Genomic DNA, 113,154 nt, shown 5'->3' with positions numbered 1-113,154 from the left:
GCCGTCACAGAACAGGTGGGTTACATTCACACCCATCTCGGATGGCTGATTCACTTTCCCAATTCCCACCACCATTCCGAACACTTTCACTCTCTTCAAAACCCTTTCTCCGTTGGCACCCTTCCCTCTCCCAGGTAGATGGGCTGTGCCTTTTACTTAAAAGGAAAACAGAAGCTGTCAGACGGAGCCTTCACTTCCCACTCCTCCGAAAGCGCTGCTCCCCGGGCACGGCTCTCCGCTTCCTTTCACGGGGAGGATTACTCCCTCTGGGCCTCACCTGAATCCCTCCTGCCTTCTCGGGACCCCCACCGTATCTCTCCTGCGGGTGTCTGACCTTGCCCGCTCAAGGGTGGCGGCCCTAGCAAACCCCACCCACACCGGAGTTTGCCCGTGGTGCTCAGCAAGCGCTGGGGCGGTAGGTGGGGTGGCTGGAGAGAGGCGTGGGGCGCTGGGCGGGGTGAGAAACCAGCCCCCTTTTCCCATCGTGGATGATGGCGATGGGTAAGGCAGAGTCGTACCACTTAACGTACGGGGCCCATGTCTCTTTTCACGAAGACTTACCTCGGGTTCTTCACGGGGAGCCTCGAGAGAGCCGGCAGCCCTTTTGACGCAGGTTCTGATTTAGTCATCTCACTAATGGGTGGCAGTTCAGGCGCCCTTGTCTGACCTGGTGACAGGCCCTGCGCAGACACATTTGTAGGGCTGAGTATCAGGGGCTCCTGCTCTATAGGTCATTTGTCAGAATGCTCTGCCCCAGACCGGCGGCCCAGGCAAGCGGGCCAGACAGCCCGGCTCACCGACCACGACACTTCCTTACACTGCCGGTGGGAAACCCCTGGGATGGAGGGCACCGGAGGGGGCGAAGCCAACAGGCACCTCTGTCTGGCCGGGCACCACACTGGGGGTTCTTCAAGGGCCACCTGCAAGGACCGCTGTCCAGGTGAGTGTGGCCAGGGTGTGGAATTCGCCCTTGGTGGTGGTGGCCAGGAGGGAGCCTGGACTCCACGGGAGCCTCATAATCCCTGCACTGAGTTCCTGGAATCAGCACTCAGGGGTAATTTGGGTTAAGGCAGCAGCAGGCATCCAGTGTCCATGTGCTACCTCTCCCAGCTCCTGGGTCTGAGCTGCACCTCTGTCTGCCCAGCAGTGAAGACAGGAGTGGAGCGGCCTTTCTAGGGAGCCGTAGTCACTCCCTGCAGCTGGGTGGGGTGTGACTAAACGAGTGAGACACCATGGAAACCAGGAGGAGACTACCGCCAGGAACCTAAGAATCTCCTGGGAGCAGGAAATGGAATCAGGGCACTTGGCGACTTGCTGTGGAAAGACGCGTTCTTATCGTCTCTCTCCTGATATCCATACTGCTCCACGTCAGGGGTTCCACTGCAGGGCAAGAACAGGTGGTCTCAGCCCCTCCCAGCCTGCCACCCCATGCTCTGCAGCCCAGGGCCGGTGTGGTCCATGCAGCTAGGGCCAAGCTGGTGGGTGAGGCCTTACACGTGGCATGCAGGCAATCCAGGGGCCAAGTGCAACTCCAGCTGGACTTACAGAGGTTCATTGACAAGAAGCTCCTTCTCTTGGAGATGTAAAGACTGTGGCAATGGAAAGGCCAGCAATGGGACCCAGCTGTCTCGGCCCAGCTGTGCCACCCTTTCCTGTGTGAAGCTCAGAGGGTGAGGTGCTGGCTTCAGACCCCTTGTGACCTCGTCTTTCCCCAACAGTTTGTCCTGCTTGAAAGTGACTTTGTGAGGCAAAGAGGGACAGGAGCTAGAGACGGCTCTGGAAATCAATGTGCAGTGTGACTCCCAGGTGTTCATGGGCCTCTCCAAAATCCTTACCCTGCCCCCTTCCAGGAGACCTCCACCAGGTAGAGCTGGTTAGAGAGCTGGGTCCCTGCACCCACCACCCCCCCACCTCAAACCCCCTTGCTCTGGCCTCTCCAGCACCCTCTCCCCTCCGTAGCAGTGGCCTGGGCAGTTGGGTCTTGCTGCCTCTCTGGACTGCAGCTCCTGACCACCCCTGCTTGTCCTGCACCACACCTGTTTCACTTCTCAGCATTTTCAAGGAGCCCTCACACCCTCTTCATCCCTGGCCATAGATCGTGCAGCCTCCTAGTCCTCTGAGAGGTCTGCCCAGCAGCCAGCTGCACCATGGGATTGGTGGGGGGGCGTGTGCGGCTCATCTCATTGGGCTCACAAGGGGACCAGGTGTTATTCCCTCTACCCTTGCCCTCTGCCTCCCCTCCACCACCCAGCCCCTCTGAAGGTTCAGGGGCAGACATACCTTTCTCCAGATGCCTAGCACAATGCTGTTCCTTCTGAGCAAAGCAACCCAGAAGTGTCCCTTCCTCTAGGCTTATGCCATAGCATAACTTGGTGAGTGAAGCTAGGGCTGATTTCCGGCCTGCCTCCCAGCACCCCCTTAGCTGGGCACCCTGCGCAGGCAGGGCCCGTAGGGCCGCTCCTCTATAGTGAACCTCGGGCGCCTAGACCAGGGAATTCAAATGCGTTATTTTATCCTCCCCATTTGGCCCTAAATGCCATATCTATGCTCCAGTGGCTTCCTCTTTCAAGCAGGAGGTGTTGTTTATATTTTCTTGCTAAGTCAGTTAAGTTCATGGGAGGTAATAGTAATAATTGTTTCCATTTATTGAGCTCCTTCAGGTGTTTACTGTATCATCTTGTGGCCCTCCAGAACCCCTCTGGTGGGAGGCAGTAAGAACCCCTTCAAAGGCAAGTACCATTCAGTGGCTGACTGAGGCCACACGGTCTGTCTGTCGCTCTGGAGTCCCCCTTTCCCTTTCCTGCACTCTCCCAGGGTCCCTGCCTCTGGGCTCCCTCAGGGACGCTGCTGAAACTTGTCCTGCGTGCCCTGGGCCCTCTCCTGCCTCTTGGCTGCATGCTCTTCCTAGAAAAATCTCTCGCTCTCTGCCTCTCCTCGGAAACCACTTCTGCCACTCTCTCCAATACATAAAGGGAAGGAGAGGGGAGAGTAATCTATTCCATTTGTGTCTTGTTTTTATTTTTGCAAATAAAAATGGAAGTCGGTTTCATGGGAGAAGGCAGCTGCCTTAGGAAAAATTTGTATCTGACTTAGAATCTTATACAACAGTATGTAGGTTTCACCAGGGATTTTCAGATATGCCTCAGAAAGCATCGGCTTCCTTTCTTTTAAGCCAGGGTTTAAAAACTAATAATTTATAGTGAGTGATTCTGGCAGGAAATACCACCAGCCTCCCTACTGGGCCCACTGAGTTTTCTTTTTGGTTATCGTTCATGATCAGCTCCTGTTCAGGGGGTCGTAAAAGGACTCCCAAGAACTCTGAGGTTCCGAGGGAATGAATGACCAGTTGGTGGGGAGGGGGCCGTGATACCACCAGTGCCCTGAGGACGGCTGCTTCAGGGTCAGGTTTACCTAGAAAAGGTTTTTTTTTTTAAGGGGCACATGAACTTCTTGACCTTTTCCATCAACTCTTGACGGTTTTGTGAGATGGTATACAAGCAAGCACCATCCTCACCAGGCTTGGTTCAAACAATCCTTGGTTTGAACCAAGAGTTTGCAGACTTTCCAGAACATCTATTTCAATCGGTCCTTCATGGGGGCAGGGCTCTCTGAGCGAGCACTCTCGCATTCCTCATTGGGTTCCTTTGGCAGTAAGAGGGACTTCTATCATTTTTATCACCTATCATTGTCTTCTTGTATAGCTTTTTACCTCAATTCTGCCTTGCAGTTGCACTACTGGAAGCCTCCTTTATGGGCTGGTTTAACAATATGTGACTCCAGATTCATTGTCGGATGTTTCCTCCCTTCTCGGGCCCGCAGCGCTTTCCTAATAGGCCCTACTGTGACCTGGGCAGCGCTGTCCTTAACCAAGCGGCCCTACTACCCTTGGAATGTGAACTCTGGCCACCTCTGGGAGAGGTGAGCCCCTGGGATGCTCCCGCTACAAACCCTTCTCTGAAGGACTTCTTCCATAGCTGGACATAACACAAATAACAGGTAACAAAACTTCCTCGCTCAAATGTGCGCTGCTCTCCAGCCTCCCCCTCCTCTGCATTTGCAGACTGCAGGGTGGGGGCTGGGAGGCCCGAGGCTCCAGGTTCGGAGGAGTTATGGAGACAGCCAGGGCTAGCAGGGAGAGGGCTGGCCTGGAGCACAGAACAGGAAATGCCTGAGGGAGAGATAAAGAATTCAGCAGCAGGGACAGTAAACAGTTTTACTTGCTGTTGGAGAAAGGAGGGGGCCAGACGCAGTGACAGGAGAGGTAAGGACCCCAAAGTCCCCTGTTCTCACATCAGCAAGGTGGGGTCTGTGGTATGAAGTGATTGGTGTAGGGTAAAGGATCACCCCAAAATGGGCCTGCGGGGTGAGGATGACAAACTATGGTTGGGTGATTCTTGATCAAAAACAAAAACACCCCCCTTTCCTCCAGTAAGAAAGAGGAACACCTTTGGTGCGGGTCTCCTGCTGTAACATAGGTGTGACTACGGGAATAGAAGGGGAGGTAGTGGCTTAGACTAAGAGTCAGTGGGCTGGCCCAAGCTCCGGCCCCAAGGGCAGGTTCCTTTGGGGAGGGGACCGGACCCTTCCTAACCAGGGCACATTGCGAGCTCACTGCTTGGGGACAGAGCAGTGGCCGCCCCGTTTCCTCCCAAGGGGGGTGCCACCAGCCTGTGCTTGGTTTGGTCCCATGTCTTACCTGACTTAACAGCCAAGGTTGATTAGAGAGAAGAGCCCCGGGACCCCCAGAACTGTCTGGGGAAACTAGCCAGGCAGTCTGCCCCCAGGGGCATGTGCTGGGCAGGGCCTCCCCACAGACATCTGTGCCTGGGGGAGCTGGAGCGACTTCAGAGCAGGCCTGACAGGGAGCAAAGCTTGACAGGAACTGAACCTGCTCTTAGAGTGAGGGGTGCTGGAGGGGGTTGCAAGGGCAGAGGCTCAGGGTCTTCTACAAGAGGGCTGAGGGGCCCCCTTCTCTCCACACGGGCTCAGGCCTCTGTGACTCCCGGCCAAAGCCCAAGGCTGGGGAGCATCTGAGGTGCACGCACTGCTGGGGGCTCTGGCAGCGAGCCCCCACCCCCCAGTCGCAGCCTCTCTCCCTTCAGAAAGCTCATGCTGTGGACAGAAGGAAACCTCTTGACAAGAATCTTTCATCCTCAGCAACTCCCCCAACTTAAATTAAAACCAATAAAACTCCTCACTCAACAAATCCCCAGGCTAAAATGGAGTGTAAAATTTAAGATAAATCCTTTTAAAACAATGGACTAACAACCTAACAAGTACAAGACAAAACCAAACAAACTGCCCCACGTTCAAGAATGTTAGCTTGATATTAAGACACAGGAAGGACACAGGCTGTCTTCATGTCTGCACTAGGGGCCTGTCATCCATCGGATGTCCCCGAGCCTGGCAGGAGACGAACGCAGGGAGTCCTGTGGACAATTTCTAGATGCCAGTGGCCCTGCTTCTCGGAAGCCTTCCACCCACGCGGCACTCACCAGGGAGCTGAGTGGGCTCTGAGAGCTGCAAGTGATGAGAGGCTTCAGGTGATGGAGAGGCTTTGAATGCTTTGGGCTTCCTTCCCAAATGTGCCTCACACACAGTAGGTGCCCCTTAAATGTGAGTTGATTAGGCCAAAGAAATCACATTCATTAAAATCACTGTCTTAAACTGAATCCAGCTAAGGAAATTCATTAGGAGAATATTTAGGACTGAACTCAGCTAAATCTATGGCTCTGGAGGCGGTGAGTGGAGTGTTTGCGGTCCCCACAGCAGCTCCTTGAATCTATCCTGTGTGACTCAGATTCTCTCCAGCTCCACTCACTAAAGCTGTACACGCTCAGCTCCTCATCGCCTTTTCTCTGGGCAGACGTCAGAAGCCTCAAGTCTGTGTGTGAAATCTGAAGTGGGTGTGGTGGCGGAGAACCCGTAATGCAGGGCTAGGGATGATGACAAGTGAGACGTGTCTAAACATACACATACATGTATATAGAAACAAAAAGATACTTTAATTCTGTTTTTACATGGCCACAGGCTTCCTTCAGTCAGGTGAACCCCGGTGGGCACTTCTCTCTTACGGCTACAAAGTGATGGCGTGGTGACATACAAGTGGTCCCAGCAAGTCAGCACAAGTCACAATTGAAATTCTGCAGTAATAAGCCTGCCTATGTAGTGATGAGTCACTGCCTCTCAATGGATACAACCTCAGCTCAAGATGCAGTTGGTCCTAGCTGTCAAAAGCCTCAAAATACTAACCAAGTGTCTTACCCTTATTCTCAATTTTTATAAAACACTTTTTAATATATACGTAGCACGAGAAATGTGCTCAGTGTGCACTCTAACATAGAGCACAGGAATACACACACCACGGAGTGCAACCCCAGCGGTCTCCACGGCGGGAAGGTGCGAAGGTTCAGTATATGCACAAGGTATGATGGGAGGGAGGCACAGAGCGCCACGCTCCACGCCCTCCTGCGAGACCCATCTGACACCGAGAACTCGTTTTTGTCCCGTGGGTAGCAGAAGTAACAGATACACTGTCATAGGCTGAGGGCAGAGGATGTCAGATAATCTGGTACAGAGAGAGTGATCATTATCCAGAGATTATCTAGAAGTGATTGCCGAAGGTCAGCCTGGCTCCGGACCCCAGGGGGAGGTCGGTCAGGTCTGAGGGGGTGCGCTGGCTCTGGGTCGCGGGCTGACGTGGCATCTCAGCCGCACACACTGCCACACTCACTCAGGCACATGCTCCTGGGGGAAGTGCACTTCAACAGCTGATACAAAAATGGATTGGCACGCTCTTTTGACACAGTGAGGGTATCTTTCAAAAGCTTCCCCCCAACTTTGCAAATTGTCTTCCTCTTTCCGCTCTGGAATGTCACACTCTGAGTCGGAGTTGGTCTGCGGAGAAGGTGGCGGACCCCACCTGCAAGGTTTGTGTGCCCGGGAGGAAGGCTGGGGCGGAGATGCTAGGAACCCTTGCCAGTGGAGAGCCGGAGGGCCTCTGTGTGCAGCATGGCTTTCCCCTCCCCTCGCTAAGCAGTAAACAGCTCACAGCTCACCTCTGCTAGCCAGACCGAAGACTCCCTGAAAAGTTTCTGGGGCTGCTTCTACACAAAAACATAGTGTGAGGAAAAGAGTTTGGTATGTTGAGTCTTATTTTTGCATTTCTCGTAGTGAGTACAGCTCCATCGAACTCAGAAGAAGCGGTCCCCGGCCCTCCTCGGGGGCCTGTGCTAGGAACTCTGGACCAGGCGTCTGTAGTGGGGCATGACTTCGTGCTCTGGCAAATGAAGGGCAAATTCCAAGGCCACTAACACTGGGAATTCAAAGGCAATCAGTTCTCGTCTATTCAGCCGGAACTTCTCTTCCAGTTTCTGTAATAGAATAAAAGAAAACCAATAGTATTGTAGCTTTAAAATAAAAATCATAGGCTTTCTCCATATGCAATGTCTCTACCCATCAGCCAGTGAGTGTTTACAGAGAAACCAATTGTGGGCAATACTGTGGAGGAAGAAAGGGAGGCACCAGCCATGCTTCCTGCCCTCAGCCCCACCGTCTGTGGAGTCTCACACACATCCCATGACTTCGCTGAATTTTCCCACGACCTTACAAGGTTGACGTTACACTTATCTCCATGTACAGATGAGAAAACAGGCTCATGAGGCTAAGTGATCTGTCCATGATGACACGGGCAGTAAAGGACAACGCCGAGATTCACACTTAACTGGGGCTCCAACTCTACTGTTACAACCAGGCTATTCAAGCTTTCGACCGAAACCACAGCAAATCTCCTCCGACAGCAGCAATCTCGGGGAAAGTCTGGAACTGGGTGAGCATATTATGTACACACAGCGTGGTCTTTTGTTTGGTACACAAGGACCCTGCCTGAGCGTACCCGTGTGGGCTGAGCACCCAGTGTTCGGCTCTTTGCCTGGGGGCTCCCCTCCTGCTCTGCCTCCCAGGCCCCCCAGCTGTAGGGGTGGCTGGAGTAGGAAGGGAGGAGAATGATTGGAGTGAGAGTGGGCAGGGAAGGCCTTACTTTTGCTATGCTACGTTCTGCTTTGGCTTAAACTCAGCAGTTGGCTTAATAATAAGAGAACCACCTCACTAACAGAGTACTGGTGACTACATTCAGATTATAACTGGGATGGGATCTTGTGTTAATTGCTACAGCAAGTAGGTTGTCAAACCATTATCATTATATGAGGTCTGTCCAGAAAGTAACCAGCCACGTAACATGAAAAATAGAGACGCTTATCGAAGACGACACAAGAAACATTGTACACAGGGCAATGACGCCTCAAAGCAGGCACCTAGAGACCTCACACAGTTCTCCCAATTGCCATCAGCTGCCCCGTCATATTTTCCTGAATCTCATCAACGGCTGAAATCTCTTCCCTTTCAAAGGTGATTTTAGTTTTGGGAAAAGCCAGAAGTCACAGGGCGCCAAATGGGCTATAAGGGGCTGAGTCCCCTGGGTAATTTGATGTTTCACAAAAAAAACTCTGCATGACATGATGCATGAGCAGGTGTGTTACTGTGGTGAAGCTGCCAATCACCAGTGGCCCATAGCTGCAGCCTTCTGAATCATTGATGCAGATTCGTTGCTCTACTCGTCAGTCATTTTGCATGTGGTGGACACACAGTGCACACGCTCACTGAACAGTGTCTACCGCCCCCACTGACTAGTACAGTGAAGTCATCATTGTTCATACATGCGCATTCCAGTCCACTCGCCTGGCTGCCAGGTTACATCGATGTTGTGCAAGCAATTCTTGTTATATTAACAGTGGTTGGACTTTTTCTGGACAGACCTCATACTCGGCATTAATACTATCAGCCTTTGCTGGGTTGTATACTTGACCGTGATTAAATGTGCATAATAAAACTTGTAATTTTTGTGAATATTTGTCACTTCTAAAGATTCATAAGTTTAGCAAATATCTATGTAAAACTATTGATTCTCAGCGTAGATTTGGTCTTGAAAGGTCATCTCCATGTTCTGAAAACTATTTCCTATAAAGCTAGATAACCTGCACCAATTCTTAACATCGGTAAAGTCCTGACCCAAAGAATCTCTTTCTCCCGTTGATGGGTGAATGGATAAACAAAATGTGGTATATACATTCAGCAAAATATTACTCAGCCTCACAGAGGAAGGGAATTCTGATAATACCACAATGCGAGTGGACATTCGGGACGGTATGCCAAGTGAAAGAAACCAGACACAAAGAGGCCAATACTGTAGGATTCCACGTATGTGAGGCACATAGAAGTCAAAATCACAGAGGCAGGAAGTGGAATGGTGGTGGTCAGGGGAGCCGGTGCTTCAGGGACACGGAGGTTCAGTTTTGCAAGACCAGAGGGTTCTGGAGGTGGACGGCTGCGATGGCTGCAAAACATTATGGATGGACTTAATACCACTGAACCATCCACTTAAGAAGAATTAAAACGGTAAATTAAATTCTTATGCAGGGAGTACGTACATTAGCTCCCTTTTCGCTTTTTCTCCTTTGCTACTGAAGACAGCCGCACAGCCAGACACACAGGGCATTGTAGTAGCTGCGTGTTTTATTTTCTGTATTTTGACACTTGAATATTTGGGGAGTGACCCCCATGGTTAGCCAGTTTCTGGAGGAAGTGAACAACTCCCCTGCAAGTACACTTTTCAAGTGTAAACAAACCAACCTAGCATCTACACCCCAGCCACCTACTTACTCTACAGGCCCTCCCTCTCTGGGCCATTGTCCACACGTCCTGATCGCCCAGGGCCAGGGACCAGACAACTAAACGGTCCCTGCACCCCAGGGCGCCCTGAAATTATTGGGCTAGCCAGTCCTAAGCCTGCTTATCCTGCCTTGCCGAAGGCTTCCTGCAGAAACCACGATAAAGCTCCTGCCCATGCGTCTCCCTCTCCCTCTGACCCCTGCCCAACGCCAGTGCTTCCCTGTGTGACCCCATGGCCTGGTGTGGCCCCTTCCTGTGGACTGAATGCTTGTGCCCTCCCCGCCCCCTGCCCCAAATGCACATGCTGACATTGTAACTTCCAGTGTGATGATATTAGGAAGTGGGACCTTCGGGAGGTGATTTCACGTAGAGGGCCTTATGAGCATGAAGTCCTCATGATGTGACTACTGCCCTTATAAGAAGAAACCAAAGTGTGCTCCTCCCTTTCTGCCACATGAGGACACAGGGAGGAGGACGCCACCTGCAAGCCAGGAAGAGGGTCCTCACGAGACACTAAAGTATCAATAGCTGGCACCTTGATCTTGGACTTCCAGCCTCCAGAACTATGAGAAATGAATGTCTGTTGTTTAGGCCGCCCAGTCGATGGTATTTTGCTAAGTGTGGGCTAAGACACTGATCATCTTGGGACCTGGAACCAACTATCTCGGCAGTGGCAACTGTGTCCTAATCTGCTGGCTTCCCAGTAGCTCAAATTTTCTATGAATGCACAGTATTTTGAAACAGGCATTCATAGATTCATCTATGGAGATCAGTATTTCCTTACTGTGACGGGGCTGTCCTTGAAAAGAAAGGGGAAACCCACAGCCTCGCACCAAGAGAAGGCAACCACGGTCACAGGAAGCCAAGGTCTGCTGAGCCAAAGTGTCTGCTGGACGCTCTGTGGGTCACACCACCCACGCGACCCCTTGCCATCAGTGGTTTCTGTGGCTGCGAGAACAACATGGGACTGGAGCGTGGGCAACCCCAGCCATCAGGACACGGGCCACTTACATCAATTAGATGTTTGACTTCATGCTTCTTGAGGTCACTTCCGATTTTGGCTGCTAACAGCACACATGCTCCAGCACAAAGTTTCCGGTTCTGTTTGTTTAGCTTTCCCTTGAGGGCGAGCTTCTCGAAGTAGACAAAGGCCATGGCCACCGTGGGCTCCTCGAGGCCACAGTCCTCCTGAGCAAGCTTCCGCATCTCTCGCTTCAGACTAGAGAAAGACAGGAAGGAGGGAAATCTTATTAGAACTTGGAGTTTCAGGGGACCCGAAGAAAAAGCCTACTTCATCTGGCAAGCATTTCCGTTCTCATTCCCAGAAGGGTGATGCGGAATGGGACTGAATCCCTGTGAGTGAGACAGTTATGTAATGTGTGAGGGACAGACTCAGGTTGCTGGGGCGTCAGACTCTTCCCACTGGTGACGTTGTATAGACCCTGCCGACGTGGGACACGGAGGACCACCCTGAACCCTAGTGGGTGTCTGAGGGTCTCCCTGGAAACCTGGAGAGCTGTCCAAAATGAAAGAGGGCAGCTGTAAAAGGAACTACGGTCATTCCAGGAGACAAACACAGACATAAGTTAGGCACGGGTGTCAGCCTGCCGAACATCGGTTATGTTCGTTCCTTGCATCAGGAGCAGTTAGGAGAAGGGTCCGGCTAAGAGCACAACCAGGGTGCTTAGGAAAGCTGCCGAGTGAGTGGACGAAGTGTGAATACTTCATTTTCCTTATGGCTTTGACTTCTGAAACCAAACACGCCAGAATCAAATCAGTATTAAGACACATGTGCTCATACATGTTGGCACATATTCCAACCTCATGTTGCGGTATACAGTCTAGCCCCTATTCAAACACACACACACACACACACACACACACACACACTGCTGGCCTGGTGTGCAGACACCACAAGCCAGGCTATCTCTGGTCTAGCCCCTATTCTTTCTCTCTCTCTTTCTCTCTCTCTCTCTCTCTCTCTCTCTCTCACACACACACACACACACACACTCTCTCTCTCTCTCTCTCTCTCTCTCTCTCTCTCTCTCTCTCTCTCTCTCTCTCTCTCTCTCTCTCTGCTGGCCTGGTGTGCAGACACCACAAGCCAGGCTGTCTCCGGCCCGGCCAGGCCCGTCCTCAGGACCACGCAGACGTGAGTGACCACACTGTGGACCCAGTCAGCCGTAGGGGAGACGTGGTGACTGTGCTTTGGCTGGTTTGCCGATGCTGGAAGATAGGGCTTGGCTATCACTTCTGGGCAGATGATTGTGGGTAGAGTTATCTCAAACCCTCCGATACCAACTCTTTTCTCTTGTTTTGTCTACATGTGAGAAGGCAGGGAACCCACTGTTCGCTATTCTCTCCAAGTTTCCGATTACATAAATCTTACTGAACTGGCGAGCTGCAGATAGTGTGGAATGATTCTTGCACTGAAGGCACCTCCCGCAGATCCCTGTCAGCTCGGGTCCAGAGATCGGCTTCTGCCCTGCTGCCCTGGGCTCCCACATAGAGGCACCAAACAGCCAGCATCTCGTGGGCCTCGTTTTGCTGAACGTGCCCATATTTCACTTGAGCCATCATACAAAGCATGAGTTTAAAGTGTACTGGGAGAGGGGAGTGAAGGGCAAGTTCAAGTGGATGCCCACCCCCACATACCTCCTTATTTTGCTGAGTGTTAACTTAATGTGAGGAAACTTCTCCTTGAAGGTCTCGTTCATGTCTTTCTTGAGGTCTGAGGGCTTCACGTAGTCGATTACTGTGGTCTGTAACAGATCAGGCAACAAGGTCACTCCTTACAATAAGGATGCTGGGCAATAATTATGGGCAATTTATGGCCAACGGGTGCCTTCCAATACCACCATGCAAAGGGGAGCCCAGGAGAGCTCCACAACAAGGGTTCTGCTGAGTCCTGGAGCCTGAACAAGGCCATGGACTCTGGGGGCTGAGGGAAACCAAATCCCTGCTCTTAGCAGGACCTGGTGACATTTAGAGACACTGGCCTCTCGACCTTCATGGGTCAGTGCCTGGCAGGGAGGGGGCCCCCCGTTCAGCTCCCATGGTCCAGCCCGTCCTTCACACTGCAATCTGACTCACGCAGATTTGGGTGCAACCTGCACCTGACCGCCACCAGTCGTCCGGCTGCGGGAGGCTTATTTAATGACCCCAAAACTCAGTTCCACATCCGCAAAAGGAAAACAGGAACAGCGCCTCCTTCGTGTGGCTCTTTCAAGGGCCACATGAGAAGTGCTCTGTGTAGTGTCTGGCACACAGCAAGTACTCAACAAATGTTAGCTTTTTTTTTTTTTTTTTAATTGTGGGAAAACACACATAACATAAAGCTTACCATTTTAACCACTTTTAAGTGTGCCAATGTCATTAGGCACATTCACATTGAGCTCCCATCACCACTGTCCGTCCCCGGAGCTGTCGTCGTCCTCGCACAACTGAAACTCTGTACCCACTAAACAACTCCCGTTCCCTCCCTCAGTCCCTCCTGCACCCACCAATCTACCTTCTGCCTCCATCATTTTGACTCTTCTGGGTACCGCAAACAAATGGAATCATACAGTGTCTGTCCCTTAGTGGACTGGCTTACTTCACTCAGCATAACGTCCTCAAGGATCATCCATGTTACAACGTCTGTCAGAATTCCCTTCGAGACTGAACAGTATTTCATGGTATGTATATAATGTTAGCTGCTATTAATAGTCACTTAATTCTGAGTTTCCTCTTCGTCCCGTCCCTTTCTAATTCTATCCATCCTCCATGACCAGCTTCTTGGAGCCCTTTCTGAGAACTCTGGTCTTCCCTGCTCCTCTCTGCCTCACCCGGTTAACTCAGAATTAGACACAGTTCCTGGTGGGGAGCACACCTTTCAAGGGCTGAGGCTAAAGCGATGCCCCATCTGGCTGGCTGTAGGCAATGACAAAGCAAGGAGAAATGGCAGATTCTGAGAAGGGCCGTTCCCATGGCAGCCACCACCACCGGCCTCCTCTTGGGCAAAGCCTGGCCTGCTGTAGAAGGCGCATCAAAGATTTCCTCAAGAAGTCAGGGGCTTTCCGTGCACACCCACTTTCAGCAGACCTTTGGTTGGACACGATTTAGAAGAGGCACATGGAATGCCTCTGGCGTTCGTTAATGACCAAGACCAGGGAAACAGTCTGCATGTCCAAACTCCCGCTGATCTCAATGGCACCTTCCTGGCTTTTCTGGTGAATGAAGGCAAACAGCAGTACTAACTCAAGTGATTCCACCAAAGTTGTTCAGAGCTTCCCCAAATTCTGGGTAGAGGCGGACGTGGTGAGTGCAACGCCTCACTTCTTCCTTGGAGCTGGGCTCTTTTAGGCCCGCTCAGGAAGGAGCTCTCTGAGCTGGGCGGGGCTGTGTGGTGCTGGCACCTGACTGACCAGGAGCAGAGAGGGGGCAATGCCCCATGCAGCACCGGCGTGCGGACACATACATGTGCACACATGTGTGAGTGCTGCTCTGCCGGGAGTGGGGGGAGGGGGCGCATGGGATTTCACAGAGCCACTCACCACCAAGGTCCAGCAGAGTGGATGCCTCCACTGTCTTCCAAGGTGGACCTGTTGCTCTTCCCACTTTTCAAAACAGCTCTAGTTCATCTCAAGCAAATATCCCCCCTGGGTGAATAGGATGTAAGATTCTTCACGCAGGAAACAGGCGGCAGGATGGGGGAACCACATCTTACACACTTACTTCAAGTTGGCCCATCTCTCAGTCAGTCAATTCCTAAATAGCCAGCACCTCTTCCCCTCTCTCCCACCCCTGCCCACTTCCAGACGCCCTGGACTCCCAGAGACGGCCTCCTCCTGCTCCCCCTGTGCTGATGGAGGTCACGAGGTGTGCAATGATGGGAGAAGGCTCAGGCAAAGGGTTGAGGGCCTCCATTGAGGTCTGAGGCCCTGGGAGCCCCAAGCAAGGATGTCTGGGGCAAAGGGGGCTGCGTGCTTGCTCCCTGAGGCAACCACAGTTGCTCTGCTTTTTTCTGTCTTATATTTAGATACATGCAACTCTTCTCTTCAAAGAAGGCTCCTGCAGCCAAAAATTTTTTTGCAAATGCCACCCCACCTTACAGACAAGGAAAGAGAGGGCCAGAGAGCCGAAGAGGCTGGCCGGGGAACTCAGCAGGCGGGGGCAGGGCCAATGCTGAGCCTCAGGTCTCCCAGGTCACACGCCCACTGCCTTCTGCCTTCCTCTTCTTCATCAGATTGAAATGAGCAGCGGAGAGCAGGGTCAGGGTGATGATCAGAGGCTCCCACTCCAGCACATCGGTCACCTCTGAGAAACTAGCTTAACTTCCCTGAGGCTCACCTTTTTCTCCTCTGCACAGTGTAAGAACACCTGACAGGGCTGTTTTATATGTTTATCTTGAGGATCAAACAGTACAGAATGTACCTAAAGGACACTGGAGAATGTTATCGAGAGCATCACAGGGGAAGACGGCAGCAAGCTGGGCTCGGCTCCAGTCCCACTGAGCCGGTGTCTGATGTGGGGCCCTGCTACCCGCGCCATGAAGTTGCCCAGGTGATTTTTTATGTGAATCAGATCTTCCTTGTCTGGCTAACAGCCACCCACTTCTGCAGGATCATCTTCCCTACACCCTGGGGGTCAGGATGCCCTCCAGTGACTCCCCTATATACGGTTTGGGTATCTGACCCCCATCCAGGATGCTCTCTGTACCTCCTGACTCCTTTGCAGCTAGGGTTCCAAATACAACCTCAATTCTTCCCGCCCAGTGTACCAGCGTGAGAAGGCAGAACTGAAGCAGAGGTGGCGCTTCTGCTGTTTGGTGGCTACGAGGAGAAGTAGCAGGAGTCCTGGCGCCCTGGGCGTCCACCTTGCAGGTGTGAACCACGGCGGGGGCAGCTTCCTGACCGGGAGAGGCACCGTTGCCTCCTCTGGAGCTGGGGTCTGGTGCAGCCCCCCTGGTGGCCTGGCTCTGCAGCATGGCGTAGGGATCATTCCTGGCTGTTTCTTCAGCCTTTCCAGTGACTCCATGAGCTATTCAGTACTCATATGTAATAACCCCCTTTCTTCTTAAGTTAACCCCGGGGGATGCCGTGTGACTGATGCACACGGAACTTTCCTTGATGGCACTTCCACTATCATGACTGTGCCCCACTGGGAAGACATGGGGTATAGACAGAGCTTCTGATTCTCCTAAAGGCACCGATGTCATCAGTTCACCGGGGTATGACGTCTTGGCCCAGGGCCCTCACATGCTACCTCCTGACCAGTTCTTACTTTTGACTGGCCTCGTGAGCACCGACAATGCAGCTTGGGCTGCAGCCCTGGAGATGGGGCAAGGAGGGCTCAGGCCCAGCCCGGGCCTTGCAGGAGACTTATTCCTGTGAGTAGCCTCATCCTGGCCCTTTAGGGTATGAACCTGGGGCCACTTTTTCTGACAGAGGGATGAATGGACACATATGTCTATTTCCAGAGTGGACCTAGAGAGGGTGGTAGAGAGACAGTTAGTGAGATGATGCTCCATGGCAGCTTTAAGGATGGCCAAGCCCTCAAGTTCATCTTCTAAATGACAGAATTCTTCTGGATCCCAGCTCGCTGTCCAGAGGTATGAAAGTGGCATTCTGCGACCCTGTCTATGTGGACTTGCCAGCCACAGGGCCACGTCCTTGCGACCGCTCCCAGCACCGAGTACAAGGCCTGCTGGCAGGCTGATCATCCTCTTTCTTATCCATTTGGCTGTCACCTGGCCACTCTTTTGAGTCTTTCCTAAACTAGCTACAGTACAGTTTGCGGTGGGAGTTTCTGCAAACCTTTATCTTGCTGTCAGGGCTTCCCATTTCCTGACCTCCAAGTGGCCAGCGGCCCTGGACTCCTTAGCCTTCACGGGGATGAGGCAGAGAAGGGGCCCCATCAGGGAAGCTGCTTCCAGCTGGGCCCAGCCTTCCCAGGGTGGCTGCTTTGGGAAATCCAAGGGCATCTGGAAAAAGAGGCTGTCCATGCTGACTGCTTGCTGGAGGCTTGCTGCTGCTCATACCTGAGGCCAGTGTGCCATAATACCTTGTATTGTTTGCTTACACCTATTTTGGGAGTAAGGTAGATTGGCTACTGGGGCAATAAAAGGTTGGAGGTACATCGTGGATGGCAGTCTGAGCGCCTTAGGCTGGTGAGAAAGTGGAAGTGGTTGTATCAGTTTCCTGCAGCTGCTGTAACAAAGTACCATGGACTGCATGGTTTCCACAACAGAAACTGATTCTCTCACAGTGCCGGAGGCTAGAGGTCTGAGATCAAGGTGTCAGTGGAGCCACACTCTCTCTGAAGTCTGAAGATTACAGAAGGCTTCCTTGCTCGTGCCCAGCCTCTAGTGGTCCCGGGCAGTCCTTGGCTTGGAGATGTAGCACTGCAGTCTCTGCCTCTGCCTCTGCCTCGCCTGGGCTTTCCCTGTGTGTCTGTGTTCATAGCCTCTTCTCCCCGTGTCTTCCTGTCAGGACCCCAGCCCTATTCCCTACTTTAGTATGACCTCATCTTAACTAATTTGTACCTGCAGACACCCTATTTTCAAATAAGGTCACATTCTGAGGTATTGGGGGTTAGGACCTCAACCATCTTTTTGGGGGGACACAATTCAACCCCCAGCAGTGGTGCCAGCTTATAGTGGTGCTGCTATGTGGCCATCTTGCACTCGGACCAGCCCGGCCTGGCCCCAGGGAGCAGGTTTTGGCCTTGGTCTTGGCCTTGGTCTGAGGGCACACTTTTCACATTTCTTCTTTCCTGACCCCTTTGCTTGCTGAGACAGATCTTCCTTCAGTCTGTTTTTTGTCTCTACTTCTCTGGGCGGAACATCCCAGACTCTGGAGCCTGACCCCTGGCTTAAACCCTGGCTCTGCCATACAGTAGCTGGACAGCCTGGTATAAACTGCTTAGGTTCTCTGTGCCTCAGTTTCTTCACCTGGCTTCTCCATCATCCACTTTATGTCGACGACCAGAGGGCACAGGATCTGCAGGGCTGCTCCAGGCCCTACTCACACTCAGCGGCACGGGTACACAGTCAGGGCAGCTGAGGGCGCAGCCCCCAAAGCGACAGCCTGCCCCAGGCCCTGGCTCAGGCACAGTCTCACACACACCCTGAGCCTGGAGCCCACTGCCGCATACCAGCCCCATCCGGGCCAGACTCTGGGCGTTGGAAGAATCACCCTGAGCCCCGGGCCACACCTGATTCAGGCGGGTTCCAGAGGGAACGACAGCCCTTGCTGTGCTCAGCTGCAGTTCTCTCTAAGAAACGCTTTCTGGAACAGAGCAGCCACGACTCTTCGGCATGGTCCTCTCTGCCTTGAGGGCCCTAGGACATTCCCTACCAGCTTCCGGAGAGAGCGTTGTGGGATTACTCCGGGCTCCTGGCCACTCCTTCATTCTGGCTTGAGACAGAATGAATTAAAAGCGAGGCCACTGCTTTTTCCTAGATCCCCCTCAGTCTAATTGTACAGTTTATAAAGACTGGCCATGCCAAGAACTCGCCAGTGGACTCATGTCACTATGAATCAAAGCGCTAGTAAACAGGCTCTAGTTCCTTCCTGGCTTGGGACAGACTGAGTGACCATTGTTTTTGACGCCACCTAATTCCAGGCTGTGAGATTTGCCAGGTACAAGGCTACTTGCAGCCCGGCAGTGGCCGGCACCTGGGCCAGGCTGTGTGATGGACGGGCAGCTCCATCCCCGCTTGTGTTTTCACAAAGGGAGCCATTCTGTGCTTGTGGTGAGAGGTCACTTAAATGAGTTTCTTCGAGGCTGCCGGCTGCAGGAAAGCTGTGTGTGCACAGCTGTGTAAAGGGGAAGAGGGAAAGACTGGCTGAGAGGAGACTACCAAAATGCAGAGTGTCCAGAGAGACGCAACAGAGAAAGGAGCCCCACCGGCCAGCCTCGCTGCAGGCAGAGTTAGGAAAAGAAGGGCCAACCTGGGCGCGGATCCCTCTGAGATAACAGGAAAAGATGGTAAGACCACGACTGTCTACCACATCTATTGCGGAGACACTGAGACATCCTTTGCCCTAAAAACAAATAGAGGTTTGACTTATCCGGAGACTAGGAAGGGGGCCTCCACAGAACTGAACTCAGGCCCCACCCTGGTCCATGGCAACAGTACCCATGCTGAAAAGTGAAGGCATTTTGGGCTGCGGCAGGGTTTCAGTGGGAGGGGTTGGGGTCAGTGAGGAGAGAACTGAGGCCACAGGTGCGGGAAGGGGGGCAGTGGTCGGGAGGTACACAGACCCTAATAACAGTGGAGAACAATGAGGGGCTCAGAGCTGACAGGTTGCTAATCTGATTTGAACAGAAACAACATAAAAGGTACTTCTACCTTGGGGCCTGCTTAGTCTCTCCTCCTTCCTTCCCCACGTCTTCCTGGGAATTCTTATGAGCAGCTCTGAACAGGTACAAACTTGCTGTAGACTCTGCTACTGTCCCCCTCTGGGTCAGAGGGGTCCCTGGCAGGAGGAACATTCCAAAGGAATGCTCCAGTGCCTGGAGCCAGCAGGGAGCCCAGGGGCAGGCAGGCAACCTCCCTAAACCTTTGTTTCCTCACCAGTGGAAGGAAGGAGGGAGCTAAGACAGGGATCTTTGCGGCTCCTTCCAGCACCAACAGCCACCGAGCAGCCAGAGCTAATCTGCTCCTGACGCACCTGTCTGGCATCCACCGGGCTCCGAGCTCAGAGCTCAGCGAGGCACTGGGAAAACAGATGTTACACGCTCCACAAGGTAATTAAGCAGAGCAGAGACCCTCGACCAAATCTACCTAACCACGAACAGCTGGGCATTTTGGCTGTTCTGGGCATTTAATCCTTTTCCCTCAGAGGACAGTAAATCACAAGGAAACGATGGGAATGGGCAGACCGCCTGTGCAGGCGGGGTCGCACTTCGTATTATTTCTACCCACCGGGTTCCAAATACAGAATCCTAGATTCGCTCTCCCTCCCTTCTCCTCAGGGGAACAGTTTTTCAGTTTCCTTCACTGAAATAAAACTGAGAAGAGAAACACAAGAAAAACTGCCTCTGCTTCAGGCTTTTACATGACCATGTGGATTTAACAGGTGATGCAAAGGGCGTTCACAGTTTCAGATATTTGTCACATGTTTACCCGGCGCTACGAACACTGCTGGAGTCATCTCTCCACACACCTGAGAAGCTGCTGGGTGAATGTGGCCCGAGCTCACACACACCTAGACAGCACTTAGATGCACATTTTAAAAGAAGTCATCACTTGGCGAGGATGTGCCTATCGACTTCTGAAAGGAGGGGGAGAAACATTCATGTGAGAGCGAAACAACTACTGGCCGCCTCCTGCATGCACCCTAGTCGGGGATCAAACCCACAACCCAGGCACACTGCCTGGCAGAAATCGAACCTGCAACTCCTTGGTGTAGAGGACGACACTCCAACCAAGTGGGCCACCCTGCCAGGGCTGGGTGCACTTTTAAAGGTGTGCTTCTTAAATGGTGGGCTCGGAGCATGAGCCCATGAACTGTGTATGAAGGGTCATGTTAAAAATTACAAAAATGATTATAAAAAATCTGAGACAGATTCAAAGAAAAGGAGCAGATACTGCAACATCTTGGGTAAAATTTAAAGCTAACATTTCATTTTGTATTATTTTTACAAGGAAAAGGTGATTTAAAAACCCACCACAATACTGAAGCACGCTACAACACAGATCAACAGTACAGTATGAAGCCAGACAAAAGACCACATAGTGTGTGATTCCATGTTTATGAATGTCCAGGGCAGACGCATCTATAGCAACAGAAAGTAGGTTAGTGGTTACCTAGGGCTTACAGGGGGAGGACTAAGGGTATACGGGGCTTCTTGTGGGGATGATGAAAACGTCCCTTGTAATCAATGGTGGTGATGGTTGCATACCTTTTTGAATATACCAAAACCTGCTGAATTGTACACTTTAAAAAAGTGAATTGTATGATATGTGAATTGTATCCAATGAAGCTGTCAACCCCTCCAAAAAAAAAAAAAAAGCCAACAGAAAAAAACCCACCCTAATGCAGTAAGGTATTTCAGGCACTTTATTTTTAACACACCAAAAGCCGGCAGGCCTCGAAGACCCTGCCACTCAGCTCCTGTGCAGGTGCTCAGGGGACTGTCCCTGGTGCTGGGGCAGTGCCAGAGCCCTTTCAAGTCTCAGCAGGGGCCTGGTCTACCCATGGAGCTTTTGTCACGTGGTGTGACTCTTCTTCACAAGGGTCTCCTGAATGGAATAAACATCATGCACCTCAAAATCTGAGAGCCCTGGAGGGAACCTTGCAAGGGAGGGCCCTGCAGGGGCTCAAGCTGCTTTCGCTTCTCAATAAACCTGCCCTGCAGACAGGTAAATAAGTGCTTCCATCCGTAAGACAGCTTCCAATGAAAATGAAGCATGCAGGAGCGGGGAAGGGCAGAGTCCAATCACCCACCATATGGTAAGTTGAATTGTCTTCTTTTTATTGTCTTCTATTTCCCTCTGCTCAGCATCTCACACTGTGCTGAAAAATTAAGTTCTAAGATCTGTTCCCACAACACTGGGGAGGTATGGGGTAGAAAGAAGGGCTTTTCTATGAGTACTTAGATTGTAATATTAAGTGAATTGAAGAACAGGCACTTTATTATGGAGAGCAGTCCAAGAGATGTCCTCTCGAGATTTATGCACCTATAGATGTCAGAAAGGCTGGTAGTCAAGTTCCCTTCTGTCAAAACAGTTCGAGAGGGATTTCTTCTTGGGAAAGGAAGTTTTGTTGACATTCTTTCAGTCAGTGCTTTCACTCATTTTTCTCTTCTTAATTGCTTTCTGCACCCATAAAGCGGGGGAAGAAACCACAACCGACTTTGGCTGCCAGGCTCTAATGATAAATAACCAGTCTGTAGTGAAACTTTAATTACAAGCCGGGCGGCACACGAAGCAGGCAGCGTCCGGGTCCGAGCCTCCCCTCCCTCACTGCCCGAAGAACGCGGTCATTAGCGAAGGCCCTGCAAGAACCTGCATGCAGCCACATCTGCTCATGCTCTGTGCTCACCTTCTAGAAACTCTGAGGCCAAAACCACAGGGGCTGTGACAATTTGGTCTCCATACCTGCCCTAGGATATTTTTTTGTTGTTCAAAAGGACACCTTTGCCTTTCCACAGGGGCTAACAGTGGGAGTCACCTGCATGGCTCAAAGTCAAAAAGTGTGATGCGAACTATACTGCCAGGCCAACTTTAAAGGGCTGACACAAACTGTGTGAACGACAGGCTCCATTCTGAGTCTCAGGGAAATGTTCACCTCTGGAGCCCTCCCACTTTAAGGCATGCCCCAACCTTTCATCATATACTGAGAACAAACATGAATGAAAATACACGTCCAGCGACATCCTGGCTGGTTAACATCACCCACACTATGACTCAGAAAGCCTGCTCCTAGGTATTTATTTGCCTAAGAGAAATAACAATACGTGTCCACAAAAAGACTTATACAAGAATGTTTGTAGAAGCAATATTCATTGTATCCCTAAACTGGAAACAACCTAAATGTCCACTAACAGGACAATGGATACGTAAACTATGGTACAGCCATAGAAAGAAATCCTACTTAGCAATTAAAAAAACCTCACTGATACAAGCCACATAGTGAATCTCAGATAGTAAGTCATGTGGAAGAAGATGGACCAAAACAATGAAAGAGTACACAGTATATGATTCCATTTATATGAAGTTCTAGAATAAGCGAAACTAATCTATGGTGGCAGAAGCCAGAACAGCTGTTGCCTTTGTGGGGAGGGGGTGAAAGCCAAAGGCGATGGGCAGAAGGGAACTTTCTAAGGGGATAGAAATGTTTTCTATCTTGCTCAGAAAGGAGGTTACAAAATTCGTGGAACTGTACGCTTACAATGAGTGCATCTGGCTGTATGTAAATTACACCTCAATATGAAAAGAAAAATAAATGGCTGCAGCAGGATTTGATGGGGTGAAAGGGCTAGCTCATCATTTTCAGGGTCGGTTGACTCTGCAGAGGCCGCAGGGACAACTCAGACCCTAAAATTCCACAGCTACGGGACAACCCAACACACCAGACAACAGCCCTGGTTTTCAGGCTTGAGGCCTCCACTGGGCTGGCCAACTTGGGCTGCCCTGGGGGCCTAGGAAGACAGACAGAAGCAGCAGGACCTCAGCAGACTCCTCGTGCTGCGTAGACAGTCCCTCTGAAACCAGCAGGCCACACTCTCCCCAGTCTCCAAGCAAAGGTCTCAGCGGGGAACCCCAAGAGGGGCCTGCACAGGCTCCACATGGGCCAGATGCCCACCTGCAGGGGGCGCCCTGCCAACAATGAAGGTTTGCACCCCAGTGGAGTCTCTGAGCTAGGTCTGCCTGGGCAGATGTAGGGCCAAGATGTACCACTAACCCTCAAAGAGGGCCTTCAACAGCCTGGGCTGAATAATCTGCCATTCTTTCTGTCCACCTTGGCTGTCAGTGCCTACTATAAGTGCAGCTCCCTGAACCTGGGGTTGGGATAGTGGGGACAGTTTGTCCGGATCATCATTCTACAGGTCTGACTTTCCGAGTGTGTGTGTGTGTGTGTGTGTGTGTGTATACACACAGAGGGAACGGCAGGGACTTTTACTGTTAAAGGTATCGGTTTTACACAGTCAACCTCTTTCACACTTTGAGGTCTCACACACGGGCTCTCCGGGGAGGCCCAGCAGGGCCACTCCTCAGCAGTCAAGTTCAGGGCCCTTTCCTCAGAGGAGCCTTCCTGAGGCCCATCGTCAGCCTCCAACCCACCCCTGTCAGCTCCTGCATGGCTACATCTTCTCGTGACAACAGTGGTTTCTCTACTTGTTTACGGCCAGGCTTCTCCACTCACTACGAGGTTGAGGAGAACGGGGACTATCGCTGGTATTATCTGCACTGCATAAGGAAGCACCTGGCCAGGCACACAGTAGGGCCTCAGTTAGTACCCACTGAAAGGACAAATTCTGTACCTGCTACCCAATACAAAATAAAGCAAGCAAACAAACAAAACCCCCAAACTCTTCCCCCTACAAGTTCAATGTAAAATGCATGTGAAACAGCCCCGTGCTCCATGCCTGCTTATAGAGAGGAGGTCTCCTGGGAGCAGGTCTGAGGTTCTTTGTAACATGTGGCACGCACGTCAGTGACTCCGACAAGAATGCTCAGAAGTGGGCCTCTTACATTTCTCAATGTGCCAATATCTATGGCCAAAAGAGAAGGAGATGCAGGTCTTATGGAGCTGACCAGGCGAATGCAGTTGGTGAGTAATTTCATTCTCTAAAAAATGGACTATTATAGGATGCACAGGCTGTAGATTCAATGAGGAGAAATGAAAATTGACCTGCGTGGGGACATAAAACAAGGAGGACAGGACGTATATGCTGACTTGGCCAGTCATCCAACACGCCGTCCCCGGAGGAGAAACTACCGTGTGCACAGGTGCACACGTGTGCACTGTGGCCCGGACCCTTGAAGCTCACAGTGAAATATTTTAAAGAAAAAAAAAACAAAAACAAAACCAAGACGTGGCACCAGCCTGACACCAGGCCTGTAAAAGGAGGGGTCGGAGTTACCACCGCACATAGCCCATCTATGGTGGGGGGACAAGCTCCCCACCAAACCTCAATGTCAATAAAAAATACTGTGCTTTCTTATTCTCCTGGGTACCTGGAAATCTGTTAAACTGCTGACCCCAAGAATCATTTTCAAGTCCTTCTGAGGTCGGCAGTTCTGCCGCTGAATGCTGCGGGATGTGGGATCCAGACGCCAAGGGGGAAACGCTCTGAGCCAGGAGTTCTGGCCTCCACACCCCACTTCCTGTCTGTCAACGGTGACAGCCTCACTCGGGCTCCCTGAGCCACAGCTTCCTGCCCGAGTTACTTAATAAATAAAGTGAACTTTGATAAATAAAGCCGTGAGCATAAAGAATCCTTCTTCTTACACGAGTCATGACCTTTCAGTTGCTCCTTCCTTAACATTAGGGTGATGATTCTGGTATTTATTAACGCTTATTATGTGCTAGCTTACGTAAACAAGCTCTGTTTAAAAAAAATAATAATAAAATAAAGTAGCCCTGGCTGGTGTGGTTCAGTGGATTGAGTGCTGGCCTGCGAACCAAAGGGTCACTGGTTTGATTCCCTGCCGGGGCACATGCCTGGATTGTGGGCCAGGTCCCTGGTGGGAGGCGTGCAAGAGGCAACTGATTGATGTTTCTCTTGTACATCGATGTTTCTCTCCCTTTCCTTCTCCCTCCCTTCCTCTCTCTCTAAAAAGTAAATAAATAAAATCTCTTAAAATTTTTTTTTAAAAAAAGAAGTAAATAATCTCACAGGTCACAAGTGGAAAAAAAAAAAACTATCCATGGCTCTGGTTTTGCTTTCTGAGTTAGCATCTGGGGAATGAGGATGGGACAGTGAGGAAAAGGAGGCAACTTAAAACTATATGCCTTTGGTAATTCATTCTGACCCAATGTGGCACATCAGAGAGACCCCTGAGCTATTTGCCACGTTTCAAGAGGATATATGCTGAAAGTAACTAGCCAGGGCTCGAGTTCGGCCTGGTGTTTCTCTGATGTCAGCTGCTTGCCAAATGTCCCAGGAGGACAGAGGCTGGAGGGCGGACCCCCACTGGTGAGAAGTCTCAGCTCTGACTGAGTGTTCAGGTGCCTTTTGAGCCCATAGGGTTGGGTCCCATTCTGGCTTCTGCAGACAGAAGAGCTAATCACAGCAAAAGGACCCTGTGCACACTGCTGGGGCTGGGGCTGCTGAGAACAGCATAGGCTGGGGAGGGTCGAGGGAGCCAGATGAGATGTTTTCAGCCGTGCCCACCTGGCAGGGAGGCGGTGGGGCATTCTGGGTCCATGCTGTCCCACCTGATGTCAGGTGTGGCAGGCCCGGGGCAGCAGGTATCCCCACAAGCCCCATTCTCCTCTTCTCCCACAGCATCCCGGGCTTGGCCTGCCACAGAGCCAGGGCAAGTCTGCCCTAAGAAAGTACACAGGGCTCTGCCAGGCTCCATCGATGTCTGGAGAGACAGCAGCCCAGACTGGTGGGAAACAGTGGTCGGCCAAAAGCAGAAAGCAAAATGACACGGAGGGAAAAACAGGAAAAGACCAAGAAATAAAAACAGCAAGGAAAGGTTTTGCATATAACACCCACAATGTCCTACTTTCACTTTCCCAGGAGACAATTCTGTCATCCTGAGCCCAGTGCCAAACGTTTGTTCAGAGTGCATGTAAAGGCCTACACTTACCGAGGAACGCCACAGAGCTGAACCTGGACTCGGCGCTGCTGGTGATGTCTCAGGTCTCTCCTATCGGGGGGTCTATGGGTGTACCTGCCTGGCAAGCCCCCTCAAAGGCAAGGGTCCCTGACCCTGGGCTGGTAGCTAATGTGACGATGCAGACCAGGCTACCAGCGGAATCCCGGATGAGCAGCATGCTAGTGAGGACTGAACAGTCCTCAAGAAGGTCTCCAGGCTGAGCAGTGATTAAACAAGCCCCTCAGTCCCAGGCAGAGCAGCTGTCTGTTAAGACACGCATGCCACCTCCAAGCTACTCCCCGCAGGATGAGGGGCGAGCAAACCAATCAGCTGTCCATCGTTACTCACCATGTACGAAGGGAAGATCAGGACCCGTTTGTGCTTGCCGCAAGGCCACTGGGGGTCATCCAGGAGATTTGGGTCGTAGTCCATAAAGTCTCCCAGGTCACTGCCTAAAGATCACATGCAAAGTGATAATTAGGAGCCCCAGGCTCTCCGAAGCAGAAGCAGCTGGGGGAATGCCAAGGACAGAGTTAGAATGAAGAAAGGCTGCCTTCGGGGCATTTAGCTCAGAGTCACAGTCAAGGTAGCTTGCTCTGACTTTTAGTAGATGCCTCTGCATGCCAATGAAGAGACATCCTCCCCCAAAAGGGTTCACCACATCCTTAACATTAAGACTTTTTTTTTTCCATTTTAGAAAATTATGTGTTAATCTCCCTGACCTGGGAGAGCACAAAACCTCACAGAGCATGAAAAATGCAAGGAATGCTCACAGATTACAAAATGTGGCCCCGAAAAGGCTCATTGTCTAAACCTGCATGCAGGTCCATTAGTAGCTGAGCCATGTGAGAAGCACATTTTTGGTGTGGATGCTCCTGGACAGACTACTGTGTCCACATAAACACAAACCAAAGCAGGCGCCAACGTGAACAGCTGTGAATGACCTGAGGCAGCTGGAGCTGAGGACAGTGCTCCCGAACTCGGCGCCAGGACAGGCCTAAGGGACTTCACGTTCACCTGGAATTTCTCTGAGAGCAACAATACTGCTTTATAAAGAGCTTTTTCCCTCATGCCAATTCTTCCAAAGCTTTGTAGAGGCAAAGCTAGAAGCATTCAAAGTCTTCCTCCACCAGCCAGGTTAGCTCACCCACTGAGAATCAGAAGGGAAGTTCTCACACAGGGTCCTGGGTTTTCTGGCCCAATTATCTGAAGACAAGCCAAACCTGAGCACTATGAAAATGTGCGCAAGAAGCAGGCGGCTAGTGAGATGAGTGGCCCAAGCATTGCTCCTTGTGGGAGCTCAGGGGATTGGCGACTGAGGCATGGCATTAGAGAGATTGCCCTGGGGCCCGGCTGTGAGCCTGCACGGCCTGAAGTCGGGCTCACCCCAAAGTCACGTCACCTGCGGGATGAGCTCATGCTCCAGGGGCCCCTGTCCTCCAGTCTGTAATGCAGGGAGACCCAAGCCACACTGTACACCGAGACACCACCTGCCACCAGCTTCCAGACCCAGCCAGGTCCCAGGTTACCTGTGTCGAGGCTCCCCTGGGTGCTGCTTGCCCGTCCTATGGAGAGGCTGCGGTGGCTCAGGTTACGGAACTGGGAGAAGGAGGAGGTGGAGTCGATGGTATTTCTCCGGGTTCCAAAGGCATTTGTGGGTAACAGAAATTGGGTGTAAGAAACAGTCTAAAAGGTGAAGACAAAAATGGCAAGTGATTTTTTCCCAGGCAATGTTAGGCTTGCCTTCTGACCAAGCTACATTGCTACCCACATTCAGGCCCACAGTCTCCTATCTGAAATTCTAAAAACAATGAGATCTGGAAAATGAAATTGTGTGCAAAACTTGTGCCAGAAGAGGCTGTCTGTGGTTTTAACTTATCCCACTTGGTGAGAATACTCAAGTTACGTGACAGAAATGTAAGTGTGTTTGATAAGAATGTGTAATCTTAGAAGCAGTTGAGATGTTGTGTAATACGTGAGGCACAAACTGTTATTACTTTTCATAAACCAGCAAGCGCAGAATTCCAGGGCACATGAGGCCCCAGGAGTCTCTGATAAGGGACCGCAACCTTTGGCAGATGCCATCCTTGATGCTCATCACTGTGCTACCCTCCCTCATTCTTGTGTAAACACCCAACCTTTAAGAATGAAAACAGAACAAGTATCTCCCTTTTCATCTGCCTGGGGAATCACGGTTCATGCACTGTGAGCTCAGGGCTGATGTCATTTGGGCACAGTGGTGACAAGCTGTCCTGGGGGGAGGGTGGCAGGGAGGTCATTCGCCACCCAGCAGCTTCACTTGTGTGCAAACTATGCTGGGACGGCTTCCCCAAAGAAACACGTGCGTGGTCTCCACTGACAGACTTTGGGAGGGTTTATGAAGACTGCCTGGATCCAGCACAAGAGGTCAAGTTCAGATTTCAACCTTCACTCCTCAGACTTCAACCCAGCAGTTGAGTAAATCATGGGTGAAAGAGGAATGTGGTAGCCCTGCGGCTCAGGGTCGCTGTCTAAGGCTGAGGGACTCTTAGCTTCTCAGGACCACAGGAAGCCAAAGTACTTTCTAGTAGTGGGAATGCTGCTTGCCGACACCATCAGTTAAAGCATATGCAAACTACCTATCATCACTCCACCCCAGAACATGCACGTGGACGTATGTGTGTGCCTGAGACACTGGTCAGCATCTGCTTCCCATTGTATAAAGCGCAGGGACAGCTGCTCTTCAATCACTGCCTCGGTGGACTTCCATCTGCAGGCGGGGGGTGGGGCAGGAAGGCTGGCGTCATGGGCCCAGGCACGTGCCCCACACTCGGCTCTGCCACCACCAGGAAGGTTCGTGGTCTGTCACACTGCTTCTGCTTCCTGGCCCTTGTGGTACTGGCATAAACTCGTTGACTGGAGGTCAGGCAGCCTTACCTTCCCGTCAGCTCCCAGCTCCACACCTTCAAGGCCAATGACCTCTTTCAAGCTCACGGCACCTGTTGATTGTCTCCCTCCATCCAACTTCAAATCCCTGGGGAGGAAAAGCCAAAGAAAAAAATGCTGTTGCTTGCACCCAAAGGAGACATGATGAAGCTTACCACATAAGACACCACAGTCACGCTGACGAAAATGACCAAAAGGCCCTGGCTGACTGGGTCTCCCTTTGTCCCTCCTTTGCGACTTGTCAGTGGCAATCTGTGCGCAGTTCCACATACTCTGATCTAAATGACATCCAAATGAACAGAGAGCCTGAAGATGAAAGTCAGGCTCAGAAGCCAGCGGATCACCGACATACCTTCCTGCTCAGCAAGGTCCCTCCTTTCTTAGCTGGTCATTGAACCACCTTAGAGGGAGCATGCCCTGGGCAGAGTGGGAAGATGGCTCTCCTGGGCTCCAGCTGCTGGCTTCTGTTTAAATCTGGGGGAGACCATCCCTCCTTGACTCCCCCTTTATTAGACAGGAGAAATCAATTCTTGTCCTAAACAGTTCTGAGATTTATTGCCAGTAATGAAAGAATTAGTTCCACAATAGTTACCCCAGCTACCTTCCCAGGCTACCTAGAGAAAGAAAATGAGTATCTTTCTATTAAAAAAAACAAAACAAAACAACTACAGTGTTAACAATAAGCACTTACAGAACACATCATAATTTACAGACTTTCACACATCATCTCTTTCATTCTTTAAGACGCCCTTATCAGGCAGGTATTTCTATTATTATTATCCTATTTTACAGATGAGAAAAACGAGGCCTAGCATAGGTCAATGGCTTGCCAAGGCCACTGGGATAGTGGTTTGTAGAGACTGGTTTTGCATCCAATGATGTCTCTAGTACATCCGGTTGCCTTGGAGATGCAAGATGGGCTGGTTGAGGCTTTGCTCAGACACGACTGCTCACATTTTCAGGGACAACTCCTCTCTCCTTACAGTGGTCCTCAAGCTTGGCTGCGTGTTGGAATCACCTGGGGACTTTTGACAGACTCTTGCTGTCCGGCTCCCAGCCCACCCATCCTGATTCGCTTGGTACTGGGAGCAGCCCGGGAGGCAGGGGTTTTAAATGTTCCTCAGGTGATTCTAAACTGCAGCCCCATCTGGGAAGGACTGTCTTCCAGCTCCTGTCTCTGCGACACAGTGCTTGTTAGTCAAAGCCACCTCAGGTCGGCAGTTTTCTTGTAGTGAGGCCTGGAGGGGCACCACACTTCGGGGTTGTCCTCTCTAAGAACTCAGGGGCTGTCTCTGATGCAGAACAAGGAAAATATAAAAAGGTAAAGGAATCAATGAAAGAGAGGGTGAAAATGGAGCCAGGTAAATGGGGAAAAGAGAGACAAGGGCTCCCCCTTCCCCCACACACCCTCTATGGAGGAACACAGGATTCTCTGATTCTGTTGAGCCATCGACCTCATCTATGGGCACGCCATGAAACTGGCTCCCTAACCCTATAATGCAGAGTGTGATTAATAACAGTTTTCGAAAGAAATGCCTAAGACCTGCACTCAGTAGGAACTGAGTTTTTAAAAAGAATTTATTTATTTATATTTTTAGAAAGAAGAGAAGGGATGAAAAAGAGAGGGAGAATAACATTGATGTGAGAGAGAAGCACTGATTGGTTGCCTCTTGTACACGCCCTGACCGGGGACTGAACCCACAACTTAGGCATGCGCCCTGACTGGGAATCAAACCAGCCACTTTTTGCTGTGTGGGATGACGCCCAACCCACTGAGCCACACCAGCTAGTGCAGGACTGCATTTTGAAGGCAGTCACCTTGGCAGGCCTCGGTTCCGCCATGCTCAGAATGTCTACGGAGCGCCTTTGGAATTGACACTAAAGTCATGCAGAAACAAACAAACAAAAAAACAATTAGCCAACCCATCCCAGTCTTCAAACTTTATAAAAACAGTTGAATCAGTGTCCCCTCCTCTCCCACTGACCAGATTGGACTATAAATGACTTCAGGCAATTCTAAACACAAACTCACCCCTTAAAGACAGTACAGAATAGGAGAGTGATGCACAGAACTGTAAACCCTTCATTAGAAGGTGCGGGTCATCCCACCAGGAGCTCCAACATGTTCTGAGCCACAGACGTGCTCTCGGGATGTGTCTGAGTTCTCCCGAGGGCGCCTCCTCTGCTGGGGACCACACCCACTGGGCACTCTGAGGACAGTTTCAGTCACATCACTTTATAAACACGCCGTGCAAACAGAAAGCCCTGCATTCCATTATTGACCTCCATCTGCAGCTGGAAGGACCAAAGGGGCTGGGGCAGAGGAGGGCTCAGCAAGGCCTCCAGAACCAGGACCACATACACCAGAGACCACCAGCCCTGATGCCCTGCCACCTGGCTCTCAAAAGACTTCCTCCAGCAATAAAGGACAGAGATGATGAATGCATCAGGGCACTAACAAGGAGAAAAGCCTACTGAGCAAGATCCAGGCAATGAGGCTAACACAGCCATGGTGGGTCAGGAGCAAGGAGCCCCACGGGGAAAAGACCAGGAGGTGAGCTGACACAAAGACAGTAGCACCCTGCATTTCATTAAAAAACCTACGGCTCGCTTCCACGGACTTCCTGCTTGCCCAAAGCCAAACCCAGCAAGCACGTGCCTCACATTCCCAGCTCCAGAACAACTGTCTCCTTGTTTCCACTTCACCAGACAGAGAATGCTATTTGGGGCTGAAGTTAATATAAAAGCAAGGAATGTATTTATGCGGTGAGAAGACCAAAAGAAATAAGGGCTATTAAAAATATAAGGAGTATTATAAGGAATATTCAAAATAGGGGTCTCCTTACACCTGAAAGTAATATAATAAAGTATGTCAATTATACTTTAGTAAATAAAAAAAAATTTTTTAAACAGTGCCTCTGGATGGAGAGCTGGCTGCAGGCCGGAGGAGTCTCAGCCCACGTTTGTATCCTGCCTACACGGTGTGTGATACGCAGAGATGCTTACACAAGGGTTCACGGAGCTGAGAGAGTCTGGCACGTTGCCTTCTCGTGGGTGTCGCTTCATAAAGACACCAGGGGACGTGGGTGTTTTCCATCGTGCCCCTTTTCACCCGTTCACTTTGCTCACAGGCTCATTGTTTCTGTGGGCGGCCCTGCTTTTGCCAACCGGCCCCTGGCTGCTGAATGTACACATCCCAGTTCACAGAAGTGAACTTACCCCACACTCCCCTTCTTGACGCTTCCTCTGAGGCAAATGGGGCCATAATGAAGAGTACATATACTTTTGGTGCTCACATCAAACCCAAGACCCCTCTCCATGAGATAAACCCCAAACCCTACCGAAAAGAAACAGGGATTGTTAGAGCTGGTGATTGTCCAAGTGCGTTAGGGACGCTTTGAACCACACTTCACAATGGGTGAAGCTTCATCACACCTAACCATGGAACTGATCTCCCGAGACTTCATGTACTGGTCTGCTCACCGCAGCTGGCTCTTCCCTTATATCACCGTACTTTCTAAATAACCAAACCGAGTAACAAAGTAAGCTAGGAGAGTAGTGGGTCCACCCTTAACTGCTACTAGAAAAACACATGTTGTTCAGGGCTCCTCACAGAACCTCCTGTGGGGAACTTCTCTGAGCTGTCCAATGTGGTAGCCGCTAGCCACAGGGGCAATTGAGTGCTTAAAGTGTGACGAGTTGACTGAGGGACTGAATTTATTTTAGTTAATTTAAATTTAAACAGCCACATATGTAGACTGGCTGCTGTATTGGACTAAGCCTTAGTGCTTACTCACCAGGACTTTAGCTACCATTAATTTATAAGATAGTCACAGACGATATATTTAGTGACTTGGACTTCATCTCCCAGGTTTCTTCCCAGAAGTGGCCAGGCCGTTTGTTCTCTGCCCGCTGTCTGAGAGCATGTTTACATCCCAGGCCCCAGCTCACCCAAGAGACTATGTTGGGAGCCCCAGGAAGTAGGAGAGAGGCAGACCCTGTGGATGGAACCAGCACAGTGGGGAGGGAAATGATGACTGTGGGGTCCACCTGCAAGTGGACCCACGACCCGCACCCCATCAGCACCCTGCGAACAAGGCTCCCAGCCATGATAAAAATTCACATCCTACAGGAGACACAGAGTAGATGGTGTTCGGAAAGGCCGTGAAGGCAGAGTGGTGCCAGAACACGCCAATGAACAATGACCAGTGTGTGCCCCCCAAATCCAAGGCATTTCAGAAGACTCTGGAAGGGTGGTGGGAGGGATGCCCAGTGATAAATAAGCCTGAATTTCCCTCTGGGAATTTGGGGCTGGGGGGCTAGTAGTTCATATGAAGTAGATTTAAAAAAAAGTAGAAATGAGACATTTCTTGCACACCAACGCTGACACACTCGTATCTGTTCCATTTGCACTTCACTGACCTGGTCATAAATGTCACAGCTGCTCTAGAAAACTGGCTCTTTCATAAGGGCGCACTTCTGCATTTTGTTCTGTCTCAGATCAGGCAGAAGTTGCCACTCATTTGGTGGATGCCCCTTTGGTGGGTTTGAAGTGAGAGGACACGCATCCATGGCCACAGTCACGTGTCCGTGGACAATGAAACTCATCTCATCTATTCCAAAACTGCCATTCTTCTAACAGTTTTTGAATCTGTGTATCTTAAGGTCCTTGGGATCTGCAAAATGTATTTTTCACAAAAAGGCTCACAAATTCCTCTAGGGTCACCCTTAGCTAAGCACTGAGGGGTTGCTGAAAACTTGGATTACCTGTCCACTTTGCTCATCATAAACCACGATTTCGCATCGTGCCACCTAGTTTACAGATGACGTAACTGCTCAGGCCTTGCATGTGAGTGCAAAGCAAGCACGAGACCTGTGGCTCCTGATGGCCCACTTTTGGGGGAGCTGAGAGGGCGGGAAGTCACCTGCAAAAAGGAACTCTGAATGGTGATGCTGATTCCCTCAGAGAGAGTGTTTAAAAAACCCAGTGGAAAAGAATGAAGCAGAAGTTCCACTGAGTAGTGATAAAACCTTGCCGTTCTTTCTAAGATCATTAAATCCTCATTAAAATGGTGAAGGAAAATAGAAGTATCTCTTTGGCTCAGATGCCGACGTTAACCCTCTAGTGCCAGGAGATCCTGGGCCTGCAGCTGAAAGTAATTAAAAGCAAACTGAAGATGGGCTTTTCAATTTCTTTGAAAAGCCTAGAAGATCCTTTTTTCCCAGATACATGTTGAGTTCAAATACTAATTTATTTATGTTCCACCTCCTTCTAAAAATGGATTGGAGGCAAGTTCAAATACCATATGTGGATATTGTCCCAAATTGTGTGCATAAAGGTTTACATGCTGTGGCTTGAGCTCAGAGATGAACACTGTTAGTTGGTTTGTAGAAAATGATCTCATTCGGGAAGATACACAGACAGGACCAGGGATCTGATTCCTTCTCTTCCACAGCCCAGACGACCCTACGGCTCACGCTTATTTTGTTACATGAGCTCATTCTCATCCTATTTAAGTTCCTTAACTTTTGCAGAGGCCATAAGCAACAAACACACTTTGAAAACCTGACACAGAGAAATTATTTTTTTTATACAAAAGTTGGGTGACGGGAGTGGGAGGGATGCGAGATAATTTAAGGAGGGCCAGGAGAGGGTGTCACAGAAGATTGGGGGGAGAGGGGATTAAAGCAGGAGATGAAAACACATTTGGGAGATAGCCAAGCAGCAGTTACACCTTTAAGCAAGAAGCAGAAATACGGTTGGCTCTTTTGGGGCGGGGTGTGAACCCATCCTTCATAGGACGGCACTGCAGTTCACTTCTGGTTGGTCTCCTTGAAAGCATGTAAATTCATGGTTGGAAACCCCCTGGACTTCTGTCTTGGTTTTGGCTCCCACAGCATAAAGCGAACGTACGTGATTTCACAGCCGTGGAGTCATCTGTCCAGAGCAGCCAGCCAGTCTAGATACCCTAGTGCCCAAAGGGGGTTACCCAAGTCGCTAGTAACCACACAATATCCAGCTCCTGATTTCATCTTGTGTAACAGACAAAATGATCTTTCATTTCCTTTTCTGAAAGCTCACTGAGCTGTAACGCATGGGACTGTTCAAACAAGATTCCCTATTAGATAACAAGAAGTTCAAGCTAAGGCCCTTTTCTAAGGGAGCTTATGGTTAATGAACCAGTATTCCTCTTAATAAAAAAAGGATATGGGATTGAAATAATCAGCTCTTAGAAAGTAGGTGAAAAAAGTGTGTGTATGACCAATTAACTAGTTTCCAGGGCTTTCTGCTTCCAAGATGGGGGTGGCCTGACTTCCTTCCATTTGCGATCATTTCTCTAATGGTGCTCTTCACTCAAGACCTTGGAACGCCAGCTGGAGGCTCCAACGGGCACTTGCTCTTTAAAGAACAACAATAGGTTGAACATTCTGATGTGCAAATAATTTAAAAGCTAATTAAATATTAACAGGATGTCCAGATCCTTAAAAAAAGAGATTTGCTACACAGAACGCAAAGTTTGAAAGCTGGATCAGGAAAGGAAATGCCACCTGTGAGCTCATTTTAATGAAGAGATTATACGTCCACTGGAACTCAACAACACAAGCATTTAAAGTCCGTTCAGAAGTCCTGCTGCTCCTGCCTCAGGTCCAGCTGCCATCATGGACTGGGTCTGCCTGCTTATGTTGGTGCCCCCCACAGTTCAGAATCAACGGGGCAAGGCCCAGGGCTGGCAGGAAAAAGTGAAAGCAGAGCAGCTTTCAGTCTTAGTCCTTCCCATCTCACACTTAGCACTTCATCATCGATGAGCCGTCCCCCAAGGGCAACTGGCAGACAATGCAGGGGCCTTAATAACGTGGCTTACACCAAAGCCTTTGTCTAAAGGCAGCTCCTATAAACAGCCTGTAACGGCATGATTCATCTGTGAGATCATTCCAGAATCTGTCTCTGTGTGGGAATATGCTTGGTGTGAGGAAAGAAACACATTTTGTCAATGTACAATTTTCCACAACAAAAAGAGGTGTTTTGGGGAAAAGCGGGTGGGAGGAAGGGAGGATGGACCTGGGCCACGGAGGGGGTGCTTCAGGCTTGGAGGCCCTAAGAATAGAAGAAGCTGTTCTCTGTGTCACAAAATGATCCACACTCAGGAAATGGGCCCAAGAGGATGACCTCATCTGCAACGCCCCAACGCCAAAAGCGGAGGACATAAACACCACATGGAAGCTGCTACTTTAGAACATGCCCCCAGAGACACCTCGGGCTCCACGGGGAAGCCATTTTCTCCATCACATGGTCTCTGATACCGTTGTCGTAAAGTAACCGAGTGACAGTCAGTCAATGAGGAACACTTATCTCAGTGGGTCGGTACCTCCCACACACACGTCATAGAAGCTATTTTTCTGGATTCACTAGCTTGGTTATTTTATATAATCCCCAACCACAAGTTAACCACTGGACTCACTCCTACTGCCTTGCAATTGGATCTATATGTCAAAAGTAGGTTTACAGCTGTGAGTACACAAAATACAGTTTATTCTTGTATTATTATTAATTATATTATTTTCCATATGAACTGTAAACCTACTTTGCCCCACCTTGTATAGACAGAAATACCTACCGATGCCCAAGTGTTTCAGGAATAAAGGACATCTGGGCACTCATGTCAGTCCCCGTACACACAGGGACAATCCTGGGACCGGCCCCCAATGTAATGCCAGCAGTCTCTCACTCACCAGTGGGCTGCATTCCAAACACTTTTGAGTTGGCCGGCTGGAACTGGGAATGCATGTTCCCACTGACACAACGTTGTAAGTGGAGGTCAGCCCCACCCAATGCCCTTTTAGCCTATAATGCAATTGAACTAGCCCAAGAGTCCAAGCAAGAAGTCTGGTCACAGGAGCAACAGGTCAGAGGGTAGTAGAGGGTGAAGAAATAGGAGAACGGTGAATCTTGGTCTGGGGCTGACCTTCAGCAGCATTTTAAAGGAGGTCAAGCTTGCACTGTTTCTTCCTCCTGCTCCAAACCTTTTCTTTTCAGGACTCCAGGATCCATCCTCCTTAGCTGCTGCAGTTTTTCACGATTTCTTTCCTCTACTTCTGAACCCACAGATTCCTTTTCAGCTCATAGGTTTTCCACTCCGGGTCCATGGCAGCCCAAAGGATGGGTGGGGGTTGGGAGGAAGGGGGGCGGTGGTCTTAGCTAGAGGTGTGGACTAGGTGTGGGGTCTGCCTACTTAGGAAAAGTCGAGAAACTTGCTTGCAACTCACTTTGTAAGCGGAGGGTCGCCAAGCCAAACCACAAAGCCACACTAGAAAAGAGAAGGCAGTGACTAATGTGGATAGAAGGCAAAAGGACTTAGATAGGCCTTGGCAACTGTCAGTTAAGAGAAGAGGAGCTGGTTTAAGGCTGGGACTCTTCCCAGAAAATGGTATAATTTACAAGCTTAATCTGAGAAGAGTGTTTACAGCTATGGGAAGGTTTGATGTTACAGTTATAGTGAAAAAGACAAGCAACATCTGTTCCTCTTCTAACTCGCTTCCATTAGCTTGTTTTAAAAGGTGGGATTTGGCCACACTTCTTCCCACCAGCAAGAAAGATCAAAACAAAACAATCACCTCTTCATAGTCCACACAAGTACGTGCACTAGGGGAAAAAAAAGACCGGAAGGAAACAGACCTACATGTTAATGATGGCTTTGTTTAGGTGAGGCTCAGTAATTTCTATCTCCCTTTTATTGTATATACTTTCCAGGTTTTCTTTAATTGGCGTGTACCTCTGAGGAAAACAATTTAAATACCAAATACATGCAGATCTGAAGAAGAATCCCCGTATTTGTAGAAATGCACAGCTGGCTAAGTCAAGAAATGCACAGCTGGCTAAGTCACTGTGAACCTGAGATTAGCTGTGTTGGAACAGATCTAGAAAGAGCAATGAAACTGCTCTTGTGACTGATCATAAATGGAACCAAAGCTGACATTTCATGGGGCGGGGTGCTGGGAGCTTTCACATGTAATGTTTCACTTAATGTTCTCAAACCCCTCTGAGGATGACATTAGAGTCAGTTGTACAGACGAGTAAGTCTGGGACCAACAAGGCTGGTTAATGTGCCAGGACCAAGGACTCTGCCTGCCTCTCAGCTCTCTCTTACGCACCCTCCTGCTCCCTGGCCTCGGATGCCCATCAGCACCGGCGGCAGGCCGGGTAAGGACTGCGGTTTCCTCGTGGGGTCACGAGGGATGGAGCACAGAGTGGGCTTCTTGTCCCCACTCCCACTTTTCTGGAATAGCTCTGTGGTTAGCTGCTTTATTTACTACTGTTCTGTGTACACTTGTGTCGGAAGAATGGTTATTTCAGCTAAAAAAAAGTCCGAAAACCACAGGACTAGACAGACTCCAAGTTCCTTCTAGAAGTCTATCCTCAGAGCTGAAGAGTGTCCCTCTCAATGCACTCGTGTGAACTGGCACTACCTGGCAAATTGTCCACATCAGGTCTCTTTCCATCACTCAGCTCCAGGACACCCCAAGGAGAAATGGCAGTGCCCTTATGTCCGGGAAGGCTTCCACATCCTCGGAAGTGGTTTTTACTCATCGAGCTCAGCCTGTAGGCCTGCAGTTATGAAGTACAGTCCGTTCCTGGTAATGATTAGTGGAACTCCAGGCTGTGTTACTGGAAAGGAGTGAGCACAGCCTGTGGCCAGTCTTCAACCCAAGCGTGCCAGTCAATCCCGCCATCGCCCCACATGTGCACTGGATTAGAATGGCCATGCTGGGACACAGAAAGGGTGGGCAGCGAGGACCAGGTTGTGTGTGTGTGCCTGTGTGTGTTAAGGAGGACCAAGGCAGGGGCTTCAATTACCCCCAGACACTGAGAAGGGCTCCAGTGACAGGATAAGGCTCCCCACTAGCGCCCACTCAGTACTGACTGGGGGAAACCACCCTCTTCTAACTCTATACTAGATTCAACCCAAAGATACCCATTGCTTTAAGCAAAAACAGTGTATGTGCAAAGAAAATCGTGTGCTGAGCTGTCCAAAACGGGGCTTTGTGTTAGGTGCATTCTGACCACATGATGCTCGGTTTTGGACGTGTTCTGACGACCTGAGTTGACTGAGTAGGTGAGCAAGCTGCTGACAGCCAGGGAACTCTGAAGGGGCTTGGACAGAGACTGCAGAAGCTGGGTGTGGCCTCAGCAGAAGTGCTGTTGTCCGAGGGTGCCCCACCCCGCCCACCAAGAGACAGGCAAGACTGAATTCCTAAAGTGAAAGAACAGGAAGAAAGGATGGCTGTTAGAAGCACCTCATTTCATCTAATGGATGATTCCATGAGAAAAGCAAACTGCAAATCAAGCAATATTTTAAGAAAATATTTTAAAATAAGAAAGCTTATTGAGAAAGAAAGTTCTTTATTTTAAACAGCTCTGTCACGAATCCTGCTGTGAAGTGGAGGGACGATTGGCACTGTGAATAATCATTCTTTAAGGCACTGTATTTTTCAGACTATAAGACGCACCCCCCCTAAATTTGGGACGAAATGGGGGTGCGTCTTATAGTCCGAATGTAGCTTACTTGGCTCGCTACAGGATTTCTGCTTTAGAGGACATTATTAAATATTTTACTACATTTTTTGCTTCAAAAATTTTTTCCCATTTTTGTCCTCTAAAACCTAGGTGCATCTTATGGTCCAAAAAATACGGTAACTGCTTTGCACACTTTCTCAAAGACAGGCATTTTTCATGCATGGTGTAAAGCCAGGAGGAAGACCCTCCCATGCCCCTAAACTGCTTCGCTGTGGTGCTGGGGGGCAGTGTGGGAGCGGCTGGGTGGGAAGGTGCAGGGGTGACACGAGCAAACAGTATTTCAAGGTCAGGAACCAGTGGAGCCCATGCACAGCCAGGTTGTCCCCACTGTGTCGACACCTAGAGAATGTGACCACCATCCTATTTTATGATTCTGTAACTCATGCCTTCCTACTTATAACTAACAAATACCCAGATGCAGAAATCACACAGGTTATTTTTCACCCAAGACTCTACCCAAAGATGCCTGGGGTTTGCTCTTGGAGGTGCTCATGCTTCAGTATAAACCAGCAACCTCCAAAGCCATCGGAAGGCCACTATCCAGCACTGTGGCCACTGAGTCCCCAGGAGGTGACCCTCCTGTGGCATGGGCACGAAGCTCTGTCATCACCCAGATGCACACCTGTCAGCTGGTGCCACTTGCTTGTCATTGGTCTCGAGCCAGCAAGCCCAGCCCCAAAAGGGTGGTGGTGAAGGGAAATACGCTACAACCAGGTGAGCATCAGTGTTTCAGGGACTGTCCCGTGGGGCAGCGGGTGCAAAGTAGAGAGCACCGCACCTCGAAGAGCCTGCAGCCAGCCCGTCTCCTGCCTCTGCCACTGCTGCAGCCTCCCATCTGTAATAAAACAATCTCCGGGAGACCTACTTTACAAGGTGGTTGTGAAGATTAAATGAGTAAATGTATACAAAACACTTAGAACAGTGCCTGGCATTCTGTAAGCATCATTTGTGTTTCAGCTTATCCTACCACCTATAGGTGTCACATTCACACAGAGCTTGACTACACGATCAGTTAACTTAAGGAAATATGCTCTATTCTCAAATATCTGTCTCTGTAAGTCAAGACAGGGAGGAACAGTTTGGAGGCCAGGCCAGTTAAGCAATCAGGAGTGGGTTTCAAGCAGAAGTTCTAAAAATAACTTTGTGAATAACCCTATGGTCAGCTTAGTATAAATCTGGGGGCCCATACAAAATGACCCCAAACTTTTCATTGTTCTTAACCCTGGGTTGATTAAGTCCCAAAGCCAATTTCTACCTAGGAGGCAGGCAGGGATGGTAATGTGCTTCGAGGGCTAGGGAGGATAGTAAGACTTTACATAGCAAACACTTGGCTTTTACTGAGGAGTGCAGATTATTGTAAATGCGGACATTGATAAAGATTTGGGGGTAGTTAAAGCGTTCTGCAGTGCTTCTTGGCCCCTCCTCCCCTGAGGTTGTCTTGGCCTGGTAGTTTGCATGTCTGGCTTCCTTGCTGGATGATATGTTTGTGGAAAGCAGTTCTCACTCATCTCTGCACCTCCCAGGCTCCACCAGGGCCTTGCTCATCGGGGGCAGAAGATCCAGCTGAATGACCAAATGCGCAAAGGAATGAATGAATGAACGGGGAAACCTCTCCTAAGAGTGGCCTGTTCTGCTTTGCTTTAAGCAAAAACAGTATATGTGCAAAGAAAGTTGTGTGTTTTGCTGCTCAAAATGGGGCTGTGTGTTAGGTACAGATGTCAGGAGCCTAAATGAGCTCAGTTTAAAACCAAGAACAAAGCTTTGGGGTGAGGGAGGGAGTGCGGGCAAGGCAGGATTGAAAGCGGGACTTAGGAAGCTCCAGGGCAGCACGAGAAGCCAGAAAGCCAAACCGGAAAGAGATAAGGTCATCCTGATAGATGCTTTCCATGTAAAGCAGGTTCAAGTACACAGTGGATGAACTTTTGAGTTTCCTGTTTTTAAAACTTTCTTGGGATGAAGTTGGAACTGTACATTGACCCACCAGCAGGGAGGTTTGTGTGTGTCTGGAATAATCAGGCACATGCGGCCTAGTCCACGTGCAAAAGTACACAGAAATCCGGGAGCTGGAAACCCCAAAGTCAGCAGTTTGGGGCGGCCAGAGTCCTCGGTTCTGGTGTGCAGGCTCTGCGGGGGAGTGGGTGAGCTTCACCCCCTGGGCCTAAGGGCCCGAGCTGCGCAGCAAGAAGCCACACAACGTCATCTCTAAAATCCTCCCCCACCTCCCGATATTCTATGACTCTGTCCTGGTCATAGAGACAGCTTTAGCATAAAAGTAGAGGCATTTTCCACAGCGAAAATGTATCAGTTGACATGTACGTGAACTAAAGTAGTTTAAAATATATATGTATACGTTTACTAGCAAAAATTTTTATCATTTGGGCATAGCTGTTTCCCAATAATTAGTTTAAAAAATCATTAATTATGATAATGGCAGTTATTCATAAGTATGAAAACTGCCCATTACAAATTTTAAAAAGTAGAACATTCCTTAACCCCGCTGCTGAGTTACAACATTTTGAGTTGTGCTCACAGTTTATTACATGAAGAATTAAGTAGCAAACACTGCCAAAACGAGCATGTTCTGATCCCTGTTAGGTATTATAAATAGACTCTGACTATGTGTTTTACTACAGAAAATTAACTTTTCTGCATCTTGGTTCCCTCATCTATAAAAGCTGAAAGAGTGGTGACTTGGAGTGTGTTCATGTCCAAGATGTAAAAGGTTACAATCCCTCACACTCATTTTGCTTTTTCACCTGGGACAAATGGGAGAACAGATAAATCTACTAACAGTGCTCCAGGTGACCCATCCTGGAATACAGTGGGCCTCCCTTATCCATGCTTTTGCTTTCTGCACTTCTAGGTAGCTGTGATCCAAAAATATTAAATGGGAAATTTCAGAACTAAGCAATTCCTAAGTTTTAAACTGTGTGCTATGCTCAGCAGCATGATGAAATCTCACGTTGTCCGCTCCACCCCGCCCCGGACGTGAGTCATCCCTCTGTGCGCAGCGTCTCCAGTCGCCAGGCTGTCCTCTCCCCGCCCGCCAGTCACTAGGTAGCCATCTTGGTTGTCTGGTCCACTGTCCCACTATCACAGTGCCTGTGTCAAGGGGCCTTTATTTTACTTAATAATGCCACATCTGCATAACTTTTATAAAGGGTAGTATATTGTTGTAACTGTTCTATTTTATTATTAGTTATTGTTGTTAATCTCTTACTGTGCCTAATTCATAAATCAAACTTTATCACAGGTGTGTATGTGTAAGAAAAAACACAGTATATACAGAGTTCTTTACTATCCCCAGTTTCAGGTATCCACTAGGGGTCTTAAAACGTATCACTCACCTGGATGTGGGGGACTAACGTAAATGGTGAATCAGCGCCAGGGGCCGTACTGCCCGCTTGTGGGGCAGTGGTCATGTGTGGACAGGGTGCGGCTGTCACAACAACCACAGGCCAGAGCCAACATCCTTCAACATGCCCAGCATTCTGCCCCAAAGGTCAGCAGCCCCTGACAACCAGCCCCAGGGTGAGGGGCAGGGAGCAAGACTCAGAGAAGGAAATGAAGGCAGAGCTCGGAGATGGGGGATGGGGAGGGGGAGGCTTTGCAGTCATAGCCTCACTTACCTACTTTTTTCCAAAGCAAAAGGAGGGCGCTTGTTGATCCAGAGAAGTGATTGTTCCTCTGGCCTGTTGCAAATCACCTAAATCTGCTCCTGGTACCACTCTGCGTTGATATTTGCTCTGGCTTGCTGGTCAGTTTCCAGCCCCAAGGCCAAGATACAAAGAGGCAAGATTGCCCAATGGTTTGTAGAGCTCCTTTCCTGACCTACCTTTGTCCAAACGCTGCCATGGCCCCGTGGAATGGGGTGGGCCCTCTACTGCTCTTGCTTTACAGTGTGGACGACATGACAAAATGCACATTGAGCAAGAGCTGGCAAATATGGTGAAGATACACGTTCGTGCGCACGCATGAAATAACAAGGGCGCTTTCTGGCTGAAAACAAGGTAGGAACTTTTTTTTCTTTCAAGTGTGTAAATACCGAATTTCCAGCATCAGAGCAAGGCAAGTGTTTTTGGGATGGGAAGGGCAGCACATCATTACACACAGGGGGTCACAGCCTTCCACCCAGAGAGCTACACAGCAAGCATGCATATACATACCCGGCGTGGGCGCTGTCGCGGTATGGCAGCACTGAAAATATACTACAGAAGGATCTTCTGCCACTGATAAGGACTATTCTAAAAAATAACAAAAGAACAAACAAACTAAATGCAAAAACTTTTAAATTAAAAAAAAAATCTCTAGCAATTAAGCATTCATGGAATTCACAGCAGTATTTGCACACTCCCACCACCTCCTCTGACAGATGGTACTCCGAGCTCCTTGCCAAATGCAACCTCAGCACAGCAGCACACGCTGCCTCTCCTTATCCAAATGGTAACATGCGAGACACTGGCGAGGGTCTCTGTCGAGTATACACGAATCCTCTCTCCCGTGAGATCTGCTGGCCGTGGGCTACACGTGCAAGATGGAGAGACACAGCTCCGGGTCCCGTGCACCCAGGGTCGAGCCAACCTCGGGCCACATTTAAACCACTGATTTCTACTCTACAGTACACAGTGCGAGAGCAATGGTGCCAGAAAGCATTAAGTAGGAAAGACACTCAGATGCCGTTATGATCATTAGGGTTTTTTTTAAATATGCTGGCAGCGTGTTAGGTTCTGAGAATAAATCGAGGGAACAATTACATAATCAGTCCTAGCCTCCATTCCTGCTATAAAGATACCACTGGAAATGGTTCTACATGATGCTCTTATGCAATCAAAGGCCATTTAAAAAAACATTAAAAAAAACCTCTCAAAAGTACTTATCCTGGCATCTGAGAATAACATTTGCGAAAGAGAATTACTGATGGAAAAAAAATGGAAAAACAGCATTCTTCAGTGCGATGGCAACGGGACAGCATGGACTTTTGTGATCTTTTCTTTCAATAATCGTGATAATACAACCGGGGAGAAACAGCACTACTAATTCCATTGAGGTTTGGGGATTCTGTCCTTTGTTTTAAAACTGTGATATTAAGTTGTTCACCGGCTCAGGATAAAGTCAGATTCCCTGTCCTGGCAAATGGGCCCTCTGTTTTCCAGCTTTCTCCTCTCTGGTCTTAACACACGGTGTTTCTTCCTGTGCCCTACGAACCATCACACTAAAGCACTTGCACTTCCCACCTTAAAATCCCCTGCTGTTTCGCACCTCTGTCCTTTGCATGCAATTTCTTTTGCCTATTGCGCCTACGTGGTGCGCTTGGTGAATTCCTATTTATGCTTCAAAGGCTAGTTCAGAAAGTCACCTCCCCAGGATGCATTCCCCCTTCATTGAGTTACTCATTCCCTTTTTTTGGGAGCTGCTTCCGGTCCTTATTTCCATTTCAGGAGAGGACTGATCACAAGGCTGCTCATTTTGCTGCTCTCCTCTTCTAGATGACAGTCCAAGGCTTAGCATGTGGCAGCCCCTCCATAAACACAGTCTGGGCAGCACTGTGCTTCGGAGCAGCACCCAAGTACCCGTCACGGGGGGGACAGGACTGCAGCTGCCTGTTTATTCCACAGGGATTCGTGTCCACAGTGGCTGACAGGACCAAAGCCACACTCCCAGCTTCAAGTACCACTGTGGATACCTTCGTATGACTCAGGCAGCTTACTAGCTCTTCTGAGCCTCAGTTTCCTCATATAAAAAATAGGATAAAATTAGTAACTGTGTTACTGGAATGTTGCAAAGAGTAAATGAGAGTACAGGACTGCCTTCGGAACTCTGCAAGTACATGCATTCAGTGGATAGGAACTACTGAATGCTTTCAGTGGGGACTGCCTTCTTGGGTTGAGGTAAGTTTTACCAGCATAGTACTTAGATGGAGAACCTCTTCGACCTCTGTGCTGAAACACACAGGCCTGCTCAGACATGCTAGGCCGTGCTCTAAGGGTGGCTGAAGGACGACATGCATAGCCTGTCCACAAACATAGAGCATGCACACAGAGGTGCCTCTCCCCTCTCAAGGGAGGTATTTCTCATCAGACTCTGCAGCCGAAGCCCTGGTCACTTTTGCAGGGTCATGGCGTCCTGGCCAGAGTGGACTGCCAAAGCCTGAAGGCCAAGGGTTAAGTAAATCGTGAGCACACCAGCCTGCCAAACACCAGCCTGGCTCCCTGGTCTCACTCATGGAAACCAGCAACAGAGCTGACGCTGCCATGCCCGTGTCAAGTCACTTCAGCAGACGTAATAATAGCTAATACTTAGTAAGCAAGTGGGTGCCAGATTCTAAACACTTTACCTAAGGAAACACAAGCAAGTAATGTGATGAAAGTGACGCACTAGCAGGCGCAGCTGGCCATGGACTTTACCCCCCCTATGTGTGCTGATGCTTTGCTCTTCTCTAATTCTGCAAAGTCTGCTCCTGTGGGTTGCACTGGGCACACTGGACCCCAGGAAGTCTTCCTTCACCCAGCTTTCTGAGGGTGAGTTCCCAGCCTTGTCTGCAGGTCACCAGCCCAAGCATGGAGTCGGGACAGAGGGTGACCGATCACAACAACAGCCATGACATCAGAGCTGCTGCAGCCCTGGGTGCCTCTGTATTCCCACTCTGCTCGGCCTGGGCCCCTTTCCAGATGGAAGGATGGAGGTTCTCCACACCTACTCCCACCCCCAAACCCTGCAGTCCACCCAGGAGAAAAACCTGGAATGCCTCCTTCTTCCCCATGTCACTCGACATCCACGTCTTCTGCAACACAGAGGAAGGAATGTGTTGAACAAACTCATCTGGCTTAGCGTACTGACTTTTTGCTATTTAGTGCTAATGTGTCCTTCCTTCCCACACACTGAACTTGTTTGGACATTTTAATAGAACAAGAAAATGAGACTATAAATGCCTGTGAAATGTAAGCATGCTTTCCAAAGTTTTAACCACAGTGTGTCCATTAGTAAATGAGCTGCATTGTTCTGCTAAATGACTGCTTGCACTGTGTGGTCCTCGCCAGTTAGGTCTAGGAGAGGTTGACAACATGAGTCTCCTGCAGAAAAACATGTTATTCTAATGTACAGGTCAAGTTTAGCATCTATGAATATCGAATGCTTCCCAGCAATTCTAGTGGGGTTGGTACTTCTCCGGTTGGCCATTCTCAAGCAGCTGGGTGTGGGATGAGTCAGCAGGGAGCACCACATCTCTGGGCACTTTGCCTCCACTCTCAGTCTCTGCCATCCCATAGCCTATCACTTTCTGCAAGGATGAGAGGGGCAATTCAGAGCAGAGATGCGCCTACCAGCCTCACAATGGGTCTGCAGCAGTTCAAGACACAAGGAGCTGGAAATAGCTAACAGAGCTGCCGAGAACACATCCTACATTTTTCCTGAAGTAGCTGTGGAATCTGGGAGGGATGTCAGGCCTTAGCCAGAGAAGGCAAATATCAACATGTGGCAAGCTTGAGTCTTCTGCTTCCTACACCGGCAATTCTGAGCAGTGTGAATCTAAAGACCAACCACGGTGTCCAGAACCTGGAGGGTTCGTGTGAATTTGCAGCTTTGCTCTTTATGAGCATCAGGGACAGGCACAAGAAAATCAGATTCGTTGGCCTCCTCTGAGCGCTTGTGCATTTGCGAAAGAAGTAGATCAGAGGCTAGTGAAGATGATGTAAGACAGCCAAACGCCACTTCCAATGGGCTCTGAGACCTACCACCTCCATGTCTTCACCCCCAGCCACTGCAGCCACCGCCTTCACGCCTCCATGGCATGCCACAGCCCACACAATTCTCCCCATGTGACACTCGGGGATTCCTTGGAGTCAAGGTGACCAGAAAGCATGACACAAAAGATTATGACTTCAAAAGAAGAATTAACTCCAGAGAGACAGGTCTTTAGGGAAATAAAGATCACATTTCCATACACAAGAATCTGTCAGAGGAGGGGAAAAAAGGTGAAAGAGAAGGCTCCGCAGTACAGTCGCCCACATGGACAGGGCTCCCCCTGGATCCGCAGCGTTTTCCAAACCCTTTCAGGCAGCACTGAGCATGTTCTGCAGCTGGAATACCGGCTAACTTTCTTCTTCATAAGCCTGGCCTCACTTCCGTGCTTAGGAAAGTGCTTCTGGTATGAGGGAACTTGCAGCTTCAGGCCACAAAGCTGGGGCTCTGCCGACAAGACGCCGGGGTGCTCAGAACAGCCAGGAAGGGCAAGAGGGTCCCCACAGTTGACAGAACGCCGCAGACCACTTTCACTAAATCTGTTTTCAACCCCTCAGCCTGGTGCTGACAATGTCTGAGCAGGCAGCGTCCAGAGCCATCCAGGACTCTTAAGTGCTCGCTCTTCCGCCAAAAACTGGCGTCTTGTCCTATTTCCAAAACCCTGAGGAGTCTCTCTTGGCTGTGAGAAGGTCTGAGCTCTTCCAGGTGGAATATTCCATTAGACCAGAAATATTCTCTTAAGGACATGAAAATAAGCAACCAACTTCAAAGTTAGAGCAAAGAAAACCACATTCACAGCAATGGCAGCTGAGTATAACGATGTGTGAACATGGCCCAGGGGTGTCCAGGGGCTGGGGGATCCACATTAAGTACTGGGCATACAGGTAGAAATGCACTAATTCTGTAATTCATTCCCTACGTGCCCAGGAAGTAGAAAAGAACACACTTAAAAATACTGGTGTCATGGGCTGAACTATGTCCCCTAAAAAGACATGTTGAAGTCCTAACCTCCCAAACCTGTGAATGGGGCTTTTTTTGGAAATAGGGTGTTTGCAGATGTAATCATGTTAGGATGAGGTCATACTGGGCTAGGGCAGGCCTCAGATCCAATGACTGGATATATGGAGGACAGCGACGTGGAGAAGCCCAGGCACACACAGAGGGGAGGAAGGCCACGTGATGAGAGAGGTAGGGGCTGGAGTGATGTGGACAACAGGCAAGGACGTCATCGATTGTCGGCAGCCATCAGACACTGGAAGAGGCCAGAAATGATGCTCCTTTAGAGTTTTCAGAGGCTGTGTGACCCTGAAGACACTTTGGCTTCTGACTTCTGGACTCCGGAGCTACAAGAGGGCACATTTTGTTGTTTTAAGCGACCCCGTTTGCGGTACTTTGTCGGGCAGCCGTAGGAAGCAAGCACAGCTGGCACGTGGTCACTCCTTCCCAGGGTCGCTCAGTTTCACACATCACCCGCTCAGCAGGTGCTCCGTGCGCTCGCGCTGCACTGCTGGTGCACGGAGACGGTAGTATTCCCGTGTACGGAGCTGGGAGGAGGGAAGGAGCCTGTGGAGTGGAGGGACCCAGAGGCCTGAGCAGGTGGGCCTGGAGCCTGGGGCGGGCGCTTGGGATCTGGGCCAGGTCCTGGAGGAGGAGTAGGATCCCAACAGGGAACGGAGGGCCCAGGATGAAGGGAAACGTGACCAACACAGTGCTGAGTGAGGCCGCACAGGGCGTCAGAGTGAGGGGGCTGAGAGCATACAGCTGGCACAAATCAGGCAGGAAAATGCTCCTGCAGATCTATGCTAATAGCCACAGGTCCAAGTTGTGGCACTGCCGTCAGGGGGAGGTGTATCAGGACTGCTCGTTGCACCGCCGTCCCCACGGCCACTTCCAGGACGGCTAAGATTACTACTAGGACAGTACAGGCCTTCCCTGCCTGCTGAAGGGGACCTTATCCTACAATGCAGGGGGTGGAGGGAGACTTCTGAGAAACAAGTTATATTCCTCTCCTCTTCCCTCCCTTCCACAGATATTTTCTGAGCACGCACTCTGTGCCTGACAGGGTGCTGGAGCTGGGAATTGGATACTGACCTGCACAGACAAGGGCTCCATCCTTACAAAGCTCGTGGCTGGGTGGGAGACATTCACACAGGGGTGTGATTGGTCGGGAGCAGCAGAGGGCACTGTAGACAGAGCACATCAAGGGGCAGCTAACCTGGCCTGAGGGAGGCAAGGTGGGCTCCCTGGAGGAAGTGACAGCCTAGCTGAGGCAGGAGGGATACATGGCAATGAGGCTACAAGCAGAAGATGCAGTGGCAGAGGAATGGGTATGAGTCAAGGCTGGGAGGAGAAGGAGCAGAAGGCCTATTCAAGAACTTGAGCACGCAATAAAACTCTCTTCCTGAGTCTCTGTAATCAGTTTGACCAACACCCACGGCACACTCCGGCCCAGGCTGGAGGCTGTTCTCTAGAATACTCGCAGTGAGTCCAGCACTTCTGCGTGACAGATATACGTGACCCCAAAATGTTTCCACCAGTTGTCCTCGTTACTCACACTCGATCTCTTTCAGGAAAGACTGCACAAACTACTGAGATGTGGGGGGAAGGGAGAAATGCTGTTTCTACAAAGAACAGTGCCGAATGCTTTAGAAAATAGTCAAACAAGGCAAGTCACTCCCCCCAAATTTGCATTTGAGGTATGGGAAGAAAAACTTGTAAAAACCCAGAAGAATTTTGCAGTTAGACTCCTTGGTCACTTGTCGAAGTCCAATCTGGACATGGCAGCAGTGGGCAGGTGAGATGACACGTGAGGCTGATGCCACGGGACGGACCCTGTGGGTGAGCCTATATGCAAAGTAAAGGCCTGGCATCAAAAACCTCCTCAAAACAAAAAAACAACTGTTGCCCTGGCTGGTGCGGCTCAGTGGATTGAGTGCCAGCTTGCGAACCAAAGGTCACCAGTTCAATTCCCAGTCAGGGCACATGCCTGGGTTGTGGGGTGGAGGGGCGTGTGAGAGGCAACCACACATTGATGTTTCTCTCTCTCTCTCTCTCTTTCTGCCTCCCTTCTCCTCTCTCTAAAAATAAATAAAATCTAAAAGAAAAAACAACTACAATAAAACCCCCTGTTTAATGAATGATCAACAATATGCCTTAAGTTAAAGCACACAATTTAAACTACGTATGTAATTTTTGTGGGTATTTTTTTCCAGTGCTTACTAACCTCTCCCCCTAACCAAGCAATTACTGTAAATAATTCAGCATAGCTGGAGGTGGCTCGGGGGTGGAGGAGTGTAGACACCGGCGAGGCTGGCAGGCCAGCTCCTGAAAGGCCACCTGAGCCTGGGAGGGAGTTGGTCCAGGGGCTCAGGAGGCCTGGGACTGGTTAAGGTGGTGACAGTGACTGAAGCCATGGTGTGGATGAGCTTCCCCAGCGACAGGGAGTGGAGGGAGAAGAGGCAAGGGACTAAGGTAGCAGAGTTCACAGTTGTAGTGAGAGAGGATAAGGGAGTGTGTGAGTTTGCTGGGGCTGCCACAGCGAAGTGCCACATGCTGAATGGCTTACACATAGAAATGGACTGTCTCACAGTTCTGGAGGCCAGAAGTCCCAGTGCAAGATGTTGACAGGGACCTCTGACGGACGCTATAGGGCTATAGGGCAGGATCTGTTCCAGCTTCTGGTAGTACCTAGGCTTGTGACAACACAGTGCCAAGCTTCACACGGCCACATGGCATTCTGTGTGTATGGGGGAGGTATCTACATGTCTCCCTTTTATAAGGACACCGTCATATAGGGGCCAAGCTTGCTCCAGGATGATGTCATCTTAACTAATTACATCATGACTTTATATCCAAATAAGGTCATATTCTGAGGTAGTAGGGGTTGAGACTCAGTGTAAGATTGCGGGGGACACAATCCAGGAGGCAGCAAGCTGAGCGTGCTGTCACAGAAGTGAGGAGGTCCCCTCTTGAGTCCTCTCCTGCTTGCTCTTCCGGAAAAGCACTGGTGGCTGGTTCCTGCGGTGAGGCCCTGGCCCCGAGTGGACTGCCACTTTGTGTCTGGCTTTTTTCAGTCCCCACAATGTTTCCAAGGTTCATAAAGTTTTCATGGTTTTCTCAGATTGCTGCACACCACCGGTGGGGACCGAGGTCTGGTCTCCCCCAGGCTACCAGGCCTGAGAACTGAAATAGAACCGCCAAGGGAGGACTCTGTCCAAACCCTAGACCTTCCCTCGTGATTTGTTTTATTTCCTACATGTTGCACAGGTTGAAAAGAAGCAACAAGCACATGTAGTCTGCAAGCTTCTCAACAGCGTCCATCTGCACGGGCGAAGCAGACCACAGTCCTCTGCTCGGCGCCCTCATAGCTTGCACCTCACTCACAGTAAAAGCACACACCTTCACAATCCACCCTCCCACGGCTCTTCAGGACTCACCTCCTTCGCCTCCTCCTCCATCCACACTGGCCTTTCTATTGTTCCTTAGGCACACCCCATACTTTCTGGCCTCAGAGGCTGTGTGACTGCTGTTCCCTCAAACTTGAACGTAATTCCCTGCACAGGGTTAGTTCCTCGCCTCCCTCAGACCTCTGCTCAAAGGAAGCCTTGGCCCGCCACAGCTCTGCCTCCAACCCCACGGCCGCTTCAGTTTTCCTCCATGGCAGACCTGCCCCATCTCTGACAGGGTATGTTTACTTGTTTGACGTCTGCCTTCCCAAGCCGCCCCTGACTCCTCGCAGCAGGGCCTTTGTTTGCTTTATTCACAGACACACCCATCCCCTCACTTAGGACCCGCAGAGCTGAATGGATGAAACGCAGGTGTCACTGCACTCTCCATAGTTCAGGAACTGCTTTATCAGGACTTTCTCTCTGCACACAGGTCTCCTTCCAGAAAAATGGTCGTTTATACACAGGTGGTTCAGTGAACTGAGACAGAAGGTCTTCCCTCCTGCCTTCCCCAGGGGAGGGGCTCAGAAAATCTGAGTCCGCTGCAACAGGGCCATCCCAACACAAATCCAGTGTCTTAAAACACAACCCTCACGCTGATCAAAACACGAGGGACGGAACTGACCCCTGCTGGGTGCAAAGTGGCAACGTGTCTGTGACAGGACAGGCTGACCAGCTCAGCCTGTAGTTACACCTACAGAGGAGTAGTTTCACCTCTGGAACACACGGCTGATCTAAATTCCAAGATGTTTTTTCACATGAGCTCCTGAAAAGTCTCTATCCTGTGCTGTAAATCATTTATCCCTGCTGAATTTAGTCTCGGTGCTCTGGGCCTCGGTTTCCAGCTGTTGGAGTGACTGAGGGCTGGCTCCCCTTGTAACACACCATCCTCCCCCTCAGCGTTGGCTCTTCCACGAGGCCCGCCGCGAGGCTTACGGCCTTCACTCCAAAGACGAGATAATGCTCGAGGCAAAACCATGGGCTATTTTTCTTAAACTCCCCTTCGGGCTTGAGACAATTGGCTAACACATTTCAGCGGCCTGCAGGTTCTGCAGCCTCACCACCGCCCAGCCCCCTGTTCATCTTTCCACCCACGGGGATTCGCTGTGATGAGGAGCAGTCTGACGTGCTGCTCAAATCCACGGCATGTCCACCGCAGCCCCCTATTTACTAACCTAGTTATCCCATCGACAAGCAGATGGAGTGAACGTATCTGCTCCTCAGGGAAGTCATATTGATTGTTAGCAACCTCCACTCTTTCCTAAAAGCACCCAAAACACCTGTTCAACCATCTAGTCTGGAAGTCTGCCCGCGATCAGCTCTGGGCTTGCTAGTCTGCAATTGTTAGAACTTACTCTCTGCTATTATGTTCTCTTTTTGACTTTTTTAAAGGCCATATTTGTCGAGCATTCAACTTAGAACTTTGATTCTCCGTGGAGTTTTAATGACTGCTTGTATGTCTAAATTCTTTCTACTCCCTGGGATCAAGTCCTGAAGACTGAACCTCACTTAAAAGGCTTCTTCACTCATGTACCCCACAAACGCTCATGGAGCACCCACTGTGTGCCCCGCCCATCAAGTATCCCACAAACACTCATGGAGCGCCCACTGTGTGCCCTGCCCACCGTTTTGTTTAAAGTCTACAGTTCTACTCGTTAGATAATCTAAAACTAGGCCAAAACCTGACATTTAGTCTCTCCTTACACTGTCAACCCCTAGAAACTCATCATCCCCTCCATCCGTCTCCTGACTGTGGACTTAAAAGCCCCATGGCTATTAGTGGAATTTTATTTATTCATTGGAATGAAGTATATATAACAGAAAATATGCCATTTAGCCACACTTAAGTGTACAATTCAGTCTTATTAAGCACATGCACAATGCTGAACAACCATCACGACTATTTCCAAAACTTTGCCTTTGCCCCACGCAGAAACTCTACAACCAGTAAGCAACAACTCCCTTTATACCCCGGCTCTGGTAACCTCTCATCTGCTCTGTGGATTTACCTACTCTGGGTATTTTGTGTAAATGGAATCCTGAAATATGTGACCTTTTGTGTCTGGCTTATTTCAGTCAACAGAATGCTTTCAAGGTTAATACACAGTGTAGTATGTATCAGCACCTCTTCGCTTTTTGTGGCTGCATGATATTCCCTTGCGTGTATGCCACATGTTGTCTATCCATTCATTTGCCGATGGACAGTTGGGTTGCTTCCACCTTTTGCTATTGTGAATGATGGTACTATGAACATTGGCTACAAGGATCTGCTTGAGCTCCTCTTCAATTACGTTAGGTATGCGCCTAGCATGGGAATTGCTGGGTCAGATGGTAATTTTATGTTTAACTGTCTGAGGAACTGCGGAACTATTTTCCACAATGGCTGCACCACTTTACATTCTCATCAGCAAAGTACAAAGGTTCCAATTTTCTTTCCTTTCTATCAGCCTTTGGTTCATTCTGGACTTGAGTCTTCCTCACAGTATTCCCACATGTTTGCCATTCTTTTATCAGTCCTTGGCCTTACGCTAATGATTATTAAAAATCAGAATTCAGTGCAGAGTGTTCTCAAAATCCACTACAACATGCTGTCTTACAGTGTATGACTTTTAATTCCCCACCCCTCCCTTCAAGTATGAGGAGGAGCTTTGGAATCTGATGCCCGGATCTACAGTCCACCCCCCACTTTCTGGCTCCGTGTTCCAGTTTCCACCTATGAAAATCGAGGTGAGGAGTGCATTAGTTTCCTATGGCTGCAAATTACCACAAAGTTAGGGACTTCAAGTAACACAAATTTATTTTCTTCTAGTTCTGGAGGTGAGGACTCCGAAAGGGGTCTCACGGGGCTAAAGTCAAGGGGTAGTGGGGCTGGTGCCCACTGCAGGTTCTCGAAGAGCATCTTGCCGTTTCCAGCTTCTAGGGGTTGCTACATTCCGTGGCCCATGGCCCCTTTCTCCATCCTCAAAGCCAGCAATGCGTCACCCTAACTCTGACTTTCTGTCTCTCTCTTCTACTTTTAAGGCCCCTCGTGATTCCAGCAAGCCCACCCAGATACTCCAGGATGATCCCTCCACTTTAAGGGCAGCTGATCAGCAATCCCAACTCCACGTGTCACGTTAACCCCCCACTGCCACGCAACCTGACATGTCCACAGGTCCTGGGGATGTGACATGACATCTTTGGCAGCGTGGGGTGCGTGGGGACCTTATTTTGCCTAACGCAGCAATAATAACAGCCTCCTCATAAGACTGTTTCAAGGATATGTGTATTTCTAAATTCTTTCCATTTTTGAAGATATAGTTCTAAATACTGAAACTCATTTAAAAGGTCTTTCCACTCATTTCCTCAAACACTGACTTGAGTTAATGAAACAAAGCCTATCGAGTACTGAGAGCTGGCGCCCTGCGAGCCCTCAATACATACACCCACTATTACCTTATGATATTCCTAACTTTATAACTCCTTTTGACAATACGGTCGCTGCCACAAGAATCCACTTCTTAGTCTGAACTTCCTGAGATCTGGCATCCAAAAACCCAGCTATGCATTGCTTTCTTTTCCAACTACCACGTCCGACATGACTTCCCCCACTGCCAACCTGTCTTCGTGTTCAGGTAGAAAAAGAACTGGAGTCACAGGAGTTCTAACTCCCATCGCTGCCTCCCCTGCCGGCTAGGAGAGGCAGTGCCCAGCGGGGCCAGCACAGAACTCATCACCCGTCTGGCTGTAACAGTGAAGCCGAAGCTTTCGCCGCTGGGCCTGCCACTGGCATACTTGTTCCCCCCTCAGCTCCAACTGGCCCAGGGCATAGCTCCAGCCCACCTCAGGTTGGTTCTCTGCATGACAGCCACACACAAAGCCTTCTAGCAGGTCCCCAATCCAGCCTCTTGGAATTCACTGGTTCTAAACAGATGAAGACTATTTTTGCTTGAAGTAGACTCCATCCTCCATCAGCACCACGCCTTCCACTGAAGAGGCTCACTTCCGCTTCACACGCCGGCTGGGATTAGTCTCATGCTGCAGACAGAACGAGGTGAACACGGGGATGGCCAAGGCCCCAAGGGTTATTTCTGAGCAGCTACCCTGACCTACGATCATGAGGCTGACTTAGGTTTTTTGTTTTGTTTTTCCAGTAACATAAGGATTGTCTTTTATCATGTTTGGCTTGCAGTTTTTATCATCTTTGTCTCTTTCAATCTTACATTGCACTTAACGGTCAGGTCAGGTCAAGCACTGAGTGTCGAGACAGATGCTTCCCTCTCGGCACGTCAGCTGCCCCTGGTCCTCGCTGAGATGGGAGCCCAAATCCTCCTCGATGTTTGTGCCTTTGTTACATGGTCAGCCGGTTGGGGAACAGAGGAGCTTCATCACCAGGGTCTTCAGAGCCAGAACAGCAAGCGGGCCCAGGTGTGGCCTGCAGCCTGAGAGGTTGGTCTGTGCTGGCCAGGAGTCACAAGGAGAGTCCAGAGCCAGGTGCAGTGTGTGAGGGGGCAGAAGTCGTGGCTGGAGCAGGTTCCATTTCAGTCTCTCTCCCCCGGGTGCAAGAAGAGGCAAACACCAGTACTTGGACCATTCTGTTTTCAGTCCAGACCTTCAAGATCTTTGACCAACACCTCCAGCCTTCTCCGGAAAGCCTCATTCCTCCCCAACATGGGCAGGTGCACCCTAGTCGAGGGACCCCAACACTCGCTGCAGGAGTGTCTCTCTTGTGTGGTGCTGTGTATATGCCTCTGGACACCGGAGGGGGAACCGGAGACCCCTCCCCAGCCACTGCACCTTAAGACTTATTTTCTTGAAGTTTATACCTACTTTTTAAACCTTAGGTGAATAGAGCACATAATTGTATGGCTCTTCAGTGATTTTAGAATAGCAAAGTTGAGCTCTCTTGGCAAATAATTTTTGTAGGGACTTCTGAAAGCTACACCGGGACCCCTCCTACCCACCACTGCTGGAGCGGGGCTCATCCACATGTCCCCAGCCACCCTCCATGGGGCGATCTCCCACCTGCTGCCATGGGGGCTATCAATTCTCCTTTCCTTTCTCAAAAGGCTGGGTCACATCCTCCCATTCATCAGCTGGACCACAATTTCCTTCTGTCACCTCAGAAATGGTATTTTCTTCCTGGCTCTTTCTTTCATCTAAGAACAATCCATCCTTGCTCATAAACCAGAGGCAGTAGGAGAGTACCTCCCATCCTTTCATCCTCCCTTGGCATGAGAAAAGCAGTTCTCACCTGGGCAGTTGCAACTGCCCATCCCCACAGCCTCCAGCCCGTGGTTCCCACAGCAGGCCGGAGAGCTTGCTTTCCTGTCCTAAATTCCAGTTCGCAGATCTTCAGATAAGCTAATGGTCTCTTCTGGCTCCCTCCAAAAATTCCTCAGCAAAACTGCCAGCAAATGCATGCTTTGCGGACTGTTTATATTGTTCCTGGGTCAAGGGTTTGCCGAGGAAGGTAGCTTTGTCATGTACACTGGCAATCGCATTAGTCCAAATCTTTTATTAGCTACATCCTCTCACTGCCAAAACATGCCAAGTGATTATCCGACTTTGGATCCTCGACAGCATTCAGAGGTGGGGAGTTCTATTCATGTAGCCCACTCCTCTGGCTTTGTCACTGATGCTACTTAGCAATGAAAGGCTTTCTATGCTTATTTTATGGTTAAAGAGATTATGGGTAAAAACACAAATGGAAATTAATGATGAGTAATTATACTAAACCTGACATAACTAAGGTTTGGATTCCGTAATTAAGAGCCACAAAAGACAAGAAAAGCGCAGTGGTTAAATGAACGAGGCACAAGAACTCTCACAGTGAGAGGAAGGGGGCGACAGGGAGACTCCGAATATTCTGTTTGACAAATGACAGTTGGGTACATTTGAACTAGAAGCTCTGTACTTAAAATGAGAATATATACTGACTATGTAAAAATTATTTGATGAGAAAGCTCAATTTTGCTATTCTAAAATCACTGAATAGCCATAAAATTATGTTCTCTATTCAACTAAGGTTTAAAACGTAGGTATAAACGTAAAGAAAAGAAACCTTAAAGACTGTAATCATTATCGTTCAGGTCGCACAATGCGCTTTACACCGAGTGACAGTAAGGCTGGGCCCTAGTCATTCTCTAACGACCTTTCAGCAACTTCCATGTGGTGGCGATTAGAGTCTCAGGGGTCTGTGTGAATCAGGAGACCAAACAGAGTGGTCTTCTCTCTAATTCTCCCGTTCAGGGAAGGCCACTACCCAGGCCACAGGTTAATGGGGAGAAGCTGCCTCAGGGGCACGAGGGGCCCTGAGCAGCAGGGGACCCGCGAGGTCTCGGAGCTCCGTTCCAGTGCTGCTCTCAGGCTGCCACGGACGTCCATCGCCAACTCTCCAGCAACAATGATTCACATGCATTTGCCACCAGGAGAGTTTTAACGTCAAGGGTGACAGAACTTTCACCCATAATAATTTTCATTTGCCAGCACTTTCCTGGAGAAACACACACTCCAGATGTGAGCAGCCCTGGAATGTAAATCAGTGCCCGGGAAGAATCTGCTGGCAAAGCCGTGACTCCACTCTCCTAAAAGCCTTCAAACTTAGCACACAACCCAAGTTCAAGCCCAAACCTGGTGGGACAGTCCCTGGTGGGAAAGCTCTGGTGAAAAAAAGAAAACAAAACCCAACAAAGCAGAATAAGAGGGAAAAAACAAAACATAAAAATCCTCAATTGTTTTTCCGTTCCAAGTTTTCTATAAAAATACATTTGAATACTATTAAAAATTCAGTTTGTGGTTAATCTAAAAATCTCACCACGCCTCTGGTCAGTGTCAGGAAGCACTATTTCCTATAGACTTCTTTGGATGATTCTGGCAGGAACGGGGTGGAAATAGTCTATTTGGGACGGTTACAGGAGATCCTGTTCAGCTCAGCAGCGTGGGCTGCACTTGGCAGAGGTCTGGTCATTCAGACGGTCCCCGCCTCCCTTCCCCACGGGGCCCCCCCCACCCACACTGAGATGGGCGGCTCCGGCCAGTGCAGTACCTGCCATTCCTTGTATCGTGTTGCCTCATGTTCTTGATAAAATGAATCTTCTTAAAGTTCTTTGGTCTGGGCGAACCTGAGAGAGTTCGACATCTGAAAAACAAAGTCATTTCAAAAATACAGTCAGTTGCTGGCTGGACAGCTGAGACATCTCCACACAAAGACAGGAAGGAAAGACCAGACACATGGTTTGAGTCACCCCAAGGATAATGAGGACAATACGGCTGGAAGCAAGGAAGCTTTAAAAAAAACCCAATGACAGACAACTTCCTTGATAATCCTGATAATAATTTATATGGGTATCTGAAAAGCCAGCTAATGAAAACTATTGTCCTCAGTTATAATAACACAACCTACCCGGATACCAAAGACATTATTCTTTCTTGTCATCTCAAAAAGAACCCTCCTGTATCAACACAGGTAATGGAAACAGAAAACTATAAATGTAAAGAACTTAGAGGGGAAACGACACTGGAAAATTCAGTTTAAAAACGGCCCTGAAGCATTTTTCGTTGGTAGCAAAACTCTGGCCTGAGCTACCTTCGATTCTCCACTGGCCTGGACGTCACAGCTTTACTCTGAATAAGAATCAGAGACCCAGCTTGTGGCTTTTGCTCTTCTTTTTTGTTTTTAAGATAAATTTAAAATAAATATTGGTTGAACAAAATGACTTGGATTCAATTCTCCCCCCTGGAACCTAGGACACGTGCTTGCACGGCGGCACTGCCAGAGCTGACCACAGGCTGAAAGGGGCTTGCTTGTGTGTATTTTCTCAAAGTTACCTGGCAAACTGTAAGTCACACAGCTGCAACAACAATAAGAAAAGAAGCAAAAACTTAAAAAAAAATTAAAAATCCAACAAACAAGAGTCTGAAGTTTAGTCTTTTCTTGAAAAGGGAGCTGTGACTTTTCTATTTGTGACTTTTCTATTTTGGTTTTGGCTACTGCATTTTATTACTTATAAACCTTTCCAACCACAGGCCCCTAGGGTTGATTGTGCCGTCACAAGTGGGGACCTGAGAACTTACATTTCAGAGGGGAAGTTACAGAGAGCTGTGCCCAGCTGCCCAAAGCCACAGTGAGGTCTGGGCGGGGGCCGTTCTCCAAGTTCAGTCAGTGTTGAACTTGAAGCTTCAGGTACAAGAGTGACAAGGTGACCCAACAAGGAGGTGTAGTTGAGGGCAAGTGGGGAGTGGGGCAGGTCAGGCATAAGACTAGGGAACGGACAGGGCCACAGGCCTGCAGAGCAACTCCAATCTCTAAAATCTCTCAAGGCCCCAGTTTAAGAGAAGTAAGGCAATGCCCCTGGTCTGCACCTCAGTGTGTACATCCCCCCCAAATCTCCTCACCCACCCTCTAGGAAGGCTCAATCTTTCTAGAAGCCCTTTTTCAGAGGGCACTGAAAATTATTTTTTTCATAAGAAACAGCACCTTCAAATGTAATTTAACTTGAAAACAATCACACTGAGGTGAATTAGCACCAGCCAAAGCAAAGACTAACATCAGATATTCAGTGACTTTCATCAGGAAAGGGGGGCTCCCCTGCCCTTGGGTCTTGAGGAGGGAAAGCGCCCTTTCTGGTCATGTCCACTACAGCAGGGCGGGGTCCACAGCCAGTGTGTCCCTGCAAGATGCTTCGGCAGACACCATGGCCCTCCCGGCCCCACCCCCAACTCACTACGGACCCCGACTTATCACTAGTAATACTGCTTCCCTGGCGCTGTTGTGGAGATTCAATGTGATGATGTACACAAGAGCCTCATAAACTGTCACGTGACATGGTCAAATACAAATATGCACATCCATACATATGTGCATACTGTAAACATTCATATATATGTGTCGGGTGTGGTGATGGTTAACAGAACATTAGCTACAAAGGGTGAAAATTTTATTACTGCCTGCCCCCTCTACTGTTGAAGCTGCAGTCCTTCTTAAGGGTCCTGAGTCCTTAATTTGAAATAGATGCATTTAAACACTTGCAGAGCCCTGCCTGAGGGCACTTAGTAGATGTTTCCTGTGGACCTCAGGCAGGGTTTGAATAGCAGACAGCACCCACCAATCCCACTCCCCCTTCTAGGTTTCTAGACCCAGACTTAGTCTTGCTGGGCTCAAAGGGCCAGGGATGTCTGACCTGAGGCCTGCGGGCCGCATGCAGCCCAGGACGGCTATGAATGTGGCCCAACATAAAATCGTAAATTTACTTAAAACATTAGGAGATTATTTTGTGATTATGTACCACAGTGTATTTAATGTGTGGCCCAAGAAAACTCTTCTTCTTCCAGTGTGACCCAGAGACACCAAAAGGTTGGACACCCCTGGTAGAGCTTCATTCTACCTTCTTGGGGCAGCTCTCTGGAGCAGACCCAGAACCCCAAACTGCCTCAGTTCTACGTCCAGAAATTAATGCTTGGGTTTGCAAGCCTCTCAAGGTCCCCAACTGCTCCTCTAACACACAGAAGATTCTAGAAACATGTAGTCACTGGAGAGGGGAGAACCTCTGAGTATGTAAAGGTATGCTTCCGTTAGTTTCTGGATAGGGCCAAGTGTTCAGGAGTGGCTTCACATCCTTACCCCACTTCCCCCCAAAAGGAGAGGTTCCTGGACCAGCCAGTCTGGGACAGCGGGCCCAGAGTGAGACAGTGAGCCAGACTGTGAGGGTATCTTCCCAGTCCTAGCCCAGTGGGGGGAAGCTGGTAGCAACCCCAGACCAGACGAGGGATGATCCCGAGCTGCTCCCTGCCTCCTGTGCCTGCAGAAAGAGGTGCTGCTGCTGTTCAGGTTTGACAACAAAATCCCCCAGGCTTCTGCAAGAACTGGAAGTCAGCAAAGGAGCCGTAGGTAGGTGTCAGCCAAAGCAGGAGAAGGAGAGGGTGCAGTAATCACTTAACTGAGCACCAGCCGGGACCCACCAACCCAGACAGGCTGGAAAACCAGGGCAGGTGGTGATGGTGGTCACATTTGCCGCAGATGAACAGAGGGTCTTCTGGACACCTAGTGGGGAGTCCTAGGTGCTTATTTCTGGGGGACTAGGTAACCACCAGGCAGGTGGAAACGGCTTGGTCTACAAACCCTCTCCTTGAAAAAACTCCTTGGAGTTTTAAGTGGACACAGGAAACTTACTAACAAATTGTGATGCACAAAGGAAAAGCAAAACTTTTAAAAGGAGAACTTGACAAAGGCGCTGTATATTGACACCAGCACATCCAATTCTAGCTGCGTGGGCTCCTCCTTCTAGGAGCTGTTTTACTTGCGTTTTTTTTTTTTTTTAAACATTCAACTAAACCACCAGGGAACCTCAGAAATGCTTGAAGAGCGCTGTGGCGTTAGCAACAATTGCCAAGGAAACTGGAAGGCTGAGCCCTCAAGTTGTGGCAGCTTAAGCAAAGAACGAATTAATTTTGAAAGCGCCTGAATTAATGTGTAAATATCCATTTAAAAACATACATTTTAAGTGTTGCAAAATTAAATTAGGATACAATTAAATTACAAACAAGTTTAATGAAGGATCTGCTCTTTCTTATTAGCACTGATTACAGATACACTTACTTATGCAAAAGGTTTTTTAACAGATGCCTTGGAGCCATTTGTTCAAAGTGCTGAGTTTAAAAGCAAGTTTGGTTAATAGCCTTCCGACCCCAGTTCCCCAAATACTTCAGTGTCAGTAATGGTATATTAATTTCACAGACTGGGGGAGCTGGAAAGGACTTCAGCAATCAGCCAATTTGCCGCTCCCATTTTACAGATGGGAAAATTGAGGCCCCAGAGAAGCCATGTAAATTTCCAAGGCCACGTAACCAGTTAGTAGAAGAATCAGGCCAAGAAGTGAAGTACCCTGACTCCTAAACTGTTTTTAATGTTTTAAAAAAAGAGCTCATTAGGGAAAATAAAGACTTCTTAAACTGTCTAAATTCCCTTGATTTCTGACTTATTTTTAAATGCCATACTTATACAATGTTTGTTGGAAATTACACATAGTATTCTGTAAGAGCTGGATGAAGTTACAGTTGAGGGGGAGAAGCCGTTTTTACTCCGCTTGTTTGTGCTGTCAAGAGGCCTGAGGGGTAGGAGCAGAGGGCCAGCCTGGGTGGGTCCTGAGTGGTACAGGGTGACGGGGCAGGAGACCAGGAGCCTGGTGCCCAGTGTCTCCTCAGTGCTTCCCTAACCACCTAGAGTCCGTAAAGAGGGAGTAACATTCTTTTTTACCTGGTTCCGTTGGCTCACAGCTACCACCCTGCCCTCACAACTGTGGCTTCTTGAAGCCTTTAGGAACACCGGGGGCTTTTCAGCTCTATTCATTGATTTTTCCGTTTGCGGTACCTGCTCAAATGCCAAAGCCACTTGGTGCCACCTGAGAACGTTTCTCCTCCACTCTTGCTGATTACTGTGGACCAGAGCCAGCTCCCTCATTTGACTTTTAATGCAGCGTTTTGTAGGCCTCCTTCAGGGAAACGGCCGGCTCCCAGCGTTTGAAACAGTGGCATATGGAAGAGCACCTGCACCCACGCCATGTTTGTCACGCAGCTGCACGACATTCATCCCAGGAAGGGCCCAGACGTTACAAATGTGTTCAGAAAGACTTCAAGGGTGGAAATCAAACTGTATGGTCCTGGCCTTCTCTTTGGAATAATGTCAGTGATAAGATTCAGGGTCACCTGACACCTGTGACCAGACCCAGGCCTGTCTACGCTCCATCCTTCACCCAGGTGGTCTGTGCATGAGACCTAGAACCTGGGAGTGAGGGTCCTGGCAGAGAAGGAGCCGGCTCCAGGGCAAGCGTCCTCCTTCCACGTCAGCACCCTCCCAGGCTCCAAGCAAGGAGCCTGGGACTCCCAAATCCTGGCCAGCAGCCAGAGCACAAGGGGTGCAGATGTGGGTTCCCCGATGAGCTGGTACGAGTTGAGGGGAGCACATCCTCTTACAGGCCTCCCCCTCTGCTACCTGCATGCATGCCCTATAAAGCCAGCATACCATCTTGCCTCAGCATTTTCTGTGGGGAGGACTCTCCCAACCACGTGCAGGCCACTCAGGCTGCAGTGTGTGGGTATTGTCTCCTGCTCCAAGGCTGGCCTGGCTGGACCCTGGTCCACATGGGGCCAGTGGAGAGATGTAGGATTGGAGGAGGGAGGGCTGCCAGTCAGAGGCACAGCACAGCTCAGCAATTGCTATCACCCCAAAAAAGATGTCTCGCAAGCACTTTTGTAATCCCAAGGGAAGAATGGAATGCTTTCAGCCCTCAGGGAGCACTCACACCTCTCCTAACAGTTTCCCCAGAAACTGGCCATCCACAGTGCCACCGTGGGCACTTCCTAACGAAGCCCTGGACTGTGACTGCTGTGTCACTGCACTGGGGAAAGCTGGGCCACGGTGGGCTCTTCATCAAGCAGCAGCTTTCAAAAATGAAAGGAAAACAGCACCCAAAGTCACATGCAAACTGGCTATCCAATGTGTAAACAGAATTTAATAGTTTTTTTAGTTCTAAGGAGTCCTCAGGGTGAGGGTTTCCAAACTATGAGTCTGGGGATCAGAAGGTCATTTAAAAAATTTAATTCTGTAGATCAAAAACTTAAAAAAAAAAAAAAAAAGCAAACTTTGGCGGCGATCTTGCACGGCAAGCCATTTAAACACACATAAAAGCAGTACCGGGAACTTACCTCCGTAGCGGGGCGTTCTCTTCAATGTCTTCCAGGGTCTCCAAGGACGATCTCTGGGAGATGAGGCGACGTCTGCAGAGAGAGGGGGCGAAATCTAGGAGTTAAAACTGCATTGTGAAGTGGATCGGGAATTTCTGTAAATCTAAATTGTCCTTAAGAAATAAAGTCCATTAAAAATAAGAGACAAGAGCTGTCTTTAAGAGGCTGCCATCTTCCCAGCCTGCGCCCCGAATGCCTGGCCCATCTTGCTTCCCTACGTATAGGGCTGCTTTGTGGTGATGAGGAAAGTGACTGATCCTTTTTATGCTGCAATTTCCGCCAAAAGACAAAAAAAAAAAAAAAGGTGCCTCATTATATACAACTGAGGTACTCTGTGCAGTTTTCCTCAAGCGTTAGATAATACTGTTAGGTATTCAACTATTGTGGCCTGCACCAGATTAGCTGATAAGTATTACACTTTAAAGCTATATTAAGTAAAATCTTAATTACTATGCAATAAAATCATTAGTAAGCAATGAAAAGTTATGGTCTCTGGATGGCCATGATTTCAAAAGAATTGGAAACAAGGAAGACATTACTCTTTGGGAGAGTTTCTCGGCCACCACTAAGAATAAATATCGGGGCCTGTTTAGACAATACATTTACTCTTTCCGGCTGCAAAAGAATTGCAAACACCTGCTAAAGCCTCCTCGGTGTAGCTTCTTTCACCTGACTGAGGTAAGAACAGGTCCCAGTTAACTGAGACCATCTGGCATGGGGACAGGGGGGCAGGGGCGAGGCAGTCACTTTCCAGTGAATTCATATGAACAAGGACCATCATTTCACAGAATGTGATTTGGCTGAAAGACAGTAAAAATCTGACTGGGTCTTTCCTTACCTTGAAAAAAAATGGGACTAAAATTAGAGGGATAAGTCTATTTTGTATTGCTGTTGACAAAATTTAGATTAAGAACCTGCAATTGTAACTATGTTCTAATGTGTTTGTTCTCAAGGGCAACAAAAAAATAAAACAAATGGGTTTTTTTGTTTTGTTTTGTGTATACCTTTTCTGACCATCTCCCCTGACACCTTTTGCTTCATGTTTTACTTTTTAATAAGACAATCAGAAAGATCATTTCTGAAAACTATTCAAGGGCTTCATCAATTTTCTTTTCTTTTTTTTAAAGATTTTTATTTATTTATTTTTAGAGAAAGGGAGGGAAAGAGAGAGGGAGAGAAACATCAATATGTAGTTGCCCCTTGCGCATCCCCAAGTAGGGATCTGGCCCGTAAGCCAGGCATGTGCCCTGACTGGGAATTGAACTGGGGACCTTTTGGTTCACAGGCCAGCACTCAATTGTCAAGGGAAGAATTCATCAAATGGCACCATGGAAACAGAGATGTGGCACCTGACCTTCCTCCGTAAAATAAGGACTTGTTTGCTGCCACAAGGACCTGCTCTGTGGTGGTAACACGGCGGTGCTCATCTTTGCCCCTGCCACCTTGCTAGCGCCTTCCGAGGTATGTAACAACCTCTCCCTTTGCCTTCCGTCTGCAGAAAGTGTACAGTGGAAGGGAAAGCTAAGGGCAGGAGGCCAGCCTTCACCAGGCACTTTTTACCCCACAATCTGCCTCATAAACTAAGCCTATTACCATGCAAACTCCTCATCATCAGGCACAGCTAGCAAGCAAAGGTCTGCATATTTTAATGACTGACAAGAATACTTAGCCTTGGACCAAAATATCATGCCCCCTTATTAACCAAGCAGACATCCAGTAAGAGACCGACGGACCTCAAAACAACAGCATTAGGTGCTGACATCATCCAATGAAGCGTCTGTGTCTGGTCCTCAGACCGAGCCCTCGGGTTCCCCATCTTGTCTGACAATTACCATCTGGGCCCTTCCACACTGGCCACAAGCACTTTTGAGGCCAATGTGGTTCACGTTCAATACTCGTATGTAAGTTGGCCTCCCTAAAGCCTCCAGACTCTTTTCAGAATATTACCTTTCAAATGTTCAGCTCTGCCTGAGCAAGGGAATCATGATCCATGACAAGACTGTGTATCTGGATATATATACTTGGACCAAATTAATCCATTTATCAGTAGGGGTAATGGTTCGTCTGTGAGTGCAAGTCACGGTGTGCCCCCAGGACCCAGGGCTGGTTACAGCGGTAGTTACAATGAATCCACAGACACTGAAAGCTTAAGGAAATGTCACTGGGAGAAGGAGAGAGGAAAAGGTCTCATAGAAAAGCACGCGACGGTAGTGACAGAGGACTAGGTAAGGTAGGACCGGGGGCCAGTATTTCTAAAGTGTCTTTTAGGCACAAGAGTCTCCCTGGCTCCACTTTTAGGGCAGGGGCAGTGACTGACCACCCACACTAGCTGACTGGGAGAAAATGGGGCCCGCAGCCTAGCCATCCTGAAAGCTGGCCAAAGCTCTATCACTATCCCAGTTGACAGCATTCGGGGGACCCCAAGAGAGTGAGGGGCAAGGTGGGAGCTGTGCTCTGGGCACCCTCATCAGTACTTCTGGAAGAAGGACATTTCTTCTTTGCCTGGTACACAAAGCACCTTGGAGACAGGGGTAATGTGGGCAGGGCAGGGGCAAATGCCAGAAGAACCTCACCTAAGCCGGACACTGGGTTCGCCACTGTCCCTGCTGACCAGTGAGGCCAGGGCAGGGTCATCTGTGGGTCCAGTAGTGCCAACTGGTCACGGCTAATCCCCTTATGGGGTAACCTGGGGCAGCAGGCCTTGGGGGACACAGTGGTCAGGGGATAACTCTAGTCTGAGAGTTAGGAGGGAAGCACATAACAAGGAAGAGGACCCCCTGGCCTTGGCATCAAGTGAGGACATTGAACTCATCAGTGTTTTCCACCCGGGCTACACACGGAAGCCCCAGGAAACACTGAAAATCTCTGGGAGCAAAACACAAATTCTGAGAGCAAGAAGGGGCCCGTGGCCATCTGGGCCAACCATTGCTACCATCACCATCCACACAAAAGGGCAATTTCCTAGGTGGCTCCAGTTCTCTCCAGGCAAGGAGCCCCCTTCCCGACTGTAAGGCGGGTTGCTGGGGCACGCTTACCCCTTCGCAGGTGTAAATGAAGTGTGGCTTCCTGGCCATCTCAGTTACACAGGTGATGGGTGAGCTGAGTGAGGCTGTGATGACCTCAGATCTGTTCAGACAGTTATTATGACCCCCCCAAAACAACAAAAACCCAACCATAAAAATAACTTCTTAACGTAATCATATGATACCCACACACTTGCCATTTATTTGCTTTGTTGCCGTGCCTTCCCCCACTGGCCATCTCCCTCCCCCATACAGAACTGAACCACACTAGACAGTGAGCTGCACAGGGAGGGACACTGCCTGCCTCGCCTGTGTAGCCCTAGGGATGGAGCATGCTTTGCAAACAGCAGGTGCTCAAGCAAGGCTGGCTAAACAAACTAATGAACTCCCTCACCAGGTAGATGGGTGTCTGTAGATTTTCCCAGAGAGCTCCTGACCTTCCACTCGATGCCCCTCTACATACAGTTTCTGGTGGGGCCTCTCTATTCAGGATAGGAGTCCCCAGTCCGGTCACCAGAAGCCCAGAAATCATCCCCAGAAAGCTTCCCAACACCTCACTACAACAAGGACAGGAGGGCAGAAAACCTTTATCCAGTGGGAAGGGCGGGCACGGAGAAGGGAGAGCCCCCTCCAAGCACAGCTGAGCAGTTCACAGGTATGAGGTATAATCTGCTTAAAATGGATTTCTTCTGTTTAATTTATTAAACATTCATATTTCCAAATGGAATTTTATATGTCTCACTGTAAAAAACAAAAAATCAAACCAGGAAATGCATCAAATAGAAACTGAGGGAATGATCTGCTAATCCCGGCGCCCAGAGAGCACCCTCCGAGAGTTTGGTGTTTACGCTTTCAGTGATTAAAACTGCGAAAAGGAAAGAAGGGTTTGTCTCTTTAAAAACAAAGGCTGTTGGGAAGAACACCGCCACAGGACAAAGCTGGCCTCTGGCTCCACTGGGCGACACTCACAGCGTCTGATTAAGACAGAAGAATGGGGACTCAGATGGACAGCAGCCCAGAGGGCATCCCCAGGGCTGGGTGTCCTGCTCTCTCCACAATTTCTGCCTGTAGGTGAGCTAGCAAGAAAAGCGGTCCCCTAAAGGGGCCATGCTTGATTGCTCACAACTCCAGTTAGGGAGCGGGGCATGAAGGAGCACCTGTGGGATTAGGGCTCCAACCTCATCTTCGAGGCCAGGTCCTGATGCCCGCAGGGCCAACAGCCTTCACCGTGTGGAGCTGCAGGCGCAGGAGCAGTGGTCTGAGACCATTCTAGGGGCTAGAGAACTACTGGGATGCAGACCACGGCCCAGGTACAGCGGGGTGCTGCAGGCCGCTGCAAGGAGTCAGGGCTGGACAGGGAACAGTTGCACTTCAATCCAGAGCCGAAGGGAGCTCCCTCTCTGAGCCTCCTTTTCTGACTTCGACTTGCAAAGCTTCCTAGTGCCCCAACTAGGGTCCAGCAAGATAAGGCTGGAGGGTCACCAGCCTAGAGAGAAGAGCTGGCCTTTCAGGCAGACAGGCAAATCCAGTGGTAAATGTTAAAACATCCCATCCCCTGGTTCTTCTATCCCCACATCACAGGCACGTAGTCTTGTGTTCTGGAAACAGTGTTCAACTCAGGTGGAAAAGGTGGTCCTAAAGATCGGGGTGCTAGTCTGTAACCTGTAGGCTGACCTGTTGTGGAAGCCTAGTACCGACAGGAGCCCTAGTGAGAACCACCTCTGCACATCTAAGAATTACACTTTCATTGATATATCTTTGGTGAAAATGCTGGTTTTCAAATATACCAGGCTCTCTGAAGGCCAAATGCACTCTAACATGCCGTGGGTTCAGCCATCACTTCTCTCCCATGGCTGTGAGCTGTTGAGGCCACAGCACCATGAGCTTTCTCTCCAGATTCAGCAGCTAAAGGATGATAACTTTGTTCATGATCTGGCAAACCTCACAGCCAAGATTCCAGATGCGCTTTTAGCAGAAGTCAAATCAGACTGTGCTCACTGAAGAAGCTGTTTTGCAGCAATACATATGTGTCCACAGATGAAGAATGAGGAGTCAGCTGTCACCTCTTAATAGACGCTACATAGAGTCTTAAAGCAAAAATGCCCTTGGCTTCAGCCTGAAGATGCGTTCTTCAGATCCGTGCTTGCTTCTGCTTTCCATGGATCTAAAGCTTTGTCTAGCAGCAAAGCTGCTGATGAAACTGAGTGTGGCCCTTACTTGCTCACCTTGTAATGGCTGCTCGTTAGCCTGACTGTGGAGAGAATCCCAGGGGAGAGCCATGGGGTCTGACACTGCACTGGAGACTGGCTGGGCCAGGCCACCAGCCTGCGGTGACCTGCAGAGCACCCTCCCGCAATGCCTCTGAGCACAGGGAACACCACGGGCTTGCTTGTGCAAGGAAAAACCTCCTCTCCCCACGGCACCCTATGTGCCTAAACCCAGATCTGCACCCAGGATACTGATGGAAAGGAGCAATTCAAACTCCCCAGCAGGCCACAGGAGTCTTCCTTGGAAAGGAAGAAAAACAGGATTATCTTTAAGAAAAGGAGAGATGCACAGATCAAGAAACAGAAAAATGCTAGGAGACTGACTTTGAATCTGGCTGTTTTAAAGTCTCCAGCTGATGAATCAGGGAAAAACCAAATTAAAATCAATACACCAAGAACTGCCAATCCGCTGTTCAAATAAGATCTGTTTCTACATTTTTACATGCAGGTCAGGAAAGCAACCCTAGATGTTTACAGAGAATACAAAGGCACTCGGCTTGCCTGTGTTTATTTTCATTTCCAGTTTCTCATCAGACTCGCCAAATTCTGGAAAACCAAGGCGTGAGGTCATCTCAGAGTTTATGGCTTTATTAACAGAATTTAAAAACCGGCCAGGAATTCACTCCTCAGACCTCCCTGTCCAAGCTGCCCACTGCCACCCACCCTACCTTACAAAATGCCCTTTACATCACGCCACTGCCCACTGCGAAGACCCACAGTGATCCCCTCTGGGAACATCTCAAACTCTCCCTACAGAAGGACTAGAGGGGAGGTTGGAAGACAGCAGCAAACACAGCGACCTGGCCATCCTGAAGACACCTGCCCAGGCTCCTGGACCATCCTCGGGGTCCCAGCAAATGAAGGGGCTGGCCCAGGGCCAGGGGCTGAAGGACAGGGCTGCCTTCTAATTCCCACTCAGCCCCATCCCTGGGGAGTGCCGGGCCCTGCAGCTGGATGGAGCAAGTCGACCAAATGGGCAGAAGAGCAGAAACTAAAAGCAGTTGTACTGGCTGGGAAAAAAAATGAGGATCCAGAAAAGATTGGGGTTTTGTGTGGCTGCTGAGGTAAACGACACTGTTCTTGCTACAGAAGCTGCTGGATGCCCACTGCAGGGGGGTTGTTGACAAGTAGGGGCCAAGGCAGGACGGGGTGAATATGGGAAGGACATACCAGCAATGGAAAACCACTCAAAATAAAAGGAAGTTTCATCCCGGACAAAAAAAAAAAAAATAACCCTGTTGATCTAATAGAACCAGTCTGAGGACTCTGGGGCCAACTCATGCATGTTCTGGGTGAGCATCAGAATTCAAGGAATGAAATCCAGTGTTCTCTGTGAAAGGGGTTCCCTGAGCCAGGTGGGGAGGGTTGCTGGGAATCCAGCACCTGGACCCAGAGTTCAAGGTCAGGACAGACCAGGTGTGGAGTGCGTGGGAGGCAGAGGAAGGCACAAGTGAGCTCAAAGGAGAACCTGGTTTAAAACTTGGAAGAGGCCCTAGTTAAAAAGACCACAGAAAAGGATCGACCAGACCAGTGTGGACGGTTCAAAGGGTAAACCCAAAGGACTTCTCACATACATGCTCAGCAGGGTGGGGCCGAACAGGATGGAACACCCAGTCTGTGCAAGGCACAGAGGAATTCCCTCAAGCAGGGTCAGGGAAGGAGCCAATAAATCCAGCAGACAGCCAGGCCCCAACCAGACGGCTAGGGCCAGTTCTAGGGGGGTCTGGAGAGCCCCCAAGGGCCAAGTGAACACGCACAGACGGGCGGGGTGGGGGCTGGCAGGAATGCACACATTGCATCAGTGTGCACATGCGTGTGCACGTGTTTCAGAGTGCGCAGTTACCTTCTGAGACCAGAAGGACAGACAAGGAGGTAGGAGATTCCTGCTAGGCTTACATGGAGAGTGGGGGTGCAGATGCAGGAGGCTGGGGGTGCTTCCTTAGACAGGCTGCTGGCACCCTGTTCCCGAGCCTTCCGAAGGCCCACCAGTACCTGAGTCGTGTCTGATGCACCCATGGCCTCCCCCATCCCCAGCCTTTTCAGGCAGTGTGTTTCATCCTGGGCCCTCTCTGTACTCAGGGTGGGGCCACCTCTTAAACACCCACTGTGACAATGGGCCAAGAGCATGGGTGACCTCACCTTAATGCTCAATCATTGGGACTTGCTGGTGCTTTCCAGGAATGCCTTTGCATGCTGAAAACTTTCTAAGCCAGATAGATACACATTTATTCTCCATTAGAAAGCAACATGAGGGCTCACTGTGCACTGGTCTATGGGCTTTGCAGCACAAAGACGAGATGGATGGGAGAAAGCCAAACTCCTCTCTCTGGCCTCCCAGTCCTGAAGAGCTGAGATGTCACTGGGAGCTAATTAGAACCAGCAAGGAGTCAGGCTGGGTTGGTTACTTCTGAGTGGTATCTAATGGGACCTTTCAGGAGGCTGCCTTTCAACATAATCGCTCCCCTGAGTTTCTCCCTTGGTTTCTACTGTGACCTTTCTCTGTTCCAAAGGGCCTCCAGAAGAAAAGGATTTTTGACAGCTCAGAAGCAGCATGTAATAATTTATAGCAAGTTTGAGCTGGATGGGATTTCATCAGTCCTTGTTTTGTAGTTTTCAGATTCAAACAACGCTCTATAGCAGCTTGTGGAAACGAAGATTCATGCTTCCGTGTCTATCCAGCTCCAACCAACAGTCCCTTTTCCTACCAAGGGTCCCAAATGACCTCATCCCTTTCTGGAAGCAAACTTTAAAAAAAATGTTTGTTTCTCCCCGGCCACCTATGTCTATTCCCGTTACTGTAAACTAAATGGGCACAGCTGAATCACTGGCTTCACAAGGGGTTTATGGGATAAGGAATGCCCCGAGGGTGACCAAATCTTACTTCAAAAAAAAAAAAAAAACCCCAATAAAAAACGCAGAATCTGCTTCATCCACCCAAATCCTACTGTCTCCTTAGGTGCAGTGCGGTGCCCTGCTCTGCAAAGCGTCCCTGACATTTCCCGAATTCCTACACTTGGTAACTTCACTGTATTTGAAAATATTCATATCTAGATACTTGCAGAATGATTGATTTCATTCTTATCTTACACCCTGTGTCGGCAACCCAACTGCAAGGACCTTGAAGACACAGTAATGTCTTCTGTTCTTTAAATCCCCCTCAACGACCAGCATGTCACCTTGTCACAGCAGGTGCTCAGCAAGTCCTTTAGTACAGCACAGACAACTGCCTACAGCTGGCCCACAGGGGCAAGAATGGGTCCTAACTGCTCCAGGGAGTCAGATGAACATTTTTCTGAGCGACTCTTCCACGAGGCTCAGCAAGCCAGCAGAAGCCCAACCCATCTGCAGAAGGATGTCCAAAACCAGAGCTGGGACCTCAGGGCTCATAAGGTCGCTGGTGCTCAACTGTTTTTTGAGCAGCAAAATTTTTTTTTGTTTTCAAACTAAAGCTTATCACAACCACAAAACATAAAACAGATTAGAATAAGTATAAATTTTATAAAACTGAATGTATAAAGTTTACCTATAACTCAGCCACTGTTAGAGCAGTACAGCTAGTCTGATGAGTGAATGAATCTGAAACCAGGAGTTACGACAGACATTTCGAGTCTAAGGTCATTCTCAGCATCTATTTATTTTTTGGTCTTGGCTATACAGTATGGAGATAATCCCTACTGACACAGATAAATAGGTGCCCATGGCAACCATTTTTAAACATCTCAGGACCCAATTCAATCAAATAGATGCGGCAGGTGAAGCCCAGTTGCAGGAGATCAACTTACTCTGGCGGATAAGTTAATTAATGCAGAATTAGCATATAGATGGTCATCAGTGTGACAGGGTTTGCTACAGAACACTACTGAGTTTGTGCGTTACGGCAGTTTCCAAACACTTTAATACATAACTACACATGTATAGAAGTGTTTAATATATACATATAAATTATACCTCAAAATGTTAAACATCGAATTACTCCATATGTCCTACATTCCATTCCTAGATGTAATCCAAGAGAAATGAAAGGATACCCCCACAAAAATCTGTACACGAATGTGCATAGCAGCATTATTTACAATAGCCAAGATGTGAAAACAAGCCAAATGCCCACTAAGTGATACGTGGAGGAGTAAAATGCAACGTTGTTCAGCATAGAAAAGGACAGAAGTACACATATGATACAAAATGGATGAACCTTGAAAACGTGCTGAATGAAAGAAGCCAGTCACAAATGACCAGATAGCGTGTGATTCCAATTGTACAAACTGCCCAGAAAATGCGAATCCACAGAGACAGAAAGTAGATCAGTGGTTGCCCAGGGCTGGGTGTGGGAGGATGGGGAGTGACTGCTAAGGCCATGGGGCTTCTTTTTTGGGTGATGAAAATGTTCTAAAATTAGAGAGTGGTGATGGCTGCACAACTCCGAATACTCTAAAAACCACTGAGTGTATACTTGAAATGAATGTTGTATGAATTCTATCTGATCAAGTTAAAATATTTATATGACACATAAAATCAATATAAGAAGATTATATTTTGGAAAAATACATAGTAAAAATAAATCAACCATTTGTAGAGCTCCTAACCCCCTTGCTGAGATCCTTCGAGCTCTAGATAACGTAATTTTGAAAACTATGGACCTGCTTCCATTTCCTTTGACCACAGCTATGGAGACTGACAGCTTGACTGAGCTGCCCAGGCCGGAGCTGGATGCAGCAAGAGCAAGGATATGGCCCAGCTAATCTCATTGCAGAGCCGGTCCCTTTCCTTTCTAATGTCAGTTACACTGGTCTTTTTAGGGGCTGTTTTCACCAGCAGGCATCAGGTGAGGACAGAAGGTGGTGGATGAGGGCAAACCCTCCACAGGGAAAGGCTGGCTCATCACTTTTGCCTGGGAAGCACTGCATTGCCTGATACCTGCCGACAGCTCACCTGTGCATCCCCTTTCTTCCTGCAGGCCCACAGGGCACAAAGGAAACCTCACTGCACCCCTCAAGTTGTTGTTTGTGTGGAGCTCTGAGATGTCAACTTCCTTAGCTTCCCCTGCAAATCACTCTCTCTTCATAAAGGCTGATACTGTTTCCTAGGAGAGAAGCAGGGAGCACCTTCAGGCATCCGAGAGGAAAGAAGACAATACACCCTCCTGGAGCTTCCGTCAGCGTCTGGGGAGGTAGTTTAATTTTTTAACAGCTTGTGCAGAGCACTTTGAAAATATATTATTAGTGCATCTGCCTCACTGTATACGTAATTAGCAACCGCAGTTCAGGAAAGGTTTCCAAAGCGCGTCTGCAGCCAGAGAACTGTGCCTCAAACCACATGAATATTCACTTAGATGTGATGTGGATTCGACTGCTGACTGGATTCTTTGGCAAAAGCCCATCCAAGAGGTTTGAATGGTACCTTAAAGTCAGGGCTTGGGTGTGATACCACATGGTTATTGTGGGAAATAATGTATTCTTAACAACCTGGAAGGCGGGGCATGCGATGCCTGTCCAGAAAGTATCCAGCCATGTGCTATGAAAAACAGACACATTTATTGAAGAAGATACAAGATACAACAAACACTGTACAGTGGACAAGGACACCTCAGTGCCCTTCAAAGTAGGCACCTTGGGACCTCACACAGTTCTCTCAATTGCCATCAGCTTCCCTGTTGTATTTTCCTGAACCTCATCAATAGTCTGAAATCTCTTCCCTTTCGAAGGTGATTTTAGTTTTGGGAAAAGCCAGAAGTCACAGGGCGCCAAATCTGGACTGTAAGGGGACTTAGTCACCTGGGTGATTTGATGTTTTGCAAAAAAAAAAAAAACCCACTTCGCACCAGATGTGATGCACGAATGGTGCGTTGTGGTGATGAAGCTGCCGTACCCACAGCTGCGGCCTTCTGAATCATCTGAATAGTTTCCGTGGCGGAATGTTCCAGCTGAATGCAAAATTTGATGCAGATTCATTGCCCTGTTCACCCAGCCATTTGAAATGCGATGGCCACACAGTACACATGCTCACTCACATGCTCTCCTGTCCCTACTGACTAGCAGAGTGAAGCTGTCATTGTTCACACATGTACATTCCAGTCCACTCTCCTTGGTTGCCAGGTTACCTCGATGTTGTGCAAACCATTCTCGTTATATTAACAATGGCTGGACTTTTTCCAGACAGACCTCATATACGGTTTTCAACCAATGTTTTCAGAAAGCGATGGACTAAAATAAATGCAATCAGCTGCCATTTTATTTCCCTAAGGATGTTCAATGGTGTCATTCTTTAGGGGAGGATCTGTAAACTTTGGTCCCTGGGCCTCCGAGGGGTTCTGTGCACCTTCCAAAATCAGGTGCAAAACACGCATGTATGTCTCTATGCCATTTCCTCCTCTCCTCTAAGCCTGTATGATCCCAAGAAAAGATTAGAAACCACTGTTATCAGGCAAAAGACAGTGCTAAGAGGGGTAACAGGGCAGGGTTCTGCATCCAATTCTGTCTCTATTATGTCACTTGAAGCAAGTTGTCATTGTCATCGTTACCACTCCATCTATACAAGTATTCATGGTTCTTCCAGGTGTTAGGAATACAAAGAAGAATAAAGAAATGTAAAACTTGGTCCCTGTTCTAGGGATCATGACCTAGTATGGAGATGGCAAACACAGCTCTAAAAACTGTAAGACTTTGGTTAAATGCTCATGGGCCAGAGCTTGGGATGCCGTTCAGCTGAGTTGTGCCCTATCCACCGGGGATGCAAGTCTGATGGGATGTGGGGGACCAGAGTTCCAGTGAGGGTGCATGTCGGGGGTGGGTGCCCCGCGAGGAGCTGTGGGGCCTTTGGCTCTGCTCCGTGCAGTCCCAGTGACTACGGTTTCAGTGGGTGGCAGGGATGTCGGCAAAAGATGAGGGATGTCAGTCAAAGCAATAGCAGAGTTGAAGTCTCCTAAACTAGCAGAGTCGAAGGGCCCTCTCCAAAAACTGGGTAGATTCTTAAAGATGACAACAGAAATAATAACACTTTGATCTGACAAAAGGAAAATAAAGAATAGCATGACAAAAAGACTATAAAACTTTGCCCAGAAACGGAGCCATGAATAAAGGTGCGCAGGGCTGATGGGAAGAGCACATGCCGCGCGCAGGATGGTCCACCGCACAGGGACGTCCTCCTCCCCCACCTGGGACAGAGCTCACCAGAATTACAAACTGGCATTCATTTGTGCGTACAGTCCTCCACCCATCATTTATGAAGCACCCACCACAAGGTGCTGGGGAATCAAGGATGAATACAGCATAGTCCCACCCTCAAGAACAATCTGGTGGGAGAGACACAGTAAGAGAGAATTATAAACACGGAGAGTGTACCAACAGGTGTGTCTGAGGTGGCGGGGGAGCAAGAAGGGAAGACCCCAGGCCTCAGGGCTTCTCTGAGGAGCAAATCAGAGAAGACTTCCTGGGTGTCAGAGCTGGAGTGCACTGGGGAGACCACTGATCCAGAGAAGAATGCATGGGGCCCAGCTGTGCAGGTCATGTGTCAGCCGAGCCCCCGAGCCCCCAGTACTTTACCCACTCCTCTCTGCAACCGACGCACATGGGCAAAGGCCTCCAACGGGTCCTTGCTCCCTGCTCAGTCTAAGAGATTTCTGTTCCTGGATTTTGAAATGTGTCCTTTGAAACTGAAGCTTGCCAAGTGTCAGGGCGTGCCAGGCTCACTCTAATGCTGGACTGTGCCTATTAAACTGGCTCTACAATTTAATGCCTCATAATCATCAAGAGCTCATTTTCCCAGGTCCATAAAACCCCAGCAATCTGGCTTCTGCTTTTAAACTAATAAAAAGCACAGGGAGCATAAACAGACCCAGGGCCCATCAACACGCTGCTAAGAAGCCTGGGGTGTATGCTCTTGGAACCCAGAAACGCCAAGCAGAAAGCTTGGAAGCTACCCTGCTGCCCAACACTCTGGAGGTCAGAGCGAAGATGTGGAAGAAAGGGGACCTTCATCCTGTGCACGCTTGACATTCCTTCAAACAGCACCAAGACTCTCAGGAAGGTTCACACCACATGAAGAAGCCAGCAGGCCCCGGTTACAAGCTTATATTTCCATTTGGTGAACAGTACATACCAAGCACCTTCCTAAGGTTTTTGTAGACATCTTTGCATTTAATTCTTACCCCTCTAAGGCTGGTACTATTCTGACTCCCACTTCACAGATGGAGAAACAGAGGTCCCACCATGGTGTGTAACTTGCCCAAGGCCATAGAGCCGGGAGATGGTAGGTAAGGAACTCAGCAACTTCTATACCAAGCAGTCTGAGGTGGCACTTTGATGAAGAGATTCATTTTTGTGAGGGGAAGTGGAGTTTGCCACCCCAAAATGTGCCTTTTTAAGAAGATACTGACTATTTTAAGCTGGTTATTTTTAAGAAATGAAAGACTCAGGGGACACCTTTGACCTTCCTTCTCTCTAGAACCTGCCCCAGGAAGGGAGCTATCGACCTGTTACCGGACAGGGGCCTGGCCCTGAGCGGGTCTGCCTGGGCCCAGCTGCAGGGTGTGGGCTCTTGACTTCGTGTAGGAAAGATTTCCCAGCACGAGTCCAGGTGACTATGAGGATGAGCTTATTATAAAGCTGGGGACAGTGAAACAAGGAAGGGCTTGGCATAGAAGAAGCAACAGAGAGCCTAGGCTTGGCTGCCTTAGCTCCCTGGGAAGTCAGAGAAAAGGGGGACTTTGGGGACAGGTTCAGGGGATCAGCTGGGGACAAACTGCCAGCTGCCCATTGTCTTAGAGTTTAGGAGACAGATGCCAGTGAAGAAAGAAGCAGAGGAAGAAGGAGGGAAAGGGCATGACTCAGGCTGCTCCTCAGAGGGAGGGAGTGTACATGGGGTCCTTTTCCTTGAGGCTTTTCTCTCTTTCTTGCAGGCAAGAATCTTAGGGGAGGGGAGGTCTCAGTAGAATATTTGTCAGCTTTCCAGGGGTGTCCTTTCAGGGTCATGGTCTCCACTGATTGGTCAGTGGCAGGGCTGGGGCTCTTTAGTCATTGCATTTGGCTCTGGTGTCGCCCGCCTGGTTCTGCTGCTTTTCTGGGTCCAAAGCTGAAACACAGCTGAGGCCTAGATGTTATCTTTTGGGAGGTGACCTTTTATATCTGGCTACAAACTGATCCGCCATTGTGTTCTGCTATCTGTCTCGGTTTCCCTAGTCCACTTGCCAAAGACTTTTCCTAGCTTCTTACTATCCTCTCTCAATCACAGGCAACTATAGAGTACTATGAAGTAGTGTGTGATAGGGAGGAACCATCCTAGCAAGGCCCATTTCATCAAAGTCCTCTCTGTCCCATTTTAAAGATGGCCCAGCACATACTTATCTACCAAACATTTGCTTTCAGTCTCCGTGTGAATTGCCTTCTGGTCCTTTGAAGTCCCAAGCCACACACACTCCCCCTGTTCTCCTTAGCTCCAGAGGGCATGTAAACTTTAGGTGCCTCAAACAGTCCTCTGTCTCATATTCTTGTGAAACTCCCGTACGTACATGACAAATTTAGTCATTTTCTCCTATTAATGTCCCATGTCAATTTGAGTATTAAACCAGCTGCAAGAACTTGGAAAAACAGAATAAAAATTATTTTTCCTCCCATATACTTGCATCTGGCCTCTTCCAGAACTAGCAGCTAACATGCATCTTTTAGGGAAGAAGGAAGGCTGCTCAGTGGTCCCTCCCTCCCACAGGGCTGGCTGCCCTACTTGGGCCACCACCAAGCCCAGGCAGGAACCACCTGCCCCACAGCTGCCCATGACCTCACATGGCAGCTGGCTCCAATTAGGGGCAAAACCAGTGGGATTTCAAAGGCATCTCAGGAGAGCCTCTTCAGGTCACAGGCCACTTCAAACCCCCTCATGTCCTTATCTGAGCCACAGGACATCTGTCCCATAGTCCTTTCAAATTCTGATGAGTTCTCCAGGAGTTTCTGTCAGAAGAAGTGAAGCTCTTTCTGTTTCTGCTATGCTTGAAAGAAACCTGTTTTAGCTTCAAACAACTTCAAAGCTTGTTTTCACATGAAAGTTACTTTGCCAAAGAAATAAGTAAGTTTTACCCAACCAGGAAGGAATGGCAAGTCTAAAAATAAAATTAACTTTGGAACCTTGGATTGGGCTGGGGGAAGTGTCACTCTGGAACTTTAAGGCCCCATTAACACTAGAAGTAACTATGTTTTCCCACCAGCTTCTTCGTAAAATACCTGACCTTCCATGTTTAATCATCAGATCGGGTCTTCAGGTGATGGGAGCCTACCGGGGATCATATACTGTGGGTCCCTGGGGGGGCACCCTGCGGTATAGATGGGCACACACACAGATCCCACCGTTCTTCTCATGATGAGGGAGGGCCTGTGGAGGGGGCGTTTCTCCTGATGGGAGGAAGCAGAGGCCTGGAAGCTCTTATTCCAGGATCAACAGTCAGCCCTGGCCTGGGGCACAGCTTTGCTTTATGCCCTGTGTTTTTTTTCCCATTAAAACTAACTTTCTTGATTGTGATAAAATATACACATAACATAAAATTTGCCATTTTAACCATTTTAAGTACACCTACATTGTTGTGTAATTATCACTACCATCCATCTCTAGTAATCCACCACCCCCAACTGAAACTGCGTTTTTGCAAAACACTACCTCCCCCATCACAACCATCCTTCTACTTTCCGTCTCTGTGAATTGGACTACCTAGGTATCTCATACAAGTGGAATCGCAGAGTATTTGTCTTTTTGTGACTGGCTTATTTCACTGAGCATAACATCCTGAGGTTCATCCATTCTGTGCAGGTGTCAGAATTTCTTTCCTTTTTACGGCTGAACAGTACCACATTTTTTTTTTAATTTGCAAATAGATTTTATTAAGATAAAATAGGTAAAATGTTTTATGACCAAAAATTGATAAAATATCAAAGATGATGGAGCATAATTATTCTCTGGGTATGTGTTCTGTTAATAGGCAAAAGCTAGTTTACAGTTGTGAGTATGCAAAACAGTTTATTATTGTATGATTTATTAATTATTGCGTTACTGTCTATATGAACACCTATAAAACTACTTTTCTCCCCCTTGTATTTGCATGAGTAATGAACTAAAGATATACATTTTTTGCAGTTATAGATTTATTTCATTAAATTTATTTTCCTCATTACAAATCGTTATTTATGCTGTGTTAATCTAGGTTTCCACACAAGGTCTGTGAATATCAACAAAGTGATTGAAATAATATTTGTTATTGACTAAATTGTGTCCCCACTTGCTAAATTAATGTTGAAGCCTTCTAACCCCCAATGACTGTATTTGGAGATAGGGCTTTCAGGAGATTATTAAGATTAAATGACGTCAGAAAGGTGATGTCCTAATGTGATATGATTAGTGCTATTGTTAGTAGAGGGGGAATGAGATCTCTCTTGATCATTAGCTTAGAAAAGACCGTGTGAGCACACAGCTAGACAGGGGCTTCTTCAGAAGCCGGGCGAAGAGCAGTACCACATTTTTTAAGACCACATTTCGTTTGGACCATCCATTGATGGACATCTGGGGGGCTTCCACCTTTTGACAATTGTAAGTAATGCTGCAATGAACACAGGTAGGCAAATGCCTGTTTAAGTTCCAAACCAATTTCTTTTTTTTTTTTTTTAAACTCTGAAAGGGAAAACTGACACAGTTTCGTCAAATGCCCCAAGGGTTGCGCTTGGGTGGCCCTGAGGGGCTGCTGCCGGTGTGAAAGGAGCAGTTCCAGGAACTGCCTCTCTCTTCCTCGCCACACAGCCACAGAACTGTCCAAAGAACTGCGCTCGCTCTGAGGTGTTCATGAGAACTGGCCGATTGTCTGAAGTGTGGGGATGGAGAAAAGGGCACGTCCAGTGCCCTGCACGTCCAGTCTCTTCCACGCCCCGGACACATCCTTCCCACCAAGGAGCTACCTCCTGAGCTCCCCTGGGGTGCACCTTGGGCTGCAGAGGCCCTGCTGTGGGATGGCTCCTTCCCTCTTCCCTGTCACCCCTCTCCGCATCCAGGGTCCCTCATGGCTGCCATGGCATCCTGGGCATGGATCTGCCAACACAGCCCCGCACTGTCCTGGTGGATGCTCTTGTCTGGCTCTCCCAAGTAAGTCAGGGCTCCCTACATCCAGGGCCATCACTCATGTTAGGTGCACAATAAATACCTGTTAAATGGCTGAACAAACCAGAACAATCAGCACCCCAAAACCTCAAGACAATTAACACTGTATAAATTATAAGTGAAAGAATCTAACCAATATGATTTCCATAAGGATGGTAACTTGTTACACTTTAAAGCATGTTCTGAACAAGCTAATCAACTATGAAAAACAAGGCATCTAGTAAATAAACAGACCGCGCATTTCCAAGCAGCCTTTGAAAATAATGGCCTGCAGATGGACCGTTTACAGCTAGACCACTGGAAACCCGGTGATTCTCCTGGGGCAGTAAAGACGGCCCGAGGCGGGGCCCAGGCTTTGTCCACACAGGTCTGCAGCTCTGGGAAAGATTCAGAAAGCCTCCCAAAGAAGCCTGGAAAGTTTTCATTTTTTTGAGTTAAAAAAAAAAGACATGGATTTGAAATAACCATTAAGCAAACATAAAATTATTAAAGCATACTCTCAGGAGATTAGGGAAAATAATTTCCGCTGATAGTGACCTTGAGATTAGTTTTTATCAAGTGAATCAAGCACCAGGCAGGGAGCGGTCAGGTTTCCATTTCCAGCGTCCCCCGTCCTAGTTAAGTCATTCAGAGCTAACTTCTTCTCTGTTTTTTTCTACTGTATGCTGAGGGAGACGCCGCTCTTCCTCCTCTGGAGACATTCAGCAGAGGAACCACACACGACAGAGTCTGCGGGACACCTGACTTCCCACGCAACGCCGCCAAGAGAAGTCAGCGTGTCCCTATGAGTGCAGCCACCAACAGTCACACGCAGGGTAAGGTTTAATGACACAATGCGTAACTTACAAAATGGTACATACAATTTGGTGTCTAGTGTTAAAAAAGAGAGAGATTATATATTGTATACACACAGAGCACCCAACCCACCCGTGAGTGCCTGTCCCACACCAGACACTACCTGGTCACCTGGACCAGAGGGTTATGAGGGATCTGAACTTCTGTTTGCTCTACGTTTCACACAGGTGTTCCTTTTTGTTACCAAAAAATGGAGTTTTAAAAAATGATGCATTCATATTATATAGAGAGACATAAATATGTATATGTGTATATATGTACTGTTATGGTATTCCAGGTATTATTTAAGGATCATTTGGCACCATTATTGAAGAGAACAGATAGGAAGGCAAGACAAAACAATAAAAGGTTGATAAGACAGTCCATTATGATTAAGTAATTTCTTAGTTGCTTGCACACACTTCAAAATATCCCTAGAATTGCTTCTTTCTGAAAGACAGGAAATCACTCATTTCCCTGAAATGTGAATTTTCAGGCATCAAGTTTAATGAGGAAACACTGCATTCAAACCAGCCTTCCCTTTCCCTTTGTAAGTCACCCGCGCACGAGATTGCTTCTAGACAGTGGGAAAGAGGGCCGACGCTAGGGTGACGCACACCCCTGTTCACAGCAGCGCTGTTCAGAGTAGCCACAAGGTGGAAAAACCCAAACCTCCACTGGCAGATGAATGGATATGCAAAACGTGGCCCATGCACACAATGGAGTATTATTCAGCCTTAAAAAGGAAGGAAGTTCTGACACATGCCACAACATGGGTAGACCTTAAGAACTTTATGCTAAGTGAAATAAGCCAGTTATAAAAGGATAAATACTGTGATTTTAGCTAAGTGGGTCCAATTCACAGGGACAGGAAATACAGTGGTTTCCAGGGGCTGGGGATAGGTGGAAATGAGGGGTTAATGATTAATGGGTATGGCGTGTCAATTTTGCAAAATGAAGAGTTCTGGAGATTAACTACAAAACAATGTGAGTGTACTTAACATTACTGGGCTGCACATGTAAAAATGGCTAAGATGGTAAACTTTATGTTATGTAAAACCTTAAGTGTGGTGGTTTACACTCTATACTTAGGTTGGCTTACAGAGGCACGGAGCGATTTCCAGCACCCAGAAACCCCTCCTTTCCCGACATGCCTGTCTTGCAGTGGAACCTAGCCTGTATTTAAACCTAACAGGGGAAAAGAACATCATTTCTACTTCTGCAACTGGCCATTCAGGCCCAGGTGCTTCAAAAAAGTGCAGCAGAAAATGCATAGCCCACACCCAAGACTAAAGTAGTTTAGAAGAAAGTATGATGGTGAGACATGACAGATAAAATAATAGTTTTTTTTTTCAAAGCAAGATTTTTATCACAGTCCATAGGTCTGTTTATGTTTCGAAGGGACCTTCACAGGCAAGGGAGTCTCAGGATGAAGACCAGACAGGACATATGGCCCCTGCCCAGTACATCTGGGAAACGTTTGGGAGGGAAGCCCATGACCACCTGCCCCCCGGCACCGCGTCTTCTGCTGTAACGTCGGCAGATCACAGTTGTGCCTGAGGCCCACCAGGACGGCCGATGGAGGCCACAGCACGACGACCCATGGCGGCATGGTCACCTTGTGCTGCACGCCATGTGCCTGGCGCTGTACCTGGCACAGGGTCTTGTAAAAGAGAACTGGAAGATGGCTTGGCCTATGTCTTACCCCGTTTCCCAATTCAAGACTCCAGTAACCCATCCTCTGCCAAAACAGTTACTTGAAAATCAACACATCTTTTTGAAAGTCCTTGCATGGGAGAATTTCATCTTATTTAGGTAATTTCAGAGTAGCCACAGACAAGAGTTAACCTTACAGTTCTCCAGAGACACGAAAGGGTCCTCCCACCAAGTGAGGGGAGTCCAACTATCTAACTTCACAATGAGTTAAAAATAACTCAGACCTTTACCACTTTAACTACCTAAACCTTTATCTTTAGATGAAATTTTAAAAACCATAAATTCTTTTCAGAAAACTATAAAGAGCATCTGTAACAGCAGACTAATTTTAATCAGGCTAGGAGCAACAACCTTTGTCTGTGTGCTTTAATTATTTATTTTTAACCCTAAACAGATGTCTTTTATAAGCTCGCACAGCCAGCATCATCTGACTGGAATCTATTTAGCAGTGTATCCTGCACCGTCGCCTGGGGCCAAATAAACACGGAAAGAATAAAGAATCGCTTGTTTACTGATAAAAAGTGTATACAGTAGAAAAAACTACCTAGGGCAAATGGCCTACTTCAAACATGTCACGAAATACTTGCTCATAGGAACGGCGCCCTTTTCCTCTGAGGGAAATACAAATTTCCTAAGAAGAAAACCCTATCGAGTTTGTATTTATGAATGCAACCAGGCGAGGCAAAGCAAAGCTTAATATTAGATAGTAGAACAAATATGAATTTACATCTGCAGTTTTTTGTAAGCAAGTAACAGGCACCTCACCCCCGACCCACACCAGGGGTGGAAAATTCCAGACTCCATTTCTAGAAAGCAAACAGGAATTTCCTACCTTGCTCTCATAGTCTGCTGCCCTGTGTCCTTGCTCCTAACTGAAGCATCCCCCAGAAAGATTAATTTTGTGACATTCGACTGTGAGACCGGGTCCGTGGAGGGAAGAAGAAATGCAGAAAGTAACATGACTGCCCAAGAGTAGAGCTTCCAGAGAGACGATAAAGAATCGATTTTCCAAATTACTGCCACATCGTAATTACACAGATGTGGAAGTAACTCTACGTCCGTTGTAATTAGCTCCTGCTGGTGACAAGGAAGGCATCACCAAGGAGCTGGGCTGGCTGCCTGAGGTCTGTTTGGAAAGGTGACAGGTCTGATGGGCCTGCGGATGACTTCGGTTTGGGGATCCTCCACACAACGTGTTCTCCCCATTCCCGTGGGGCACGCAACGGCTTCCTGCGAACGTCTCTACCAGACGCCGAGCAGAAGGAAAGGAAGGGAAATTCTGGCAGTTTTAAATACACCATAGTAGCTATAAACATAGAGGTTTGGGGGTGACATAGCAATTCGCTCTTTACATGCCGTAATTATACTCTGCTTTGCGACACCTCATATTCTTGTCTTCTGTTACTTGACCATTCATAGGCGGGGACTATTAAAACCCAGCAGGTGCCCACTAATATTTGCTCAACTGATTAGCTGTCCACTCATCAAAAGTGACAGAGACAAAGTCTGTTTAATCTGCTGACTGCTGACCGTCTAACCGGATGAGCACGGCTCTGAAACAGATTTTCCAGGTCTGAACTACGTGACCCAAATGGATCAAAAGGACTGGAAAATTGCAAAATCTCCTCTTGGCTCTGAGCTGTGCAATTACAACCATACTTCACCATTTCCCTTATTTTCAGAGTCAGCACTGATGACCGGCAAGCACTCCCTAAGTACCTATCACGCTCAAGGGCACTCACGGCTAGTGCAGGGCGGGGCGGGGCAGGGGGGGCGGGGCGCGAGTGCTCCAGTGTGCCAGGCACTGGGTGTAACCACTAAATGTGAAGTAATTCACATCATTGTCACATTAACCCCACACACTGTGTGTTAATAGTATCTTTAGTTTACAACAAAGTAAGCCAAGAGTCAGAAAGCCTTTATTTTATTTACGATTGTCCAAAGTCCCACAGGTAGGGAGCAGTGAAATCAGGAGTCAAACCTAAGTCCAGCTCCAGTACAATGCTATGCTGCCTTTGTCTAACTAAATCATAAATAAATTATTGTAAAGGTAACTTTTTAAACAGTATTAAAATACAATGTCAGCTTTCAAATTCTATTGTTTAAAGCACTTGTGTTATTTTGTAACAACGCCCACCTGCACAGCTCAGTGGGAAGAAAATGGCATTCAGAGCCGGAAAGGCACACTCACCTTCTGCTGGGACCCTACCCTGAGTCACATCGGTCCTCATCGATAAAGGGAAGACAATAAAGCCAGCCCTACCCGCCTCAAGGGTGTTATCGGGAATAAATATGAGAATGAATGGGGAGGGCCTTTGTAAAACAGAAAACAGACTCCTTCTGAGGCATCACAGTCTTGGGAAGCCTCCAGCACACAGTCCATACTTAAGAAATACCTGAATGGTACAGTCATCCTCCCTCGTCCGTGGGGGATACATTCCAAGATTCCCCGTGGATGCCTGAAACCGCAGATAGTATCAAACCCTACATATACTATGTTTTCTCCTATACATATGTATCTTTTCAGTTAACAGAAGCACTTTACCACTGCTCTTTGGTATATCTGAACTGCCGACATTGCTACTCTTGAGCTTTGGGGACATTATTAAGGAAAATAAAGGTTATTTGAATGCAAGCACTCTGATACTGTGACAGCGATCTGATAACCAAGACGGTGGCTACTAACTGTGTAATGTTTGGAGTGTCTACAGCGTGGACACACTGCACGAAGGGACGACTCACATCCCGCGCGGGGTGGAGCAGATGGTTCGAGACTTCATCATGCTACTCAGCACAGCACGCGCTTCTACGACTTGTTTATCTGGACTTTTCAATCAAATATTTGGGGGCCGCAGTTGACTGTGGGTAACTGAAACCGCAGAAGGCAAAACCATGGGTAAGCGGGGGCTACTGTACATTGGATTCTCATTATGTGCAGATTTCATAGCTGCGAATTCTCCTACTTCCTAAAACTTATTTGCAACTCCCAAATCAATACGTGTGGCGCTTTTTCAGTCACTTGTGGACATGCGCACATGCAGAGAAAAATGTAAATGGCTGGGGTGACAAGACGAGACTCTGTCTTCTTGTTTCAGTTCTCATGCTGCCAACAAGTGTTCTTTTGGTGATACTTTTAGTGGCGTGTTCTTTGCATTTCTGTGCTTTTTGTTGGTGATTTTGCTGTTTAAAATGGCCCCCAGGCAAAGTGCTGAGGTGCCGTCTAGTGTTGCTAAGTGCAAGAAGCAGGCGGTGTGACCAAAGAAGCTTCCTGCAGGCATGCATTACTGCTGGCTGTGAGTTCAAGGTCAGTGCATTAACAACATTAGATTAAATAAGGTGTTTCTAAACAGAAACACACAGAAAACAGGTGATGAATTGCTTGGATGATGAAAATGTGACCAGAGGCTCACAGGAACTGAACCCCGAATTTCCCTAGGAGCAATGGTTCATTCAGTATTGGTGTCTGCAGCTAAGTCAGCGTTCACAGCAACTTCATAGAACATAACTACTGTGAGTAATGAGAGTCGACTCTGTAAGCTAAAGAAATTTATAATACAAATTCACTCTCTTACAGTAAAAGCAGCTAACGAGGAGGACAAAGTTCAGACACTGAGCTTCAAAGAGGAAATATCAGTGAATAGAAGTACTTGGAACACGCAGTCTTGGAACCCTATTCGTCTCCATCCGGAGCTGTAAAGCCTGTGGCCAATGTTATCCCCAGGGTGCTGGGGCAAGGGCTCTCATCCTGTCGTTCCGGTGCGCGTGGGGCTCAGGAGTGCAGGCAGCCTCACCCGTCTGAGGCCCCTTTTCACCCGTCTGAAAGTCTACGGCCTGGCTACTGTTGGAAATCCCAGGGCAGGCCCAGGAGCTGGGAGCAGCCCCGGGAGCTGGGAGCAGCCCCGGGAGCTGGGAGCAGCCCCACTCCTGTCCTCTCCCAGGTTCCTCGAGCAACTCGGCCCCGATATTCCTCTTTTCCAGCCCGAGCCTCAGAGAGTAATTCTCACTAAAGTCCGACAGAGTGAATGTCAATTCTCAGTTGATTGAGAACTCCAAGATGTTAAGCCAGAATTCAGACTCAACTCTCCCGGTTACCTGGGCAATGTTCCAACAACTCGAATGGGAAAATGCACATATATTCTTAAACAGCAGCACCTATTAGAAAGCACTCAAGGAATGCAGCAGAGGTGTCAGGTTATTCAAAACTTATTCAGCGAGTCATTCAAATGCCAGCAAAAAATAAGTGGCCTATCGGATAAAGGAACACTGTTGAGACCAAACCTAAGATTCAAAACTAAAAGCCACTTTTTTTGAACCACAGGGGAAAATGTGCGAGCCCCGCCATTAGCCTGGGGTCCTGCCACATGGAGACCACATGAGGCCAGCCGCCCCAGACAGAAGTGCTCTTGTGTTTCTCCTCTGACCTGGGGTTGAAGGAAACTGGAAATGAAGCTACTAGTTCTGGACATAGCTACACAAAGCTGAACCAGCTCCCAGAGCAAGTGGGAGATGCCAATGCTAATAAAATGTCACCTCAATTACTTTTGCCAGGGTTATAAAAAGAAACTGGAGACTTCCTCCCTTGGGCATCTTCTGTTAATTGCCATTTATAAAAGTTCTGTTTGCCAGGCCTGTAATATGCATTATTTCCCCTTTGAAAACAAAAAGAAACTTCTAAAATATCAATCAGCATTCCAATTGGCAAAGTAGTTTGTTTTCCAACTCACACTCTCAGATCAGTTTGGGAGTCTGTCTGAAATGCAGGCATCTGGTATTAATTTGTGACAATATAAAATCAAAGTTGAACTCTCATGTAAATATTTTTTTTAATCCAGATTTCACCAGCCTGCACATACCTTATATTCCAGCCTTGACTTTTATTTTCCTGGCTCCAAAAGAATTAAAGTTACACATAACAAATGTTGCACCTCTTAATAAGCTGTACAGGTTAAATTCTTTCCAGCTCTGTGAAATACAGATTGGGTGAGTGGATTTCAATATATCATTCCCATCTCTTCCAAACTGCAGGGCTTCGATTATTCACTGGCATCTGGAGTGAACACGGTCAAATAAAAACAAATCTGGTTTAGTCACTCTACGTACACATAGCACTCCCCACTGACAGCTCCACAGTCACAAGTGGGCCGGCCGCACAGGAAAACGACATGAACATTAGCATATATTCTTAGACAACGCAAGTGTCAAGCAGTGCGTGTGTCAAGAAACAGCACCCGGATCCTAAAACAGAACCTGTTTTTCTCAGGAGGGTCACAAAACTTGTTTGGATAAAATGTTACATGTGTCAAAGGCAATCAGGCACAGTGGCAGGGGTGTGGTGTTTAGGGTTAGACAGGATGCCAGCTCTACTGAGCTCTATGGTGACTTGGTAGGAAAAGTTAACTCCCTAGAGTTCAAGTCCCTCATTTATGTGGTGATATTAGCCCCTGCAAAATATGCAGAGTACCTGCAGAGCAGTTGGATACAATCAACACAGTAAATACTTATTATTGAGAACCAACTGTGTGCCCGGTACTGTGCTAAGTGCTTCACAGAAGTCATCGGTTTAATCCTGGCAGTCGTACTATGAGGTATCTCATTATTAAGCATTATCCTCCCCCACGTATGAGAACCGAGGCTCACGAAGACTACAGAATCTACCTAGGGTCGCACTCCGGAAACGGCAGCTCTGGGACGTGTGTGAAGCAATTGCCATGTGGCTCCCTAGCTCATTATAACGCTAGTGTCCACCGAGCATGCCATTGTAGTAGTCCCCCTTATCCACAGTTTTGCTTTCCATAGTCTCAGTTTCCCACGATCAACAGGGGTCCTAAAATATTCACAGAAAATCCCAGAAACAAACAACTCGTAAGTTTTAAACTGCATGCCATTTGGAGTAGCGTGATGAAATCTCTTGTCACCTTTGTCCCACCCGGGACATGCATCATCCCTTTCTCCAGCATCTCTAGGCTGCAGACACTTCTTGCCCATTAGGCACGTAGCCACCATCTAGGTTATCAGGAGGACTGTCACAGTATCACAGTGCCTGTATTCAAGTAACCCTTATTTGACTTAATAATGGCCCAGAAGCGCAAGCGTAGTGACGCTGGCAATTCCAATACGCCAAGAGAAGCCATAAAATGTTTCCTTTTAGTGCAAAGGTGAAAGTTCTCGACTTAAGATAGACAATCACATGCTGAGGTTGCTCATATCTACAGAACGAATCTTCTACCCATGAAATTGTGAAGAAAAACAAATGCGTGCCAGGTTTGCAGGCACGCCTCAAACTGCAAGAGCTACAGCCACAGCACGGGACGGGTAAGTGCTTAGTCAAGATGGGAAAGGCTTAGTTACGTTTGTGTGTGGACAACAGGCACAGACAACGTGTTCTGCGGAGGGCAGTGCGCGGCGCCAGAGAGCACTGAGCCCGTAGGAAGACTTCAGCAAGGGTACCCTGAAACGAGTGACCACATTCGTACAACTTCCTATTAGTTGTTGCTGTTAATCTATTACTGTGCCTACTTTATTAATTCAATTTCATCACAGGTGTTTACATGTAGGAAAAAATATAGTGGATATAGAATTTGGGACTCTCCACAGTTCCAGGCATCCACAGGGGTGGGGGGGTGGTGTCCTACCACATAGTGCCCATGGATAAGGGGGACTACCATATTACAAAAACCCCCAATAAAGCGAGAAAAAGATGCAATCGCTGCTGGGATACTAAGAGAGCGTCCCGATCTTACTTTGAAGTATGAAATCACGCGGGCACGCTGCTCATTTAGCGAAGTGCAGCGGACGGCAACACAGTCTTGCAGAGCCATTGTTTCCTCTCTTGGAGGATCAATCTTCATTCTCCGCCTTCAAAATCACTCAGACGTCAGCACCGGGTGATTATTGCAAATAGCTGCAAGCTGAACATGGGAATGACTGAAAAATCTCATGACCCCACTCAAGGAATTTTTTCTTTAATGAAGAGAAAGTATATGTCTTAACAAAAATTAAATGAATAAAATCTGATTTGGGGTATTTCTTTGAAATTGATACGTTCAACATTTACCTTAAAAGGTATTAAAATTTTTAGGCCAAGAAAAGTGGGAAATGAGTATAAAACTTGAGATGACCTCTCTTTAAGCATAAACATCATTCTACGCTTTGGAAGAAAAGGGGACATGTCCATAGGCAAGCCCTTACTCAAAAATTTATTGGTGCCCTGATGGGTGTGGATCAGTTGGGTGGGTGTCATCCAGTGAGGCGAAGGTCGCCAGTTGGATTCCCGGTCAGGGCACAAGCCTGGGTTGCAGGCCAGTCCCCAGTAGGGGGCATGGGAGAGGCAACCGATAGATGTTTCTCTCACACATCAATGTTTTCCTCCCTATCTTTCTCCCCCACTTCTGCTCTCTCTAAAAATAAATAAATAAAAATCTTTTTTTAAAAAGGATATTTATAACCCTATAGATAGGTCACCTGGAGCTATTTAGAGAATAAAGGCACCAGGTTAGGGAAAAACAAAAATAAAGGAAATAAAATCTTCAGTTACACAATTTTTCTTCTAGGTAGTTATTTTTAAACTGGTAGCATTAGATTGGGCCACACTGTCCTTTCTGCCACAGGGATAGTGTTACCATCCAATCAGTCCTCACACTGAAGGCGTTTCCCTTCATGCCTTCGTCTCCCCGTCCTCCACAGCCAATCCATCTCCAAGTCCACTCCATTGCCTCCTAAATCTCGTGGAATCTGCCCACTTCTCCCCACCCCCAACACTGCCACTCTTGTCCAAATGACCAGATCTCCTGCCTGGAGCATTGCAGTAGATTCTCTGGTGTCCTCCCCTCTGTGTCTTCCCACCTCCCTGTACCTGTTCCTCCACACAGCAGTGGCGCAAACCTTTCAACACAAGCCTTGTTCTGATTCCACGTGGCCGATAACCCTCTGATGGCTTCCCACCATTCTCATGACGCAGATCAAAACCCTCAATATGCCCTTATTTTACTCTCTCCCCTCCTCACTCTCTGTGCTGCGGACACACTGGCCTTTGTCTGCTTCTTCCAGGAAGTCCTCCCACTAGGAAGTCTGCCCAGGCTGGTGCTGCAGTCCGACCAGTCCTCCCAGCCCTGTTCATCCTGCAGGTCTGAGGTCAGTAGTCACCTCCAGAAACCAGCCTTCCCACCACAGCCAGGTCCACCCCGCGTGGTGCTTATCACAGCAGTGCCTCCCCTCTGTGACACGCAGCACAGCCGCATTCTTCACAGTTGCTGGGTGATCAGTCAGGAGTCTCTCTCCGGGTGAAAACAAGCACCATAATGGCAGAGACCAGCCAAGTCACCTACCAGTTCTGTCCATCCTATCTCCAAAATGCATCCTGAGCCAATCATCCCCTGGCCGTCTCCTCTCTGGTCCAGGCCACCATGTCTCTCAGCAGGACACTCCCTGGAAGCAAGAGGCTCCCAAGTGTCTCCCCACATCCGTGCTTGTCCTCCTTCAGTCCTTTTGCCACACAGCCATCAGTGGGATGTACAGGTACGCCAGAGCACACCTCTCCCGCACAACACTCTACGAGGGCTTCTGACTGCACTTACAACAATGTGAGAACTCCCGACCAGGTTCCACAAGGCTTGGGGTGCAGTGGCCCCCGCCCAATTCTGGCTCTAAGTTCACAATGCTCCGACCACCCTGGCCTTCCTTTTCTTCCTTAAACAAAGTACGCACACCCCACCTCAGGGCCCTAGAGCCTACGGTTCCCAATGCCTCAACCCACGTCCGGCCTCAGGCGGCTAACTGCATTCTCACCTCCTTCAGGAAGGCCTCTCCCGGCTACCACGTCTAACAGACATTCACAGACCTCGACAGCTCCCTCCTTGGCCTTCTTCAGAATTTACTTTATGTGCCTTTTCTTTTCAGTTGCCTTTCCCCTCCATTTCTCACAGTAGATGCTAAGATCTGTGATGGGAGGAGCCCCATCTCTCTGGTGCTCCACCATATCGCCAGTCCTCGGCACATGGAAGGTGGCTCTTGACGCATGTATTGGAATACTGGAAGAAAACTGCTAAGACCTAAAATAGAGGTAAACATAAAATGCTTTAGCCCTGGCTGGTGTGGCTCAGTGGACTGAGTGCCAGCCTGCGGATGGAAAGGTTGCCGGTTTGATTTCCCACCGGGGCACATGCCTGGGTTGTGGGCTGAGAGGCAACTGATGGATGTTTCTCTCATGCATTGGTGTCTCTCTCTTTCTCCTTCCTTTCCCCTCTCTCTAAAAATAAATAAATAAAAATCCTTAAAAAAATGCTTTGGGACACAAATGAGAGCAGAGATGCGCCAGACAGAAGGAGGCAGGACACAGGAGGCAGGGAGAGCTACTGTGAAAGAAATTCGTTGAAGCTGCATCTAGAAGAAGTTCAGCAGATCCATAGTGCGGCCGTAGGGCACCGGGGAGGGGCTGAAAAGGAATGTTGACTCCAAGGGTGTGTGTAACCTCAAACCTGAAGCACCTGGGCTCTTGGCAGAGACCTGCATTAGGAGATGATTTTCCACTGATTCGTGCTAGAATAAATGTCTTGAAGCAAAATAAAAATATTTCATGCAACACCACACACTATTTACATCTTCCAGGAGGTACAATAAAGCCTGAGACACATGGGGCTTTGTCTATAGCAGTTGTTCCCAAACTTGAACGAGCCCCAGATGTACCTCAGGGCCCGCACAGTCAGACTGCTGGGCCCCAACCCCAGGCTGCCAGTTCAGGTCTGGGGTGGAGCCTGGGAAATCGCACTCCCGACAAGCTCCCAGGTGCTGCTGGTCCGGCAACCACATCCCAAGGACGACTGGTCTCCAGCCAGGCCAAAGAACAGAACAAAAACAGAATTGTTCAGCACGGAATTTGGGTCCCCCCCCCACCAGTTCCATGGTGCCTTGCTTCTTGCCGATGTCGGTGCTCGCTGGCAATGCCTGGCATTCCCTGGCTTGTAAACGCATCACTCCGATCTCCGTTTCCATCTTCAAAGGGTGTCCTCCTCTCTGCCTCTGAGTGGTCACATGGCCTTCTTATAAAGACGCTGGTCTCTGGCTTTAGGGACTACCCTACTCCAGGATGACTTCATCCTGACTAATTACACCTGCACAGGGAGACGTGAATTTGGAGGACACTCTTCAAACCATTACACACAAACAGCCGCAGAGCTGTGCGACCCACAGCCTTCAGGGACTGCAGGCCGTGGTGCCGCCGAGGGATGTGCCTGGAACCCGTGTGGCTGCCGAGTCACCGTGAGGCCTCTGCGCTGCCCGCACCTTTCCCTGGGGCTCCCACGCAGCTCCCTTGCTGATCTCCCTCCCTCAGGGAGAACTTAACAAGCATCCATGAACCCCATGAAACTCTTTCTGAAATTCTATGTGTGTAAAAGTAGATGAACAGAAAACGCGTGGAACAGAAAATTTGGGATGTGCACAAGTTCATCTTTCCGAAGCCACAACCAGGACACCAAGAACCACTGTTCCTCGTCCATCCCACCCGCCTCCAGCTTTCAAAAACCCAGCTCTGCTCACGCCTGACCCTGCTCAAAAGCCTCCCTCCCGCCCCTGAAATAAAACTCACCGCTGCAACCTCGTCCTCAGGGTGCCGACCTGCAGGCCCAGCTCAAGGGCCAGATCCAGGACGGCCACCAGCTCTCACCGCAGGAACAGGGTCCTGACGACTCCCACTGTCTGGGAGCCCCGCTGCCTCAGGCTGCTGTTCTACTTCTCCTCTGGATGTTGGGGGCTGGCCCCAGTGACCTCTGAACAACCAAACCACTTGACTGCCACACAGAGGTATGCGAGCAACCTGGCACACAGAAGGGTGTGGGCTGCCACTTACCAGATGCCTAACAGGCTCTGCTGGGAGCCCTGGACAGTCCCACTGTCTAACCAGAAGTTCAAAGAGAGGAGGTGGGGGTCAGATGCAAAGGAACCTGTGGACAGGGAGGGGAAGCGAGGGGGAAAGGTAAGACCTACTCACAGAGTGACTCTGCGGCCACATGGGCCTCAGGTGTCCCCCAGGAGCCCTTGCACTCTGGAGTGTTCTGCTGAGACAAGGAGGCCTGGCCAGCAGCACAAGGACCACAGAACGAGAGCCATAGCTTCTGCCCAGGGAGTGAGCCAAGGTGCTTCCAGAATTGTCCTCGGAGGTCCATACCCCTCACACGCGCCCAGCGGGGCTGCAGAGACCCTCCGGGCAGGGTGGTCTCCTCCGTGTGCCTACGTGTGGGCCGGACCTGCTGCCACTCTTGCCCTCACCTCTTTGCTGCTCTCAGGGTACAGCACTGAACACGTGAATTCACCCTTTTCTGCTTTCCTGCACCCAAGACCTTTGTTTTGGCAACCGAAATGGTCAAGACTGTGTAACCAGGGGCAAAATGTAGCACCTAATGGAGGGGGTACTGTTTTCCTTTGACGCTCTGATTTTACGTCACTACTATTGAAAATTAAAACAATGCAGCAAGTTACCTGTTCAGTGTACCACAGCATTAGCTCCACCAAAGCCAACAGCTCCCTCCCAATGATGTCGGCTGACCTTGCCAAGTTTCTCAACTGCTTCTTGATGGGCAGTATGGGGCACAAGGCAACTGTGAACAGAATTAACAGCTACAGTTCTACTGACCAACCGCCAAGGGCCAGACCTCTGCCGGGTGCTGCATGCTCCATTCTTATTTTAATGCTTGCAACACCCCCAGAAGGCAGGAATTATTGTTTCTGTTTTACAGATGAGGATGCTGAGGCTCAGAGGGATTAAATGAGTTGCCCAAAAGGTGCCAGTAAGTGGCAGAAGCTGACTCCAAAGCTGGTCTTTCTATTCTTGACCCTGTTCACCCAATTGTCTGAGGAGGAGGCCAAGCAGCATGGTGCCGGAAAGGAGGACCTGACACCAGACGATTATTTGGAGAGAGCTATTGTTCCTGGGGAAATTTTCCATATCTTGGGCCCCAAACCCTGGTTCTGCTGGCCTGCCCAGGGGTTATCACATGAAAGTCAGCATCCGGCTTGGCGAGAAGGTGCTGGCTGGCCAAGACTACAGCACAGTATTTCTTTGTCTTTTCACATTCTGCCCTTGCCTGGCTCTAGTCCCCAGGTCTGAAATGGATGAGGCCCTGCCACTTTTGTTCTCTCGAGGTTAGCTGATGTACAAGTGGAGGATTTGGGGCAGGAGAATAAACTTTTACAGCACCTAATAGAGTTCTTTGTTCTTCTTAAGTGATACAGCTATGGTAGTTTTTTGTTTTCAAACTCTTGACTTAAAGTAACAAATGAACTAATGAAACAAAATAGAAACAAATTCATAGATAGAGACAACAGACTGGTGGTTACCAGAGGGTAAGTGGGGTGGGGGAGGGCGAAATGGGTAAAGGGGGTCAAATATAATGTAACAAGTGGAAACTAGACTTTGGGTGGTGAGCATGCAATAGAGTATCAAGATATCAAATTATAATGTTGTACACCTGAAATGTATATAACGTTATTAACTGATGCTACCTCAATAAAAATTAATTTTAAAAAGCCTCTTGACTTATAATTAGAAAATGAAGGTTTCAAAATTTCAGCTCTTCCACGAATGCAGCGCTTAACCACAGATGAGTCACTTAGTTCTTCATGGTCTCGACTTTCTAACCTATGAGACAGCTATCACAGTGTCTTTTTGAGATGACTTGATGAAATAATAATATATGAAAGTACTTTGTAAATTTCTGAAAAGCCCCAAACAAGTAAGTAGAATTAATATTATCAGATGCTCGTTTTGTGATGGATAAACTGAACTCAATTACCCACACAAGTACCTTGGGTACTTGTAATCTTACCCTCCTCTTTCACTGGTGTCTCTGCAAGACCAAACTTTCTTCAACTCAATAAAACGTAATACTTCAAGACTACCTTTCAACATCAGATAAACCATTTATCCCCTATCATGCCAATTTTTGTCGTTAAGCAAAAAACTACAGACTTTGCCTCTCCTCCAGTCCCCCACATTTCCCCCCTCCCCTCCTTCCTGAGATGATCACAGCAGACAGATTGCTTTATAAATCACTGGGTCAATGAGTAAAGTGCTTTAAAACAAAGCTCAGTGTGCTAGGCACACAGAAAGCTGTGGCAGGCTTGAATACTTAGTCAGTCTCTACTTGAAGGGCTTGTCATCTATGTATCACGCAACTTAACTTAGATTTCAGTACACCTGGCTCTGAATCTGGGCCAAGGCAGGGCCCTTTCATACACACACAATGTTATAATGTTCCATGTCCTACACTTCCAACGTGTGCATGTTCTGTTTTATAAGCTTTGGTCTTTGTGACTAGATGTGCAGCAATAAACCCCAAACCACATTAACAAAAACCCTGCTAGATACAAACTAGTGTGCAATTATCCGAAATGCTAACACAAACAAAGGGGGGGGGCACAAGAAATCCTGATTGACTCTATGCTCTTGGAGGCTTTTAAAAACCAAACAAAAATACAACATTACACCATTTGTAAAGAAGAGTAAAGGCTAATGAGTTTGATTCCTACATATAATACTAAGTAGTCTTTTCTAACCCCACAATGTCTATGAAATGTTTGGCTTTTAAAATTGCATGTAGGATAAAATGTGAGTGGGTCAGATATTTTTTGAGGTAGCATATAGGTAATAGGGAAATTCACAAAATTTTGTGAAATAACAAAGTCTTATAAAAACACCTGGTTTTCAACACTCTTCCTCTGATGATGACATTTTGCACAGGTTCCCTCTCCCCACCCCACCCCCACCAGGGGAAACTGGAACAGAGAGCTGTGTGGTGTAGCCCTGGGGTACATGTGCTGGCAAACCAGCTCTCTGGAAGGAAAGAAAATGCCCTGACTTGTAAAGTTGGCTGCTTCCTGTGGTGTAAACCCTCCCACTGGGACCAATTTCAGGTCACCAACCAGCTCATAGATTCCTCAGTCCCTAGGAGCCAGCTAGAGCACACTACCAGGTCTAGACAAAACCAGCTTAGAGGCCAGAGAAACCAGGTTCAAAATCTAGCTCTAGATTCCAGTTATGAGGTCTTGGGCAAGTTTTGTTAACAAGCCTCAGTCTCCATAGCTCTAAAATGGGTATAATCCCCAAGGGATGAGGGGGGGTTGCAGTGGTGGCCCAGGGGTGGGCACGGCTGCCTCCCATGAAATACAAGGAATTTAAAACAGATGGGATCGGATGTGGGTCTTAGCAAGGCGGGAAGGTGTTGGCGGGTCCAAACAGAAGCCAGGAGCTTCCAGAAGGCAAAGACAGTGCGGGTGGGCTGGCAGGGACCAGCGTTTGCCTCCAGGGTACAGAGCCCTGGACTAGGACAGGGGTTACACACTTCTCCTGCCAGGAGCCAGAGAATGAATAGTTCAAGCTTTCCGGGCCATGTGGTCTCTGCCGCAACTACTCAATTCTGTCCTGGGAGCACAAGGGCAGCCAAAGACAATACAGAAATGAACGGGCAGGCTGTTTCCCAGAAAATTTTATTTATAAACAGCCAGTGGGCCATGGGTGGGCCGCAGTCGGCAGACCCCTGGGCAGTAGGGGAAAGGGTGAGGCTGAGAAGATACGGAGAGTCCAAACAAAGTAAACTCGCCCAGGAAGGAGGTGTTATTGTTCCCATTTCATAGATGAGAACCTGGTCACAAAGTGAGTGACAGAGCCAGAGCCACAAACACAGTCCCTGCAGGCACCAGGCCCATCCTCCCATTGGACTGGGACCTAAATGACGGGAGGCATGGAAGCACCAGATGCAGAAAACGGGCAACACAGGTGACAGGAAAGCGGTGTGGCTGAGCAGAGGGGAAGCAGGCCAGGTGCTGGGCAGGACTGAGTACCCCCAGGCTGCCCCGGGGGTCCGCACACACACAGGTCCTTCCCGAATGACAGAAAGGTAGAAACCAAAATAAGGAAGCCACAAGGCGAGCAGCGCCTTTAGGAATCATTTAGGCCACCTTCTGCCCGGCTCAGCCAAAGCCAGTTTTACAAGCATTTATGAGCCTGACTCACAAACCACAGCCCCGGGAGTGGTTTAGAAGGACACGGACTCTGGTGCCAGAATGCCTGAGTTTGAACCCAGCTCCCACGTGTGGGCTGAGGGACCCTGGGCAAGTCACTTAACCTCTCTGTGCTTAAGAATGGGGGTAATAAAGTTGTGCTGTCTGAGGGTTGTTATACACATGAACTTGCTAAAGCCCCTGAAAGAGCTCAGAATGATGCCTGGGACATGTTTGTTAGCTAAAAATACTGTGTCAAGGCACTAAGCCAGGTCCCGCGGGGGAAGAGCATGAGGTATCCCTGCCCTGGTCGGGGGCTCAGACACGGAGCTCACCTCTAACCAAGCACTCCTCATTGGGATAAGCAGCCTTCTTATGCACATCTCCCAACACAGTCGGGGAGCACGTTTCATGTCTGTATGACTGGCCAGCGGCACTCATAGCTGATAATCACTATGTTCAATGCTTATTGAATAAATGACACATGGCATAAAGTCCCAAAATTAGAATTTTCTCTGCAACATGCCTGATGCAGATAACAAAGTGCTGACGTAACTTTGCACCCACTCTGCCCCTCCATGTTGCTACAGGCTGAAATCAATGTCCACGAAAGTACTTTGTAAACTTGAAGGCCCTCTGGCAACAGAGGTGGTTCCTGTAAATCACTTTTGAGATGCCAGTGGCGGCAGCTGAGGACTGACCTCCTCACAGACCGTGGGTTCCAGCTTGGATGGACTCCTCAAGCTGTCAGTCCAGTTGTGACACCTCCGCTGCCAGACGGAGCGCAGCTGAAGGTGTCTTGTAAAGATCTCCCTTACACCACGGGAAACCCATTCATTCACTCACGAGTGCAGGTCCTGCCAGCCAAAGCCACATGGAACAAACTTCACACTTGTCTGCATCTGATTCTAAGGTTAGGTCATCCAAACACCCCCAAGCTAAATCCGCCCAGCCTCCGCAGCAGGCCCCAGGGCTAAGACGGTCAAGCCCTGGGTTTGAAACAGCAGCAGTGTTCATCAGTCCCAGCCCTTTAATTCCACAAGGAAAGTGAGGACGGGCAGGACGTGAGGCAACACCGTCCAGGGTTACCAGCCACGGCAGGCTCAGGCCCAGTCTAGGGTTGCCAAGTCCTGGTCTGGCATTCCTGATCCCCATCACGCCACCTCCCCTGGCCTCACCTACTTTTCCTTCCCAGTGTGTTTAAAGGCTACCTGCACTCGGCCCTCTCCCTGCCTCACAACTCTCCTTCCAACGGAAAACAATCCAGGCAGACAGAGCTTCCTGGGACAGCTTTGGGGACATAGTGCAGAACCATGCTGCAGCTTTCCCTGCCCTTCCTGGAGGGCAAAAGGTCACACTTGAACTTGCTGCCCTCTCTGGGCACTTGCCAGCAGTAAGCAGGCTTCCGATTTATTTCCCCTTCTGAGCTCACCCGCACCATTACAGGCTTTGTGATTGCCAGGAAGAGGGCAGCGGGTGAATCTTGGGCCACTCACCTCAGCCCTGGCAGGGCACAGCGCCCTCCCACCCCCACCTTGAGCCAGGGGTGAGCGTCCTCGGCTCAGCAGGAGCTCTGGCTTCCATAATTCATGTTGCTGGAAAAAAAAGTGCCTGAACAATAACTTGGGTTTGCTAACTGCTGAGGAGTTCAAAGTCTTTCACAGGCTTCTGAAATCCAGATGGGTCAGGTGGCGCACAGCTGGAGAACACAGAGTGGTGACTTCCTCAAGTCACAAAGCAAAGTGGTGACAGGGTCAGGAAAAATTGTCCAATTCCCCCTCTTACTCTGGTCGTTGATCCCCTATTGAACTCCTATTTTTCTTTTCAGTGAAGACCGAGACTACAGTCACAGCGCTGGCCCAGTTTTCACCCAGAGCGGGGCAATGCAAAGGGAGGGCAGTCAGAAGCTCCAAGTCTGTAAAGCAGTGGGGTGTGAAGTGAGCTTGAACTCTGTCTCAATGCTGAGTGGCCTTGAGCAGGTAACTTAACATCTCCAAGCCCGGGTTTTCTTGGCCTTACAAGTGCAAGAAAGTACCCGCAAAGCCTGCTTTCTCAAAAGGCAGCTTGTTTGCAACCCAGGAACTAGTTAGAAATACAGAATCAAGGTCCCTCCCAAACCTGCAGAAACAGAATCTGCCTTTCATGGAGATCCCCTTGTGATTCTAAACATACTTACATTTGAGAAACCCAGATATGTATAAAGCTTTTATTATTACATCCCCCCCTACACACACACACACACAGTCCGCTCTCAACAATAAATGATAAGGGCAATTAGCACTTGAAGGAGCCCAAGACAGAGGTCAATCGAGTCTCTCACAAGGAAATGTATCCGGGTTACACAGTGGCATCAGAAATCAAACCAAGACTTGGGGCTCTTTTGTACCACACGACTTCCTCTCTTTTAAGGCCTAACTCTCCAGAAGGCACAATGCTAACTCAGGTGTTGTAGGAAGCAAAACCCTCCTGTTATTTTAAATATAATACCCTGGTCACCATGCACCCCTCCCATCAGTGGCTTAGACTCTATGGGCTTCTGGGTGACTGTCATTCAGAAGGTCTAGGAAGTGGGGTAACCCAGGAGGCTGCCAGCTGCTGCCTTAGATGAAAATTTTAAAGTGAAAGGAAACCTTAAAACACACCTTATAAATTTACACGCCCTCTCACCCATTAACACCTTCCTCACGTGGAGCTCACAGCCCAAGCAGAAAAACATGACAGGGTGTCAAGCTAGAAGGCATCTTTCTGACCCCCCACCTCTGACACCTAGCCTAAGAGCCAACCCAGCATGCTGACTTCCCAGAGCTGGAGACGGCCACGAGGCCCATGGTCCTGGGTTCCCCAGAAATTACAACGGAGAATGGCAAGTAGCAGCGAAGCTGGGCGGGAAGGGGGCCCAAAGAAAGAGGCTAAACTGAGTCTGTGGAAGAACCTACCTGGCGGTGAGGATTAAATGTGATAAATGTCAAACATCCAGCCCACAGCACGGAGACTCTGCCATCATCATTCCATCAACACGCCTGTGCCAGGCCTGGGCACAGAACTTTCCCTGTGTCGCATTTCAAAGTTTGAAAGGCTAAGCTATAATTGTGATTGGTTTTACAAGTGTCCAGATTGACGACATAACAAAAAAAGAAAGGGTTTCAGTACTTCAGACAGGGTAATTCTGATTTTTATATATCCATAACAAACCCAATATATAAAGTCTCAAGTTTATAAAAAAAAGGTAGATTTCAGATGCACTATGGAAATGCTCTCCAAACTTCCAATTATAAATGAATCATCTAGGGATCTTGTTAAAATGCAGATTTGGACTCAAGTAATCTAGAGTGGAGTCTGAGAATTTCCATGTCTGAGAGCTCCCATGAAGGTCAAAGAGCCCCCACTTCTGAGAAGCAAGGCTTAAATAGCAAGAAGCAAATCCAAGGAAGCATGATTTGATTTAAAACAACACTCCAGGAGAGCATCCATGAAGGAGTATATGGGACTAGCCAGTCTAGCAGGGTTTCTTAAAGCGAGGCACACCAGGGAAGCAAATGGCATTCTCTAGGCTGGTCCTGGGCCTCCTTCGAATGAGTCTGTAATCTACACCACTTTGTCCAGGCAGGTTAAAGAACTCTTTAGTAATCATAAAAGCAACTTGCTTCACACAAGATTCTTGAAACAGCACAGTGTAGGGAACAAAGCACCCTAGGATTTTCCACTCTAACCGCGGGTGGCCAAGCTAGCTCTTCAAGGCCTTTCTTGAACCAACTTTTACCCATTTTCCTCTTCTCTGTACATTAAATTTGATGCTGTTTCTGTGGACAGCTGTAATTTTTTTAAATGCCTATCAACTTGTTGGTTATAGAAAATTCCAAAGTAGTAAAATGAATGTGATTATTGGGTAAGGAAATGTCATATTTTGCTGTATATAATGTGCTCATTTTGCCCAAATTTTTGAGGGAAAAATGAGGATGCACATTATACATGGGTAGTACCTGAATTACCTTGTATCTGTTCTTGTGTTTTGTAATTATTTGTTACATAAAATTTCTTGCACCATAATATGTTCAAAAACAAATGCTAAAATGTCTTTATAATACAAAAATCAACTATCTAAACACAAATAAATAAACAATTGGATTAAAAAAGTAAAACGAAAGCTTTTTTCCCTGAAAGTTTGGGCCAAAAATGTGGGCAGACATTATACCCGGGAGCACATTATACGCGGCAAAATACGGAACCGTAAATTGACTGACCCATCTCAGTGTGTGCACTGCAGGGAAAGATCAAACATACAAGGGCTTCATAATGAAAGGGTCAGAGATTAAATTCTAGCTATTCTTTGGATCGGAAGTACTAGCACACAAGATCCTCCACAACCCCTCAAATGAGATTCTTGGAAACAAATTGTGAGGTAATCTGATATTCCCTGCTCTTCCCACCAGAACACATCTGTCTACCAGGAGGCACAGGCTGGCCCCGCACACTGGCTTAAAATAACATGTATGTTTATTACAATTCCTGTCATGACCCTCTGGACTCGCTGGGCTTATGCTCAAACTGTCCACGCTGGGAGCCAGTGAGTGATGTCAGGTGCTAATATCGAGCTGCCCAGAAACTGCTGAGTGCGCACTACTCACCCAGAACGGAAGGGGTTTCCCTCCCATTCACACACCCGCTCATGGGGAGATGTGTGTGCTGACAAGAAATGCCAAGGACAGACTGTCACCTGTGCCCAGTCTTGACGACTCATCCATATAGTTCCCAGGCGGCTGGCCCGCTGCCTGCAGCCGTGTGCACTCACACTGCTATGCTACGTGCTGAGCAGGGTCATGATTTCACCCACTTGGGAAGAAAGAGACTCAGCAAACTTCTGGATGAGTCCAGCTTGTTCTTCCCCATTTGTCCCTTGGGGGAGGAAGTTAAGTTTTCCAATAGGCCACCTTCTGACTTAGGCCAGAGCATGTCTGAGCTTTCAGATGAGCGTTGCAGGAGGGAAGGCAGAACAGAAAATGTTCTCCCTTCTCATCTTGGCCTGCAAAGTATTAGTAAGATCCCATCCTAGTTAGAGGGAACTGAGGCCTCAGGTTAAACTCACTGAGCAAAGGTGGAATCAATGCTATAACTAACTGCATAGGAGGCCTTATTAACTCCTAAGGGAGCATGAATACCCTCCCCCAGGGAACAGGCCAGCGTTCCCCACCCTCCTACTCTGGTCCTCTTCCAATTTCAGTCCCACTGTCTGACACAGGTCTAACTCTCAGCTGTCCCGTGAATACATGGTGACAAGCTCCAGCTATGTCCTGAACAATAAGCAAATGTCCAACATTTCATGTTTTTGCTAAAATGCTTAATACCTGTAGATAAACGAGCAAGTAAGTACAACATGCTTTTAACTAACTCTAGCAAATTCATCTTGGAATGGAAAAAAGAATCCCCAAACTTTATTTTCTCCCTGTTCCCTACCCCCTGGATCAAGGGAATGTAAGAAGGACTTTACAATATTTGAAGAAAGTAAAAGAAAAACGCCAAGTTTTCCTGAGACACAGGAATAACTGAGCGCAGGTAGGAATTTCTCAGGAGGGATTCACCGCGTGCCTGCGACAAGTTCGGGCTTACAAATGCCGCCGAGCCGCGGGTCGGACTCACTGCTCGACTCTGCGCCCCGCCAGGTCTCTCCTGGAGTGGGGGAGAGCGCGTCTCCGAGTCTCGACCGGGACGGTTTCTGCAAGTTCGAGATCTCCTGCTGGCAACGGGTTTGGCGCCGCTTTTTAATGGGCTCCCGCAACTCCTAACTCCGGACCCACTCACTGCAAGACCGTGGTGCTTCTGCTCCACAAGTGCTGGTCTTATGCAAACACGTGTGAACACACGCTCCCTGGGGACTCTCCCACTTTCGCGCGCCCTAGGAGTTTGGAATTCGGGCCAGAAGCTCAGAGATCCCGAAGGGCCCAGGAAGGTGGGAGCGACCTGTGTCCCGCGGCAAAGAGCGGGCAGCGAGAGACACGGGGCTAGGCGCGCGTCGGGACCCGCATACTCACCGGGACCTCTGCAGCTGCTCCAAGGCGCTGGTGCTGCCCCCCTGGCCCGGGTGCTCCAGGGAGCAGTAGTTCTGAGAGGTCTGCCTGGAGAAGGCAATGGGCAGGATTCCCTGAGTGAACGAGTTGAGACGGCCCCGACTGCCGCTCCCACTCCCGGGGGTGCCGGAGCCCAGGAAAGCGGCCGCCGGCACCTGCTCGCTGGTAAAGGCATCGTCCTCCTCCAACTCTTCTTGCCCGTCGGGCAGCTGCAGCTGAGCGCAGGCGGCGAGAGGCGCCGGCCGGAGGGGCTGCAACTGCTCCCCCGACGCCCGGCCCGCGCCCAGGGGGCTCGAGAGCACCCGGGCCACCCCGAGGCCGCCGGGGACCAGGGGCGGCAGCGGTGAGGGCTGAAGGATGCAGGAGCCCGATCCCGCTGCCAGTGCCGCGGTGAGCGCGCTGCAGCCTCCCCGCTCGGCAGCGGCGAGCTGGCTGAGCCGAGTCCTCGCGCCGCAGGCGCTGCTGGCGCCTGGCTTGGCCGCGCCGCTGTCCTCGCTGCTGCCCCACTCCTCGTCCTGCAGCGGCGGCCGGCCGTCCAGCGAGATGTTGGTGAGGAAGGAGAGAGCAGCCTGGCGGCGCCGCGGGTCCATGCGCGGCTTCCTGGGGGGCTCCAGCGGTGGCGGCGGCTGGGCCGGCGCGGCAGCGGCGGGCTGGGGCTGCTGCGGCGGCTGCTGCAATCCGCTGGTGCCCGCGGTGTCGGTGCCGCCGCCGCCACTGCTGCTGCTGCTGCTGCTGCAGGCGGCCGTGCTGGGGGTGGCGGCAGCCGCCGCCATTGTGTCCGTCTGCGGCGATATTTCCGCGACGCCGGGGCGAGCGAGCGGCGCCCGAGTGCTAAGCCGCGGGCGCGAGCGCCGGCGACCCGGGCTGGGCAGGGCACGGGGCGCGGGCGGCGTGCGCGGCGGACCGGCCCCCCAGCGGGCGGGCCATGCTCGCCCCTCACTGATCCGGCGGAGGACGCCGCCGCCTCGGCCCACGCGTGCGACTCGCTCGCTCGCTCGCTGGCAGCGCGCTGGCCGCCGAGGCGTTCGGTGGCGGGCGATCCCTGCCCCCGCGTTCTCCCGCGGCTGGCCCGGGTGTCCGTATTTATAGGTGCGCGCGCCCCGCGCTCGCGCTCCAGGGCGCTCTTTGCAATAACACAGTATCACGTGTGGGGAATGAAAGCTGGGAGGAAAACAAAGCCGCAGGCGGCGGCCGCAGAGACTGGCGGCGGGAGGCAAAGGGCCGGAGGAAGAGGAAGAGGAGGAAGAGAAAGTGGAGCGGGCACGGGGATCCACCAGGCTGTCCTGGCCGTTGGAGCTTCCTGGGGAGAGTTGCTGGTTCCCGCGGCTCGCCGGAGCCAGGGGCGGGAGGCGAGCACGTTTTCCTCCGCACGCTCGGACTGGGAGTTGGGGGCACGAGCAGAGCCCCCGGAGGCACGGCGTGAGGACACGGTCCAGGGAGAACTGTGGGTCTGCAGGACGGTATAGGGAGCATCGCGTAGACTTGGCCCTCGGGCTTGTTAACTGGCCCCCGCGCTGCCTTCGGGCCCCGAGAAGTCCTTACTAATAGTTACACGGGTAGGTCACCAGCCCTTTACGCGGACTGTCCCACCTTAACACTGTCGCTAACCGCTGAGGTTGTGTCTCATTCATTCTCAGGCCGAGGATGCAGCCCCTGAGATACACACACGCCAGAACCTAGGCGCGTGAACCTCTTTCAACTGGCCAGAATAACGTACACATCCCCATTTGGTGGGGCTGTCACGTTTTCTGTCTTAGCAAAGGCCAACATGAATTTATACTTTGGTCCCGAAACATGCTTCGTTTTCTATGAAGAGATGAGTAGACTAAGATGGCCTCGTACCCTTTTCCCCTTGTTACATTGCAAATTTTTGTGGATTGAGATCTCTTTTCCTCTTATATAAATTGGGGCCAACATGTACTTTCTGTCATTCATTTGATCACATCCGTTTGGCACGTACCGTGTCTCCTATACATGTGGATTCCCACCCAGAGCGGCCCCTCTGATCTGGGAGGAATCGCCGAAGCAGTGCCCCAGGCCGACCCCAAAGCCGTGCCTGCCCGGGCGGTACGAGCAGGGAGTGAGGGGGTGCTGGCGCGAGCTGCAAACTTGTGCTGGTTTCCCAGTGCTGTTTGGGTGACTTCTCAAATGCAGTAAGGAACCGCACACTAAGTTAAGCTCTGCGACATCTAAGAAACCTCTCAACGCTTTTCTGAGGGAGAAGCAATGTGTTTGAGATCGATGGATTAATTTAATTAAAGGTTTAAATTTAGTCCTGGGGCTAATGGGTAACCCTACATTGAAATTCCACTCCATTTCGAGTTCAGGAGAGTACATTGGGTAACGGAGAGCAAACACCCTGTTGGGAGATGTGCAGCCAACCTGGAGGGTGAGATATGGGGGAGTTTCAGGTTACATTTGCTCAGGACAAACATGGCACCTGGCTCTTTACATGAACAACTGTTGATATTTTATTTTATGCCATTTTCAGGCCTTTTGAAAAAGTGAAGCCTGCTGTCTATTTATAGTAGAAGCCTTACAGCAGCTAAGTCAATGGTTGGTGACCAGCTCTGTGAAATTTCATTAGGAGTTTAATTACTTTGTTTAACTAACTACATAGAAACTTCCAAGCTGCTTTATTACAATTAATTTATTTTCCGTGACCACTGGGCTGGCTGTGCCAGCAGGTAGTGTTCAATGAAAGATAACAACTCAACACATGTGCAGGAAAACACTATTTTTTTTATGAAAGTGATAAATGTTAATTGCAGAACATTTAGAAAATAAGGTAAGCAAAGACAAGGGGGGAAAAGCATCACTGACAATCTCATGTCCTATGAAAATAACCTAAAATTTTGCTTTTTGTCCTGGGTATATTTTTAAACAAAAGAAAAGCAGGTTGTTTGTGTCTTGTGACTTTTTGTTTGCTGTGTTGTGATCATCTTTCCATTTAGAATATTCTCCTGTAGCATCTTTTCAATGACTGCATAATGTTCAACTTGGAAGAAAAACTATAATTATGAAACCTGTGCCATACATTAAACATTTAGGTTGTTTCCACTGTTACAGGGAGTGGTGATGACATCCTTTGCTGCTCTCAGTCTTGCTACCATTCAATATTATTTTCTCAGGTTAAATAGATCCTGGGACAAGCAGCACATCGTGTTCTTAAGGCTTTTCATCTAGAAAAGTTCCAATCTGATTCCTTACTCTTTTGTCAGCATTGAGTATTACAATTTTTCATAAATATTAATTTTTTTGCCCATTTGATATAACTCTTTGCCTATTTTAAATGCCAAATATGCAAATTAATTTAACATATTTATTAAAGCATCAAAGAAGCATTAATATCTACATTCAAACTGCTCATGTGATCCTCTTATTAGGGATATGACAGATATGATTTACTGTTCACCTACTGGCTGCCAGCTACAGAATATTTCCAATCCTATGGCCACCCTGGAGGTGGAGTGCATTAATATCAATATTTTGCAGGTGAGACTTAGAAAAATGAAATAATTTGCCCAAGGTTACCTAGCTCTTGAAGTGATTGGGCCAGTATGCAGACCTTATTCTAAGACCCATACGTGTTCTGACGCCCTCTGCTGGTGAGGATGTTTTAAGGGAGGAGGCCAACTCCAGATTTAATCTTATATTTTTATTTCAGCTTCAACTCTAATGGAAGTAGTAGAAGTTTTGGAGGAAGAGGATCTGGGTGTCAAGAGCAAGTCTCTTAACCTCTCCACACCAGTTTCCTCTGTGGGTTATTCGGGGGTACAAATGAGACTAAAGGAGAAGCATTTTATAAACTTAAAATACTTAAAAAAAAAAGTGTCTGCTGTTATATACCATCCTAATCTACTTCCTGAATTACTCCAGGTGTACTTATTTTCCACCTATTTATTTACTGATCAAATATTGAGCAAATTCCATGGGCACAAGGCCAGCTTGCTACAAAAAGGATAAAGAGAAGAGTGGCCTTTAGCCTTGTGGCCTTGACAGAGAAAACAGTGGAACACAGAAGCTCAGGTCACATTTAACTAAAAATGAAAGGCAGATTCTGATTAAGTGAGCAATCTGTGAATATAAAAATGTTTTCAAAATATGAAAAAAACATGGAGCTCTTTATTTGAGGTAAGGCCTGAGGGGAAGGCCTCTGGCCATAGCTGGGAGATAAAGAAGGGGTGGAAGGGGGCACTTCTTGGAGAGGAAGTTCGGAGAGGAAGTTCTGCAAACAAATTCCTCATGGATTACAGGCAGAGAGAACTACAACTTAAAATGTAATTCCTCTTGATCTGCCAAGGGTTTTTTCCATTTACTTTCATACTGCCTGTTCCAAGTGCCTATTCTAAAAGCTGTTTTTGCATGCAAAACTATTTTGAGGGTCAATTTTAAAAACAAAGAAAAAAAAGAAATTGCAAATAATGGCTGACCCTTTTAAAAAAAAGTAGCAGACCGTGAAGTCTGAAAACTAGCTTAGGTATGACAGTGGATATCACTCATAACGGAAACCATCTGATACAGTGGAAAAAAGAGGGTCTGATGCCAGTGTAGGTTCTTACAAGATGGCGAGTTTGGGGAACTCCAGGTGGGCCCCAGGTGTGTGCACAAACTTCCAGATGAAGGCTCCACTAGACTCTGCACAAATAGGCAGGCCGAGTGGGCTCCGTATCTCCATTATAAAAAGTATTATTGCATAGTGTTTGCATTTGTTCCGGTCATTCTCACATCCAAATGGGATGGACATGGCCAGATACTGGGGATGCATCACCACCATGCCTGCTGGATTAATTGGTGGTCCATGGCAACCTTCACTGATAGGTACATGAAGAAACAGCTCACAGAGAGTGAAATGCAAGTGTCTAGCAATTGCTTGAAAGAAGGAGAAGAGTGATGGGCACTCTTATACTGCTGAAGTGTAGATTGAAACAACCTTTCTGGAAAGTCATTTGGCAATAGTATCAAGAGCCTTAAAAAGTTCATGATTGAGAACATGAGCTTGGAGTCATCCTGGCCAGGTTACATTTTGGCCCCACTATCATGGCGTTGAGTGTGTTGAGCATGCTACTTTACTTACTTGGGCTTCGGTTCTGTCACCTGTGAAATGAGAGTGAAAATATCTATCTAATAGCATTGTTACGAGGGTTCAGTGCAGTAATAGTATGGTAAATGCTTGGTACATGGTAAGCACTCAAGAATATAGTTACTGTAATAATCCTAAAGGGCTACTGAGAAACATGGCCAGAGATTTACGCACAAAAATATTCATTATAGCATTGTTTAAAATAAGGAAAATTTGCCCTGGCTGGTATAGCTCAGTGGATTCAGTGCTAGCCTGCGAACCAAAGGGTCACTGGTTCACTTTCCAGTCAAGGCACATGCCTGGGTTGCGGGGCCAGCTCCCCAGTGGGGGTCGTGCAAGAGGCAACCACACATTGATGTTTCTCTCTCTCTCTTTCTCCTTCTCTTCCCCTCTCTCTAAAAATAAACAAAATATGTTTTAAAAAATAAGGAAAACTTATTTTTTAGGATGAAAAAAATCCTAAATATGGAACAATGGGAAACTAAGCAAATTATGGCTTACTCAATTGGATATTGTGCTTCTATTTTTAAAAAATTATTTTTATCAACCCTTCTTAATGACATGAAAAATGTTTTTTGAAACAATGCTTAACCACAAGCTAACCAAATAAAGTAGAACAGAAACTAGATCAATCACAATATCTCAACTTTATAAAAAAAATAAGAATGGAATTGTTAAAGACTAATATGTGTCTAAAGGCTACATGCGACCAGAAGGTTAAATCATTGGCTGGTAGGATTACGGTGATTTCCTCCTGCTCCTTTTTGCTCATCTAAGTAGAAATAAGTGTGTGGTCCTTTTAGAAATTGCTTCCCAATCAACAATTTAAAAAACATTTTTAAATTAATGGAAACAAATCTTGGAAGAACTTACGCCCAAATTTTAAATGATGGAATTGTTGAATACATTTTTTAAAAATTTAGGAATATTAAGAGGCAATTAGCTTTCTCTGCCACAGACAGGCAGGGCATGGCTAGGCAGAGAAGAAAATGCCTGTTGGTAAAGGGACTCTATGAATGAAGGTGATAAGAAAAGAATAGATTTGGGGGAAATGGCTGGCAATGAATAAGTTTCCAGACAGCTAGATTAAAAAGATTATAGTGAGTACTGGGAGATGAAGTTGAAAAACAAATAGAACACCCAATCATGGGGGCCTAGAATCTAAAGTAAGGAATTTGAACATACAACACTATAGAGCCTTAGATAATTTTTAAACAGGAAGTGATGGGTGTCGAAAGCCAAACTGAAGGAGTGTTAACTTGGCAAATATGAATATGCATAAGGGGCTGAAGAGGGAGCCTAAAGGAGTAGAGAGGTTTTTATTTATTCTTCCATTTTTATCTTAATTCATTCAGCATTCTTTGAGCTCCTGCTTTCCGCCATGCTCTCTGCTAGGCACTTAGAGTAAGGCAAGGTCGGGCTGCGGGCTGCTGAGAATATTGCGCAGAGAGCAAAGGGAACAGAGGTGGATTCCCTTTTTGGTGGAAGCCCTGAAATGATCATTTCTCCCTACATATTTTGAATTCTCACCACGGTGTTGCTGTTTACCCTCCCTGACAGATAAAGAGACAGAGGCTTAACAAAATTAAGCATGGTAATGTGCCTCTGGTCACACGGATAGTTCCTTTTGTATCACCTTAGGGTGGAGGTTTGTGTCAGCAGGGAATGGCCTAATCTTAGGAGGTCAGAGAGGCCCCCCAGAGAAGGTGGTATTTGGACTTGGACTCTAGTTCACATGTGAGGTTGGGCACCTCAGGCCATGCAAAAGCACAGGGGCAATAACATTAGGACTCTATTACAATTGAGGCCCGAGGCAATAAAACTTGGAATTGGCAGTTAGAATGGAAAAGAAGGGTCAGGTGAGAGAGACATTGAGGAGAAACTGGTTTCCAGATTTCCAAGCTGGGGGGCACCTGTAATTTCTGAGAGAACCAACAGTACCCTCGGGAGGAGAGAACACATGAGAGGGTTAAAAAAGGTGGCTGAATTTTGGCACGAGCTCCTGTTCTACACCATCAGGCAGTGGCCCAGTAAAAAGGCTAAGAAGATCTCATTTTTCTAAATCAGAACTTTATCAGATTGAGAGAAGTAGGCACTGAGTCTGTTGTGGCACAATCCTCCAATGTGGTGACAGATGACCTTCCAGGGTGAATGGCTGAGGACACAGGGCTCTGGAGCACCCTAAGCTGGCCATAGTCACGCACTCAATTTGCCCTTTGAGACACAATTCCGAGGTGAAACAACATTTTGCCCCCTTTTGCAATATACCGAGAGAGAAGGCTTTAGAAATAAACCATTCCAGGTCGGGCCCATTTCAGCCATTCTAAGACTTCTTTGATTGCAAGTGACAGAAATCCAAGTCAAAACAACTGAAGGAGGATTTATCCTAAGGATTCAGGAGTGTCTCAGAACACACAGAATCAGGAATGCAGCTGAAGCCTGGCTGGCACACACAACTGTAGAAGTGAACGCCTGGGGACCCCCTTCCTTGGCTGCTCACTTTCTCCATTGCCTGAGTCACACTCCATCATCCCCCTCTGGACGTTAGGTTCCTCTGCTTCTCTGGTACATGAGGCAAGAAATATGCCTCAGACACATTCCCACCTTTGTAACTTAGGGAATCTGGCCCCTCCAGGTTCCTATTTAAATTACAAAGGAA

The 113,154-nt window shown here is 48.6% G+C and overlaps 1 protein-coding gene across 2 annotated transcripts; it reads right to left on the bottom strand.

Annotated features, from left to right (window-relative positions):
• Positions 1-6,513: 6,513 nt before the first annotated feature.
• CABLES1 (Cdk5 and Abl enzyme substrate 1) lies at positions 6,514-106,980 on the bottom strand. 2 transcript variants are annotated; one of them, XM_024580173.4, is made up of 10 exons: positions 105,377-106,980; positions 64,358-64,429; positions 58,704-58,796; positions 43,661-43,738; positions 28,913-29,009; positions 27,526-27,682; positions 26,345-26,448; positions 12,385-12,491; positions 10,738-10,945; positions 6,514-7,373 (listed from the first exon to the last, which is right to left on the bottom strand). In XM_024580173.4, exons 1-10 carry the CDS (start codon positions 106,183-106,185, stop codon positions 7,233-7,235), a joined length of 1,866 nt encoding a protein of 621 aa, XP_024435941.3. In that variant the 5' UTR covers positions 106,186-106,980; the 3' UTR covers positions 6,514-7,232. The 2 variants fall into 2 exon arrangements, with proteins under 2 accessions (XP_024435941.3, XP_053768828.1); XM_053912853.2 differs by lacking the exon at positions 43,661-43,738 and having other exon boundaries at positions 105,377-106,909.
• Positions 106,981-113,154: the final 6,174 nt, after the last annotated feature.

Source organism: Desmodus rotundus, chromosome 10 (assembly GCF_022682495.2).
Source record: "Desmodus rotundus isolate HL8 chromosome 10, HLdesRot8A.1, whole genome shotgun sequence".
Taxonomy (NCBI): domain Eukaryota; kingdom Metazoa; phylum Chordata; class Mammalia; order Chiroptera; family Phyllostomidae; genus Desmodus; species Desmodus rotundus.
This window is presented reverse-complemented; position numbering and strand designations above follow the sequence as displayed.

Excerpts from the sequence above, each read along its gene's own strand:
- CABLES1 (XM_024580173.4), bottom strand. The coding sequence starts at position 106,185 with ATGGCGGCGGCTGCCGCCACCCCCAGCACGGCCGCCTGCAGCAGCAGC. Across the intron at positions 29,010-43,660 it reads CGCGACAGCGCCCACGCCGG|GGATTTGAAGTTGGATGGAG; the intron begins GTATGTATATGC and ends TTTCCTCCCCAG. Across the intron at positions 12,492-26,344 it reads TGATCTTCCCTTCGTACATG|ACCACAGTAATCGACTACGT; the intron begins GTGAGTAACGAT and ends GATCTGTTACAG.